The following is a 144,179-nucleotide window of genomic DNA, read 5'->3' as shown; positions in this document are numbered from 1 at the left end:
CTTTAAAAGTTATGTGTGAAAACAGTTCAGATATGTTTACCTTTACTTCAAAGAGCCACCAATGAAAAAGAAGTGACAAGCTCTAAAAAACACTATGGTATTGCTGCACTACTCCAAGTGTGCCAGACCTTTGATATGTGTCTACATCTTTGAGGAAGAACAACTGAAACAGAATAATGACTTTTAGGAAAGATGGAAGAAAATAAAAAATATTTCACACCACATCTATTCCCTGTATAATGTGTCCTCCCAGGGTCATTTTCATCATTTTTGGTGTCACTCCATCAAGTTTTATTGGCCTTCTGGGTTATAATAAGCTTGATAAAGCCCCTCTGGAAACAGCCTTCTGACAGAAGGCACCAAGAGGTTTTGACAACGCTGTTTGCGAAAGCAAGCTGGGCAAAGCAGCAAGTCAGTCCTCCTCTTGCCACTCTTTCAGGACCCAGCTGCAGTGACACATGGCAAACAGGTTCCAGAAACAAGTCTGGTAAACATTTTTTTCAATCACACATACTTCATGGAAGGGAAGCATTGATATTTCATGTTTTCATTCCTCAGTTCCACTGATTCAGCAGACCAGTGTTCTTAGATTATTGTCCTGTTCAGTTTGCAGGTGGGCAGCTCTACATTCAAAAGTAGTGCCATTGTGGACTGAAACAAAGAGTTGATTTGTCTGTATATTGATGGTTTACAAAGCAGGTAGAAGTGTTTTGAATGATGACTAAGTTTCTTTACACATGTATATAAAGTGTAGATCTAGGCCATTAGCTGACATTGTAAACTATAACATTAACGAATGTCAATATAGTTGTTTGTTTGGGGTTTTTTTTCCCCAAAGCTTAAAATAACTTGAACCAAACACTTTCCCCTATGCCCTTTATGGCAAAACACTGTGGAAGTCATTGGCCTCTCTAGCAGCAATTGCTGCCATCGTTCTCCTGTTTACTCTGTGGTAACAACTTTGGTTCAATAGTGGCAAGTGACTTCCATGCCTCCTCTTTGTCCTGCTCCACAACAGCAGCCTACTTGAACATAGCAGAAGTGGGAAACAACAGTGCTCTCAGTCTGAGAAAGCAGAAGACATGAGTGGTAGGACTAGAGTGTTTCTGTTAAAGTCAGGGAGAGCTGTGGAGCAGATTTGGGCTGGGGATGACCCAGAGTAAGACTGAGGAATTTGGTTTGGGCTATGGAGCTGATAGACCACTTCGAGGTGAGGTTGGGATCCCCTCTGCCTCTCCTCTGACTGCAAGGACTGAGCAAAAACTGAAGGTGAGTATTTCACAAATGAGTGAGGTGGTTGCTGTGTTCTTTGATGCCAAAACAGTGTACTGTGTGGGGAGTCTGATTCGGTAGACATGACACCAGAAAGCATCACTTTGAAGGTTTTGTAAGCAGAGGGACACTTGGTTTATGACTCCTCCTTGGGTATAAGGGTGACAACTTTTGTGTTTGGATACTCAGAAGCTGATGTGTAAAACCTCTCAGTCTTTTCCCAGTAGTGTGAAGGAGAATGGAGGTTTGTTTCTTGGAAGAATCCATTTAAAATGGATTATTTTATTTTATTTATTATTATATTATTATGTTATTACTTATGAAATTACTTTGTTCATCGATACTGGAAGTGAGCTTGCTCAGTGCTTAGTATTCAATAAAGCAGCAAGACATATATAGCTTATAGAGGAGTACGCTGCACATGTTGAAATGCTTCTAGACACAGCAAATCTTTGCATCCAGACCACCAGGCAAGCACAACTCCCTACATCTTGATACATTTGGTAGTATCAAAGAGGAAACAACAAAAAAATGCAAACTATTTTAAAAGGAACTTCAAGAGTAATTACAAATTGTAAATGAAAAAGAGAGATGCATATAAATAGGGTAAATATGATTTTAGTAATTATAAATACCTTTTTTTCAATAAGATAGTGGTTAAAAGACAACAACACAAGAAAACAGCCTACAATAGTGTTTGCAATAAAACTTAGTTTATATATAGTGTTTTAACTATTAATTTCTTTGATTTTTTTAAAACCAAGGTATTTATGAATTGTTGCCACAGTTTTAAATGTCTTACTTCATTTTGTCAGAAATAAATGCTCCTTATATGGTCTTTTTTGACTTACACAGATTAATTTTTCTTTAAAATTTATTCAGGTGATGGAGCTACGTTTTCGCAAAGCAGGTAACACTCTGAAAAGGTTATTTTGGGGATTGGTATGCTTAGTGGTATAAAACGTGTGTATGTTTATTAAAATTGTTCATCCTTATTCTTAAAATTAGTAGCTCACATATAAGGTGGGAAGTGTACAAGTAGCAGGCAGATTAACATTTCTGGGAACTGTGGTTGTGTAAAGTGAATGGAATGCAGCTGTGAAGGCAGCTGAAGCATATTAACACATTGGGCTTTGATCACAAAAAAAACATACTTAGCTTTTGTTAACAGAATAGTAACTTAACAACTGTTTAAATATACTGATTAATTGGTCTGACACATTTCATAATGATGTATTAACATAGGTGACAGGCTCCGTACAAGTTGTTTTTGAGTTTAGGCTGTTTTGATTTAGGTAAGACACTTTTAACTGTAGCTGTGATGGTGTAATATTGTAAAGTAGTAGTAATGATAGTGTAGAAGTTATAGAACAAAATACTCCAGTTGTACTGTGGAAGAAGTCAGCTTCTGAACTTTCCCCACGAAGTTTAGCTTTTCATATGAGTCTGGTCATCTCATTCTTCAAAGATAATACTGTGAGTGAAGGAGAGCTGATAAAATTCACAGCAAGCTTTAGCTCTGGAGGAATATTTCTGTTACAATATAAAAATAAAATACTCTTTGGCCCTTGGTTTCTGCTTAATAATCCCACACGAATGTGGTGGTGTTTCACGAGCACTTCAGCTGCTTCTTATTTGATCCCACTGTGAACCAGCTCAGGAGTCTAAACAGCAAAAGAAAACCCAAATGAAGAAGTAAATCATTTTCAGCTGCAGGTTTTTTAATAGCAATCAGATGTGTACCAATGCAAGAGAGGATGAGACCATCTATTTTCCATAGCAATTCTAATGTGACTGTTCAGTCAAACACAGCTAAAGTAACAAGCATTAAATAGACCTTAAATATTCTTAGGCCCAACTCATTAAGCTGCTTTTGGGCTTGGGTGATTGATGAATTTTTAAAAAGGAACTGTTGTACATTTAACATCAAGAACAAATATTTCTGTTGCCTAATTTATTTACCTAGAGTTTAAATTACTGAACTATTTTGGGTTCAGTATTAAACAAAGCATAACTCTTAATATGGATAACTAGTAGGGCAAGAGGAAATCTAGTATAAGAATAAAAAAATCTTTAGGAGAGAGATGCCTTGGGGGAAAAGTAAGAAAATCAATATGGAAAAATTCAAATGCAAATGAAAAAAAAAAAAGTAATAATTGTGTTTTCCTTTTATTTTACAGGAGTAAATATATGACATTTTTGTTGTGGGTTTTGTTTGTTTGTTTGTTTGTTTAAAATTATTATTATTATTTTGTTATTATTTTTCCCTTTCAGTGACATCAAGTTAACTACTATTGGAAGAGGGCATGTGCAGGTTCTCTGTTTCCCTTGGCTGATATTTTTTCATTACAAGAGCTTGAAGTAAGTTTTAGCTTAATGGCTTTCCTATGTGTCTGGACTTTAAAACTGCAAATTTTTATATGTAATAGAAACTATTATGTTAACTTGGTACTGAACTTAAACTCGTATTGCTTTAGGTCTTCTGATAAAACAAATTGAACATAGAGAATTCTGTATTAATGTCTACCACTTCTTAGTGATTCATTACCTCAGATGGAAGGACTGTGCCCTGTATTAGATAAAATTACATCGGTCTTGAAATTACATACATCTTGGCCTTGAACCATTCACTGTTGAAGGCTCACTAGCTTTGATATAGTTGGACCAGTGGACTGATGGTAGTCTGTTTCAGAATTCCCTGTACTTTACATAATGAACATAACAGTAAATTAAACCCATCCATATGGTTATTCTTAAGCCAAACAAATATATATAAAAACCCCCCCAACCTGTGTTTTTTAAAAAGTAGGGTAACTACATTTTAAGTTACTGCTACATGTGCCACTTCAGCATTGCAAAATAATTATCAAAATGCTGTCTGACAGCTTGTGTATATTTTTTAGAGGGACAAGGAATGAAGGCAAGTGGTTTTTCCTGTTTAAACATTCAGATATTTTGGGTTTTAAAATAGCTGTATGCACTCTTCCACATAAGAGAATGCTAGCTGATGTTCATTTTTGTGTCAATTTGACAGTGAGGGTAAAAGATCAGTTATTCAGTCCTAGGTTACCCATATTCTCAGAAATCAGGCATATATTTAGGAATTATCTAGGGAAAAAATTAAAAAAAAAAAAAAAAAAAAGAAGGCTTTCTGCAGTAAAATCACTTAAAAGGAATAGATTTGTCATCTGTCAGAGATGACAGTGATTAAGGTCCCCCAATCATTTTAGCTAGAGATAGTTTTTCTCCCCACTTACTGTTCTCTCTGCCCCCACGAATATATATACATGTGGAAAGGCTGAAAATGTTATTGCATGAGCAATTATTTTTTATCACGGCTAATTTTTCCTAGCAGATGTTTTTTTAAGAGGAATTTTGTAGCCAGTATTTGAAACTCTCTTTGGATTAAGAACAATAGTGATGGAGGTGACTTAGTAAAAACTGTGCTTGCTTAAAGCAACACCTCAATCTATCAGGATATCAGATGGAATGACAAAAAGAGATTATGTAAAAGATGACCCAGCTGCACTCCTTCCTTTACACAAAATTCCATCTAACTTCCGCATGCTATACTGTGGAATGAGCAGCACAGTTTTCCCGGTCTTTATCGATTAAAGGATAAAGTACATGTATTACACTAGAGGCAGATCTGTACACTCAAGATTCCTACATTATTTCAACATGTTCAATAGAACAGTGTGAACATTTTTACTTTTGCATGTGAAATTTAGGAAACTCTCCATATCCAGGTATTTGGAACTGCAGCCAGACAGTGGAGGCTATCATCTGAAATTATTTCTATTATGCCTACTTAGTTTACTTCCACTACCTGGAAGTAGCAAAGGATTTCCATCCTTCGGTATGTTACCTGAGCCAGTACAAGTTAATTACATTCCATTGCTATAGGTATCATAAAATGGTACGAAATAAATTATAAATAGCAAAACTGAGATATTTGTGTATTACTCATCTTCAATCCCTTCCTGCAGAGAAGAATATATCTCACTCAGAACAAGAGTTGGCAAATCAGTAGCACATTGTGTGACTGCCATGAGAAGCACCTTCCCTGGACAACAGCCGTATTTAACAGTCCTCTGCAGTGGCTTTCCTTTTGACATAGATTTACAGGGTTTATTTCTGTATCTCCCCACAATATTTTTGAGAAACTCAGCTCTTTTTATCTTTTAAAGCCTTTTACCTGTGCCTTTGTTCAATCATAACTAGTCATGTTGGAGCATTTCATTTTCAGAAGACTTCCTTTCCTCTTCATATAATTTATAAATGCAATAAATCCCCACAAATAAAGATCTTAGAGGCTATAAATGTTACAGTTTCATTAAACTGCATTTTTGAAGTCAGGAAAAGCTACTAAGCAATAAACAGAGAGTGCCATGTTTCCTGTGACATCTCTAAAGCCTATCAAAAGATTTGAAAATCAAATGAAAGGATAAAGTTTTGATTCATAAAGCTCCATTTTCTTTATCTTTCATTCATGTATTCTTAATCCACAACAGCACGTACAATCCAAGATTTTGCGTTGGTTTGGTTTTTACTTCTGGACAGGGCAATATTTAAAGTTACTTTCAAAAGCCAAAGCTTATTTTCTAGACATAAGGTTTGTGGAATATTCTGGCTGTCATTTATTAAATGTGATGTCTTTCTATCTGTCTGTCTACAAAGACATACGTAAACCTGCTATCTCCATATGTGAGCCCTCATTCCATATTCTTTTTTGGCCACTTGTGTATTCCAGCTGGGACAGGTGCAAGCCTTTGACCTGTTTATTGTGGCATACTAAGGCACATTGTTTAATATTCCTTCAGTTGCATATCTTAGTGCTTAATAGGATAAAATGCCACTGAAATAAAATAGAATATTTTTGTCATTGCTTAGATATGGATTTGCATTGTGCTGAAATGTGGAGCTGTTGTGAACTGCACCCTTTACTTGAGGTGTTATTTTCATTTTTCTTCTTTAATTGCAACCAAACTCTGAGTATAAAAGCAGTTAACGTAAAATCAGTAGAATAAATATATTTGATTGAAAGTGGTGTTGAACACATAATGACAGTTCTGCACAGTTTTTCAAATCTATATTTTTTACACATTACTTCACATACACTACCAAAAAAAAAATCTAGCTTGTTTTCTGGATGAAGTCTATTGTTCTTAGCTTTTGACAATTAAAATCTTTTAACTAGAAAAATGTTAGTGTTAAATGCTTAGATGATTTTCTGCTTAAATAATCATTTCTGGTGCGGTGGGGAAACCATATGTACTGCCTAGACAAACACTCATTTTACACACTAGAATTAAAACTGTCAACAGTGTTTGTAATTCAGGGTATATGTATTTCTGCTCCATGAAGCCATAATATTCAAGCTTTTCCTATCTAAGATAAGGACAAAATATCTGGACTTCACAGATTTGCAAACATTTGCAAATGAAGTAATATTTCTACATGAGTTCTGGCAGAAGTTTCTGGGTTTCACTCAAATTGTTACTGGGATTCTGTATTCACATGATGGATGGAACAGTAAAAGAAAAAAGACAGCTACCAATTCACATCTAAAAACATCTGGAAGTTTGAAGGATCCTTAACCTCAAATTTATTTACTTTTACTTTTTATTTTTTTAATTTGTTACTATGCTACTAAGTAAGGTAGACAATGAATTTGATGGGGAGTAAAGAAAAGTGCAACATGCCTTACATCCTAAGGGCAAGGTGTCACGCAGAGCACTGTATCATTCTCGTTTTAAAGTCTTTCACTAGAGGAGTATTAGTCTTGACAGGGTTTTCCCTTCTATCTCATTAGAGACAGAGCAAACCTGCTGAGATACAGGGTTTCACATCTTATAATTCTCTCCTGCAGGGAGGGAACGGAAAAGATCTCATCAAAATGAAGATCCCCTGAAAATCAGCTCCGTGAAACTGGTCTCCCTGCTGTTAAAAGGCAATGCTAGTAGCAATGCCATGTTACTGTATTTGTTTTTCTTTAAATGAAAGGCTCTTGCATTCCCTAAGGAGGCAGGAATGTTGGAAAGCTCCACCTACCCCTATTCTTCTCAGACTGCCCTACTATCAGGGTAGAGCTACAACCTTCTCTGCCTCCATGTCTGCCTTCCTTCATGTCTCTGCTCTCTGTTTTAGTCCATTCATTCCTCCGTCTTAAGTGCCTGCAACAGAAGTCTGTTCTTGCTGGACACATAACATTTATTGTAATTAAAAGTTAAATATGTTGGCATCAGAGTTTTCTTGGCCATTTGCTAGACACTAGAACAATATTTGCTGATACTGAGACATTCTTATTGGTGTGTAAGATCAGGTCTTGGACTGAATGTTTGTTATAAAATTTGGCTTTCACGACTACAAGAAAATAAGAATTTTAAGTGAATCATCTGTATGAGCTGCATAACCTGATCTGTTGCTCCAGAAAGCAGCTGAATGTCTTGTCTAGGAGCACAGATAGGGAACACTTTATTATATGTATATATATGTGTATGTATATATATATACATTTATGTATATATATCAATACATGTAAAAAGTAAATAAGAAAGAAAATAAAGCTGGGGGGAAAAAGTGAATCTTGAAGTTTGGAAGAAAAAAGAGCCCTGTTTAGCTCAGCATGAAAAGACAGTAAGTACAGTTTCTTATCCCTTTGCCTTCAAAAGACTATTTTAAATTTTTTTATTCCATTTTGCATTCAAATGCGCACACTAGTCCATGTCTGGGTGTCATCTGACACTGCAGGGACAGCAGATTATTTTAGGTATCCTTGGTAAAATGAGGACTGGCCACAAGGTTTTAGTTACAATTACAGCTTTGTTATTACATAAAAATTTAATAATCATCATAGGCTATTGTTATCTACAATTTCTAGCAGTTAGTGTAGCTTACTTTGCGCAGAACTTTTAGCAATTATCATAGCTTTTAGTTAAAGATGACTTCTAGTAATTCGTGTTACTTTCTTACTATCTAGAATTTTTAGTTACCTAGACTTGCAGCCACCTGCACCCTCTGCACATTGGGTCAAATTCTTAATAATCAGCATGTGACAGAATAATCATAATCTAGACTCAAATTTTACCTAAAAGAACATGAGTCACTCAGTCCTTAGAGATTTTCAGTTTGGTACCAGCCTACCAGGTGAACTTTGGGTAGTAAGATTTGCTGGTGGGAAACCAGGAATATTTCCTTGGAAAAATGAGCTTTATAACATGATGCCATGGAATTTTGTGAGTTCCTTATATTAACGACTTCCAGCAGAATATCATGTCCTCTTGGACTAAGCATTCTGTGGCCTTCTCATATACAAACATCTGAGTTCTCATAAGAACTGGTATTTTTGTGGTAACTATGAGTGCTTTTCGGTAAGCAGTGAAACGTGAGGTTTTCTGGATCACTTTATTATATACATGCATGTAATTTTTTGTTGTGCTTCTTGGATGTTAAATTTGTATTTGAATTATTTGAATACATCTCTTTTATAGATATGTTTCACAACGTGTCTTTTGTCTTCAGATTATTTTTCTTGTGACAAATCAATGATAAAAATATAAAGATTGTTTCCAGAAAAATAAGTGTTTGTGTCGATGAATCATAGCAGCTTCAAATATATTCTGGGTTGTGTGCATGTTCTGAAATACATTATCTCTATGTATTTTTATCCCTGATATATTAGAGTGGTTTTTTTTTTTTCTATTCTAATCTGTATTCTGTTCTTTAGACTAAAATGTTGAAGATTAGATTTTTAAAAATATTTAAATGAACCACTGTCATTTATTAATCTGAAAAATATTAGTATATATTTTTAATCATATTTTTTTTTTTTTCCCCTAGCATTTTGTTTTATTTCATAATACAGTTAATTTTTCTTTAAAAGAGAAACAGTATAGTAGCAGGAACAAACAAAAAAGCTCAGAAAATTTGGAGCTCATATCACAGAATCACAGAATCATCTAGGTTGGAAAAGACCTTGAAGATCATCCAGTCCAACCATTGACCTAATACTGACAGTTCCCAACTACACCAGATCCCTAAGCACTATGTCAACTCTACTCTAAACACTTCCCTGGGCAGCCCATTCCAACGCCTAACAACCCACTCTGTAAAGAAATACTTCCTAATATCCAGTATAAACCTTCCCTGGCACAATTTGATGCCATTTCCTCTTGTCCTAAACATTCCTATATGGAACTTTTCAATTATCAGAGTGTCCAAAGAGTAGCAGAGTTACCTGGTGTAGTGGAAGGAATGGAGCTAAGAGGTTCAAATGGCAGTACAGTGGAAAAAGTGTGTAGCATCAGATTTTTGAAGCAACTTGGTCTCTGCTTCTGCAATGTGACCAACACACACACACACACAACTTTGTTTCAAGATCCAGGGACTCATACAGAAGTAAGTAATGATCATTAGTGTTGAGTTTATTTTTTAATAAACAAGATTCTTTATGGGAGATTTTAGGCAAATGTATGTGTAGTTATGTATGTATTGTTATTGACCTGTTATTGACAGGACTTTGTATTCCATTAACAACCACTTTAGCCATTCACTTAATGTGCTTTCTGTAAAATAATCCAATGTTTATGATTATGAGAGGATCAATACAAAACTGAGATAAAAATAAACTATTTTTAGGTTTAATAAACAGAATAAATTGCTTTTATTTGCAGGAATTTTCTTATCCATGTTTTTTCAAGTATATGATCATGGGTTTTGGCTGCAATGTATTCTGTTTGTTTTTTCCTAATTTAAGTCCCAGTGTAGTAACAAGGTGTCCCTGTGCAAAGTAGCTGTTAGTTGCAATCCATTTAATATGAATACATGATAGTACTGCCCTATATTTTGCTTTTACATCTAATATGTACTCCTCTAATGTGTAAAGATCCTTGGTCTAAAAAGATACCCTGAACTAAATTCATCCCTCAGATGTGACTGTGATGATTATCTGGGGCATTGATTGCTATAGAAACAAATTGTCTTATTAGTTTCTTCATGTAAATGCAACTATGCTTCTGAAAGTTGTTTGTCCCTGAAATCACGAGCATTGATTCAGTATCAGGGACATCTCCTGGACCATGCTTTTGCTAAAAGGAAAGATTCCCATTACAACTGTAGATTAATGCTAGTATTAAAGTTGGAATTTTTCTTTCTTTTTGTTACAGCAAAATAATTGCCAAAAGTAAAGTCTTAACGTTGTAATTTATTCTAAAATTGGCAAAATGAAAATTCCCCTTCTCTATTCATTCAATTTCACCCATTTCCATTGGGGAATATTTGAAATGGTTCAGGTTCTAAAGCTTATGGTGAGAGAGCAACTGAATCCTATTAGAAAACTGACAAGCTGTTTGTCCAGACAGGACGCCTGTCAACCCATGTTTGTCTAATCACTGACATTTGGGCTGGGGAATGTGATGGGAGGTGACTGATGCATGATCTCCACATTCGCTTCTCATTCTGCCCAGTGAGTCAACAACTTGTCACTGTGAGAAAATAAGCATGTTATCATGTAAGATGCTGGTCCCACAGAGAAGCAGGAAGGATTTGGCTGCCACCTATGGCAAATTTAGTCTTTAGGTAGGTAGGTGAGATATTCACACTTGGCAGAATTTGCTGCATATTTCAAGGTAGAAGGAGACCCTTCTAAGAGAAGAACTTAATTTTATACTAACGGTTACATTCATTTTCAACAATAAATTTCTTGTGGTAATTTGGAACTCCAGGTACTGCCAGATTATATTTTTAAGGAAAATTGACTGAATAGGTATATTGACTGAGTTGACTCTGCCCTGGTTTCAGCTGGGATAGAGTCAACTTTTCTTGAGCTGGGAGGGGGCACTGGAGTGCTGGGCCCGGATTGGCCATTGGAGTATTCCCTGTCATTTGATGTCATGCTCAATATATAAAGGAGGCGGGTTCTCCCTTGCTTCCAGGTTTGCGATGGTAGGATCTTGCTTCTTTCGGGATTACTGACTAAGAGCAAGCTTGATATCAGTCTGTGGGTGGTGAGCAATCATGTTCTGCATTACCCATTTGTACTTTCTGTTATTGTTATTGTTTTGGTTTATTATAATCACTAAACTGGTTTTTTATCTCAACTTATGAGTCTCCTTCTGTTCTCTAGTTTCCTCACCCATTCCCCAGGTCGGGGGAGGATGAGTGACTGGCTGCATAGTGTTTGGCTGCCAGCCAAATTCAAACCATGACAATTTGAAAACCCTTTTATCCAGAGTTTGTTAGCAAAGACAAGTAATTTTGAAGGACAGGTAGTAAACAAGACTAATGAGAAGAACTGGATGCTGAAGCAGCATAGTTTTCAGTTTCTGTGCATTTTGTAAAAAAAAAAAAAAAAAAAAGTGAAGTCTAACACAGTGTTTCAGCATCTAAATATATATTTTACGTAGATCTCTCCCTCTCTAAGATTAGACTAAGCCTACGCAGACTGAGAGATTGCAAGGAGTCTTTCAACTCCTTTGTAAGGCCAGCCATTATTGTTAGAATTGCCCACAACCTCAATTTCTTTTCTTTTACCCATTCAAAAAGCACTAGTTCCTTCAGAAGGTGACATTCTGTCTTGCAAAAGAGACACTAGTAAATGGGGGTTTGTCAACAGATTTAATTATAGATACTTTGATACTAAAATACATTCATCCATACCACAGCACATCAATAAGTTTAACTCTTCCTTGATGGTTATGGATGAGGAAGGGACAGAGTATGTTGAGCTAGGACAGCATCAGACAGCATGCATTGCTACTTCTATGACATATGTCATATTGGCCCATCCAAATATCTTTCAAATAGCATTATACATTAATAACTCTAAAGTAAGTATTACTTTAGGTTGATGTAAATGCCATCACAATAAGACTTGTTTAATTGTCCAGAATCATACATTGAATGTTGGTCAGAAGGACACCCAGAAATATTGTTCTTTAATCTCCTACATAAACTGTTTGAGTGTCCCTGTATTTTACAGAAAAAAGTTACCTATATTTAAATAGTTATTCACCATTTCAACAGTTTTTGAAATAATATTTTTAAAATTCACTCCTCTTTTTCAGAAGAGTATGAAAAATCTAAGTTGTTTGTAGCTAATACATGTGAGTTTTTTCTCTTTTCCTCATCATGTAAATTTTTACACTAAGAGAGAATCAGATTAATTTCCATTGTTGCCCTGCCATGAATGTACAAATTCAGGTTTAGATTACAAGGGTTTCCTGAATTAGTTCACAAGCATAAGAGTGAAGACAAAGCACTAAGATTACTTGATCATTTTAGCATCACAGGTAGACATAGAATCATCTTGCTGGACTGTCATTCCAGTTCTTTGACCACTGCATGATGTAATCTTAAACCTTCCACCTGGAAATTATATTTTAATTTGTTGATCTTCAGATCCTGCTTAGAGGGGGAAGATGAATTCATAGTTTTACAGACTTTTTTCAAATTTAAGATGGGTATAGGAATGGGTGACTCTTTGACCCAATTATCTGCCCTTTAATGGAAAGTGATTCTTCCCATAGTTTATTGCCATTTTTTCTCTATAAGTCTTTGAAATAATATTTAACTTCCTGTAAGCAAAATTTTAAAAATTAAATTAAACCCCCCACAAATGTTTCCAAAGGGAAAATGTGTGTTAGCCACTGAAAACACTAAATAAAAGTATTTTTTAAATGTAGAATAATGCTAAAAGTGGTTAGTACAGAATGAAGTTTGTTTAGGGATAACTATTGAAGAAAGAAACATCAGAAATACAATTTTTGTCATGATATGTAACACTGTTTGAAGTAAGGGTTTGTTTGGAGACAGGAAAAATATACGTTCCTAAGAATGAATCCCTGAAGGAATATGTGTATCATTTTCTGAAACTTGTCAAAGCAATTAATTCTGTTTTCTTTCTTTCCTTCTTTGCACTTACTGCAGTCTGTTTCTGAGAAGTTATTCAGGGTAGTGTCTAACACAGATAATGACAAGTCCTGACTTCTTAATGCCAGTCCATGAACAGGGATTTAGTAATTCAAAGTCTTTCCTATCCTACTTGTTAACTGACAAGAAAAAATTGTTTTTTTCTCACAACTGGGAAAAAAAAAAAAAAAAAAAGTATGCTCTGCTTAGTCATTCACTTTCCTAAGTACTGAATGCTCAGACCTGAGTACGTTGATCACAGCTCACATAGAATCTCCATCTTTTTGAGATAGAAGAAATAACAGTGACTTAGAAAGACAACACTTGGATCTTAAGGCTGTTGTGATATTTTTTGTAGTGCAAGATTCTATTGAAAATTAGATTCTATTGATGTTTTCATTAAGTTTTGAAAAACTTTCATTGATTTGAAGGTTTAAATACCAGTAAAATGCATAACTCGCTTCTTTCATTTCCTAATAGTTTTGGTACAGTTGAATCCTAGTCTTGCGGTTGGCAAGGCTCTCACTGACTTTTTTGAAAGCACAACCTCCATCACTACAGCCAGTAAGGGTTCCTTGATGATTGCACTGACAATTCCTTGATTTCACCTGCAGTCAAAGGCTAAGAGATGAGGCAACAACCTACAGTCTAAGGTGCAGTTGTGTTGTGTTAGTCTTTGAGGGATAGAGGACAGGTGGCATAGCATGAAACAAGCTTGAGAAGTACAAACCTAGAATATTCATTGCTTGGAAGTGATAGTACCACATCTTCAAAGCAGTTGAGAAAAGTAGTCTGAAATATGGTAACATGATTACTAATCGTCTATTTCAGAGTTCCCTGAAAACTTCTTTCCTAAAGTTAATTATATAATCTCAATATAATGTTGAAATTTCTTTCACTTTCACATGCAGCATTGCAACTGAAGAGATTATTTTAGAAAACAGAGAATTGTTGATTCCTGTTTTTAAATAAGGATGTGCCTGAGAGAAGTACAGCAAACAACAAACTTTGTTAGGTAAATAACTCAAATATTGTTTGCTCCGGATAAAATAAAACTAGTTTTGTCTAATCTTTAGTAAAAAATATAAAAAAACCCCAAAGGACTAAAGGTACAAAAGTAAATTAAAGTCTACAATACAATACTTTATTATGAAGCCACAGTATTTTAAGAATGATTCAATCCAGTATACTCAGTAGAGGATAAATGCAAAATGTTTTACTTTATGTGCATCTAAAAATGCATATCACTGCAACATACATTTTTTATATCTTATATAATAGGATATTAAATAAACAATCCTGGAAAGATGAAGCAATTGCATTTAATAATAAGATCTCTTAATTTTTATTTGTTATATATGTACTATTTTTTGTTCTAGCAAGGCCAAGAGCTTTGCAATGACAAAACTCTTGTGTGAGTAACGTTCAAATTTACATGAATGTTGCTAGGTAAAATAATTCTTTAGTTTAATGGAAATGTTCAGCATAATATTCAGCAGAAAGTTTTTAATTTGACGTATTTTTCATAGGAGCTCTAAATGGACAATCTAAGACTAGAATGGTTCCCTCACTCCCACCAACACTTTTTTTTTTTCTGGCATAGGACATGCCATCTAAGGAAGAGTGTCTAAAGGGTATGACTGCAGCTTGGTTTTCACACAGCTAGTGAAGGGAAAACATGTAAGTCACGTGTTGGGATCAATGAAAAATTGATAAAGAACTTGAAGAATATCCCAGGATAGAAGGTCTGCAAAAGGATCATTAAGTCCACCTGCTGACTCCATGCAGAAACCTTATGTCTAAGAGCATTGTCCAAACGTTTCTTGAACACTGACAGGATTGGGGCCATGACCGGTTCCCATGAGTGTGTTCTAGTGCTTGAGCACGCTCTCAGTACCTGAACTTCCCTGACGCAGCTTTAAGCCATTCCCTTGTGTCCTACTACCAGACACCAGAGAGAAGAAATTAGCACCTCCCTCTCCACTCCCCTTCATGTGGAAGTTGTAGACAGCAGTGAGATCACCCCTCAGTTTTCTCTTCTGTAATCTGAACAAATTTACTATCCTCATCCACTGCTCATTAAGTCTTGCCCTCTACTACTTTCACCAACTTTGTTGCCCACCTTTGGACATATTCTAACATTTTTATATCCTGCTTATATTGTGGAGCCCAACACTACGCAAAGTACTTGAGGTGGGGTCACAAATTTGCAAAAGCAAAAGTGATGAAGAACTTAAGGAAAAGGTAAAGAAGATTCCCCCCACAACATTAAATGTGCTCACTCTGCTACCATTTCTGTCATATAAAAGTTTCTTTTCAAACACCTATGGGTTTTGAAGACATTTCTTAAATTTTATTTTGATGAAGTAGCAATTGTTCCACTTCATAAGTTTGTCATTTGTCATTTTTTTATTTATCTTAAAATGTATATCAGCCTTACAAGCTTCCTTCTATTTAAAACAAAAAGTGACTTACTTTCTCCCAGTATTTGCCTTAAAGTAGAACAGTATAAAATATTTCACTTGAAAACTCAAAAAAGTATACCTTTCTCCTTTTCACATAGAAAAAATTTTTTTTTTCTTTTAACTTTATCTGATTTCCATAATGCATTTTGCATCTCGAATTCTGTTTGTTGCCAGCTGGCAGAGACACTGGAAATTCAAAGACTGTTCCTCATACTTGTGGTAGGATGAATTCTCAAACTAATATTTCCCGCTGTGCTACTTCTGAACAAAACTGTGGGTCAGAAGGTAAAAGGTGACAATGTCACCTGGTGTGCTTCCTGGTATCCTGGCAAAGGATGCCTCTGCTTGCCAAAGCCTATTTGGCTCAATCTCAGCACAGGAGAGGACCTGTCTCTTTGATGCCGTGAAAGGTCAGAGGAGACCTCATTTCTGTTCACCAGCAGGGGCCTCTGCCTTCCAGGCACTTCATTCAGCTGTCTAGCTCAAGATGCTTCTCATTCTTGGTTGCTCTAAAAATATTTTTATAGCACTTGAAATTAATTTAATTTGCAAAGTTTGAGGCTCACATTTTTTCAAGTTATATAAAGAAGTCCCCTGAGAAGTTTCCAAGGCCTTGATTTAGCATTTATGTTCCCTGGCAGACACTTCCATTCAGACTGTGAGTACTGCTCCCTTGCCAAAGCTGTCTCCCATTTCCTCCCTTTCCTAATGCTTTGCTGAACATGGATAAACAGGAAACTCATATAAGACAGTTCTTTGAGGGCACTAAACTTTTGCCAGTAGCACAGCACGTCTTTGTCAGAGTGGTTGTTGCATTTTTGAATAAAAAGTGCTGATACATCCCTGTCCAGGGGAATTGGAAACAACAGAGGGAATTGGGAAACAAATTGAGTTTTGCCCACATCTGCGTAGTGATTTACTCATTTTCTTTTCAGTATTTAGTTACCCCTCTAAGACCTTCACATTGTTTCATGCTGAATTTTTTGGGTGGGATAATTTATTTTAAAAAAATATGACTTGAAAACGTGATTATCCCCTCCAACTTCTGATTTCACATCCTTCCTTCCTGAAGTTTGGCTTCAGGACTATGTGAGGATTGCCTTGCATCAAACTAACATGAGGCATCTTGACTGGGAAAGGGTTCCAGCACTGGGTTATGACATCACAGCCCTGATGTAACCTGATCTGTTTTCCCCATGCACTCACCAAGCAGCTGACTGCAGCTTATTTCCTACATGGAACTCTTCTCACCTCTGTGGAGCTGCACTTGTGATCAGAACTGTAGCAAACATGACTTTTAGAGAAAAGGTTAATGTGTTATTAGAATTGTGGCTTTTATATATATATATATATATATATATATATATATATATAATTTGGGGTAAGGATTTTTTTTTAATCTTTGCTTTACATTAAAAGATTTTTTTACACCAAAGTAGAAACTTAAGATGTGTCATTACTTTCCATTTTATTTTGTTGACAAAAGAGAGTTTGTTATATAAGAACTAGAATATTATACTGGATATTCAGTCTGGATGAGGAAAGTTTCCCACCAGAATTCTGGTTAGATTTACTTGTCCACATCATATATGTTATGATGCCAGATTATTCTATTCTTAGAAATAAATTAAAAAAGGAAATTTGAATGTCAACATTTTTACCATGATATTATTGTTGTTGTTGTTTGTTAATATTATTGTTAATTTTTTAATTATTGTTTTTGTCATGGTGGTGGTATTGCGTTACTGTCATTTTTTTAATTGTTATTTATTTCCCTTTCAAGATAAGAACAGGACTTATTTAATATATTGTGCCCAAAAAATCCATAAGAAATGTAGGTAGTACAAAACAATAAAACAATATTTTAATTGTGAAAAAGGAACTACTTTTTGGTGTTGATCCAAGATGAAACAAATTTAAATTAAAAATAGGAAAATAAATTTAATTTTTTAAAATTAGAATTTTTTATCTCCACAGTTTGGCAATTTCATTTTGTAATTTGCAGCTTCAAATTCAGATATTCCGTGACTTTAAAGTGATGATTGTCTGAGGAAATTTTTTTCCGGTGGCAATAGAAAAGTGCATATATGGATTTAGCAGCATTAATAAAGAAAGTTTACTCTTTGTAATATTTAAATGATGGCAGAAGAAGATTTTTTCCTGCATTGAAAATACTGCATATCCATATAATGCTTTCCAGCACAGCAAAATTGTGATCAGGCCGGAGTCAGTTGGATTTCCTATTTGAAGTATTTAAGTGAGTTGATGGCAGAGCATACATTGTTGGAATATTTTGTACTAGGAAAATTTATTTCTTGTCTGCATGGTTAAATAATTTGACCCTCCAATCACTGTCAACAAACTTTAATTTAATTTAGAATCAGGGTAAAGGTCTGCCTGAGTTAACCTGAAACCTGAATGCTTTTCTTTGTCTTTCACCTTCAGTTCATATTTTTGTGCTTCAGTGTTTTTACCTTCATAATTCCTTGACAGTTTCAATAAATGTCTTTTGAAAAATACTTCTGCAATGTGTCACACCACAGTGTCATACTGTTTGTACACACCATGTAGCATATAACATTCCTGAGAGTCAGATTGCTTGTTACCTGTGTTTCATAGGTCAAGAAATTCAGAGATATTAGTTGTGTATCTTTAAAAGTAGCTCTGTAATTGGGATCACTTTTACACAGAAACAAATATTTCTGAATTATATCTTGAACAAGATGCCTCAGTCACCTCTTGATGCCTCTGGGGTCATGCGGACTGGTCTTAAAACTTTCATACTAAACTAATATTTAGGGTAGTGAGCTATGTGAAGTAACCACCAGTTAGGTAGTGAAGATAGTTGAGCTGAAACATAACATGCACCATTTGATTTTTCTGACCATATGATTTGGAAGTATTCATTTGAGCTGGCACAACTTAGAGCAGGTGTATGGCTGCTGTTTCTACCATTTCTTTGCTTCTCTTACTCCTTGCCAGACAGTAGGAGACGGAAAACACATGTTTGTCTCAAAAAGAGTGCTTAGAATTTGTTTACAGCCCATGGTATGCTTCTGAATAGCTATTTTCCTCTAATTGTTTAATGAGAAAATTATTAATGTATAAAGGCCCTCTGCATAAAAAGGTTCAATGTCTATTTTTAACATATTTTCCTACGTTTGTTGAATTTGAATGGAAGTGCCGATATGTATAAAGCTAATACATCTTTGCTGAGTCAGGAGCTAACTGAGCATTATTTTGACTGGTGCAATGTAATAAATGAAGTCTCTAATTATTTTACTAGAATTCATCTGTTCTGTAGAAAATCCTGTGGTTTTGATTATCTGTAAGTTAATTCCTGTAGGTTCTCACTATATAAAGAAATGTTCCATAGCAGTAGGAAAGCTTTTTAATTATAAAATAAAAACCTTCATAACTGAAATAGTAAGTGAATTAATATAGATTACACAAGTAATTTCGTAGGTATAACCTTATTCTATAATTAAAAACCTTTCTAGTCATACTACTGATGCATAACATTTCTATAATTAATGCAATGCTCACAACTAGATCTAATTAGTATACTTCCAAAATAATTTGTTGCATATGCCAAAAATCACAATATTTAGCAGCAAGGTCAGATACTTTTTCTTATGGTGTATTTTCCAACATCAAAAGAAACAGTATTAAAAGTCATAATACGTATTTTTACTCAAAGATGAAAAAGGCCAATTTTTCTTTTCTTTTTCTTTGATAATCAATTAAAGGTAAAATTGCAATCAAAAATATTATTTTTTAGGGTTTTTTAGCAATTTAGATGTGGTTTAGACTATTCTGGAGGGATGAATCTGTGACTACAGCAGAAACTGAACTGTGAAATTGACTCTGTTAAGACTGGAATGACTGAAGACCTTATTTCTCAAGGCTAAAATCAAAGCTGATTTTTCAGTGTGGCAGTCCTTGCTCAGGAAGTAATTCCCATAAATGTATATTGGCATTCTAGTACCTTACCCTCTCTTCCAATGAATTAATCAAGCTTGGTCTCTCCAGCAGGCTGGGGAAAAGTGTATACTTGTAGACACTAGGAATGTGCTTGGAGTGATGTTGTTGTATGCGTAACCAAGCACCAAGTATTTGCCAGAAAGCCCTTGACTATAAATTGTTTGCTGGGATTGTCTGGAAGGCTTTTTGTGATTTATTAGTGTAAAATACATTTGTAGTTTCCTGACCTCATGGAGACTTCAATACCTGGAGCACAGAGAATGATGGTATTTTCAGACTAAACATGGAGAAATACTCGAACAGAGAGGCTATGGTCTAGATGGCAGGCAATGACAGGGAGGAGGGAGAAGAAATTAAATCTCAGATTTGGCAGTAATGGCTAGATTCTACTATTCATTTGTTCTGAAGACTGAGAGAGATTTCTTTCTCTAAGAGTCTTGAAATATTTTGTTTTCTGGTTTAGCATCTAATTTTAATATGTTATTTGTGTTCCATGTATCCACACAACAAGGAAAGACTATTGAAAACAAAAATCTGTCTCTTGTCCCCTCTGAATCCAAGTGTATGTGCACTCTCCAGCCTTTTTTCCTGTATCTGGTAAGGTTTTTATGTGATAATTGCTCCAGCGCGAGGTCCCTCCCACAGAGACAATCTTTCACAAACATCTCCAATGTGAGTCCTTCTCATGGGATGCATTTCTTCAAAAACTGCTCCAGCAAGTGTCCTTTCCATGGTGCGCAGTCCTTCAGGAACTGCCTAAGTACTTTAGCACACAGCTTGAGAGCCATAAACCTGTCCTCATTCTTTACCTACTTGTAAGACTGTAATGTTTTTTGAGATCCACCTAGTGATTTTGATCATGCAGGTGTTAACATGTTTGCACACGCAGCTCCATGTTTAGTATCTGGGTGGTTCAGAAAAAGTTCTACTTCTATTAAAAAAACCCCAAACAATAAAAACCCCACAAGGTTATATTCTCCAGCTTAATTACTATCAGATTAGTTATGAAAATTGAGTGGACCTTGAGGAAAGAAAGAGGAGTAGATAGCAAGCAAACACTTTTTTGCATATGCTATGTAGTGTGAATCAGCAGAAAGGGATAGGCATCAGCAAGGAAATCCTTGCATCATTTGAAGAGACCAAATGAGCATCCCACTTTTCAATATTCTACAAATGGAAGAGTCACTCCAGTGGTAATTAAAGTAACTATTTAAAGGAGAGTTCCTCTTGGTCACTACAAAGTTTGGAGGTTTCAAAGTGCTTCCTGGTAGCTATTATAATTTAAACTTTTCACAATATTAATGTTTCTTATCTCACATAAAAATATCACACTTGAAAAAAACTTATTTCAGGATGTAACAGTATTTTGGGAAGGGAATATGTAGGTAGTGCAAGGATCTTCCTGTTCTACTCTGGTCACAGTATTTCAATTCAGGGAACTCAGGGCCCTACAGCAATGACAGAGAGCTCAGAGCAGGATGTGTCTCAGACAGGAAAGTAGAGCATATCAGTAATTAGGTGGTATGGCTGCTTGGAGTTTTGATATTACACATCAGGAGTATGTATAACTAGCCTCTGCTCTGCGGACTGTACCATGGTGGGACTCTCCTCCTCTTAGGCAAGATAAAGCTTTTCAGTTCTTGACGGGAAGGGAGGGAACAGGAAGGCAAAACTGGTCCACTGACACGTTTTAGTCTACTGGATACTACTTAACAGAAGAAATTTGTTGCTTTTGCTTTGTCCACATTGCTGACATCCTCATACCTTGTAGTTGCGATTGTAAGGTGCTCTGCTGTGGACTATTGTGAGAGGATGCACAAGACAGGAAATTTGATGTTTTTTGCCTTGGGGAGGAGTTTACATTTCTTCCTTTGTCAAACTCATGCTTATCCAAAACATTTCTGCCCCTGCCACTGCTAACATACTGTTTTTACTTGCATAAAAAATGCCACTAAACCCAAGAAAAAATATCTGTACTGCTAATCAACATTATGTACTGGAAAAAAAAGAACTTAGACAAAACGCAGGGCCAACTTCCCACTGAAACTGATAATAATTTCTGAGAAGTGAGATGGAATTGGTTTTCTTTTGTTTGTTTTTATGTTGTGGGGGGGAGCAGTTTGCAAACACTGTACGATCAGCAAAAGAGAACCTATTTCATCTTAAAAAACCCCCCTGAATTATTTCAAAACAACACAGCTACCAACCAAGTTTGCACTGTATAAAAAAATTCCTATATTTCATGATTCTTTTTCCTATTTTTCTCATGAGGGTAAGCTATAAAAGTGAAATACTGTCTGTTTACAATCCTTTAATATTAAAGTATCTGCAGAAAAAATGTGATGGTAGTGGGTATTTTGCTGTAAGAAGCACAAGATTTCCTGCTATGCTGTGTAGGAAGTTTTTTTGTTTTGTTGGTTTCATATGGCTTTTTTAACTTTGGGAAGAATTTCCTTTCAATATTATAAGTATGTCAAACCTAATGGAAATAAATTCACAGTCAATTAACAAAGATATTTTTGGAAAAGATATGCATATATTTTTAATTGAAAAGATTACTGAATTTTCTTATCTTTGTCAAATGTACTGTCTTTTGGCAAATTCTGTTGAAAATTTGCCAGATTTTTTGCAAAAAAACAATTACTTCTAGAAAAAGTATGCATAAGTGTACTTTAAAAATGTTGAGGCTTTTCAGTAGCAGAGTTGCAGTAATTTAATCTTGTTTCCATGCATTGCAAATACAAGGTATGTATAGTGTTAGCTGACCGGCATAGCTATTTTAGCTAGCAGTTTTCAGCTGAGGAGTACTATTTTGTTAATCTGTGGAAATTAGGTCACATGTAATCATGTAAATGTATCTTGCTGTTTATTCATAAACCAAGATTTTTCTTTTTTTGATGTGTCAAATATAGTTCAGCTTGCTTCCAGATGTCTATGAAAAGAGGGCAGAAATTACTTCACATAAACATTTGTGGTTCTGCAATACCAATAGCTTCCCAGTTCCCAGATCAAGATTCCTGCATGATCTCATCCTTGCATGATTGGCTTCTAATGACTTCAGTATAAAAAAAAAAAAAAAAAAAGGATGAATCTCAAATCTCAAACCATGAAGCAACATACTTTTATTAAGGAGTAGTTGCATTTAGGCCATGCTTGAAACGGAACATTCCTCATCTCAGAAACACTTTTTATTCCACTGAGAAAGATGTATAGAGCCCAATCCATACATAACAAAAAAACCCCACTTTTGTTCTGTCGTGGCAAAAGCAGTTTATTGGTCAACTATCTTTAACGAATCTTGCAGAATCTTGCACTGGGTTGTAATTCCCTTAAAAATTGTGATACAAGACAGTGAAAAAAAAGACAGCTAGTAAAAGCAAGCATTTATCAATTAAAAAAACCCCAAAACACCAAAAGCAGAATTCATAGTTATGTGTGTCTATACACACACTTTTTAAACCAGAGCATGAATGTCATGCTAAAAGACTGTGAAATGAGTACACCCTCAAGGCAGGAAGCAAATTTCAGAGAAAATTATGAAGGTAAAATCCTGTCAGAATTTGCCTTGACTTAAACAGAATGGCATTTTGCATTCATCATGTACTCAGATTGTACTTTGAAATATGTTTCATGAGTTATTCCTCATGCTATGTTTAGGATGCCATGTTTCAATTAGGGAGGATTTCAATCACAGTGCCTGACCTTTTTCCTGGTCAAACCAAAATGACCTGTGTAATTGGTTTAGTCTTTTATATTACATTGACTACTTTTTTCCTGGTCGTTTTTGACGGTGTGAAAAATACCATCTCACATCTTATCTTTCTCCTAGTGCTTCAAAAGAATAAAATACAAACCATGATAACAATATCTACTCTTGGACAAAATGCACATCAGGAAGGGAAGAAGCTACAAAACCCCCAAATTGGTGGAAACCAATAGTCTCTTAGTCTGTGTTATGTGGTGGTTCGATTACTGCATGCTCCAGTATGCAGTTTTTCTTTACTCTTAAGTAGTAAATTTGGCCTCTAATTTTACAGAGAAAATGTCCATTTAGCTTCATGAAATTGTAGCTATGTTCTTTGCTGGTTCTGAGTTGTTTCCTTCATACATGAACTAAATTTAACTAATATATATGAACTAATTAAATTAGTTAATTTACTTATTAAAATCTGACATCTGCAGTGAGATTTTAGACAGAAATTATGACATGATTTACTGAAGACAGTTAACCTTTTGTATGTCTTGCAAATTAGCTTACTGATTTATACATTCCATATCTGGTTTGCTCAAGACTGCTCTTGCTTCTAATGTAGGAGGACAGGAGGGAGGGAGAGAAGGAACAAATGGGCTGTCAGTTTAGTGACGCAATTTCAAGATGTAGTCTTGTGTGTTTGTAGCTGTATCTAGAATGAACCTTTATAGCAAAGATGCTATGAATACACTAAGACCTTGGGTTTTTTATAAAAGGAAAATAGATTTTCACTAAACCATACACTTGCGACTGATTTAAGAAACTGTTGTCAGGTCTTGCAGAAGATCAAGTAACCAGACCTTCTAGCACGACATTGACCTGTAAGTGTAGCTAGAGTCCCGCTCTCCAGCTCCTGTACTTTCACCAGTGTTGTAATCTTAATTTTTTAGTTATCTATCAGATATCTATCTTTTGACAAGCATACAGTTCATTTGCAGAATTAAAATCAATCAGAGCAATAACATTTCAAAATAAACAATGTGTGTTCCCTTTCATATCAGTATAAATCAGGCTTAACGCAACTAAGGTCAATACAGTTATAGTTGCCATAGGATTCATCTCCATGAAATCATGGTCCAGTCCTTATTTTGATTGTCTGCTGGATGATGAAGTATAGATGTTTCATCTCTGGATTTGATTTAGTTGATGAGTAATATCAAATCGACCTTAATTTACATACTTTATCTTCAGATTTAACTGAAGAATGGTAAAGTGATTCATAAAATATTTGGTTTAGTCATAATTATTAAAATACCTAAGGTAAATTTTGATAGTATTTTATAATAGGAAGAGGTGTGGTGTATTTCTTTCTCCTCCTAGAGAAGAACACCTAAAAATCACTCATTTAAGCTATCAGTATCATATTACTTTTTGTGTCAGAAATTCTAACTTCTTTCTTCACTGAAAAAAGCAACCCAGCTCTCTGATGTGATAGGCTGGACATCCATAAGCAATTATTTTAAAGCAGAAAACACCTCTAAATTCCTGCTGTGTGCATTTGGTGTTTCATGTAATTAAGTCCTAACATTTATTCAGAATCTCTTTCAAAACAGAGATTTTAAGAATGAAGTATAAGGTACTCAGCCATTTTTTTTTCTTGTTTGGATTTATTCAGTGGTCTGTCAGTCTTTTCGTTTATTGGAGACTGATTCTTCCTTTTATTCCTGAATTACATTCAGGCTGGTCTTGCTAAAATCAAATAGTAAAGAATCAAACTCTGTGACTCTGAGGTTTTTTTCTTACTATAATTAAGGAAGTCTGTGAATCTACTTCAGCTTTACAAAATACAGTTTTTATTTGATTGGAAAGGGAGAAAGAAATTATTTTTCTTAGTAGGATTTTTCCATTTAACATGCATTAATGACCTCTAAACTGGATATTATACTGGAAAATCTGTGTCCAGAGAGTACTCTTCCTCACAGGAAAGAGATCCCAGACTTTTTCTAGATAACTTATCTGGCCAATTTGATGGTACATGCTACTTTAATAATTGCAAGGTGTTAAGTAATGCTTTGGGGAGTCAAAAACCATTGTAAATTATTGAACGTGCGATATTTTTGTGACATCAATTAAAGTTAATCCAGCAAGTTGAAGGGCAATTTAAAAATGATCTAATTGACACTCACCCTGCAGTGTCATAGTTTTTCAGTTTTGACTAACTATCCATTTATTACTCAACAAAGTGCAGAAGAGGCTTATAATTCAAAATGTAATTGGTTTTCATAGAGAACAAAGGAGAGGGAAGAATTGGGGAAGACTTAGCATACACATGCTAATGTGTTGTCCTCTGTGTATGCAGATGCATAGCTTAGTATGGCTTGATGCCAGAAAGCTCATAGCCCTTGCATTAATGTGTTAATAAATATTTATGTTTGCATATATTAAACTATATCCCAAGGTAAATATGATTTATTCTCTTTGGCTTGAAGATCCACTCTTTCTGCTGAAAAGACCAGAAAATATAAAGTTTAAAAAACTATGCCTAAAAACTTAAGAACAATGTGTTTCCAAGCAGATGGTCATGGAAGTGTTTGGACTCTGCTTTTTTCCCCCTTTTTTTTCTAATTTGCTTTTACAGTGAATAATCTTGCACCAGCTACTAAAGTTCTTCAAACTATGGACTATTCTGGGATATCCTCATTAAAATTTGACTATAACGAGGCTTTTTTGAAGAAAAAATTATATAAAAATAAAACAGCTTTATTTTTATCCCAGTAATATCTTTTAATGCCTGAAATGTTACATGTACTCAGCATGCACATTTCCAGGCCTTTAAACCCAAGAAGTCAGTGGAATAATTCCTGAGTATAAAGTTAAACATGTATTGAAAATTTAAAGTCTTTCAGGCCGTCAGTATGAAATTCCTCAAGAAGCATCTAGTCGACATATATTGGGGCCTTTTTTGTGGCCGAATTAGGCACATCAGAGGACAGATAATGGTTTTGGTTTACCACTGTAATAGTCCAAAGGACTGTCAGTTGGGAACTTCTTTATCTATATTTTAACAAGTTAGAGCTTTATCTCTGATCAGGCTTTGACAAAAATTGGTTTTGTGGTTGCAGTGGAAATCTGTTTCTGGAAAATTATTTCAACTTCTTACTCTAATGAAATTAGGAAGAATTTGTTATTTCTTTATTGAATGAGGGACAGTATAATCAGATGAATCAGACAAAAATAAATATAGAATCATAGAATCATAGAATCATTTAGGTTGGAAAAGACCACTAAGATCATCAAGTCCAACTGTAAAATTAACACAGCTAAGTCTGCCACTAATCCGTGTCCCTAAGTGCAGCTTCTACACATCTTTTAAATACCTCCAGAGATGATGGACTCAACCACTTCCCTGGGCAGCATGTTCCAGTGAATAATAACCCTTTTGGTGATTAATTTATTTCTAGTACCAAGTCTAAACCTCCCCTGGTGCAACTTGAAGACATTTCCTCTTTTCCTATCTCTTGTTACTTGGCAGCAGAGACCAACACCCACCTTGTTACAACCTCCTTTCAGGTAGTTGTAGAGAGTGATAAGGTCTCCCCTGAGCCTTCTTCAGGCTAAACAACCCCAGTTCCTTCAGCTGATCCTCATAAGATTTGTGCTCTAGAACCTTCACCAGTTTCATTGTTCTTCCTTGGACACACTCCAGCACCTCAATATCTTTTCTTGTAGCGAGAGGTCCAAAACTGAACACATTATCTGAGGTGTGGCCTCACCAGTTCTGAGTACAGGGGAACAATCACTTCCCTGTCCCTGCTGGCCACACTATTTCTGATACAAGCCAGCATGCTATTGGTCTTCTTGGCCACCTGGGCACACTGAAGGCTAATATTCAGTCAGCTGCCAACCAACAGCCCCATCTCCTTTTCCACTGGGCAGCTTTCCAACCCCTTTTCCCCAAGCCTGTAGCATTGCATGGGGTTGTTGTGACCCAAGTGCAGGACGTGGCATTTAGCCTTGCTGAAGCTCATACAGTTGGCCTCATGCCATCAATCCATCATGTCCAGATCCCTCTGTAGAGCCTTCCTAACCTCAAACAGTTCAACACTCCCACCCAACTTGTCATCTGCAAATTTATGGAGGGTAAACTCAATCCCCTCTTCCAGATTATTGATAAAGATATTAACCAAATACGTTTGGTTTTCTTATATAATATCAAATAAAAAAATTCTCTTAAAATATTTACTTGTAAAAATGAATGTTGATATTTTAAAGAGTTAAGTTCTAGGAACATTATTCTTCACACCCCACCCCATTTTTTTTTTTTTTCTTTGAATTACTGGTTTTAATGTTTATTCCTCCCTACAAGCATACCCACAGGTTGAAACTGACGCCTACAAATTACATAGCTCTTCTGAATTCAAAATTCTGTTCTCAGGTTATAAAGAATAAACAATTTAGTGTGAATATCAGGTGGAACCTTTGTTTTCATGTGCATTTCCTCCATTGACAGGATCATTCCTCTTAAAATTCTTTGAGCAGAATCTGTCCAAATGTTTCTTTGTGAAACTAAACCACACTATTTCGATCCACAGACAGATTGTTATTTGCTGAGGAGCAGAGCTTTGTTTCTGTACTTTGGACCTGAAAGGTCAAATGGCATAGAGAGAAGAAAATGAGAAATATCATTGTCAGGAGAGGTAGGTTTCAGGAGTATTGTTTTTCTCTTTAAATGTGAGAACTAGAAAGAGGTATTTCTAGAACCTGAGACAGCAGTGAAAGGGGCCTGAAAAATGGAAGAGACAAAACTGGTTACGGTGTGCCAAAACTATAGGATATACATTGTTCTTGAGTGGCTACCTGACATGAGTTATTTATTAATGAAATATTGGCAAGTAGAGTTCATGGAGAAATAGATCTGAGAACTAAAAATACACCAAGTGAGATGATGGAAGTCAGAAAAGATTTCTAACGTGATAAGAAGATGAGTTATTTGTCCAATCTCTGTTCTTAAAATTTACGGAGAGAGACTAGAGAGCAAACTCTTAAGAAAAGGTGATGCACTGTAAAATGTGGTCACATGAATAAGTGAGGAGGAAAATAGAGATAAATTGAGGAGAAAAAAAGTTATAAAAAAAGATGAAAGAGAGACTACTTTGAAGATTCTGTAGGCAAATTTGTCAATCAAAAACTGGAGTGCTAAGGAACATGAATAAATTAGCTAGTCCCATGAGAAGATGATGATAGTGCCATCAGAGTGTGAAAGAAAAGGGGAAGATAACTATGAGGTTTCTAAAAAGTCAGTTAAGATTCTTCTCAGACCTGAGATTATTTGAGGGACTTATCTCAACCCTGTGAGATGCAGCTGTAATCAAGGACTTCTTTTTCAAGAATAATGACTAAGATTTTACCCAGAAGTCTGAGAAACACAAAGTGTTGGCCACCGAGATGAGTCACACAAAATATAAGATTCAGTTTGGAAATATATATGTTAAATGAGATTACTCATGTAGGTTATAAAACTTGTTCTAAAGTAATAGAAGAGCAATCATGAACAGAGCACAAGGTATTACACAGAAGGGACTGAAATATTAGTACAATGAATAGGATAACAGCATATATTGATGAAAGAAATTACTCAAAACAAAATAAAGAAGTCATAGTAGAATAAAACAAGCTTGATATACTTCAAATTACTTTAAGGAAAAAGTTTAAAAAGTTACAGAAAGGTTATATAAAGATTCCATTAAAAAGCTTCAGACTCAGATCAGGATATGAACAGAGACCCTTTGGTATTATCTGGCTTTTCCAGGAAGTGAAAATGAGCCAAAACTGACTAATGGAAAAATCATAGTAGCACAATTCAGTGCTTTTGATGTAAAATTTACAGATGTTTTTCTGTCAGACAGTAAAAAGGGGTTACTTTGGGGGATTTTGTTTTGGTAGGCATATTTCAGAAAAACTAAAAAAAAAAGAAGAGGTTTGGAAAATTATGGAAAGGTCATGAGCTCTTCCAGTCAAAATTAAATATAGGGACAGACAAAAATGGACTTACAGTTGTGCCTGCATAGTACAAAAGCCCTCTCCAATTTACAAATGCTGTATTTTCTATTTGATTATGATCTTATGACATCAAAGATGATATATGAAAAGGACAAAAATGAATAAAATTATTTCTCATGAGCTATACTTTTCTAAAAAATAGAACCTTACAGTCATGCATGCTTCAGATCTGAAATCTCTTCATTAACCAAAAGGATGATGTTTTGCCCTAACAATTAAATATAAGGAACCATTCAAAGATTAAGTAATGAACTCTACTCTAGGAAAAAAAAACATATATAGTAATTCAAAAGAAATATTTATATCAAGTGTTTCTTAACACACAGCATGACACCTCTAAGTAATCCAGATATGTTAAATTATGATGTTCTATTAACAACATTAAGTGAAATGAGGAACATGGCTGAAACTGTTATGAGCTGATATTTCACTTTGCAGCCATATTAAGTTTATGGGATCAACATTTAGGAAAACAGAAAAAAAATGAAAGCAAAGGCTTCACAAGGCATTTCTCCTTCCTCCCAGTACAAATAAAAATCTAATGCAGAGAGAAAAAGAGAAAGAATGAGAGAAATACTAAAAAGATTTAGAGGAAGGAAGGAAGGAAGGAAGGAAGGAAGGAAGGAAGGAAGGAAGGAAGGAAGGAAGGAAGGAAGGAAGGAAGGAAGGAAGGAAGGAAGGAAGGAAGGAAGGAAGGAAGGAGAAAGAGAGAGAAAGAGAGAGAAAGAGAGAGAAAGAGAGAAAGAGAAGAAAGAAAGAGAAAGAGAGAAAGAGAAAGAGAGAAAGAGAGAAAGAAAGAGAGAAAGAAAGAGAGAAAGAAAGAAAGAAAGAAAGAAAGAAAGAAAGAAAGAAAGAAAGAAAGAAAGAAAGAAAGAAAGAAAGAAAGAAAGAAAAAGAAATAAGAAAATGAGAGGAGAGGAAGAGGAAAAGAAAGGTCCTCGGAAGAGGAATACAGCTTTAAGAAGGTACAATTGTATTTCATTCTACTAACCACTGACATTATGCTCCATTTTTCACCTTCTGACACACTCCTGTCAACCTGTCCAGATGGAAAGTGTCTTTTCCATAAATCCCTTAACCACTAACCACCGTCTGTGATGTTTAACATGTTACTCTGGAAACAAAAAAACAAAAAAACCCAAACAAACAAAAAAATTAAAACAAAATCAGAAATTCAAGACCTGTTCTAAAATAAAATGGTGATTTCTGATCTTTCAAAGAAAAAGTGACTATTTACTTTCAGGAGACAATTCAGATTAGTAAATGATAGTTTACCTTATGCTAGTTTTCAATCATGAGTGTGCAAGACAGGAGTGCTAATCAACAAAATACTTGCCATGCTCACTCTGCATCGCACTCTGAGGTATCAATGTTCCATTATAAAGCCTCTGTTGGGGTCTAGATTCCACACGAGACGTCAGTGTCTAGCACTCCATACAGATCCTCCTCAGAAGGATTGAATATAAGATCTTCTTTTTCTTTTCCTCTTGTTGACCAGTGTGTTGGGTTTGCATAGCAAGGTATTGATAGTGGCGGGGGGGGGAGCTCCAGGGGTGGCTTCTGTGAGAATCTTCTAGAAGCTTCCCTTATGTCCGATAGAGCCAATGCCAACTGGCTTCATGACAGACCTGCTGCTGGCCAAGGGCAAGCTCATCAGTGACAGTGGTAGTGACTCTGGGATAACATTTAAGAAGGGGAAAAAAAGCCCTGCTGCAGAACAGGAGCCGGGAGAGAGCAGTGAGAATATGACACAGAAACTACTCTGCAGACATCAAAACTGAAAAAGGAGGGGGAGGATGTGCTCCAGGCACCAGAGCTCAGATTCAGCCCCTCCTCTGCAGCCCCTGGTAAGAGGTGGAGCAGATACCCTCCTGCAGCCCGTGGAGGACCCCACGCCAGAGCAGGTGGATGTGCCTGAAGGAGGCTGTGACCCCTGGGAAGCCCACGCTGGAGCAGGCTCCTGGCAGGACCTGTGGACCCATGGGGAGAGGAGCCCACGCTGGAGCAGGTTTGCTGGCAGGACTTGTGACCCCGTGGGGGACCCACGCTGGAGCAGTTTGTGAAGAACTGTGGTTTGTGGGAAGGACTCATGTTGGAGAAGTTCATGGAAGATTGTCTCCCATGAGAGGCATCCCACACTATAGCAGGGGAAAAGCGTGAAGAGAAAGGAGCAGCAGAGACAACATGTGATGAACTGACTGCAACCCCCATTCCCTGTCCCCCTGAACTGCTGCTGAGGAGGAGGTAGAGAAAAATCAGAGTAAAGTTGAGCCTAGGAATAAGGTAGAGATGGGCAGAAGGTGTTTTAAGATTTGGTTTTATTTCTCATTACCCTACTGTGATTTGATTGTCAATAAATTATATTCATTTTCCCAAACTGAGTCTCTTTTGCCCATGGTGGTAACTGGATAGTGATCTCTCCCTGTTCTTAACCCACTAGCCTTTCATCATTTTTTGTCTCTCCCGTGTCCAGTTGAGAAAGTGAGTGATAGAGTGGCTTGATGGGCACCGGGTGTCAAGCCAAGGTGGACACACCAAAACCAGAAAGGATAGGTATATGGCTTGGGACTATTGCTGTATTGTCTGAGATCTGAATATGGTTTGAATAATTGGACACAATGACTCTCTCCACTGCTTTACAATTGAGTAAAAAAAAAACCCCAACTTTCCTTTGTTTCATGTGTTGGCTTTTAACTTAGATTATATTTTTAATACAAATTATCTGTTTGACCTATATAGATGTTTATCAACTCTGCTAAAGCACTGGCCCCTTTATCTTAGAAGAATAATGAAGTTTCCCTCTGTCAGTTACATTCTGGAAGAAATTCTATGCATCAGACTTGAATGACACGCAGTATTCTACATGCAGATATTTCTATTTTCAGATTTTGAAATGAAAAGCATACACATTTGTGTGTGCATGTGGTGTGTGCATGTGTACAACAACTAATAAATCTATATAGTTCTTTAAATACTCAAAGAGCAATAAGTATCCTTAAGCCACATACTTAATCTGTTCAGATTTTTTAAAAAATCCTGAGATATTAATTCTTTATGTATGATGTAACATATAAAAATGGTCTGTGCTTAGTTTTTTTTCACTATAATACATTTATTTATTTTCTTATTCATGCTAGAGTTCTTGATGCACAAATACTATTGCTTTTAATCATTCTGAATGGGCTATGGGGGATGTTTGCTCACCCACATGTTCTTTTTTTCCTCCTATGTGCAACAGCTTTGTTAAGAAATCTCTCATTTTGGTTCCATATTTTCTTACAAACTATATAAACTATAAGATCCAACTTTTCAGTAGTATCATCCTAATTTCTGATTTTAAGGTTTGCTATTTGTGTTGTGGCGATTTAGGAGTGGGGAAAGAAGGGCAAAGACTTTGCCTTTTATGTTTCCTTTTTTCTCACTGTTACACATTTTAATGACATCAGATTTTATATTAGTGAGAACTAAGGATTATCTTCATTGTGAACGGCTTTTGTGCCCTTTCATTTGATTGGTTCATACAGAAATCACCAAGAGGTTGCAGTGAATCACTCTGACTCATTACCTTCAAGTAATAGGTTAGACTTTTTGCAATTTCATTTAGCTGCAAATGTGATTTGAAACTTTTTTATATTGTCTTCTAAACATGAATTGACAAGAGTTTAAAAGCAGAATAAATATCCCTTTTCTTGATGTGGCTAATATTATCTTCAACAAAATTAAGGTTGTGGGTTTCAGATTTTTTTTATTTTTTTTTTTAATGTGATGGGAATATTACACTAGAAGGAAGTACTATCATCAAAATAAAGAACCAAAGCATGAAACTGAGACTCCTCTGTTCTATAGTTACTGCTCTGAGAGTATTTGTTATGCGTTTGGCATAATAGATCCAACATGCTTTAATTTTCCATCTATGAAATGGAAAACATGTATTATAACATTATTTGCTATGAAAGTGTTATTCTGCCATCAGTGAGTTTTACAGAAATGGTAAATTGGAAGTAACCTAGCAGTTACAGAAGTTAAAACTCCAGTCTGGAGTATCTCTGGAAGTCATCCTCTGTGTGTGTGAGTATCCATGTCTGTGTGTAACTTTTAGTATTTATTTGTAAATAAGATATGAATTTTAAGCCTTCAACATTGCACATCAAGCTAAAACATCTGGCCCTAAAGTGATTAGGCATGCGAATGTGTTAAAGCAGTAGCAGAGCTGGAATTAAAACCCAAACTGTTTTTCTTCATTGACCTACTGATATAAGACTGTGTAAAGAGGCTTTAATATGAGTGCCTCCCACTGATTAAATGAGTGATAGTTAGCTGCATGCTTTGAATAAAATAGACATAATTTAACAAACACAACAGAATATTATTTTATATAATTTTCAATCATTTATAATTTAATGACATGTACAACTACTCACCTTTCAAGGAAGCTTCTATATTATCTCGGGTTTTTTCTTATGCATTATGGAAACTACAGTGTACTTGAAGTATACTTAACTTATGGTATACTCTAATTATGCTTAAACTGCAGCATAATTAATGTAGAATACTTATTCCTAAATCTGATTCAGGAAAAATTTATTCCTTGAGGTTTGAGAACCAATATTAGCCTTTCTAAATTTAGAATTAGTGCTGCTTAACGTGCAACTTCTATACATATAATGTCTAAATTATTTTGAAACATGTTTGAGTAGAATCCATTCCACAGGTTAATTATAACATTTTAAAAGTATTTCATTTATTGTTATTTAATGTCAAGCTTGTTTCTTTCACGTTGAAACTACCAAACAGAAAGAACATTACTCTTAGTAGTTTCTCAGGTTGCTTTCAGGAATCAGCACTAGAACACTGAGAGGCTATATTAGAAGATTTTTAAACACCCTAATTTTTAAGCACTGAAGTTTGCTTGTTTGGTTGACTATCGATAGTATTGAAGAGGTGGTTAGATAGTAAATCGGTTTTCCTGCCGAAAATATTCCAAACACTATGTATGATCTCATGGTACTTTCAGATCAAAGTAGTGTGAATGGTATAGGAGGAAAAACTAAATTTACATTAATGCCTGTAGTAACCAAAGTGACAGAAGCAACAACTAACTGAAATAAATTCATAGGGGAAAAAAGTAGAACAAAATTATGTAGAAATCCTGCCTATCCCAATGGAACTAGGGACCTGACTCTATTTATATAAATGGATAGGTGGAAAAAATGAGAGAGGTTTTACTGCAAATGATTCTCACTGGAAGAGAGAACATATACTTGTATTTCATACATAATGAGATTTTCTTATAAGTATCTGCTACAGACTAGCATATCATAAAGTCTTCATATGCACAAATGGAGAAAGCAGAAAGCATAAGAGATGTCTAAGTGCAAAGACAGGCTAACATCTGCAGTGAGGGAATACTATTACAGAGTAGTTACAAGACCGTACATTTAGTATAAAAAAGAGATGTGGCACTTGAAAAATCAGAGGACTTCAAACCAGTCTCTCTTTTACTTTTAATCTCTGTCACATAGATTTCTTATGTGATCCTTAAAAATTTCTTAAGATGCTCAGTATCTTAATTTCTTACTTGTGACATAGTAATGCTACTTACCTGAAGGCACAGAGTGTTCAGATATTGCTGTAAAACAAGTCTGAATAAAAACTGTATCTCCAAGAGTTAAGTCAGTATCCTAGGCGCCAATACTGTCAGCAGTGTATGTTGTATGCTTGCGAGTATACTCCCTTACTCTCATACTTAAAATTTCTCTGTACCTGTAAGCCTTCCTAACAAATGTTTAGCTGAAACTAATCGATCCCTGCAAACATTCTGTTCTGATAAATCGTCATTTCCCTTCAAAAAACTTTCCTCCAGACTTCCATAGACACATATAATGAGGTATATTGAAAACCATGTATTGAACGAAATATGATATGTAGCCCAACATAAGTGCTAAAATTTCCCCTCAGTATTTTCTACACAGAAACAACCTGGCCTCCAACTCTCTTGCTACTGTATTATGAGTTCTATTCAGAATCAGGATAGATAGTTGTAATAAAACAAGCCACAGTTTTGTGACATGTGCAAACATGCCAAACAGACAAGTTTCAGACAACCAAATACATTCTCACTTCTGAAGTGTCAGGTATCATCCTGCATTGTCACACAGGTGAAAAATCAGAGCAGTAAGCCTCTGAACATGACATTTTAAATAAAGGTGTGAATGTTCCTCCAGCTCATATGATGGTTCCTCAAGCTCATATGAACAAGACCTTTAAATAGAAGTATTCTTACTCGCAAACACTTAAGTGACATGCTGCAGCTGAATATTTTGTAATGCAGAAATTCCAAGAAGATTATTTGATGTAATGCAAATTGATGTGCAGTTTCCAAGGCTTTTATGAGAGAATAATATCTCTAAAGCAGATGGGACAAAAAAGCATCGCTACCAGGTCAGGTTGATGGGGTGCCTTGCATTCAATTTAGGCAATGTGCCTCAGTACTGATACTAAATCTCACTGTGGAGGATGAGATAAATTTAATGTGTACATTGGTTATGTCTGATGTTTACCTAATATATTGACATAAAGAAATTTTTCAGACAAAAACACACCAAGGAGTGTTTCGGGCTTTTTATTTTCCATGGGTTGAACAGTTATTTTAGTGTAAATGGAAAAAAAATCAAAACAATCTTTTTTCTATTAGAAAGCTTGTATGTTTGCAGATGATACTTAAACCTAAGATTGCTTCATAAGATTTTCATCGTTTGCTTCATGAAGCCCATTCTGATCACATGAAAATGAACATTTTTCATGCCAGCTTTGTGACTGAGCCCATTCACAATATGTCTTCATTCATTAAAAAAGAAGATATAATGTTTACTCATCTACAATGTATGCCTTTAGAAAAAGTATAACCTTTATATCCAAAACCATCACTCCTAATGTCTCCCCTAACTCTTAGTTTGGACCTCTGATTATAACACACTTTTACAGAAAGAATTTATTGAAGATTATACTTACCTTTTTACCTGCAAAAGAAACCGTTTTTAAAGTAAAATCTGTATGATAATGAAGAGGCTTCCTTACAGTCCAGTATTCAGAAACCAGGTAATTTACATTGGTTATTAAGATAGACACTCACCTTTGTTATTTCAAAGTGTTAAATTGCTGATAATTCTTTAATCAATCATAACTGTGTTCTGCTGATTAAGGATACCTATTAAACTGAGACACCAGAGTGAAAAGAGTAGGCGTATTTTACTAATGATAACCAAATAATGTAACAGAGTAATACAGAAGACATGCAGTAAGAAAAGGCAGAATAGTGCACTTAAAGCAGCAAACAGGAAAATGCAGGGTAATGCATTAAATCATTACTACCTGTGAGAGAGAATGGAGATTAAGAAAGATCCATCACCACCTGCACACGTTACCATCACCCAGACCCGCAGTGGCTGGGCAGCCCCGGTTACAGCGAGGGTTTGGAGAGCCTGTCCCGGCAAGGGGGAAATCCTACGCGGTGCGTCCACCCATAGGTGAGGCGTCCAAAGTCACTGTAAGCAGGTCCAGCCTTATATACCAGAGATTGACAAGCCGGAATAGCTGGTACCTTTGTTTTGAGTGGAAAATTTCTGATTTCGTTCTCCTGTTGGATTCCACCCAAAGCCTGGCCAGGGCTCAGGGTGGGAAACCAAGGGAGTTTCTAACAAGGCCAAATACCTGGGTTCTCAGCCTTGAACAAGGATGAACAAGGGAAGTTTGATACATTCTCTCCTCACTACTGATTATATTTTGTCTAAGCTGCATCTGTCACTATCAAGCTTACACACTTTGTTAATGATTACACACTAAGAAGCTTCGTCCTGGGGCCTGTTGTTCAGGCTTCAGTATTTCAACACTTTAGCACTTTTTACATCAGAATAAGTGGTTTGTTATAACTTATTACAATACCTACTAGCACAATGGTTTTCAGTTATAAAATATACAGAATTCATCTATAGGTCATCTCTGTCTCTAACTTCAAACTGTTAAGCATGAGATTCTCTAGTCTAACAACTACAATTACTGAAGAAAAGAAGTTCTCTGGGGGAACAGATATGTGTTGGGAATTTAGGGATAACCTGTGAAAAAGTGACAAAAGATCTATTCATGTTCCTCCAGGTATCTATACTCTTGCCCAACAATTTTTTCTAAATAATCTGTCACCTGATCAAATCTCATGAGCTATTTCTGTGTCTGATGTTAAAGGATTTCACCAGACTGTGGGTATCTCTAGGCTTGCTTTATTAAAAACTCAGAGTTGGGTCATCACCTCAGGGAGTGGCCACAGCTATCAAAAAGTGCCCTCTATATATGGTATAACATACAATACAAAGAGTCTTTGGTGATTTTCCAGGAACTTTCAGCTCTCAATTCATCATCAATTTCCAAAGTCCATTGTATTCCACAGTTTCAGCTAGTTCTTATTATTGTGTTCTAATTCATCTTTGGACACCACTGCCCACTGATGCAGTCTTCGGTCATCATGGTTACTTATCCTCTGAAGAATCTTCATAATTCACTTTTAGACTTCTGAAAAAAGACTCAAAATATTCTATTTAACATATCTATGTCTAGCTTTTCATTACCTAGCCTTTCTAAGTTGCTTAAACTGTCAGTATTGTTTCTAGAGCACCTGTGCATACTGCATTGAACTGTCAATATTGTTCCTAGAACACCTGTGCTCTATTGATTAAACCTATAAAACAACATCTATTTATTAGTCATTCCTCCTAATAATAATATCCTAAAAGAGTTTTCTAAAGCTTGTTCCTTTCACATCTGTGCTCCATTTTTGAAATATTTCTGCAACTGAGGAAATTAAAAATTAGTCTAAAAAGAATAAATTTTGTTTGTCACTGATGAGGCAGAAATAATCTGAAATAAACAACTTCTGAGGTCCTTGGCATCCATAATCCACTTACATGACCACAGCTTTAATTTAAAATTATTTTTCTATACTGCCAGGTGGCTATGCTGGCTTCATGTTGTTCTTCAAGAAGTTATCTGGAAAATAAATGAACCCAATATCCAGGTAGGATGAAGAAAGTATGGTTACCTCTGTGCTGCAGAATAAGTTAAGAAAGAAAGAAGATATTTGTCTTTCTATTAAATGCTATGTAATGGGAGTAAAGTCACACATAATGGATTTGTATCGGTTTACTGTGACCTGAGGTTCATTTACTTATTTGTGTTTTCCATGATCTTTGAATGTATCTCGATGAAATAAACAGAAGGATTTCAGAATATTTTTTAAAAGAAAATTGCTTTTTTCTTTATTTCAGTTGTTATGATTTTTCTAATAAAAGCAATCCCAACAAAACTGAAATAAATTTTTTACCAGCAGAAGGTTCCGTTACTCTTTTAAAGAAGAAAATAAATTGGATTCACAAACATGACACAGTGTCCTCAGCACAGCTCAGTCATTTCTGCTCTGCCTTGGATTACAGGGAAGTCCTAGAAACTATAATAGAAGTTATGAAAATATTGTCCTACCTCTTAGAAAGTTTGTTTCAAAAAGGAAGTCAAAGACTCCAAGAAGTGACCTGTTCTATAGAGTGAGATCACAAGACTGAGAGAATTTTGTTGAACTAAATGAAAGAAAAATTTAAAACGGAGTATTCTTTTCAAGAATTAAAAAAATTCCTTCATTTTTTCCCATTTTTTTAATAACAGCTTTTACTAAATGTAGAATATAAATTACTGAGGTTTACATGTTCATATTCTAATGAATTATGCTTGTGTTTCTTTTGTCTTGATAATCTAGTCCTAGACAAGTCTACTTTCCGCAGGCTAATATTACAGCAATTTTCAAATAATGCTGACACATTTTGAAACATCCTCAAGAAACTGAAACTGAAAATACCCTTCCTCCACTTTAAAACAATGAGCTTGATATAGGACTAAATCTAGATCCCCTCCTGTTTATTTATTGGAAAAAGTGGAGAGAAGAGGAGAATTTTTGCCTCTTCTGTCTTCAGAAAAAGAGGAAGTCCTAAACAGCTTGGAAAACAGATTGTCTTCCTTTTTGTTTATCATTTCTTATAATCAAAAATAGCTGTAATGCATCTTCAACCTGGATAATGTAAGCTCAGGGACTTTAATCTTCTTAGGTTAATTTTCATGATGATCCTTATGGACCATAACAACAATTCAGTTTTACATCTGTTGTTTTTATGAATAACAAACATTTTTAAATAGAGGAAAAATAAGGCAGTTTTTCTTAAATATTATTCAGCTATTTCCCCGGAGATACAAAGTTCATGAGACAAAATAGAAAGGAAAAGGAAATACTGTATCTCTTATTTTTTAAATTTGTTGTTTAGTATGTTAGGTCATATCTCAGAAATGTCTAATTAAGGGCTTTCTCTCCACCCCTCTCCCCACCCCACCCCCACCCCCACACCCCCCCCAAGTCTACAAAAATAATAGGTCTATGTCTCCTATGACTAAAATAGTGCTATAAATCTTGAGATGAGGTTTTCATAATTTTTTTCATTTAAACATCACCACACTTTTTAGGGAGCCTTTCTAGTCTGGAACAGGAAGGAAATAAAGAATGAATTTGTCTTAGTAAGTCCAGTTTGTTACGCAGCTTGAATGAGAAAGTAGTACTTGAACAGCAGAGAGAGCACTTATTTCTGTTTTCCCTGCTTAATTTGGAAGGATTTGAACTCATCTTTGTCAATGAAGAAAGGTCTTGTGTTTATGTTATCTCCTGTAGGACTGTCTTGGTTGTCAGATCAGGTCTACTATTCTGTCTAACTAGAAAGCCACCATGTTCCACAGAAAAAAAAAAAGGAAAAAAAAAAAAGAAAAAAAAGGCATCTCTCAAAGTACTGTCCATACAGAATAAAAGATGAGAATGCTTTGGTCTCTTTAGCGACCAAGACCAACTTTGAAATATGAGCTTTGTTGCCATGATGAGATGTATAGTTACCAGACAGGATAAGCCAAACTCAGAATCTGGACTAACTACCAAAAGTGACACAACTGGAGAGTTTCAGAAGTTCAACGCAGTAGCAGTGACAAGTGAGGAGTGTCATAAGTCTTTCTTGTCCCAGAAAAAGTGAAAATAGAATATTCTATTGTGACTGAAGGCCATGAGGCTAATAGATCTAATTTTCATCTAATTGTCTTCACTGTTCCAGTTATTACTGTTGGCTGTGTTGCATCTAAATTTATTCTGACTTCAGGCTGCTGAATTAACCACCTTGTCATATAGGAAGATTGGAGCAAAAAGCACATGCACACAAGCTCCTTTTTAAAATTTTAATTTACTTCAGTTGCCAATGTCATAAGAAATAATATTTTACATATGATTCCTTAGTTTTGGTACCAAAATGTGGTCAATGACAAATCAAAAAGCAGTGGTCTGAGGAAGGACTTACTGCAGATATACAGTGGTGTTTGTGAAGCTGCCATTAAAAGTAGGAGAAATTCCACTCTGTGGTCTTCATTTGTTCACATTTTATAGAGGCTGCAACTTTTTTAATACCTTGAATTTTCCCTCACATTTTTTACCATGTGAGTTGTTTTGCATATATTGTCATGCCTTGAAACTGACTTTATGTGGCTCTGAAAGTTGAAAAGATATTCCCTGTGATATGTGTTTACACCAGTTGGGCATCTAGTGTCAACCTGTGTCTGTACTCTCAAGGCCTCTGCTACCATCCTATGCTTGCATTCCCTGCTAAAGTTATGATGATGGGTGCTGACTTTTGAAGATTTGTGACCTGCCGTTCCACTCCATCCAGAGTTTCAGTCTTTGTGTTGTCTCCAGGCTATGATCTAGTGCCTTGGAAATGTCTCAGTCTGCATGCTTGATGCTTGATCCTCTCTAATGATTCCTTCTTCAAACTGTTTAACTCCATCTGCATTGCACATAGTTTTCCACAGATGAGCATATTCTGTTCTTAAAGAAGACAAATTACTTCTTTGTCCAGAAGGCCTTACCTCTAGCTATATATTTAGCTAAAATATGTTGTGCATTATGACCAAGCAAATCAAACTCTTTTATCATTAATCACACTAGTACAAGCATGTATGAGTGACAAGTTGGGGGCTGAAATGCCTTCATGTGATTTTTTTCAACAGGTAATTTGTTTGTACTAAATAAGTGCATCCTGCTGTCTGTTTTCTTCCACAGTTTAACTTTCAATTAAAATTTTCCCCAGGATATATCATTACTGTCTTGATAAGGAATGCCTTTGCTGAGTGTATGATATTTAAATTAACTTTCTTATACTCTGATCAAATTTGTTTGAAGATTGCAACAGCCACACGACTAACATATTTTCAGGGAAAAGTGATTCCTGAAACTGTTTTTGGGTCCTGTTCTTCTCTTTTACGGAAAGATTGAAATTATTTAGATACTAAATGTATTATAGCCGTGGCTCTGATTTGGCTTGTTTGGATGTTATTTCCATAGTTTGTCTGGATCAAGCTGTGTTGCACATTCATTTGCATGTTTAACTAGTCAAGGCTAGTAGTCATATGGAAGATAAATTATGTTTCTGAATTTCATGAAATGAGAAAAAGCAGTGCAAGTACTTCTATTTCAATTATTTTCCTATTTTGTAAATAATTGTAAATTACTTTAAAATTACAATAGTTCTTTCTACATTGACACTGGTAAAATTCAGAGACAACTGAGCACTTCATGCATATTGCTAGGTGCACATAGACACATAACAGTAACTGTACTTAGTCTTAGATTTTTAAAGTGCTAACGGGAGGAAAATATCATTCTTTCCTACAGATAAGTGAAGAAGTAATTAAAGTAGAAGTGGTTAACTGCCTTTGCATGAGGTCATTCCTAAAGTTGAACCAGATCCCCTAGATTTAATATGCTCTTTCATCAACCTTCCTCCAAAACCTCAATTACCTTTGTATTAGAAGAGTCATTGAGTGGGTCAGTATTAGCAATTCAGTAGGTAGCACCTGAGTGCTATAGAGTGCACTATGTGCATCACTACTGAGCATAAAAAAGTTTTCTAACATCTGCAGTTGACATCAAATGATAGTTTTGAACTACTTTGCACAGTGTTAGACTTCCCATGGCTAAAAGCATTTGGCAGCCATACATATAAAATCTTGAGAGATTTAATTCCATGCTAATTGCCTAAAGTCTCTCAGTTGCTCATATTAAGAATTTATTAATTTTGATCATTTCAGGGAACTGTCAGTTTTCTTTGGTCTCCCCATTTCCTAGGGCTAGTTTTATTTTGTTTTTTTCATCCAACCTCCTATTTTTCAAAATATCTTTTCTTCTTCCCTCCCTTTTCACTTTTTCACAAAGTGCTCTGGATGTTATTATCGTTGTTGTTATTGTTATTGTTATTTTTTTTTTTCATTCTCTATTAGACTTTTCATTTTCTATCCCATTTCATTCTTCTAGCTTCCTGTTCTTTTTAACCCATCTTTATTTTGTGCCTACCACAGGGCTGGATATATGAGGGAAAGAGAAACACTTTACATTTCTTTCCAGAAATTTAAAAAAAATCTTTATTAATCTTTTAATAGACGGATGCTTTTTTTACCATGATCTTAAAACCTGAAATTAAATGGTACACTCTGGAAATTAAATGGGACACTTTGGAAGAAAGGTTTGAATTCTAAGGGGCTAGTATAGTAACTGAGTAATGTGTAATGACCATCATCCCATACCTAAAACTGTCTGGTTCACCAAACTTCATCTGTTATTAAAATCATTCTTCTGTTATAGCTGAAAACTATTTGAAGAGAAACTTGTCTTAGGAAATAAGTTTTGAACCTTCACAGGTCTTTTCTGAGCCTTTTGCAGGTTGGGGGTGGTAAGAGTTCAGATTTTGCTTCATTTTTCAGCTTCCAAAAATTCTTTTTTTTTCCCCTAAGCTTTAGCAGAAAAATCCTTCCTTACTTCTGTCTTCACAGCAAGTCAAAAAATGAGGCCAGCTTTTTCCTTCTGCTTTTGAGTTTTTCCACAGCATGCTTCCAGATTATTGCAATATATCATCACTTTCAATAGATATGAGTTCAAGTCTGGGTCAAATTTTCTTTCAATAAGACATCAAAAAATTGCTAATAGAACATGCTGGGAGAAAGTTTGTGTTAGTGCTTATGCATTTTTCATTGCTAACCTTTTTACTTCTGCTGTTTTTACAAAAAAAAGTGAAGTAAATTTTTTTCCTTTCAAGTGTTGTATTTAAAAGAAATCATATTTGCAGAGCCATGCATTTCAAAATTGCTAGGATAAATCAGCTTGGACAATATGATTAATTCCAGTGTTGTATAAAACTTTGTAGCAGAATTACTAAAATTCATGTAAATGTCCTTCATTCCTTTTGTATTTTTCATAGGGAGGATGAATAAGCATTTGAACATTTCCCACTGATCTTGTTCTTTCAAGCCTAAGACACATGATCCAACAAGTCTTGGTTTTTTATTGTCTTTCCAATTACAAGGAAATGCAAGGACTTGGAGTCATTATCATTTCTATATTTATTTATATTTAAGATTTACCTAGTCATATAGCGTAAGGGTTTTCACCTTTTAAAAATCATTTTACACTTGTTTAAGCTACTAGTAATGCACAGAAACCTCAATATCATTATATAAAACATTAAATGCCAAATCTCCTCAAACACTGGTGAGATCCTTTGCTTCTTTCTCAATGAATCAATGCTTATTAACATCTTGTATGTGAAGATTTTTTGGTAAGAGCCAGGGGCTGCTGATGTATTAGGAACCAACAATGAAACACCTGTGAAATGCTTCAAAGGAATTAGGGTATGTTCCTCTAAAAAGGTGACACAGTCAATGCCCAGCCAAAGTGCCTCTATACCAGTGGTTGCTGCATGGATAACAAGCAGGAGGAGCTATTATGCAGATAGAAAGCTACAATCTAGTCTCTGTCGCTGAATCATGGTGGGATGAAATGCACAACTGAAGCATTGCAGTTGATGGCTAGAAACTGTTCAGAAGGAACAGGCAAGGAAGGAGGGGTGGAGGAGTTGCCCTCTACGTAAAAGAATGGATTGACTATACAGATGTCTGAAAAAAAGAGATGACAGGTTGAAAGATTAGGGCCAAGCCAGCAAAGGGAATCTCATGTTTGGTGTTTACTACTGGCCTCCTGACTTGATCTAGGGGAGGATGTTAACAAAGTGTTCTTAAAGGGAGCTTATAAGAAAAGATGGAAAAAGACTTTTTACCAGGGCCTGTAGTAACAGTGCAAGGGGCAACAGTTTTAAACTAAAAGAGGGTAGATTTAGATTGCATATAAGGAAAAAAGGTTTTACTGTGAGGGTGGTGAGACATGGGAACAGGTTGCCCAGAAGTTGTTGATGCCCCCTCCCTGGAAATGTTCAAGGCCAGGTTGGACGGGGCTTTGAGCAACCTAATCTAATGAAAGATGTTCCTGCCCATGGCAGGAGGGTTGGACTATATGATCTTTATAGGTACCTTCCAACCCAGACCACTATATGAATCCATGATTCAGTTCTCCTCATTCTTTTTTGTCAGTTGACTCAGCCATTTTGAGGGGAGAAAAAAAGAGAGGAAGTAGAGCTCTACCTGAGAAAGTGTTGTGCTATATGTTTCTTGAGACAAGCTCAAATGGCTTGGTGGTTTCATAAGAAAAGCTTTTGTGTCTTTATGTTTCTAAGACTAACATTCCAGGTTAAATGTGCAAACAAAAAGCAATTCCTTTATAGCTTTTTTAATTTGTGATAAAAGCTCAAGAGTTGATTTTTGTGTGATTTAGAGTTTTGTCATGGAACTTACATAACAGAGTTGATGTCACCTTGACCTGTTCTCCAAATCTCCTGTGGAAATCTGTAAAATTATACATATGCACATACAAAAGTTAATAGCATATGGAAGGCAGAGAAAGCTATTGTGTTTGATATTGAACAGGCTTTTTGAGAACATTTTAAAAAATCAAATGTTTAAAACTTTTGAGTCGTTGCCTTTTTCTTTTTTTTTTTTTTCTGTGATTCATCCTATGAACTTGATTTAGCATCCACTAAAGAACAATCTATATTCAGAATTGTACTGGTTCTGGCTGAGCAGCCATCACGGTGCTGTGTTTTATGCTGGGAGCTGGCAGGGTGTTGATGGCACCCTGGTGTTGTGGCTGCTGCTGAGCAGTGCTTACACAGCACCAAGGTTCTTTCCGACATTTCCCCCCCAGTGGGACGGGGTGGGCAAGGTCTTGGGAGGGCACACAGCCAGGACACTGACCAGAACTGACCAAAGGGGTATTCCAGACCATGTGACGTCTGCTCAGTATAAAGCTGGGAGAAAGGAGGAAGGGGGTGGGGTCACCCTTGGTCCTCTGAGGCAACCACTACGCGTATGGGAGCCCTGCTCCTCAGAAGGGCAGACAGCACCTCTTCATGGGAAGGAGAGAATAAATCCGGTTGTTTGTTTTGGTTTTGTTTTTTTTTTTTTTCTTCAGTGCATGGACCTTTGCTTCACTTTGCTTATATTAAAACTGTTTTTGTTTTACCCACAAGGGTAAATCTTGGTTTATCTTATTTTCTTTCCCCTCTTTGCCCTGTTGAGAAAACAAGGGAAAAGGGGGGGAAGTGATAGAGCGACTTGGTGGGTCCCTGGTACTTAGCCAAGGTCAAACCACCACAAGAATATACAAAAATCATGTTATGTTAAATTTCTTTCAGTGTCTCTTTTTTGCAGGTGACAACATCTGGGTTAATTGACAAAATTTATACGAGATAGAGAGAAAAGTGACACTAATATAGTAAAGGAAGAAATGAAGTGTTATTAAAAGTATCTATTTCATTATTAAAATAGAAAGTTAAGTAGAAAGCATACAACCATAAAATATATATTCTAATATTTATAATAAATTATTGCTATTGTAAAATATGGGCCACTAATTGAAGCAAAAATGCATAAACTAGCATTTTTTAAAAAAATCTCAATTTTTCAAGCACATTTTAAAAAAATAATATTTGTATGAACTATTTGTATCACACTTTCTGAAGTTTTGACAGATATATGCATCATGGGTCAGCAGCTGCTGGGGATTTATGCTGACTTTTTAGTGGCAGCCACAAAATGTACTGTATTCAAAGCCCCTGTGAGGATGGAGAGTGGGAGCATTCTTTTTGTAGAGCAATGGCTGAGCTGCTAAATTACTTGTTCAATTGAGAAGGAGGAAAAAAATCAGTTCTTGGCATTTAAAAAAGTATTTATGCATCAGTGTGTAAATGTTCTGGTCAAAATATAGAATTGTTTTTTTCCCTTGGCAGTTTAAAAAAGAAGTCTTATTTCACAATGTACAAACCATACCACAGGGTGCTACTCAGTATGCAATACTTTTTCAGTATTCACAGCTTCAAACCCCAATCCATGTGGACTTATGTTTGTGGCGAGTTGGCAGTGTGTTATCTTGTCCATATAATCCTTGATGTCTGAAATTAGCCTGTTGCCTGCACTCTTTCATATGAGCTCTTTCAGCATGTTTTCCATACATGTTATGCATTGCTCTGTTAGATGTTCTGGGGTACTGAAGGATTTTAAAATTCATGTCCATCTCTAATTCCCAGATCAGGTATGCAGTCTCACAAAACTCAGATCTGCAGATAAAACCAATTTTGATTCAGCAGTGAAGTACAAGAAAGGAAATTTCTCAGCACCTTTAACATACATAGCTTGGAGGTAGGAGATAGAGTTATGAGACAGCAGAAGAGAGCGTGCTGCCTGCAATATCTGACTGTTCTTATATTGTCATTGACCATCCTTACCATTCTCAATCATTATATAATTTTTAAATCATTTCATAATGTGTATCACTATAAATGAAGACTCTTCCCAGTAGAATGAATCATGGAAAGTATTATATTAAATAATTTTTTAAATATTTTTTTTTAAATTAAAGTTTCTAATGAATAAAGGGGGAGATGGAAAGATTTCTGGAGACTTTGTACTATCTCAAGCCACTGTTAAGCAACTTAAAAGATGTGTCAAATATATGGTAAAGCAACAGTCCTTGAAGTATTCCCTGTTGCTCATTTCCATTTTCTCCCTGCCTTAATGACTGTGATCAGTGTTGAACTTCATATAATACAAAAATCAGATGCAGGAGAGGTTAAATTTAATAGAAGTGGGACAGCCTTATAAGAAGAAATATAATGTTTATTTTGTTTTCATGGGATATCCCTCTCAGTGTACCTCATGTTACATGATTACAACTAGCCCAGTAGCACCAGAATTTCCACAATGATAAGAAACTTCTTCCTCATCCCTTTAGCAAACTTTAGGCACCTGTTGATTTTTTTGTCCATGTATTAGGATAACAAGACCAAAGCAGACAACTGGATCGAATGTTTATAAATTTTTGTCTACTTAGACTAAATATGTTTACATTTCAGTCCCTCATCTCCTTCTACTAATTAAAAGATATCTCTCATTAATTGGAAAGCATAAATCTTTTACTTACAAACAAACTTTATTTCATAAACTTTTAGCCTGAGATAAAAATATAAATAAAATTAAAAGTCTGAGGGCTACTTTCCTTGCCACAAAGATATTTGGAGCTGTATTTGTGTAGCAGATACTTCAAGAAAAATCCCTAAAGACACTGACAAATTTTTTTTCTTCTTTTTTTTTTTTTTTTTTTGATTTATTTTTACTTCCAGACATGGGAATTCCTTCTCTGTGCAATCAGCCATTTGCACTAGACAATGAATGCTAGTGAGTATATTTGTTTTACTCTACTGGGTTTTTTTAGCTGTAGTACATTATAATTTGAGTTTTTTCTAAAAAACCAAAACAAACCAAACAAATCAAAACAAACCACCCATTTATGTCACCTTGTTATGATTTTGAGAGTCAACCACTTTATGGTTTTGAGACAATGACTTGTAGAATCCCTTTAACAACTGTGTTACCTTTCACATGATCATTTCCTAATATTAATAAACAAATATATTTTAATGCAGGTTGTTCTAAATTATTCTAATGCTTCTTATTACATTTAGATTAACCAATTGTTTTGTAGGTATTTTTTTAAATAACAATGAATGTCAGAGGTGGTAAAAATGCATATATAGGAAAATGTTTCAATTTTGGAATTTAGGTAAAATAACGCCTTAAGATTGTAATCTGAAGATTTCATACCCCTGTTCTTTATGGCCTGGCTTGCTTAGCTTGGTCACATATTTCTGACACACACCAATTATACATCTCTCTTACAGTATATGGTTTCCTCTGAGGCTTAGGTAATGCTGCATTTTAGGAGAAATGATGCAACTGGGTAGCCATGCCCATAAATGCGAAAAGCATCTGGAGTTTAAATATTCAGCATTAGGAATCACAAAAGTTGCATTTAAAATATTTGTTTGTGGATAAGTAGAAGGAGATGATGATGAGTAGTTGGACGTTTTGGTTTTTATTGACATGCAACAATTTTGTAAAGAAGAACACATTCCAAACATATATTTGGTTGACCAAATAGTTTTCCTTGTTTTAATGAAATTGTTTTCTGATTTTGGAAAGATACATTTAAATATTTAAGAAGCATTTTCAAATAGGATTTAGCATGACAATGTACATTTTTCTTTTTTCAGGTGACATCCTTAATCAGTATTATGAATCATAATATGAAAACCTGTGAAGACCACTAAACTGTCAAGGACATATCTTTAAGAAAACTACATTTTTATGACCAGGTACCCAAACAGGAAGTTCACATTGGTAAAACAAATTTTCTTGAAAGAGCATGTAATTTTAAAAGCTATTTAATTTCTGTCTAAAATCTTCTTTCCTGTTGCTCCACTTTAACAGAGGCCACTAGCCACAGTGCTTTCAGAGCATTCAGGCCTTCACACTAGGCCTTATATAGGGCCCAGATTGATGGGTCCTCATTTTTGCTGTTGTGTGCAATAGTCATTCGTGCATACGATAGTCATCTGCGTGGATGCAAGAATTGTCAGGGTGAAGCATCGTTGTCAAAGGCACAACAGTTGGACAAACGTACACTGGACTAGTCTGAATGCAGTTTGGTGCCTGTGTTAATGTGCCTTTGGAATTGGGGATCATGGGCTCTGTCTGGCACTCGTCTATTCAACCCAGCTGTTCAGGAGGCTGCCAACCTGTGCTGTAACTTGATCTCCATGCTTCGTTCCACAGAACAGACAACCTGTACATAAACACATCTTTGCCTAGGACAATAAAGACCTAGAGGTACTGATTACCCTCTATAATTATAAAAGGTTGTGGCAAACCTGGACATGTGAGAAGCTGTATTTAATGGTAGCATTGGTGTAAGAAAAAATGAAGACAACCTTGCTGGAAATAAATATATATATCTGGAATTCCAAAGTGATTTCCAAATGCTAGAAAAGTCTAGAATGAACATCCTTAAAGAGCTACATTCAGAAGCTGGACTTAACTGAGCAGTCTCTTTAAAACTTTATTTAGTATGTTGTTAAAATTGAGGATGACCACATTTAGAAGATTGAGAAGCCGTTAGAGGAATTGGACAGATAAAAGAAGTTGTCATTATTCTATGGTGTATTTTAATGCCCTCTGAAAATTGAGTTCACACTAAATAAATTTTAAATCAACTTTTATGTCCCCAAAATGTAATGGAATGGCAGATTTCAAGTGTATGAATAGTTTAAAACCTAGCCTAATACATCTCTGGATTTCTATTATGATATCTATAGTGTTAAAGCTTCAAATCTAAACTGAAAACTTGGAAATTGTGAATATTCTGTAGGATATGAATTAGGAGGATCTAAGACTTCAGTAACTGTTACTTCAAAGGTGTTGGTTGTCCACACATAACTGATCTGATCAGCATCAAAGAAGAATAAGGTGACTTTTTCAATTTGGATCTATGAGAAGAAAATTCACTCTCAGAATTGCAAAACTTAGGCAGCGCCAGTGCAAAATTCTACTTTTTTTTTTTTTTAAACAAAAGAGCATACAAAAAAATCTTTTAAGGGTGCAGGTTGAAGAATTTTCCATTGAAAACAGTTCTGAAAAAATGTAGTACTTATACTTCAATGTTTTCCCTAGAAAAATGATCTATTGAAACGTCCTGAAATGCTTAACTCCAGTGTATGTGAATATTGAGCAACATTAAAATACGTTGTAAATATGTTTCTTGTAAGAGTTGAAATGACCATTCCACTTCTTCCATACATCTTACATACCCCCTGACATTAGCATTTCTTAGAATGCACAGAATGTCATGTGTAGTATTTTCAGAATTAGAAGATGTTGCTTTCATGTTAGAAGAACATCCAATCTTGATTTACAAAACATCAAAATGCTTAGACTCAATAGACGTGCATCTGTTGTGTTTGTGTGTGGTGGGGTTTTGGTAGTGGGGGTGGGGCTACAGAGGTGGCCCCTGGGAGGAGGAGGAGGAGGTGTTCTGGAGCAGAGACTCTCCTGCATTCTGTGGTGAGAGGTCAGGCTGTGCCCCTGCAGCCCGTGGAGGTCCACAATGCAGCAGATACTGACCTGCAGCCCGTGGAGTGCCTCACGACAGAGCAGGTGGCTCCACCAGAAGAAAGCTGGGACTCTGAGGGCAGCCCACACTGGAGCAGTCTGTTGCTGGAAGGACTGCAGTCCACAGAAGGGACACACGCTGGAGCAGTGAAAAGCTGCAACCTGTGGGAAGGACTTATGTTGGAGAAGCTCATGGAGGACTGTCTCACTTGAGAGGGACCCCACACTGGAGCAAGTGAAGAGTGTGAGGAGTCCTCCCCCTGAGGAGGAAAGAGTGGCAGAGAAATGGGTGGTGAACTGACCACAGTCCACATTCCCTGCCCCCTGTGCTAGGAAGAAGGGATGAGTAGGGGGAAGGTGTTTTTAAGATTTGGTTTTATTTCTCACTGTCCTACTCTGATTGGTCAATTAAGTGGTTGCAGTGGTGGTGTTCAAATTAAATTGATGTTGTTTCTTCCCCTAAGGATTCTGTCTTTTGCCAGTGACCATAATTTGTGAATAATCCCTCCCTATCCTTGTCTTGATTCCCAATACTTTTTGTGGCATTTTCTCCTCCCCATCCGTGACGGGGAAGGACTGAGCGACCGAGTGGCTTCATGGTGCTCAGTTGCCTTCTGGGCTTAAAGCCTGACAGTGCATTTGTAATATTTCAGAATTGAAACTTTTTACAATTTCTCTTCCATAAAAACTTCTGTGTCAAAAAGTCTTCAAAAATGGCATTTGTATTTAACCCTGCTAAAATGGAATTCCAACAGGAAAGAAAAGGTTTTCTGATAAACTCTAGTTTTAAGTAGTTCTTTTAGCTAGAGTAGACATGACCTTATATCACCTAGCTAAAGATTACAGGAAAAGAAGAGTAAGAGGTAATATGAGCTATTAATCTATTATAATAGACTAGCAGACAACATTAATAAAAAGACAGTAGATAACTGGCTTACCTTCAGTAATTATAGTACAATAAGAAACTCTATTCCACCTCAAAAGTCAAATGCAGCTATGAATAGGGGTGTGAGGCTGTGGATAGGTATGACAGCAGATGTTTAAAATTAAGTGTTCTCACGTTGTTTCTGCTTATTTGTAGTTTTTTAATTATATGAAGGCAGACAAGCTGAAAGGCTATGTTTTAAATACAAGAATCTTAATTTAACTATAAGAGTCTACTTACATTTGCGAGTTGCTTTCAGTTTGATTATCTTCAGCTAGTAAAATAGATCAATATGCAACATAATCACTGAAAAATGTGGGATATGTTTCTATATAAATTTTTAATACTGATCTACAGATGTGCTGTGTTCATAGAGTAGCTAAATTGTTTCTTGTGGCTATGTTACCTTCATATTCCTACTGATGCCTCCCCTGTAAGTACTTAACAGGGAGTGGGGGTTGATGCTTAAAACCAAAACAAAAGTTACAGGTAAAAAAAATTAGAATGAATCTACTGAAGCTTCACAAATGCTTAGATTTGCCAGTGCGCAGAATAGCCATATTCCTTGTTTTGATCATCAGTTTTGTTTAAAACTTTGTCAAAGGATATGGGATACCAAGTTTTGTATTCCTTTACTTGTATGTAAATATCTCACATTTCACAGAAATGCAGAATCAACTAGATTGGAAAGGACCTTGAAGATCATCTAGTCCAACCGCTAGTAGAATTCTTTAACTACTTGTGGATAATGTTTAATTGATGGGATTCTTTCAGTCTGTGATGATGACATGGCTTGATTCTGGAAGGTTTGCTTAAATGCTGTTTCTAGAAAATAATTTTATCCTAGTGTTTAGGACACTCTCATCACCATTCAAGAGCTATCTTTGATTTAAGCAGTGAGCAGGCATGTAATATTTGATCTCCTCACACAGAGTTTGTAATCTGAGCGTTGCACAGTCTAAATGACAGGAGCAACACAGCTCACAATTAAACTTCCCATTTCTCTTCTCTGTTTCTACATGACTGGCTGCCTTATATTTTTCCTCACATTTTTTCCTCAGAATTCCTCTTTCAAACAGTCTCTCTAGAAGTTACTCTATTGTTTCCTAAGGTTTTGGCAGCCGTACCTTTTGCCCTACCCCATCTGTCTCCTCCCAGATGCTCGCTTCTACACAGTTCTGGGTTTAAGTATTTAAAACAAATAAACACAAAATTAAACATCTTTGCCAAATTTTCTAATTATGATCCTGGCCCCATCTGCCCCTCTGTTCTTACCAGATGCCCAATCCTGTCCTGTTCCTTGTTTTCTGAGCTGTTTCTGATGATAAACTAAGAACTCCATTTTGCAACAAATACCATTGTTACAGTTTCAGTAATCTGGTTTCTTTTGGGTATCAAGATAGGTAGGCAAAGGCTAAGGCTCCTTCCCCAGTGGTTCAGCTCTATGGGGGAAATGATGGCTAAGATACATGAAAAAAATGGAAGAAGAATAGCTTCATATAGCAGATAGGAACCAGACAGCAGAACCAGCTCCCCAACTCCAAAATGAAAGCACACTTTGTAGGAGATTTCTTTGTTTTTATAGCGAAAAATTTATAAATGAGGTACGCTAATAAATAAAAACCTTTCTCAACAAACACATTAACTAAATCTACCACAGTGCTTACTAGCCATCAGGATTGATATTGTATAATACTCACAAGCCAATATAGAATTTCTGTACAAAACAGGTGCCAAGACATGTAAAAGATGCAGTGATCGATAAGATTCAGAAATTTAACACTTGCTAAATCAAGTTTAAGTTACTGCTTTCTTAAAAATGTACCTTTTACTAAGAATAACATGATGTTTGTCAAGTGAAACTCTGTTAAAGAAGGTGAAATAGATCTCACTTGATTTTATAAAAATCTTTATAAGCAATACATTTGTGATAAATTATATCTTGAAACACTTAATTACAAAAGTGTAGTAAGTACACCTAGGAATGCAGGACAAGTAGTTCTAAATCATTAACTCTTTGTAAATATTTAGCAAAGACACAGGCAAAACAAGTTTTTCCTCTTAATGTTCTGATCTGAGCACAGATATTTTTTCAAAATCCCTGGATACTGTTTCCCTGATACTAATTTCTTAGAGGGGTAAAAGAAGAGAGGAGGCATGAAGACAGAGATGTCCTAGATGCACAGTCATGTTCCTTCTTTTTCTAGTGCAATAAGGTTTCAAAAGTTGAGAGCAGAGATTATCTGTAAGCATTTACTTCAGAACAGGGACAGGATCAGCTAACTAGATGTGCTTTTGGACACTTATTAGTATCCTATGTCTTTTTCCTAAGATAAATAAAAATTAAATTTAGCAATAATTTTGGGAAATATTTGTAAGGGTGACTATGTACAATATTTAAAATATCTTTGTGCCTCAAAAAAGGTAAAATCTAAACTTTATGGTTTCCTCCTGGTCCTTCTCCAACAGGACATACTCCTAGTGATGCTTTTGTTGTTGTTCTGCTTGTCACACTTTACTAGATCCAAGGAATTGCACTATCAATCATAGATTTAAAAAGTTAATAGCAATACACACGACTGTTATGGTTTAAAAATAAAATACAAATGCATTTTATTTTTATATATAGGAAAGGTTTTGTGAGAACAATGGCATTTCATGCATTATTTTTCTGGCTGTAACAGATTATCCCAGCAGAGAACAGTTGGCACATCTTCGTTATTTGTGTTGTTGGATCTCATGAGAACAGCAATAAAGAAAGTTGCTGTAATGGCTATTTACATTAATATACAGGCACTGGATTTCTGCCAAGCAAGCTTTTTCAGTTGGATGTCTAATTACGAAAGGTTTTTTGTTGTTGTTTTCTCAGCCATTCCAGCAACTATTCTAGAATGATAATCCTTAGTATTAGCTGCCAAATGCTGAAGGTCTTCCACATATTTGATAAACAAATCAGATTTGATATCATCAGTGAAAGGATGCAAGCAATTTTCTCCTTTATGAAGGGTAGTTAGAGGCATTGTGTCTTGATGGTATCACAAGCTAGAAATATTATTTAATGTCAGAAATCTCAAAGACCTTTTATAGAATATATTACTCACCACCATTAATGTTTAGTCATCACCTTGTATTGTCTTAAAGACTAAACTCTGACACAGTTATAAAAAATTAGATGTCACTATATAAGTTTCTCTTAACTTCAAGGTCCCTAGTAAAAATTCATAATGGTGTTTCTTATTATATTAATAAACAGATCAGAAAAAGTCTTTCTTTTAGTTGGTAGTAACTCTTTCTCTCATTATTATTTCTCCCCAGCCCAGCAATTCAACTTTCTAACAATTTTCAGCTACCAGGCCAGGGCCAGCTGTGTCAGGCTTAGTCCTGATCAGGGTGTTGGTGCCAGGTTGCCCACATGTGATAACCTGCCAATCAATTCCCACAGCAGTAGGAGAGGTCATTCTGCAAGTACAGGGCTGCGATCCAGGCTGTCATAAGAGGTTAGGACAAATAGATTTGGAGAAATAAACATGTCATAAAAGGGATACTAAACAAGGCTGAAGATATTGTTTGGAATCTTAATATTCATAGGGCAAAACCAGTTCTGTCTGCTTTGCTGGTGATGAGCTTACATGATAAAAGAGTCCAAATGATTTGGCAGTGATATTTAGATGCCAACATTCATTATAATACAGCCTTTATGGAAAATATTCCTATTTTGTATATAAAATGAATGTGCTACATATTGCATGTAGCATAGTAATGTAGCGAAGTAGAATGTCTTTTCTGTTAATCTGGTAAAATGCAGTTGCACAGATAAGCTTATACAAAGAATGTTACCATGTTCATGAAATCAATACCTACAAAGCAGTATAATATCCTACTTTTAGAAGCACTTTGTCTTCCCCACAGTTTTGGTGTGACTGTTTCATTCACTAATTTAGGTGGCAAAATTACTGCCTGCTTTCTCAAACAAATTATTCAACTACTTTTTATAAAATCCACATGTAGGAGTGCTAATTTATGATTTTATTCTGAGAGTTATATACACCTGTGTCTGTAGCAGCAAAAGAAAGTTAGAATAAGGTCCACCTATGAGGGAATGAAAAAGAATATCAGACACGGGCTGAAACAGAAAGGGTACCAACTCATCAGCTACAGTTTGGGGAAAGCCCACAGGATAATTCAAAGCTCCAGAACATTAGAGAATTCTGAGATCTGATAATGAGGAGGTAAAAATGGAAAACAGAGGTTATTTAGATGTGGACCTTAGTTGCCTAAAGAGAGCTGGACTGGAATACATAGCAGGACAGGGACATAAATTTCCTTCCGTGCCATTTTTTCCTTTTTAACTGCCAAGAACTAATGAGCTGTGGCAGTGAAAGTTCTCATGTTTGGAGTCAAGGACCAAAAGGCTTTGGATTTAATTTGAATTTTGAGTTACACTGGAGAGGAGTAAAACCCTAATGGTCCAAAAAGGAAAAAAGAGGCAACAACAGAAAGCCATGGATTGGGTTACAAAGGGATAAATTTGATGGTTGGCTAAGCTTTGAACAGAGCTGTGAACAGAAGTCTCATGTAAAATGATCTGAAATGGTAGATGATGCAATATAAGAATTTAGTATAGAATTGTCTTTCATAGAACCATAGAATGGTTTGTGTTGGAAGGCACCTTAAATATCATCTAGTTCCAAATCCCCTGCCATGGGCAGGGACACCTTCCACTAGACCAGGTTGCTCAAAGCCCCGTCCAACCTGGCCTTGAACACTGCCAGGGAGGCGGCAGCCACAGCTTCTCTGGGCAACCTGTGCCAGTGTCTCACCACCCTCACAGTGAAGAACTTCTTCTTTACATCTAATCTAAATCTACTCTCTTCCAGTTTAAAGCCAATTCATATCACCACACAGTCCCATAGAGTAACAGTGCCAGTTAACAACTGGGTCCTACTGCTACGCTACAATGTAAAATCACATCCCCTCAATACTCTTGTCTATTGATCATATGAGATGTTCTGCCTACCACAAAAAGCAGAAAAAATAGAACAGTGTGAATTTATGATTGTATTTTTCACAAGTATTTTATCTCGCTTGATATAGAATAAAAGAAACTTTCCTAGCAGCAGCTAGTGTTTATAAGTCTTTCAGAACATTACAGAATATTCTAGTGTGCTTGCTCACTGCATTTTATGCTCTTTGCCTGAAAGGAATAATAGGTTATAATTAAAAATTGAAATAATATTTTAGAAACTATGTGTTCAGCTTCTTTTAGGTGCATAGTAAGTAATACAGATATTTCAATAAGTTCACATAATCACTGCTGTTCAGTGGAACAACAGATAGGGAGGAATACCATATCTTCGTTCAAGTCTTAGTCCTTGACCACACGTAGGTTCAACTGAGACATAATTAATCAGTTACATAAACATTTTTCAACTCTAACATTTCTTACATTGACACCAAAGGCAATTTGCTTTAATGTCTCTCATTTTTCAAAGTTTAGTAGTATCCAGGAATTAGCATATTGAGCTTTGATGTTTTTGAACATGGTGGGTTGCTGATATAATCCTACAGCTCTGAGTAAAAAGTGAAATAATGAATATTTGAGTTACTGAGGAGTAGAGCAAACCAGAAGCATGATACTTTAGAGTGCTAAATTTTATATTCTTCAGCCACAACTGAGCACAAAATCCATTTAAATAGCTTCTCAAAAAAAAACATATAATAACTTAGGGCCAATAGAAACTTGTGCTTTGCTATTTTTTAATCAAAAGAAAAATAACAATAGAGTTGATAATAGCTACTGTTATGGTCCTGATCCCAAATGCTCTTCACTCATATTAAGACACTGCTTTAGGATGCTTTAAAAAGTGCTTCATGTTTTTGTATTCATCCCTTTATTACATTTTATTAGAAGTAGCAGTGATTATTTTTTGCATTCCAGTGACCATATGAAAGTCTGTACTTTGTCTTAGTTGATCAACACTTGCAACCTGCATATATCATGTTATAAATGGCTTAGTTGTATTTTTTAATTTTTACTATTACATGTTAGTAGTTCTTGAAATATCGGTTCTATTAAGGAATACAATTTTTTGAGTTCAGATCTGGAAAATTTGGTTGGCACAGAAATTAAAGATGCAGTACTACTTAAGGTATGTTTTTGTCTAGATGAACCACTTATAATTTTTGGCAAAGGAACCAAACAAGATCTATCTTGTCTGTTTGTCCACATATCAAAAAAAAACTATCACTTGAATAAATACATTAGCTTTGTTTCCGCTATGGAAGCAAAGCTTTATTTTGCCTGTCTCTTTTTCTTCACTGTGAGAACATACTAAGTAAAGCTGAAAATAGCTCAATTTTGCCTTAAAGTATTCTGTGAAGATCATTTATCATTTATGGAATGATTATGACAATAACAAAACAATAAAAAGTGTGATTTTATTCTTAAAGGTTTACTACTCAGGCAATGATTTATGAACACTATTATGTCCTTTGTGGTGTTGGCATTACATTCCACGCCAGTGCTTCAAACACGATCTTTGGTTTTTACCTGTAAGAACTGTGGAAGTAGAAAAGCTAATGGACAACAGGGCTTCAACTTTCAAAAATGTTGGCTATTCACCAGAAATACAGACTTTTAAAGCAAGTTAAGTAATTAAGGCTCTAGAATAGCACTTATATGCAAATAAAGTTTAAGATCATCTCCTTCATATATAATAGTGGTACTGCTGAGATCACAGATAAAGGATGTACTGGCAAGGTCTTCCCAAGAGTCCAGAGAGAGAAGTTTTGAAAAATTATATACTCTTCTTATTTGCTCCATCAGCATTGGTAGTCTCTTTTTTTTTTTCTCTTTTTTTTTTTTTTTTGGGGGGGGGGGGGAAATTAGTTTCATTTTCAAAAAGAAAATGGAAAACGTCTCTGGAGAACATTTAACTAAGAAAATATGATAAAGTTTTTTCTTTTAAGAGAAGACAGTAAAAAATAATTATAATATCTGCATCATATACTGATTTTCATTTGGTAGCTGGGTTTTATCCCCATTTTTGTAATCATTGGTTTTCCTTTTAATTTTAGATAATTTTTCAGGATCTCACAAGCTCAGATAGGATAGGAAGACTGTTTCTTGCCTGCAATTTCTGAAGAAAATCTCTGGATGTTGGTACACTTCTGTAGTATACAAATTGAACTATCTTTTTAAAACAGTTAACTATTTTACTCTGTGTCTGTGCATGCATTCTTCATCTTTCCTGTCACCTGTGAAGGATACAATAAAAAAAGACCCACTGGAAAACTATTCAACACACCATTAGAAAACAGAAACAAATTATGGGAGACATTAAAATGTCTCATTAGCAGGAATAGTCCTGATAACATTATAATGATATTAGTTCTCAAGGGATTCTCCAAAATTCTTATGAATCACTTTCTATACCCCAAAATGCTCCAAATTGTCAGTAAAATAGAGTAAGACTCATTGAAAATGAATTAAACTTGGCAGGTCTATGAATATCATTCTTTCTAGTTTCTTGACAGCATTTTGAATATGCCCAATAATAATCCATCATGTAAAACAAATGTTTTATACTTCTGGAGAAGATTCTCCTAGGTATTTTAGACAGGACAGAGGTGAAAATAAATTATTCTTCATACTGAAGACAGATGTGCACTTTATACAGAAAGAATGAGAGTGGATGTATATCTCCTTAACGGACAAGCAGAAATTGAAGTAAACTCTACATATATATATGCTCTCCTTTCACTGTCATCTCTACTTTTCCAGCCTTGTATTCTAGACAAAGGACTCATGAACTGTTCCAGGTTTCTATGTGTATAGTGAATTATTTTGAAGGGCTCACCTGGGAGGTACAAACAAGTTATAAATCTTGGCTTCCATAGCCATGTACATCACAACTTGTATTTGCTTCTCCATAGAAAGAAAGTGAGAGAGATTTTTGTTTTATTGTTACTACACCTCTAAAAAGAGTGGAGGAAAACTGTCCACAAATATTGCAGAAAATCCCTTTGTTCTTAACTTTCAATAGTAAAAACCATCCTTTTGTATGTATAAGTTGCCATTCAATAAAAAGTCACAGAGGAATCTGGAATAGGTTGTGACTCTACTTGACAGATTAATCCTTGAGTGAGGTCTTTGAACCATGGGTTTATCTTCATAAAACAGTCCTGTACTTTTGAAAAAGATGGTAAGAATCAGTAAGCCATTTGGCTAGTTTTTTATGTTGAAACATTTATTTTGGTAGGGCAGCAAGGAAAGAAAGGTTGCATTTGAATGCCCACAGAAACTCACCAGGAGCTGCTGTCTTTACAGAGACAGAAGTCATCTTGAAAGACGTCCTTTTCTCCAAATGTTTTAATTCCTTCAGACTAATACTTGAGGTTTATTTAAATAGTATAGGTCCATGTCAAAACCTTAAAAATGAAACTAATTCTCCTGAAAGAATGTTTATGTTATACTAGGAATTAAAAGAACTGGTGAAGGCATTTCTCTGGAGTTTGTCAAAATTCCATGTGTTTACTTCAGTTCTGTGGCACTGTGATTTTTGCTTGAAGCAATTTCTTATATCCTAGATATATCATAGTATATCTTATATACTTCACTCAATAAGTCAAATTCTAGTTTTATTTAGAGGTGAAGAGAAAGTCCTTAATTTCTACATACAAGCTAAGAAACAAAACACTCCTAAAAGGACATATCAAGTCTTGAATGATGACTGTAGGATTTGTTGCTATGGTTTGTGCTTTGACATATGTGGTGCAGCACATATACCTCCTCAATAAATTAGTGTTGAGCATTTTAAGAAACCACGTCTGTGCACATGTGTGTGTGCATTTGTTCCAGTTTAGTTGTATCCACAGTGCATGGTTTCTCCCTGTGCTATGAGGAAGCAGACTAACCAGCAGTACCTGGCATACGTTACCATATAGAGGAAGGAAATGGCAAACTGCATGTGTGCAACTTTTGTAATACTGTGCTGCAACATGGGGGTGTTTTATATTGGAAGCTTTGTAAGTAAGTCCTGTGGCAAATTAATATCAAATGTCTTCTCATTAAATGAGAGTGACAGAGGGAATATCAGCCATAAGCCTGTCCTTCCTCCACTTGACTAATGCATGCATTGTCAAACACTGGAATTCAAATCAAGACCTCTTTAAAAAAAAAAGTCAAAATAAACAACATCTTATTAATTTTGAAAAAAATACCACAAGACAATTTTATTACAGAGATGGGGAGAAGCTTCATATCTTGGCCTAGTTTGGAGAAACTTAGTAACACCCCTGATTTAACAGTACAAATTGTTTTTTCAGAAATTGTTGTGATTGTGTGTATTCTAGGTTGGTTGAGAAAAATTTCTGGAACAATCATTAATGGAAATAAACAATTATCTAAATAATATAGCTCTTTCAGAGGAAGGGGCAATAAAGTATTACAACCTAAAGGTTAAAACCTATTCTGAATTTTAACATGGTTTTACTGCTTACTTCAGGAATAAACTTTCCGTAAAACTTAGAGTAGGAAATGGCAATGAAAATTTGCTTTTCCAGTATTACATATGAAAGATCATCAGCAAATTACTCATGTTAATGTCCTGATGAATAATCACCGTTACTGTAACACTTGTCTTTTATTACTGTTTTATCTATATATAGATGTAGTTATAAAATATTGTTGCAGCCACACTAATTTTATGTGTTAAAAAAACAGCTTACCAAACCCAAAACATTTAAATTCCTGAATAGTAAAATAAATTACACAGCAAATGGTCAGGTTGATTAACCCTCTGCAAGATAATATTTCCTTTAATTTATTACCTAATATTTTGTCTAATAAAGCACAAGCACATGTTTATCACTATAAATTAGATGAACATCTGTTTTGCACTGAATGACCTTGTAGGATATTTCCTACAGCTTTGACTGATAACCAATATGTATTTTAAGACAGCAAGGACAAACAAAATGCATGAAAGAGGCTCATGATGACAATGTAATTTATAAACATGCTGCATGAGTACACGACGATGACACAGTAATGCCTGCTTATGGGACATATTTAACAAATCGTTGTGCATTCCATTGCATTTAGTTTCATTCAAGTTGATGGGAAAAGTGCTGACATTGCAGATGGGCTGCTTAGGGAGGGATAAATGGAATATGGCATTCAAAGACAGTCCAACTCAGTAGTGAGTGAAAGTCATAATATTCTTCTGGTTATTTGCTTGCCTACACAGAGAAACTTTGTACATTGTACTGAGGTTTTACTAAACTAATCCAGTCAAGACTGACGTTAAAGAGATATTTTATCTGTACCCTACATTTATGTCAATAGATAAACGCATGATCTAATTCATTCTTTGTCACTATTTGCACTTGTTTTATTTTAAGAAGCCTATTGGCTAATTTTGAATGTCAACTATTCCATATTCTGATTCCCTTCTACCATCAGTCCAGAACTGTCTAAGGGAAAGTGAAATGTTTACAATATTACTTTTAAGATTATTTTAATAAATATGGGTAACATTTCTGTCAATATTTACAGGCATAATAAAATCGTGCTTTTCAGAAAAAAAAAAAATGTGGATCTGTGATGTCCTATGTGTGTCTTTTGCCAGCAGCAGTATTTTCTTTGGAAGGAGGATAAGTGCGGAATGGAAATAGGTCAAAGATTTAATTAACAAGAAAAGTTTCATCCATTTTGTTCTGTTTCCTTGAGGAAAAAAAAAAAAAAAGAAAAGGAAAAAACTGTTGGGATTCAAGAGGACTTTCTGTGAGAGAATGGACATGTGAGCAATCCTGCATGAGAACAAGACTGATAAGAGCCTCAGCCTGAGCAAGAATGTGATAAGGATGTGACCCTGAATGAGGGGGGAGAAACTCGATGAGACAAACAACCTCCGGAAGGGGTTGGGACGGAAGAGGAAGTTACCCAAGGCAGGAAGCCTGGCAAGGCTGATGTGGCACTTTTTATCCAATCATAAGAAGGTTTAAAGCGCGGGCTAAGTTAACTGTCCAATCTTGAGGACTTGTACTGCATGTTACTCACGTGTGTGGGAGAACATTATAAAAGGGCTTTCTTAGTTGTAATAAACGGGCATTGCTTGATCACACTGGTCGTGTGTGTGCTCAGCTCTCCCGCAAAAAACGTGTTGGGATTCAGACTGTTTCAGTGCTAAAACTCTACTTTGTGCTTAATAAGCTGAAATGAAATGGTGTTGCTTAGTGAACATATGGGCTTGGTGAGTTCATACTACAGTCTGTAAGTATATATTTTTCTACACACATATATGAAGGGTTTTGGACACCAATATAAACGTGGAGCTCAGTCTTGCCTGAAGTTTTCATTATGACATTAGAAGCATATGTTCCTGGAGGAAGGGACTGAGTAGAGATTAGTTTACCTCAGAGTTCACCTCAGTAGCTTACCTGTTGAAATTGTACTTGTCTGGATAAAAATACTGGAAGGATTCAGCACTAACAAATGTGATTTTTTTGCATTTGTGTATTGTGCCATTCAACTATTTAGCAAATGTTCACAGTCACTGCTAGAGAATATTTAGAGGGTTTGCTCTTATCTGTGAGAAGTCAAAAGTGGCTGTGTTGAGTGAACTTCCTATGTCCAGCAAATCCTTTCTGAAAAGCACCCCATGGACCCATGTTGTCTTTCTCCTAGTGTTTTGGGCAAGGACATATTCTCAAACACTGCATGCAAACCTTTATGTTGCCAGTGAAATCTAGTTTTATACATTCCTTATCTATGACTTGGTGGCAACAATGATGCATGTAGCCAGTGGTTATACATGTTCAAAGCCTTGGCAATCCAGATAGCCGGAAATAAATCTGGAGTCGACATATAGGTTGAAGAAATGACAGCATGTATTGGTGAAAGAAAAAAACAAAGTAACTTTTATTTCTTCATCTCTCGTTGAAATAATAACTCCTCTTTCAACACCTAGAACCTGTAATGTTTTGCTCCTTTGCTCTTGGACTACTTCTGGAAAGAAAAGAATGCATTTTTATTCTTAATACTAATATAACTAATCAGTATAATGGGCTAATATTATCTTGAACTGTTTCATGAAAAACATTTACATATGTAATTTCTTTTACTTCATTATGTCTAATTACACAGTTCACAGAATCACAGAATTGTCTAGGTTGGAAAAGACCTTGAAGATCATCCAGTCCAACCATCCACCTAACACTGACAGTTCTCAACTACACCAGATCCCGAAGTGCTATGTCAACCCGACTCTTAAACACCTCCAGGGATGGGGACTCCACTACCTCCCTGGGCAGCCCATTCCAACACCTAACAACCCCTTCTGTGAAGAAATGCTTCATAATATCCAGTCTAAACCTTCCCTGGCACAACTTGAGGCCATTACCTCTTGTCCTATCACTTATTACTTCATTAAAGAGACTCATCCCCAGCTCTCTGCAACCTCCTCTCAGGTAGCTGTAGAGGGCAATGAGGTCTCTCCTCAGCCTCCTCTTCTCCAGACTAAACACCCCCAGTTCCCTCAGCCGCTCCTTGTACGACCTGTGCTCCAGACCCTGCACCAGCTCCGTTGCCCTTCTCTGGACACGCTCGAGTCATTCAATGTCCTTTTTGTAGTGAGGGGCCCAAAACTGAACACAGGAATCGAGGGGCGGCCTCACCAGTGCTGAGTACAGGGCTCAGATCCCTTCCCTGTCCCTGCTGGCCACGCTATTGCTGACACAAGCCAGGATGCCATTGGCCTTCTTGGCCCCCTGGGCACACTGCTGGCTCCTGTTCAGCCAGCTGTCAGTCAACACCCCCAGGTCCCTCTCTGACTGGCAGCTCTCCAGCCACTCCTCCCCAAGCCTGTAGCGCTGCTGGGGGTTGTTGTGGCCCAAGGGCAGCCCCCGGCATTTGGCCTTATGGAAACTCCTCCAGTTGGCCTCAGCCCATGGCTCCAGCCTGTCCAGGTCTCTCTGCAGAGCCTCCCTACCCTCGAGCAGATCAACACTCCCACCCAACTTGGTGTCATCTGCAAACTGACTGAGGGTGCCCTCGATCCCCTCGTCTACATCATCAATAAAGATGTTAAACAGGAGTGGCCCCAACACCGAGCCCTGGCGGACACCACTCGTGACCGGCCGCCAACCAGGTTTAACTCTATTCACCACATAGTTGTTTATAGAGAACTTCTTAACAAAAATATGTGATCGAGTATGGTGAATAGAAGAGGGAAAAAGACTGTTTCTGCTTCATTTTTGGTAATCAAAAAATCACTAACTATAAATTAAAGTGTGTTTGTGACTAATACGTTTATAATTGTTTGTGCTACAATCAGAAGGGAGACCAATATGTTAGAACCCCCAAACAAGGAATGATAGTATGCAGAATTCTGAGAGACAGGATCATCTAACCTAGCAAAAACAAGGTAAATATTGCTTCCTCCACTGCATTATACACATTAATTTACAATGTCAATAACTGACTCATAAAAATCAGCAGAGATGAATCTACTTCCACAAAGTAATGAACACGACTTAGAAACTGTGTTTTGTAACTGGTACATGGCTTTGGTGATATTCTGTTGTAAATATTTACTAATTACCTATTGTTAGTACTTTAAAATAAAGTAAAATGTTGATGAACGATTTTGATAAATTCGGAGACAGGCTTCAAAGCAGCCTTCCTTCTTCAGGAAATACTATTTCACCTTCAGAAAGTCTTTGCATTAACTTTTCATGAGGTCTCTGAAAAGGGAGAGTACATATTCACATAAATATATACAAAAATTTTCTGATCATCTTGTCATCACATCTGGTCCAGAAAATCTCCTTCTCTAAAGGGAACTGCAAAGCCATTATACATGTTTTTGGAAATGTAGATTAGACTTATATATGTGGTGAAAGCACCACAATCTGTGATGTAGTTGACTTCCACTGTAATAAAACTAGACACTAGAGACATCAGAAAACATGTGACATTTAACTAAAATATGCTATCAACTGAAAGCATTCATAGACTCAATTCTAAACTCTATCATAATGTTTAATTTTAGACAAAAATGCAGTACATCTTTTTCATATATACTTTAAATTGTAGCAGACAAAAGGAATATCTAGTAATTTGCTTTGAAGATTTTGAAACTTGTGGTCCTTTTCTTTCCTCCCATCTTTCCTTTCTCCCCAGGAATAAAATTAGGAAGCTGCTTGCCAATGAATGGTGCTGTCATCATCATGAATATGACTAGAGAACAGCAAAAATGAAGGAATAGTATCATTAATGCTCATATAAGATAAGCTTATGAGTAATTACTACTGGAAGCAGACAAAATTACTTGTGTATTTTCAAGCAACGTCATGTCCTTGATCTCCTATTTTATTCCCTGGCTGACACACACAATTATGTTTTTCTTGTGTTTTATTCCTTCTTGTGTTTCATTTAAGTGTTATATTCTCTTTCTAGCTTCATCCTGAAGGACAATGAGAAAGTATTCGTTCTCGGCCATGTGCATATATTTATTTATACAGACATAAGTATGTATGTCTACTATATTTATAATTATGACTAATGTCTATTATATATAATTGGTTGTGTGTATGCACATATGAATCTACATAATTGTTTTAAAGAAATATATAGGCTCTAGAAATTTACATTTTCTAGAAGGCAACAGAGCAAGTGCTTAGCAGTGCAATGAACATGGATTGTCACAGTGAGCAATTAACCTCTCGCCCTTGTCGGTCTGGAGGCTATATTTCCCATGCTGCCAAGTTTCTTTCCTTGAAATTTCTTGCAGTTGCTGTTTTACCATATGTTAAGGCAATGAGGTATGTGATAGCACCTACCTTTTCAGATGTTATCACATGGCTAATAAAATTTTGTTCTAAAAATGCACTTGTAATATAAATGAAGGTGTTTATATTAAATCTGCATGTTTTTTCTGTTAAAATAATAATAATAAAAAAAAATCCTGAGGAACCTGAGCAGTTTGATTAAACCATTACCCGAGAAAATTAAAAGAATATAATGGTAATTTTGACCTAAATAATTGCCACAGTTTGCCTGCCTTCAGTTATGAAAATGAAAGTATCTTCACATATTGATGTTGGTAGTGTTGAGATGCTTGAGATGCTTGCAATGAGTTGTCCAAACTAAAGTTTACTTTAATTATTTTGATATTTTAAAAATTTTGCGTGAGACTTTCAAATCTGATAGGGAATGTCTTGTAATCTTATCTGTTTTCATCTAAATTTGTTATTTATTAAATATATTTATTTGGTTTCCTTTTGATTTTACTTCTTGATTCTTGAAAGTAACTATCGTTAATTGACTAGGATCATACCTACATATAAAGAAACTCAAATTTCACTCCCTTTCACTCTCAAAAAAGTTGGCTTATGTGTAAGCTAGCCTTGTCATGTATCTATTTGGTAGAGATTTTAATTACAATAACTGATAATTCTGATGTACTATGAGCCACATGAAATTTGTCTTTGTAATATTGAAATTATTTTATCAGTGAGGATAACATCATGAAGACATTTGTTGAAATGATGTACAAATGTACAACTACACACAACCAACCATACCAATTTGGAATCCCATTTACAGACATTATTTTAAGTGTTAAGTTTGCTCTTTTCTTTAAATGTATTTAAATATAATGTCCTACATTCTAGAGTAGGATTTTAAATCAAACCCATTCTTAACAGATTAACTCCTTTTCCAAAAAGTTACATTCCTTGCTCTGCATCTTGATGCAGATTATGCCAAATCTTTCCATTTCATGTTATTTGTACTCTTTTTTTACTTGTTTGCTGCAGTTCATAGAATGGTTTTGTTCTTTTTCAGACTCTGTTGCATTCTCCTTAGTACAGTTCAATCAATAATACATATATTTGACATATTTAGAATAATTAAGGATATTTTTTGATTTTTTGTTCCGGAGTTTTATATGGACAAAAATATATATATATGTGTGTGTATGTTAAATCCAGAGACCGTATATCCAAATTCCTGTAATAAATTTTCTGAAATAATTATATGTGTGTTGCAGATTGAAATATACAGAAAAGCTATAAACTATAACCACAAAGGAGAGTCCTTATAAATAGCATACTTTTCCATAATAGCCTAGTTTAGGCAAAGGAGCCTGAGCAATATCATGTTGACTAGATGAAGATAGTTAAATTATCAATATTTTAGTGTAGCTGATAATTTTTGATGTTTGTAATCCTGGGTGTTTCATTATGCCCCAAATAGCTTCAGGAATACTCCAAGATAATTATACTTCTGTGAAATCAAGATTTCAACTTTATTTGAAAAATGGTTCAATAGAAGGTAATATAACACTGTTTTATAAGTAGTAGTTAAGACCTATTAAGTAGTTAAGAAGCGTGTGAAGTGTAGAAAACAGAAAATAACGTATCTCATGTCCAAACTGCAACGTATTTCACTCTGAATTGACTACTCCAAAATGCAGGCATTCATTTCGTTTTTCAAGGATGATGGATGAAGTGTAGATATGTAGTGTTATAAGCCTTAAAAATGTTGAATCTTTAAAAGAAAGAAAACCACTAGCAGAGCTTTCAAAAAGAGTTGACACAATAAACAGTCAGCAAAGCGAAGCATAATCTATTGTGATCCACCCTTTCAAACACATTTTCTGAACCAATATAATTTACTATAAAAGTATAAAGTTGCTAACTTTAACTTTCTCTAGACAAAAATGTTTAGAACTGACAACATATATCCGGTTTTGAGAGAAAATTTATCTCTAGCAATATTTACAAATCTGTACATTTCTGTATGCTTTACAGCAAAGGTTTGCATTCTAAAATATATATTTAAGTTTCCTTTTTTTGGGGGAATAATTTTCTGTTATAAATGCCTCTGAAATAAATCAGTAAAAATGATGTGTCATTTCTCCTCCCTCCCTTCTTAACCAGCAGTATCAAAGTAGTTTAGCATATTTTAAGGAGCTGTTAAAAAGATTAATATAGAATAAAATAATAATTTGTTGAAATGTTGAAAAAGTTTACATAGTATAACACAAAATTAATTCCCCTTTTTTTGATTGACATATTCTTTTTGTTAATTATCCTTTGTTAATTATTTCACTATCTCTTGAAACAATGATTAGTTTTAACAGAAAAAATATTAAAAATGAATGAAGGAAAGCCTTTTCTTGACAGTATAAAATCACTACAAGCTTCAGTAAAACTGTTTTTTTTGCTGTGGTGGGTTCTTTTACATTTCCAATATTGTTCCTAGCACAGTTTATATAAAATAACATAATAGGAAACATTAAGTTTAGGAAATTCTCTCAGCTGAAGCTGAAGTAATGATGGTTTGATATTGCTAGCTCAAACAAAACTGATAGGAATTTTTTCCTAACCCATCTGTCTCCATATGCACTTGTTTACAAACTTTTCAACATTATGGTTTCTATTATTATCTCATAAGTGCACAGTTTGTAAAATAAAAATACTGACCTTTTCTGGTGTTTCTTGTGTTCTTTTATTGTGGTTTTATGAATTTCTGATAAATTCTGAAGCTTCCTTCCTGAGTGAATCACTTTCAGATGGGATTAACCGATTGCTTTGCAATTAACCACATGAAACAATTCATAGGCAGAAACATTTTGAAGATTCTTTTTTTACAACAGGGATTAAAACCGCATAAAGAAAACTCTATCTGCTAAAAAATGGGGGGGGTAGGGGAGGAAGTATTTAGCTTACTATGAATGAAAGTTTCAGAAATTGGGATGAATTTAAACTCTGTAGAAATGCCTTAGAAAAGATAACAAGTAAGTGGAGCTTGTTTTGAGTCTAAGAACAAAGCTTGGAAAAATATTTGCATTTTAGTTTTAAGGAACTCTCACCTGTTTTGGGATTTAGCATTAATAAAGATTTGCTAGCTGAAGGGAATGAAAAAAATACATTAAAATCAAACCTGGAAAAGATAAAACTATTTTAAAGAACATTTATTTTTCTCTCCTTTAAAAATCGTGCCTTTAAATAAACTACTTAAGTTTTCTGTTCTAATCGAAGAACCTCAGATTTATTTTTGAATTCAAATAATTCAGTGGTTTTAAGGGGTTGCTGAAAGGATAAATATTTTCTACATTTTAAGGGCATTTTACAGCATAGGATTGGGAGTCCCACAAGAACCTGCAAGTTCATCTCCTCTGAGCTGACAAAATCAGTTTTTAATGCTAAAAACCTGATGCTTTTGAGAAAGATTCTCATTGGTAAATATTAACCACAACTGGTTATGTATGCAGGGCATCAGGACAGTCAGATAAAAGGAATCTAAGAAAGGAAGGAGAAGAAGCTTTGAAACTGAGGAAAGTATATCGTATTTAGAAGGGAATTTTCTGGCGGATGTGAGATCATTAACTTACCTACTTTATAAGCCAGTAATGTAGAGTGAAAAAGGTAAGTTACAATAACAAAAATAAAGCAAAATTACAGTAAAATCCCATGACATAACAGACTTTACCTGTAATAGGTTTTTCTTACCGTTCTAAAATACCTTGGCCTAGAATGTTACACAAGTAGTAAAAAATTATGAATATTATTTAGGCATATAAATAATGGTCACACATTGCTGGTTCTGTTGGTTAATAGTTTAAATTAATTTGCATATTTTCTTTCTGTTCTACAGGAAGAGCATTGATATCTGACCTCCTTTTCTCTCCAGAAAATTTAGTTAAAATAAATACTGGAGTAAACTATGAAACATTCCCAGTGGATGGAGTGGAGTAAGAGCTTCTTTTATTTATACTGCTAAAACAAACAGATTAAAAACCATATGCCTAAAGAGCTAGATATTTTATAGTAAACTAATAGAGTTCTAACAAAGCTTTTAATTAAAGAATATATAAATTCAGAAGAAAATTTGGAGGAAGAATCTGTATGGGTTATAGTGTCAAGGTTCTATACAAACTTTTTGCACCCATTCTATATTTTCTATAAATTTTAGCTGGAATTGTTAATGAATACCATAGTTTATAAATTTGATTTAATTCTAAACATGGGGAAATGTTTTTAGGGTATGTTTTTATTTCTTACTTACAAACTAATGTGCTAAATATAAGAAATAATTTTTAAATTCCCAAATAAACAAACTTTGCGGAATAAAATTATTCTTTAAGGTTTTTCTCACCTTTTTGACTAAGAGGAATTAATGAAATAGCCACATTATCCCTGCCATTTTAAAGGCAACACTGGGGCTCCCTTTCTATGTGCTCACCCCCTCACATCAAGAGGATTCATCGATGTGGAAAAATACAATATAAAACATTGTATACAAGAAACTTTTAGTTGCCTTCCTAACTCTGAAGACTCTATGCTGTGAAATAATAACAGCTCTTTTCTGGTATATTAACCTACCCATTTCCTCTGTCTAACTGTGAACTTAATCATAGCTAGGATATGATTACATATGAAATTTTAAAAAATACTATAAAAATTAAACAGTTGTTATAGCAGCTCCCCTCTTACTTCTGAAAAACTCCTCAGTAATTACTTTTTCCTTTGTGCTTCTATTCTCTAGCATACCCAACAATGAACCACCATGAGCCCCTTTCTCTGTAACTGTTTGGGAAAAAAACAACCATTAACTAACAAATCATTGGGTATAAGTGATGACAGGATTAGGATTCCATTGAAATTAAGACATAGAACACTGTTAATATAATCAGTAGAGATTTAAATAATTGAGCCTCAAAAGCTATTCATCTGAACTGGTTACAGGTGCTTACTTTATAAAGTAAACACCCTATACTGGTGTTCACTGCTTTGACAAGCTTTCTTGCAGTACAATGACAGCACAAATAGCATGAATACTTACTTGCAGAAACTTTTATTTAGGTGCCAGTTCTTCTATCTTGGTCATATACTCCTGAAATATATATCAAAACCTCTGGTAATCCTCAATCTAAATTTTCATCTCTAATCCTCTCCTCACTCTTAATGTGGCAAATGTGCAGAGAAATTATTTGCAGTCAAAATCACGTAGCTTTTTACTGAGATGGTCTGCTGAGTTCAGCTGTATCAGCTTTCTTTACATCTATCCTTAAATATTTCAGGATGTAATTTTAATCCTGTCATTAAACACGATGAACACCATATCCTTACAGCTGTGGGTAGTAAACTAGTATAGTTTTATAGACCACTTTTCTTCAAGCTCCCAAATCTTTACTTGAACCCTAAATTAAACAACACGGAGAGAACAATTCTGAGGTAAAAAGCCTGAGGAGACTATTTCCTGCTTCATACTACGTTAGATCAGGTGATACTCACAGTGTGCTTGGTGTGTTTGTGCAGGTGGATGGTGCTGTTGGACTCCAGAATGAGTCAAGCTGGTGCAAAGCAGCTCCCTGCTGGCTTTCCGAAAGGGACCATGCAGTGGTGGGCTGTACAGACCGTATGGACTGTGCCTGGGTGTTGGAGGCAGCTAGCTCAGCTGCTCCAAAATTAAGAGCAATTGTGTGTATTTTCACTGTGGGTACTCTGGGACCATGGCCGTGGAGCAAAGCAAGAGCAAACCTGGATGACTATTTAGGGACGGTTACAACACAGCTCAGCTGAAACAAGGATTTCTGCCCTCACCAGTGCTTGAGACTGAAATGCATTTTATATCCTTCTGAAATGAAAGGATTTTAAGTAAGGCACAAATAAAATTATGATGTTATAGGAGACTAATTAACATAACTCAAAATAAAGTGTTGGGGTTTTTTTTCCCCTTTAAACGTGCAAACATATAAACGTATTTCTATTTGAGCATATGGCATTGATCAAATGCATGTTTGACCATGCTCTTTAATGAATATACTTCTCTATAAACTTTTCCCCTTCTCTTTCTTTCCTGATACTGAATATCTCATAATTTCAGACTTCTAGGAATTTTGCTTTAATCACTGAACTCTATAGTGTGATTGCTATTGGCTCACAATATCTCATGTTTTCAACTCTGAAAGAATTTTTTTTTATCCTGAAGGTTTATCAGTTTTTGGCTTCATAGTTTAATTTATTAGATCTGACTCACTAGCCCTGCAGCTAGCAAGGATAGTGACTTAGTATCAGATATCATGCTGTTATCATCCTTCTCTTAGTCTTATTTATAAGGAATTTAGAGTATTAAACCACATATAAATACTGAGATTTTAAACTATTAGACAAAAAAAGCTTCATTACCCCAAACTTACAATAATAAACTAGAATTGCATCTAAAAAGCGTTTTATTGTATCTACTTAATGTAAAATATATATATATATATATGAAAACTTTTTTGCAGATTTAATATATCACCTCATAGCTGCAACTTGTTCAGAAACTGTAGTTCGCATGTGGAAGAAAACTACCATATGAGCTGGAAAGATCCATGCTTAACATTAGTAGCAAAATACCATAGGTTCTGTATATTTACATTGAACATATCCATGATCCTAAGCCAGATTTGGCTGGTCCTTGCTTTACAAATCACTAAAGTGTATGTCTAGTCAAAAACTCTTAATTAGAATGGAGGCAAATACTTGTATCTTCTTTGATGAATTATGAATTCACAATCCAATTTCTTCATTTTCATGATTATGAAGACTGGAACTGGAACTCTTGAAGCCAGAGGGAAGGAGGGAACATTATATTAAACTCAAACTCTGGTAAAATATATTGGAAATGTAAACCACTCTTTGTTGTTGCAAATAAGTTTTTAGCATTATTTTCACTAGTTTTATTTTTAAGAAAGGGAAGAAGTGCTTCCTTTCCCCTCTCCCTACCTATCTTTTTAAGCTGTATCCCGAATTTTCTCCTAAAAAGTGGGGATAAAACAGTTTCTTTCATAGGCAGATACTCATTAACAAAATGTATGAGGTAAATAGAATATTTTAAAAAATATGATTTCAACTGATTTTCTTTTTTTCTACTAAGAAATTTTAAATTTTTTCCCTTCTTACAATATCTTTTATGTATTTTGCATAAAAAAAAAAAAAAACACAAAAAAAAAAACCACAAACCCAAACACTATTTAAGATATGTGGATAGAATTTAAAAGTTCATGATTATCTCTAACCAAATAGAAATAATTGTACTGTGTTCTAAATGCATATGGCCTTTTCCTTATGTAACCCCCAATGTGAGTTTATAATTTGCTTATACTTCTCTTCTTGTGGTTAACTTTATTCCAGTTTTGTAACATCAACAGCAGGCTCAGTATGAGTTAGCAGTGCGCCCTGGCAGCCAGGATGGGCAAACCACATCCTGGGGTACATCAGACACAGTACAACCAACTGGTCAAAAGATGTGATTATCTCTCTGTATTCTGCATAGGTGTGGCCTCACCTTGAGCACTGTGTGCAGTTATGGGACCCCCAGTTTACAAAGAATCTGAAGATCCTTGAATGCATCCAGAGGAGGGCAATAAAGCTGGTGAAAGGGCTGGAAGGTGTCCTATAAGGAGCAGCTAAGGACTTTGGGCATGTCTCGTTTGGAGGAAAGGAGACTGAAGGATGACCTCATTGCTCTCTGCAGCTTCCTGAGGAGGGGATGTGGAGAGGGAGGTGCTGAGATATTCTCCCTGGTATCCAGTGACAGGATATGTGGGAATGGTTCAAATCTACATCAGTGGGAGGTTCAGACTTGATATTAGGAAACATTTCTTTACCAAGAGGGTGATCAGACACTGGAACAGGCTTCCTAGAGAGGTGGTCGATACCCCAAGCCTGTCAGTGTTTAAGAGACATTTAGACAATGCCCTTAACAACATGCTTTAACTTTTGGTGAACCCTGAATTGGGTGGGCAGTTGGACTAAATGATCATTGTATGTCACTTCCAAATAAAATTGTTATTCTATTCTATTCTATTCTATTCTATTCTATTCTATTCTATTCTATTCTATTCTATTCTATTCTATCATTAGGAAATGTTAAGGGTGTCTTAAGTAAAATTGGCTTCATATGATTTATTATAAATATATCATATTGATCATATTGATTGTTGTACTAGGCATGCTTCTTGGCATTTGTGGGTGGGTTTTGAGTTTTTGGTTGTGTTGGGTTTTTTTTGTTACTTTTAAAGAGCTTAAGACAGAAGGGACAAAACATCACCCCACATGCCACAAAAAAAAAGATAGTTGGTCAAAGAAAACTATCATGTCTGTTGGTTCCTGAAAGTTGTCATTCTCTTTCAGATGTTAAATTATCTAAAAAATTCTATCACAAGGAATCAGTTTTAGCTTACAATATCCTGATACAGTTTGTCAGTTTGACAACTTGATTTTTTTTTTAAATCGTTGGTCTGCTTCTGGTTATCTTAAGCTCCTTTAAATTAAAACTGTATAGGTCTAGTGATAACTCCCTCTACTACCACAAAGCCGGCAACATGTCAGAATGACAGTCTATTAAAATACACCAATCATTAAAATTCAGGGGAAATTCTCATCTATTTTACATGCATTGTAAGCCTTATTATTATCAAAGTGGCATGATTCATTCAGTATTACAATAACTATTACAGGAAGTGTACAGTTTGTGATTAAAAATGACAGATAGGGCAGCATATATCATTGAATATTGACTTTGTGTGATTCCAAGATAGATGTGCAGAGTATTTCAAAATAGTCTATTAATAATATAGGATTTCTTTCTCCCATGGTAGAGCCATAGGAAAGTAGAGACAGAGAAGGTCAATGTGACATTGACGATCATTATAAGTGGAAGCCTGCTGAAATAAAATACAACATGATGCTGGGATTAAATAAAAACTCTTGATTTAGAAACCTTGTACATGAGTTGAGGGAAGTGATGATTACAGACTTTATCTTTTATTGAAGGAATCTGTGTGTGACATGTTTGTTATTCACAGCTGAAGTCCATAAAAAGAGATCTAGACCCTCCTACAGGTAAGGACATCTAAAATGCACATTGTGACTCATAACCAGGAAATAAATTAATTTGTAAGCCTCTTTATAAAAAAAAAAAAAAACAAAACAAAAAAAACCCCACAAGCAAACAAACAAATCCAAGCAAACAAAACCAACCAAACTTGTAGAAGAATACACTTTCTATTAGGAAGCGAAAATTTTCCTCTAATCTTAACTGAAGTATTGTAAGAGGCTCCAGTGCATAGTATGTTTCTGTCAACCATAATGAGAATGTTTAGCTGTCTCAAAAGAGATTATCTAAACCAAGAAAACATTATTACTTCTGATTCTTCTGAAAACAGTAGGTTTGTGTTTACTTCTGTTTAGTAGCTATTTGATCAAGTGCTTGTACTATTCATCCATTTAGAGTATTTATATGAAAGTTTTAGCAAAATTGTTTCCTTTGTCCCTAGTATTTTGAGTTTTTTTCACATCATTATAAAAAAACAAATAGATGTACTGGGACTAGTGGTTTCAGAACAAAATTGCCCACAGACGTTTTGATGGCTTGTGCTTCTGAAGTCAGAACACCAATAAGTGTTCAGGATCAAGTCCTGCTGAATGCCTGCATGAGCTACAGAATAGGGAACAAATGGAAAATAAAAGCTTAGCCTGCTGTGAGTAATATTGGTTAGATGTTGCCTACATAGCACAAAACACACTTACCAAAGACACTTTGAAAGCCAGATGTAGAATTGCTGACTTTCACAGTACTTCTAATACATCCAAACATCTAATGGGGGAAATTACTTCAGGCATTTGTTATTCACGGGTCTACTTACTTCTCCAGTGCTCTGGTCCTTTTTCCATGTGACTATAATTTATTTAGTTAAATGGTCTGGATTAAAGAAAACAAACAAAAAACATCATTCCTCTGACCACAGTCAGCCAAAAATCAGGCATGCCTTTTGCTTGTAGAACCCAACTTTATTAGCTCTTTAGATGACTGTTGAGAATGTCTTATTTTTTCAAAAATTATTGTGTTGATCCAATGCTTTTTTTTTGTTTGTTTGTTTTCAGGTTCTTTTGAAATAATTTCTACTTATATTTTTTATAGAAGCAGAAGGCATTGTTTTGCATCCAGATACAGTTAAAGTGAGAAATTAATTTCTGATGGGGGAATTTATTTTTTTTTTTAGTAAAGGTTTTGGGTTTTTTAGGTATAAAAAGCATTCAGTTTATCAGTTTTACATGCAATGAAGAGATAGATACCAATAATATAATTTCCTAAAGATAAAGCTGTTTTATAGCCTAAGGAATTATATGTACTTAATTAAGGATTTTTACTGTCCTATTATTTTATCATCCACTTAAAGCTTAAAGCATTCTTTAGTGAAGAATTAAGCAAGGGGTTAATTAGATTTAAGACAAGCTATGTCTGTCAATTAATCTCTAGTCTTTGTCCTCTCTTGACTATCATATATTCAGAATCTGTGACATTTTCCCTTATTGATCTGAAATTGTATATTAAATTGAAATTAATTTCCAAACATCTAATTTTCACTGCTAGATTACCGAAGAAGAATACATTATCAACATTTTAAAAACTATAAATCATAGTATCTCTCATCTGTTAATGGTAGTAAAGAAACAGTTAAGACAAGAAACATGGACTAAGCCAAATACAACAAATTTTATCTATTTAACTTTTTTCTTTACTTCACAATTTTCATCAGTAGTATTAAATTTGCATTATGTTTCATGTCTTCTTGTGCAGTAATACATAGGATTTTAGATAATGAACTTCCTCCTTGCTGTTAACAGGAGAGATAACTGATGATAATACATAGGGACACAGTCAACTCCTATATACAGGCATTACAAATATTGTATAAATAATGTATTTTCCTCATCTAGAATCAAATTATTTGTATTTGTTGCTTTGAGAGATTATATTTCTTTTTCTTGTAAACTCTGTGACATATTTATGTAAATAATACAGATGCTTTTATATAGAGAGACTATCATATAGATGCTTCATAAATACTATGTTGTAGTTTTTCTTTTGTCTTCTCTAGGGATTTATCTTCTGGTCTTCAAGACCTAGAATTATGGCAACGAAAGAGAGGGTCCTTTGAAAATGTCCATGCTTTCACTTGATTGCTGAGTGGCTTCTGTTGGTTGTCTATGTGGTACAGACTGTGACTTGTGTGCTAAAATTCCCACTTGCATACTCAAATGTTTGCAAAAAAATAAGGATGTTGAGTTTGGGCTCCTACTGTGACTATTAAATATAATAGAATTTAAAGTACGGTCCCATATTCTGGAAGTAGGCTAGAAACATCAAGGAGCACGATTGGAAAAAAAACTGCTAGTTGACTTGAAGTTCTAAAGTAATACATTTTAGAGGGTCTTTAAGCATATAATTACTTAATGATTTTGCTCTTCCTCAGGAGTTCCAGTGAGAATGGCTGCAAAACTTACCTTAGCTCTCTTTTTAAAAACACCTACAATTTAATGGCCTTCAAACCTCTTATATGGCAGAACTGAAAATGACAAGTTTCTCTAAGGAGAATGCTAATTCAATGTGATAGCACTGTCTAAAAGCAAACTAAACTGACATAGTGATTATCAGCTAAAAGATCAGAGGGTCAGCTTGTTGACAGTCTTGTTCCTGCAGACGAGGAAGAGAGTAAGCAACAAAAATCTCTGAACCTGCTATAATCATCAGTTTGAGGTGCAAAAAAAGGAAGAAAAAGTGGCTGGAAAGAAGAGCATCAGTAATTTGCATTGTCAGTGTGGAGCAGAGTTGTCAAGAAAAACTTGGCACTAACCACAACCAGAAATAGCCTGGGCCATTGTCTCTACAGCGCTGTAATTCTGGTAGAAGGCAGCAATAGCCTTAGGCAAGTCTGTCTCTTCTGCTCCTCAAGAGGAAAGTTTTGAAAGATAGCCAGCCAGACAAATGTGAAGAAGTTTGCAAACTATTGAAAGAACTTGGTGTGCAGCTTGGGTTGTTACTTCCAGATCTCAACAAAGCTGTTGGCAGGAATGCCAGGATTACACAAGGATGATAAGACTATATCTGGGAGTGGTGAGAAAAACTTCCCTAAAAATAAATACTTGTTGATAGGTATCCAACAGAAAAGTTTGTTTAGCTTTGATTCATTGATTAATTGCATTATTATTAACTATATGAACTTGCATGTCATAGAATAGGTTCAGTAAAAATGCAGTGGTATTGAATGTGATTTAGGTATTCCATAGTTTCAAATCAAGGGCAAGTTTATTAAAAATTATGGGCCTCCATTATCTTTCCAGTATTTTTGCTTAAAATATTTGTTCTTGAAGATAAAACAAATGTTGCTACTGAAAGAAAACATTGTAGGAATTTTTATCTTGAAAGTGATGTCACCACCATCTGGACATTTTCCAAATATTATCAATGATTCCTCTAATTGCAGCTCCATATACCACAATGAGCAATAACCAGTAGTATATAGTCTGAGAAGACGTTGATCATTTTGTCAGTATGCAGATTTATGCTATCTGGTAGACTATATATGAGATTTCTAACCTATCATCAACTGTGCTGATGTATCCGTATGGCACAGAGACTTCCATTCAATCTTAATTTCAGGTATTAATTAAAAGTCCAGGTAGTCTATAATTTGCATATTCTTTAATGAACAGGTAAACATTGCTGTAAATATAACTTTTAAGAACATCTAGCTGGTCTTCAAAGAATGTTTATTTACCAAGGAAAGGATGTTTATTGCATTGTTATTATATTGTGCATTAAAATTAAGCTACACCAGCTATTAGAAGGTAATGATAGAACATCAACTGATGGATTATATTGTATGTTGATACTCATGTGGGAAATAAAGATTAAAAAACTGAAAGATGTATTGGAAAAAACCTTTTTTATCTCTGTTGTTAAGATACATGAAGTCAATGGTAGTATGTAAATATGTAAATTTTTATGTGAGTGAATTTTATATCTGCTTTTTAATGAAAGATTTACTACCAATCAAAACAACTGGTGAATTTGTTTTACACAGTAATTTTGCATTCACATGACAAGGAACATATGATTTTTTCTATTGGGTGAAGTAGTGAAACTGACTATCTCTCTATTTGTTGGCAAAGCATGAGTTCTAGAAGCATTTTAATTCTACCAGAAAGCAGCATAAACTAGAAGTTGGTAAAATAAGAATAAAGTCAAACAAAAAAATTCTGGTTGGAAATTGCTATGCAATTTAAAAGTGCACTGCTAATAAGGGAGAAAAAGATCAGAACAGCCCAATAGAAAAAAAAAAAAAAAAAAAAAATGTTCTATCTCATTGTCTAATAGCAAGAAAAGGGTAAAAAAAATTCAGATCTATCCAGGACTAAATCTGACAGGGACAGTGAAATGACCCTCAAAATATGATGGTGGTATGGACATATATTTTTACTCATTCTGTTACTTCTTGTGCCTGTTTGCTTCTTTCCCTATCCCTACGAGCATTCATGCACATGTTTTCCTTCTGTCTTTCATCATAACACCTCAACAATTTCAAAGAGAATATATTCAAGTACTTGATAACCTGTTATGAATGCAAATACAATAATTTTGTGATTGTATTGCTAATAACAGTAGCACTTTTCTGAGCTGTCTATGGAGCAACTGTTACAAAAGTTCAACTTGTAGCCATCTAGCAAGCTTACTGTGTATATACCACCTCAAGATTTTTTTAGCTGTACCTTATGGTTACTGCACATATTACACAATTATACAGAATTCTGAATTATTACTGATTCAGGCTACCATCTGAAAAGGTTTTTAAGCAGAAGTTTAGGCGCATCCTGAGGGTAAAAGATAGTTCAATACAGTGAGTATTGAAGAGAATGAACAGATGTATGGCAACTTCCTTTGCACCTGAAAAGAATTTCCATTACTATGCTGTTTGATTGCATTAAATGGATTAAAGGGAATGTAAAACTAAGCTGCATTCCATGACACATTGAAACATTGCATCTACCTAGAAGGTAGAACAGTTGATTTATACTGGTGCTTGCCATCAGAAACAAATGTATTAGCATTGAAAACTGAGCTTTCAAATGCCAGGCACATCCTGAGTAAATAACTGAGAATTTGCAGCCAGTGAGAAGAGAACTGTAGTGATTTTGTTGTGAAGAGAAAAAAAAAATGCAGTTAACCAAAAAAAGCTCAGAAAATATAATTTCTCACTGTTTTCAGGCGTTAGTAATAATAGTCATGGAAGGCTGAGTATGACCTCAGAACTAAGATGATTCCAGCAATATCAGAGAAACAGATCCTCACAACATATTCAGAGAGAGCATGAGAGCTGGATATTTTGACTTTGCAAATGCCAGTGACTCTCTGTACATTCACCAAACTGCTTACATTGGAAGGGTCTAAGACTGTCACAACCTACAGAAAAGACAATTTTGTAGGGCCATGTATGTCAGTTTGTTTCCCTTCTAAAGCCAGGGAAATCTATGCATTCTTTGTATCAACTTTCTTATTCAGATAATTTTGACTGGAATCTCATGGATTTTAGTTGCTGCCTTATTCAGCTTGGGCCTTCCCATTGATGCTTGTGATTTTCTGAATTGTCCTCAGCCTTTGTATCTCAGGACTTGCATACAACATTCTTGTACATCTCAAGTCATCAAGTAACACATTTTCCCTGGCATTTGTCATGACACTGTGCAATGAAAGCTTGTTCCAGAAAGATATAACTCTTGCTTGGAAGAAACTTTATTTTAAGAAATGGAAATCATAGTACTTCCTAGGTAGTGTGGTTTTTTTGTGGTTTTTTTTGTTTTTTTTTTTTTTCTGTAGATTAATTACTCAGTTTAAAAGAAATGTACATTTATTTCCTGTTTGAGTTTGCCTAGTTTTATGTACCAGCTATTAGTTCTTGCTATGACTTATTCTGTTAGACTAAAGAGCTCTCTATTATTTGGCATTTTCTCTTCATGAAGGCACTTACAAGCTGCAATGAAGTCACTTCTCACTCTTCTTTTTCATAACCTAAATCTACTGAGTACTCATGAAAAGAAATAAACCTAAAGCAGATATTCAAGGTGGTATATTTCAAGTTGTATGTTACTGGCAATCTAAAACAGCTTCTTCTAATGGCAAGTGTCGAACTATCTTACTAGTTCTGCTTATAATTTGACAAATAAAAAAGTACAATTGATGTAGTCTAGAAATCACTTTTCCATACATGATTACAAGTGAGTTGGGTTAATACTAAACTTGAACACTAGAATTTTAATTTTCTGACTTTCATGCATCTAATTGCTGAAACAACTATATTTGGTTATGCACTTCTTGTATATGCTTTTTCATTCTAGTACCAAAGAATAAAATATATAACAAAATATAAACAGAACTATGAACATTGGAGTAGTAATATATATCTACTGTGTCCATTCATATAGTTATTAATAAAATGAGGGGAGGATGACAATTCTTATCACAGCCCCAGAAGTGCTTCAATACCGTGTTTCTGTAATGGAAGTAACTGAATGCCTGACATATTCAAATAACTTACAGTGATAAAAATAAGGCATTTTGCAGAGTTGGTTTCAATCACAGCATAAGTAATGGTAGGGAAAGAATGGATTACTACTACATCATGTGGTCAGTTGAATGCTTTGCAGTATTTTTTGGAGATAAGTCAGAAATGTTTAAGGCCCCTGTTCTGATAACTCCAAACTTCCATTTCCTGCCCGAAAATAGGATATGAATGTTGGCATTAGCACTAATTTGATCCCTTGTTCCGTGATTATTTATGGATATATTCCACTTCTTCACTCTGTAAAACTACATGTGTTCAAAGGTAATTCTCATGTTTCACCATTACAAAAAACCTTGTGTATTCTTTTTCCATGTCATTAAGTCATCATTAAGCAATGATTGCTACTATTCTCAAACTGAATGTTGTTTCCACATTCTTTTGTTTTCTTTTCAGTTGTGGTACCTATGCAAGAAGCCAGGCCTTAATATTCTACTTTATAATTACAAATCATGGTTCTTGTACAGTTGCTACATCCAGTACACGCTTTTGAAACAAATGAGGCAAAACTTACCTAGAAAGAAAATGTTATTTGTTACAGTTATTAGCCACAAAGTGGGTGAGTTGATTGAGTCGATCTTAGAAATGCTTGAAATTATACCTACAGGCAGAGAGCAGGCCACCTACATACAGTGGCTAATTCACTTGGCTCATTTTATATTTCTGCAATGCTCTGGGGAGAGTATGTCTTTCAGAATGGTCTTACAGTTATTTAATTGGGCCAGACAGATTCCAAGTTATTCGCAAGGGGAACTGATTATGATATTTCTCACTGGGTATGGATGTAATTTTACAGTAACACTGCAAGCAGCACTGATTGCAAAGTCTCAAGTTCCTATTCTTTGATGTAAAATCAAGTAGTTATAAATAAGGCTAGTTTTGAAGGTGGTATTTCAAACAATCATGTCTGAGGGACAGGTATTTTTATGATTCTCATTCGTATATGGTTTATGTTTAATCCTATTAAGTCTTCAGTAGGTATTTTTAATGTGACTGACAATTAGCAAGCACAGGTTAGAGTTTACAGTTGTATGTCTTTTTAAAAGAAAAATTAATGCAGACTTAATTTTGCATTATCTGTAAAGTCAAAGTTTCCATTTAGTGCTGCGTGACTTGACAAGTGTTTTTGCAAGGACAAGTCAGAATTCATGACAATGGGTCACTCTCTTTCTGTGGCTTTGGGTTTTGGTCACATTGTGTTTCAAAGTGCTATGAAGAAGGAATGTGCAACCTTTCTTGTGACACTTCACAGCAGAGTTTCAGATGAGGAATCACTAAACTCACGTTATCATATAGGCCCTCCAAATCTATTGTCCTTGACAATTTTGTCCCTCAGTTGCCTGCTGTACTCCATCCCTTTCTGACTTAGAAAGACATTCCCGGGGAATTCTATGGGATGTTCCTCTTCTTTGGTCTTATCCTACCAAGTGCTCCATGTGAAAGGAGTTAATTATCCTTAGAGGACTGCCCTGCCCATTGTCTTTCATTTATATTTAGTTAATAAGTCAGCCTGTTTTTCCTGGGTTTTGTTGTTTGCTTTTAGTTTTGTCTCGCTGCTTATATTAGCTATCATGGAACAGAGCTTTTTGCAGTATACCCATTTAGCTGGTATAAAATATACTAGTTTTTCTTCATTGCATCTTGTTCTGGTCTGTGGTTTTAGTGAAACCTGTATTTCTTAAAAAGGCTGGGAAAGAGCCTTCCTAAAACTGCCTTACTTATGGATTTATTTTTGCTGCCATCAGTGCAGGAGACACAGGTTATTAAGTTTTGCTCTGGCTTGTGCCCTCCAATTGATATGATTGTGTCGGGTTTAAAATTCCATCCTGTCAAGTCTTGTAATGCTTGTTGCTGCCAGCCAGTGGCTTGTGCAGAGTTTAGATAAGATATATTGCTCTTTCTTTTTGTTATATCTCTGAAAGCATTATCTTTTTCAAAAAAAAAAGTGAGTTGGAGTAACACTCTAAAGGTGAAATCCTATTGAAGTCAGTATCAATCTCCATTTCAGTGAGGCCTAAAATATTTACCTTGGGTATTGATATGGTCAGTGATATTTTAAGATACTTTCCTAGTCACATTCAGATTATTTTTTCTTTTTAATTTGTTTTCCTTTTGGTTTTAAACTTGTTTGTTCTGCTACGTAGCTGTGAAATAATTTATTGTGAAGTCTGTGTGTCATTTACAGATCACATGAACATATTTACATAACTAATCCTCTATAGAAGGTGTGTATAAGTGGCTGCATTTCTTGTTGAAGTGTAGTAGGTTTACTGTTTTCAGGTAACCTGTTTTCAGGTTAATTTATGTGAATCATGATTTGTACTTTGATTGCATGATCTTTTCTTTTATACAGGACTCTCAAAGAATGCATTTTACATTTGAGAGGAAAAAAAAACCCAGCCACTAGCATAAGCACTTTTCTGAATCAGAGAATGAAAATGTAGCCAATTCTCTTGACTGTTTATTAGCAAGTAGGTAGAAGAATCTGTTTCTCTAGCTAGGTAACTCTTAGGTACAGAGGTTTTTATTTGTGGAAAAGATATAAAAAGTGTATCAGCTATCAGATCTATTTTCTCTTTATCGAAGTAATATTAGTCTCCAAAAGGTAGAATAGGTAGAGAATACTTGTATCAATAATTGAGTTGATAAAAATTATTCATTAAAGGACGGACTATATCTTATGTTCTGTTTCTAAAGGTCAGAGCAAGTGTTAAGAGATTTATAACCTCTAATTTTAGGAGGAAAAGCTTCTTCCAGTTTCCACACTAAAAAGTCCTAGAATGTAATGGCCATGACAAAAGTCTAAATACAGCATGTATTAATGGTATAGCTTTTGCAATTACTCATAGGCATATCCAAAAGGCAGATATAACTAAAATCTTCTTAAACAGTCACAAGGCCTTGGGAAGCAAGAGGAAGACAACATGGCATCTCCAATCAGATGTTGCCACTAGTTATTCATGTTCTTATGAATTGTGATTGCCTAACAAAATTCTTTGTACTATGTTTGTATAGAAATAATTTCCAATAGTTTTGAAAACAACTGTGATAAAGCATTTGCTTTACTGTGTACTGCTAATAACCCCATAGTATTAAATTGGAGCATCCACATAAAAAAACCCCCAAACAAACCTAAACACCCTTCTGCCCTATAATATCCATTGGATATTACAGAAGAATGAAGATAACAATTAAATTCTCTCACTACAGCATTGTAAAAGTGTGGTCATTTATATTAAGATATGCAACCATAACTGATAAAATTATGAAACAGTTTAAGTTGGAAGGGATATCTGGACATCATCTAGTTCAACCCTCCTGCTCAGAGAATGATCAATAAGAGCAAGTTTCTCAGGGACATGTATAGTCAGGTTTTGAATATCTCCAAGGATGGAGGTGCCACAGCTTCTCGGGACAACCTGTTCTACTGTTCAATCACCCTCGAAGTGAGAAAGTTGCTTCTTTTGTTGAAATGACATTTCCTGTGTTTCAATTTGTGCCCATTGCCTCTTGTCCTGTCTCTGGATACCATTAAGAGGCTGTCTCAGCCTATCCTTCTATGGAAGATGCTCCATACCCTTCAAGGCCCTTCACTGGACCTGTTCCAATATGTCCATGTTTCGTGTACCTGGGAGCCTGGAACTGGACCCAGCACTCCAGACGTGTCTCACCCATACTGACTAAGAAGAAGGGAAGGATAACTCCCTCGATCTTCTGGCAATGATTTTCCAAATGCATACCAGGATGCCCCTGGCCTTCAATGTTGCAAGGGAGTGTTCAAATCATGTTAAACTTGGTGACTACCAGGACCCCTAAGCCCATTTCTGCCAAGATGCTGTCCAGTCGTTTGGCCCTCAGTCTGTCCTGGTGCATGGGGTTGTTCCTGTCCAGGGTCAAGACTTGATATTTTAATTTATTGAACTTCATGACATACCTCTGTGCACATTTTTCCAGCCAGTCAAGGTCCCTTTGAATGGTAGCACAAATATCTGTCTACCAATCCTACCTTCTGGTTTTGTATCATGTGTGAATTGTACCTCTCATTGTCTAGGTCATTAATGAAAATGTTAAACAGTATTGGCATCAGTATTGACCTGTGGGGTACACCACAGTGACTGGACTCCAGCTAGGCTTTGTGGTACTAATCACAACCCTCTGAGCCTGGCTTTTCAAATTTTTCTCTATCCATTTGTCTAGTCTGTACTTCAGTAGATTTTCTTTCAGGATGTTATGGGAAACAGAGTTTAAAACCTTGCCAAGTCAAGGTAAACAGTATCTGTCACTCATCCTTCACCCATCAAGCTAGTAATTTCATTGTAGAAAGCTACCAGGTTTGTCAGACAAGATTTCCCCTTCATAAATCCATGCTTACTACTCCTAGTCATGTTCTTGTCTGGGTGTAATTGGAAATGGCTTGCAGGTGGATTCATGCCATCACCTTCTCCGGGACTGATGTAATGCTGACTGGCCTGTAGTTCCTCAGATCTTTCTTCTTCACTGTCTTGAAAACAGGTGGGACATTTGCTTTCCTCCGGCTCTGAGGAACATCTCCCAGTCACTATAACCTTTCAAAGATAATCAACAGTGGCCTTACAGTGGCATCAACCAGCTCCCTCAGCTTTCATGGGTGCAGCCCATCAGGTCCCATGGATTTGTGTATGTTTAATTAATTTAAATATTCCCTAATCTGATCCTCCTCCATGAAGGACACACCTTCCCTGCCCCTGACTTTCTGTCTGGTCTCATATGCCTAGGATTCTTGACAGTAAATCTCACTAGTAAAGATGGAAACAAATAAGGTATTGAGCACCTCATCCTTTTCCACGTTCTTTGCTATCAGGTCCCCTGCCTCACTCATCTTTTCTTGTCTTCTTTTTAGAGCTGAAATACCTGTGGAAGTTCTTCTTGTTGCCCTTTATGTCCATGACCAGATTTAACACTACATGGACTTTGTCTTTCATAACTGGATATCTGCATGCTCAGATGATGTCTCTATATTCCTGCTGGGTCACCTGCCCCTGAGTCCAATTCCTTTACACTTCCTTTTTATGTTTGTATTTAGCCAGGAACTCCTTTTTCTTCCATGCATGCTTTCTCCCACTTTTGCTTGATTTCCTGCTTGTTAAAATGGATCATTCTTGAGCTTGGAGAAGGTGATCTTGAATATCAACCAGATGTGCTGGACCTTCTTTCTCCAGAAGTGCAACTCATAGGAATCTTTCAAGCAGGTCCCTGAACAGTCCAAAGTTTGCATTTCTGAAGCCATGGGATACTGCCATTTGGCTTGCTCCCACCTCTTGGGATCTTGAACTCTACCATCTCATAGTCACCACATCAAAGGCTGCCCCTCACCTTCATATTCTTGGCCAGTTCTTCCATGTTTGTAAATATGATATCCCCTTGTAAACTCCCCCACTCATTTCATTCGGGAAATTATCACCAACACATTGCGAGAACCTTCCGGATTGCTTGTGTCTAGCTCTGTTGCCTCTCCACAGGTATCAGGTGATTGAGGTCACCCATGAGAACCAATATCTGCAAATGCGAGCTCTGAAGAAGGTCCTAAACTTCTTCCTGATGAGACAATTGGTAGGAGACACCCACCGCAATGTTGAACACTTTAGTCTGTCCACTAATCCTTACCCATAAACTCTCAGCTGGCTCTCCATCCATGTCAAGGCAGATCTTCCTGCATTCCCACTGTTCTCCCATATAAAAGGCAACTCCCCATCCCTACTGTCCCCAGCTGCCCTTCCTAAAGAGTCAAGTTTCTTTGATGCCAATGAGATCATAGCCCTGCAACTGCACACCAGGCTCTAATCCCTCTTGTTGTTCCCCATGCTGTGTGCATTGGAGTACAGGCACCTGCTGATTTCCCAGAAGAAGCATGTCCTCTGCATGAGAGCTTCCTCTGTAATGCTGTCCTCTTGGCACTTCTTTATTTGTGTGCACACAGTTGTGCTGGGCCCTTCTACCTTATTTTGTTATTGAATAAAACCATCTAATAATACATAAATGAACACAGAAATCCAATGAATTATGGTCCTCTGAAGCATCACTAAATACTTTTTGCTTAAATATTAGCAGCTAGCTCCAGTAAAAAGGTTTGTTCCAACTGACATGAATTGTAGAATGTAAACCATATGCAGCTGAATATTCCAATTCAGAGTTTGAAGTAATCTCCACTAATGAAAAGCAAATTATTCCAGCTAGGCTATGAAATAATGCAGGAGCAGATCAAGGTTTAAGCATATTATAAGCATATAAAATTATATAGAGTTATATAAATATATATGTACATACAAGTGCAAAACATGAAAATTTTAGACTGTCAAGCTGCATTAAGCAGTCTCTCTCTGCTGAATAATTTATAAATCCCAGACAGAGCAGACACACTCAGTCACAGAAATCAGACAAAACCAACAAGAGTGAGGTGATGATCTTCTGCCTAACATTGTATGCAGCCAAAAGACAGTTCTTTTCCGTGAGATCTTGACTAGAAGGTTTCAGAGCTTTTGTTGTCCAGGTAGATTAACAATGCCACCAAAACACAGATTATTATGTCACTTCAATATCCACAGACTCTGCAGAGTTCTTTCTTTTTCTACAGCATAAGGTTTTGTGTAGTTGTTCAATTAGATTGTGCAAATGTAATACCTTTTAGACTTTTACCTAATAGCAGGTTTTAGTGTTAGTAGGTCTATAACTGCTTTTCTCTCCCTTTAAAAATGAATGGTTAAACATAAAAAATGACAAAGGAGAAGATTTTTAAACTACATAATCTGCTGATACCAGGCTCATTATGAAAGAAGGATTTCTCACAGAAATAAAGAACATACACTTGAAAAATCCATTTTGCAACTGTCCAGACACTGACAGGGAATTAGTGTAAAGAAAGAAATCTAAAATAAGTTACACAGCAATATTTTTGTTGTTGTTTTGTCATATAAATCTGTTAAAGGGCATTCTGGAAGGAAGTTACTTATGATTTCGATATCTCAATTTACACTTTAATTGTTTTGATCGTTTAGAATAGATAGCTATAAATAAAACATTCATTCCCTCTTCTCCACTCCTGCAAGATTATTTTTTATGCAAAGAAGAGATAATTTATTGTCCTAATACAATTGCTTTGGGGTTATTATCATGAAGCTCATGGTAACGAGCTCATGGTCTGTTAATAGATTTGGACAGTCTCAGCCAAATAGTTGTTTTAGAGTGTGCCCAAAGCAGAGGACAATGTACTGTCTACTACACCAGGAAGAGCCTGTGAAGTCTTCGTGTGCTCTTTCTCCATTCTTATTCAACTATTTATGCTGCAGCATACTTACAAAATATTTACTGTGTTCATTGGCAGAATTAATGGCAGTGAAAGGGGAAGGGAGTTTTGGACTTTTGGACTTGCCTTAATTTTCATCTGCTTTTCTATTTCATACTGTCAACACAATCTTAACTCTTCACAGAGGAAATGCAAGCTATGCTAGAACGATGCTTAGAGCTAAGAGATAAGCCTACCTCTGTGTCAAGTACCCCAGCTATTTTGTGCACAAAGGACTGTCTGCTGTAGGGATAGCCCTGTAGTGGCTTCACTTGAAATGAGGAGTTTGGCACCTATGAGGTACTGTGCTGGCTGGAATGAACTAGGCTAAGTTCTTGCTGCTTAAGAAAATCTGACCTTTCCCATCACTTGCTTTCTCATGTGGAGGGAAAGCTCAGTCTTCACATTTACATAGTGCAGTCCTTAACTAGCCTGCCATGCTAGGACGAATGGAGGGAGGAAGATCTTTACATACTCCCTCCCTGTTTTACTGTTGTCTGTTATGAAGGTGTAATGGCTCTGAAATACCTGGATTCCTTCTTTTTGAAACAGTCTGTGAAACAGATGTCTGAATTACAAGTGAGGAGGGACTCATAGATGTTTATTTTTGTGCAGAGAATGTGGAGAATCATGACCTAATTTACTTTTTTTTTCAGTGTGGTTTTGTTTACTTTCCACCACTACTACCATGACCACAGAGTACTGCTCTGTGGAATTTTTTGTCTTATGAAAAAATGCATATTTGTCCACAGTGAAGGTATCAGATTAAAGAAATTTACTCTACTCTGCATTCTTTTTTTTGGAACAGTGGTAATAGTTTAGCAAGAGAAAACTGAACTTATAAATCTGCATCTGTATGAAACCATCTGTTCTACATTATTTTCTTCAGTAAAAAAGAAATACAGCTGTGTTTAAAACCCATGGAGGTCAAATACGCTTCTTTCAGAAAAAAAAAAAAAAAAAAAAAGCAGATAATGACGAAAAAAATTTTTTAAAAAGAGCGTACTAGACTTTTAAGAGCTGAGATGAAATTTGAAAAAGCAACAACTGAAGATGAGAAAACAAATTTATTGTAATTGCATGAGATGCAGGACACCTATATCTGATACAGAGAAGAAAGGTGAATAGAACATTGCAGTGTAAATAAGTTGTTTTGCAGCTGCCATCCCTGTTGTTTCATCATTATTAATGAGAGACTTCAATGGCCTTTGTCACTGGCAAATCTTCAGTAATAAACAAGGCTGGTTTAGAAGTACAGAGAAAACAATGTTTCTAACCAGGGCAGAATACTACTTTATAGTCAGGGTAGTAAGAGTAATCTGTTCAGACTACAAACCATCTGTACAACAATTTTTCTGTTGCTCTTACAATGCCATACAAACCTCTTCAATAGTCACCGTTGTTAACAAGATACGCATTCACTTTTTTTAATGAATATGAAAAATTGCCAAATTACATCAAGGACACTGGGAGAAATTAATTGCAGCAACAAGTAACCCAAATGAGATCATAAATATTAATTTTTAAGGATAAAGCATCTTTTTCCAGTCTCAGTGAAATATATAATAGACCTCTGCAACAGGGTCTGGAAACTGGATATCCACAGGTGGCTGCCATAGCAATCAGGTTGGAGTTTCCTACCCACTATGATCTATCTGCATTGAAGTCTCACTTACAAGCTCTGTCTAGTCTAAAAGTTATTTTATTCTTTCCTGCAAAATGGCACACCTGTATCAGCAAGGGTGGTGTGCTCTACCCACCCAGAACACAACAGCTCAGAGAACTAGATGTAGTTGAATGCTCTTAAGGGTGAAACATGTTCAACACCTCAAAAGCTAAGAAGAGAAAACATTGAGGAGAGGTCTGAATGGAGTTGATGAATGAACAGAAGAACAACAAACTGTTCTTTTGGAAGTAAGTAGTGACTGCTGCAATATTTTACATAGGTGTTAAACTAAGTGGCATGATTTGAGAGTGACTACCAGAGCATGGATGTGCAAGAAAACAAAGAAATAGAAAAGGCTGCTCCACAGCCTTGAGAAAAATGTGGCACTGTCAGCCTTGTCAAATCTTCTAGACACAGAATGGAGAATGTCAGGGGATATTTTACATGGAAAATATGCGATGCCTATAACCTTATTGAATTAAGATTCAACAGAAAACAGAATTTCAAAGATGACCATTTTGAGTTTAAATGATGGTTTAATCACTTTTCTGGGTCGGGTTTTAAGAATCAGGAAGTTCACTGGAAATGACAAACCAAAATTTTTAGCCATATTAGTGAAAGAGAAACTGCAGTATATTTCCTGAAGTTTTTTAGTGGGTTTTTTTTTCAGCCAGTCCTGTAGTCTTCTACAGCTTTTAAGAAATAAGAGTTCATTACCTGATAGAAAAGGCTTTCTAGCTTTTCAGAATTTTCACGTTTTTATTCTTGCTCAGGAACAAAACACTTTAACAGTGAGACAAATATTCTTTTTAACTGCGTTCAAAAATACCACCAAAAATTTTAAACACTTTTTTCTGTCAGATTTAGCATAGGTTAAAATCAGTAATAAAGATTCTATTTTAGATTAGTCAGCAACTGAAATAGCCTGTGAGGTCAATTAGAGGTGTTCAATAGTAAATACTGATTTAAACATTTTCAGGGTCTCAGAGTCTCAAACAGAGGAGAATACAATGGGCCAGTTGATGGCTTATGACTGAAGTTTTAGTTCATCTGAAGATTTTTTTTGTTTCTTTTTTAATGATGTATTGAGCAATTTATGTGGCATAAGTCACAACTATTAATGTGAATTTCTGTATTGAGAATTTCTGTAGAAGAAACCTCTAATAATGCTTTTTAGATCAGTGCAATAGTCTTTGTAACAACAATACAGGTTATGTATTTGTGAATCCAGCTGCTAAAACACCTTTTATTTGAGAGTGCATGGAACTTTAACTTGCCTGAAAAACTTTTTATAGAGATTTATTCTGGAGTACTTTTCAGAAGTGTCTAAACCAATCTTTAAGTGAAAACTAGATAAGAATATTTAGGCATCTTGACATGGTCCAGGAAGGGAACTCATCTTTTCAGAAGTATATGTAAAAAAACCCCCAAAACTAATTGTCTTTTTCTTGCTCTTGGACTGAAGTGAAATAAATGAACCAAGTGTGGCAGAAATGTATCTGAAATTAAGGTCAGTAATAAGCAAAATAATTTGGCAGATTTGACAAGTGGAAGAGAAGAACTTACTTTAATGTTCTTCGCACATTTTTTCTCTACTGCTTCGTAAGAGTTAAATTGTTACTTCAGTGCTCCAGGTATTCATATGTCAAGGTGAGATGTGAACTGGTATATTTCCTATATATATATGCCAATATAAAGTGTAAAGTCTGGAAGTGAACTTGCTGCAACTGCTAATAACAGTAGAAAATTGTCTCCTCAGATGTATGATTCAATGTCATTAAAAAACAGTCAAAGAAGTATATCTGTTCCATAGATGATTGCTCTTTCTGGGAAATTATTAGTTTAAGGTACAGTACAGGCCTGTCAGTCTGACCTTGGTGTCGGGGAGGTTATGAAGCAGATCGTCTGGAGTGCCATCATGCAGCATGTACAGGACAAACAAGTGATAACGTTCAGCCAGCATAGGTTTATGGAAGGCAGGTCCTGCTTGACAAACCTGATCTCCTTCTGTGACAAAGTGACCTGCTTACTGGATGACGGAAAGGCTGTGGATGATGTCTTCATTAAAGCTTTTGACACTGTTTCCCACTGCATTCTTCTTGAGAAACTGGCAGCTCATGGATGGGTGTACTCTTCACTGGGTAAAAAAATGGCTGGTGGCTGAGCCCAAAGAGTTGTGGTGAATCAGAGATCTGGACAGGCTAGAGCGATGGGCTGAGGCCAACTGGAGGAGTTTCAATCAGGCCAAATGCCGGGGGCTGCACTTGGGCCACAACAACCCCCAGCAGCGCTACAGGCTTGGGGAGGAGTGGCTGGAGAGCTGCCAGTCAGAGAGGGACCTGGGGGTGTTGACTGACAGCCGGCTGAACAGGAGCCAGCAGTGTGCCCAGGGGGCCAAGAAGGCCAATGGCATCCTGGCTTGTGTCAGCAATAGCGTGGCCAGCAGGGACAGGGAAGGGATCTGACCCCTGTACTCGGCACTGGTGAGGCCGCCCCTCGATTCCTGTGTTCAGTTTTGGGCCCCTCACTACAAAAAGGACATTGAATGACTCGAGCGTGTCCAGAGAAGGGCAACGAAGCTGGTGCAGGGTCTGGAGCACAGGTCGTAGGAGGAGCGGCTGAGGGAACTGGGGGTGTTTAGTCTGGAGGAGGCTGAGGGGAGCTGGAAACAGACTACATGTCAGGTCAGATGGATTAGGAAAGGCAGCAGACCAGAGTGTTAAGGCACCTACTTAGCCTACTTGGTTTCTGCCCCCTCCTATGCAACCATTTGAGAACAATGACAAAGGCAGTGGAACAGAGTGTTAGGGCACTCACTTAGCACAACTGGTTTCGGCCCCCCTCTCTTATCACTTAAGAACAATATTAACAAACTATATCTCCTGACAACTTAGTATATCAGTACTTGGGTTGTGGCCCCAAGGGAGTGATACCAGAACTCCAAGATCTTGCAAGTTCTGGACTTGTGCAACTGATAGAAAGGATCAGAATATTCCATCATCTGAGTTAGGCTGAAATGCAAAGAAAACCTGAAGAAAATAAATTATCTCAGACCCTATAAATAGAGATTCTAAGCAAGACCCTTTGAGCTCTCCTGGATTGCAGTGCACTGTGACCAGCATCTCCCCTGAGCTGGGAAACCTCTCAGGCTCATACTTCTCAAAGTTTGAAGATCATTTGCCCACAAAGCCGACAGAATACGAGGATGAAGTCAGACTTCTCAACTCTCAATTTTATCCCATTGAGAAATACTGATGCATTTTTGCTCCAAACTCGAGAATAGGGACATTTTAACTACAGACTATCTTCTTCCACCCACCCCTTTACCTACCTATGTGTGTAACTATGCACATTTGCCTTCACAAGTGTAGGTGTCTACATATTTCACTGGATATCCAAATAATTTTGCACTGTTCGTGTGTGTATGTGTATACCTTGTGTTTTACATATCTACATGTGTATATATATATCTCATTTGATTCAGAATACCTTGTAGTTAGTGTGAATCTTGTCGTTCTTGAACCTGTAATTCAGTCGCTATTTTAATCATAACGTATTTTACCAAATCACTTTGTTAAGCTTTAAATCAATCAACCATTAAGTGCTACTAAAATTTAACCTTTGATCTAGCTCACACCTTTAATAAATCTTAAATTGCTATTAAATCATGACCATGTGAGATACTCTCATCTGTGAAAGAGGTATTTAAAAGACATGTAAATGTGGCACTTAGGGACATGGATTAAGGGTGGACTTGGCAGTGCTAGGTTAACAGTTTGACTCAGTGATCTTAAATGTTTTTTCCAACCTTAATGATTCTATGATTCTACTTGCTGTTATTTAAGAATATATTTTCCTGTAAGAAGTGAAAAAATGTTGGTTTTCCCACTGCATTTTATTGTGAGGGTGTTTGAAGAATTTTTTAAGCATTAAGATGAATAGATATATGCTAGATACATTGATTCTGCCATAAATAAGTTAAGATCTTTATATTCCTCACTGAACAACTCGGAAAAGATGAAGGTGGAAAACATTCCAGAATCCTCCAGTCTTTGGGTACCTCTCCCAGTTGCCATGATCAACCAAAGATTATAAAGAGTAGCCTTGAAATTACTTCAGCCAGTTTCTTCTGCACTTCTGGGTGCATGCCATCTGGGCCCATGGATTTATGTATGTCGAGTTTGCTTACATATTTCCTGAACTGAACCTTTTCTTCCAAACACATGTCTTTGCTACTCCAGCCTTTCGCCCTGGCCTCTAGGGCTTGCAATTCCTGAAGGTTGGTCTTGCTAGTAAAGACAGGGTTTGAGAAGGCATTCAGAACCTCAGCCTTTTCCATGCTTTGTGTAACCAGGTACCCCATCTCATTCAGCAATAGGCCCACATTTTCCCTAGCCTTCCTCTTGTCACCTAGGTCCTTATAGAAGCCTTTTATGTTGTCTTTAACATACCTGACTGGATTCAATTCCATTTGGGCTTTATCTTTTCTTACCTTATCCTTGGATGTGCAGACAATGTTTCTCTATTTCTCTCAAGTTATCTGTCCTTGTTTCTAGTCTCTGTAGGCTTCTTTTTTCTGTTTGAGTTTGGCTGTGATCTCTTTGTTTGTTCACACAGGCCTCCTGACATTTTTGCCTGATTTCCTATTTGTTGGTGTGGACTAGTCCTAAGCTTGGAGGAGGGGATCCTTGGGCCTCTCTTCCCTCCAGGGCCCTATCCCACTGAGTCTTCCAAGCAGAGGGTCTCCTGAAGTTCAGGGTTGTGAATCTTATCTATCCCCTCAGGATCCTGTTAAGTAGGTAGGTTCTGTTCTGGCTATAGTAGTATCCAGGCAGGTTCTCTTCTGCCTATAGTAGTAGTTGTAAGTCTGGATAGTTAAGAGTAAATGCAAACACTGAAGTTAGATTCTTATTTATTTATTTATTTATTTAATGTCAGGTAAGCTCTGTTAAAGGACAGAACTAAATAAAGTGTCTCATCTTCTAACTAGCATCTTACCCCAGCCAGCAGCCAAGTACTTACACAGCTACTTGCTCAGTCCCCTCTCCAGCTCCTCACACTTGGAAGAGAATAGGAAGAATAAGATCAAGCAAACTCTTCATTTTTGATAAAAAACACTTTAATAGGCAAAGAGGAGGGAGATATCAAGGTGCTGGAACAAGTGCAGAGGAGGGCAAAGAAGCTGGCGAAGGGGCTGGAGAACAAATTCTATGAGGAGAGATTGAAGGGGCTGGAACTGTTCAGTTTGAGGAGGAGAAGGCTGAGGGGAGACCTCATCACTCTCTACAGCTACCTGAAAGGACATTGTAGAGGGGTTGGTGCTGGTCTCTTCTCACGGGTGATTAGTGACAGAACTAAAGGGAATGGTTTTAAACTGCAACAAGGGAGGTTTAGACTGGACATTAGGAAAAAAAAAATCACAGGAAGAGTGGTCAGACAGTGGAATAGGCTGCCCAGGGAGGTGGTGGAGTCACCATCCCTGGAAGTGTTTAAGGGTCGTTTGGATGAGATGTTGGGAGATATGGTGTAGGGGAGAACTTTGTAGAGTAGGGCTGATGGTTGGACTTGATGATCCCAAGGGTCTTTTCCACCTGAATGATGCTGTGTGATTCTGTGATCCTGAATTACATCATCTCATGGTCACAGAATCACAGAATCATCTAGGCTGGAAAAGACCTTGAAGATCATCCAGTCCAACCATTAACCTAACATTGACAGTTCCCAACTACACCATATCCCTCAGCGCTATGTCAACTCAACTCTTAAACACCTCCAGGGATGGGGAATTCACCTCCTCCCTGGGCAGCCCATTCCAATGCCTAACAACCCGTTCTGGAAAGAAATGCTTCCTAATATCCAGTCTAAACCTTCTCGGGCACAACTTGAGGCCATTCCCTCTTGTCCTATCGCTTATTATTTGGTAAAAGAGACTCATCCCCAGCTCTCTGCAACCTCCTCTCAGGTAGCTGTAGAGGGCAATGAGGTCTCCCCTCAGCCTCCTCTTCTCCAGACTAAACACCCCCAGTTGTTCCCTCAGCCGCTCCCCGTACGACCTGTGCTCCAGACCCTGCACCAGCTTCGTTGCCCTTCTCTGGACACGCTCGAGTCATTCAATGTCCTTTTTGTAGTGAGGGGCCCAAAACTGAACACAGGAATCGAGGGGCGGCCTCACCAGTGCCGAGTACAGGGGTCAGATCCCTTCCCTGTCCCTGCTGGCCACGCTATTGCTGACACAAGCCAGGATGCCATTGGCATTCTTGGCCACCTGGGCACCCTGCTGGCTCCTGTTCAGCCGGCTGTCAGTCAGCACCCCCAGGTCCCTCTCTGACTGGCAGCTCTCCAGCCACTCCTCCCCAAGCCTGTAGCGCTGCTGGGGGTTGTTGTGGCCCAAGTGCAGCCCCCGGCATTTGGCCTCATTGAAACTCCTCCAGTTGGCCTCAACCCATGGCTCCAGCCTGTCCAGGTCTCTCTGCAGAGCCTCCCTGCCCTCAAGCAGACCAACACTCCCACCCAACTTGGTGTCATCTGCAAACTGACTGAGGGTGCACTCAATCCCCTCGTCTACATCATCAATAAAGATGTTAAACAGGAGTGGCCCCAACACCGAGCCCTGGGGGACACCACTCGTGACCAGCCGCCAGCTGGATTTAACTCCGTTCACCACAACTCTTTGGGCCTGGCCATCCAGACAGTTTTTTACCCAGCGAAGCGTGTGCCCATCCAAGCCTCGAGCAGCCAGTTTCACCAGGAGAATGCTGTGGGAAATGGTGTCAAAGGCCTTACTGAAGTCAAGGTAAACAACATCCACAGCCTTTCCCTCATCCAATAAGCAGGTCGCCCTGTTGTAGAAGGAGATCAGGTTCGTCAAGCAGGACCTGCCTTTCATAAATCCCTGATGACTACAACTGATCCCCCAGTTGTCCATTATATGACTTTTAATGACACTCAAAGCCAAGGTTACTTTTCATGATCACTGCAGCCAAGGCTGCCTTTTCCCTTTACATCCCAAACAAACCCCTTTTGTTGAGTATGATGTGTAGCAGACCACATCTCCTTGTTGGATTCTCTATCATTTGGATGAGTTGTTGTCAATGCTCTCCAGCAGCCCCCTGTATTGCTTATGTACAGCTGTGTTGTTCCTTCAGCAAATATCAGGGTGATTAAAGTCCCACATGAGGACCAGAGCCTCCAAATGTGAGGTTTCTTCTATTTGTCTGTAGAAGGCCTCATCCATTTATTCTTCCTGTTTAGGTGACCTGTAGGAAACGCCCACTATAATGTCACACTTACCTGTATTCTTTTTAATCCTGATGCTGAGTTAGGAAAATATGTAGCTAAATGTCCTCCTAAAAGAAATCAGATGTTATACAGTTTTTTTTGTGGTTGATGTTGTTCGTATGTCTCAAGGAGACTGATATTCTTGGTTTTCCATCTCTAAAGTACAGGTTCTGGTTTTTATCAGTTTCCCTTACTTTTAACTTTCTATTAGCCTGATTCTGGGAAGTAGTTATTACTAGAAGAAAACACATTATTCATTTCACCTGATGATCAACAATACAACATGCAATAATAACAGATGATGGGAGCACCCTCTGTCAGACTTTCTTTTCAATAATATGAGGTAACATTTTGCCAAAGATCTTGTGGACACCTTAAAAGTATTACCACAAGCATAGCATAGATTGAAAGTAGAGTTTATATGTTTTTAAATATTGGTAAAACCATAAATACATATATCTTTATCATACAATGTTTTAATAGGTCCACAGTGGATATTGCAGAAAAAAGTTTCAAAATGAGAAAATATACAATATTTACTTGTGTGTGTTCTTCGTGGTTTAGATGGCCAAGTACTTTGTCCATATGAACCATATTTATTTTATCGTATATTAAGAAGAGTAAACTCCCAGTTCTTTTTTTGAGCTACAGATGGCTGTTAGAAGAGTTTCAGCTGCATACATCCCCTGACTTCATTTCTGTTTGAATTCCTTTTGTTTTGACTTATTGCATACCAGAAATCATAGATGTGTACTGTGAACCTTATATGTGTGCTTATGCTGAAAAACATGAAGGAAAAATATTTAAAGCACACAGACTTTTAGAAAGAGTACAGGGTAAAAATTTGTCATCTCTTGTTTTCCGGTTATGAGAATGTGAGGTCTCTAGCTGTTACTTCTGAGAGCAAAAAGAATGTACTGAAGCTAAAGATTTTAGCATATTAACTTTACATATAAATAAAATACAATATTTGGTAATAAAAACTACTTATTATTGACTAGGTCTAATACATTATTTGATAAGAAACTAGTAGAAAAACTACAGGACTAGAATTTGAGAAGGTTGAATTCCTATACTTTCCCATTGCTATTTAGACTGCATTTTAGCCATGACAAAGATACTTTTTCTTATTCAGATCATCATCTAAGCTTTTCTAAATGTAGGTGGATTCAGCCTACAATATAGGGTGAGTTTCCTCATAAAGATATATGCAATAAGTGCAATACCTCTGTAAAGCACATACTGACTTTACTCGTATCTTTTAAAGAAAGCAAATTATTGTGGATTTATTTAGATATCTGGTAAATTAATATCAAATCTGACCTGAAATCTTATTTCTTTTCAGGTTAATCTCTGGGACTCTGGATTTTCTGATTAAAATGTATGTTCCTGACTGGTATATTAGTCTAAAGTTATGTTTCTCTGCTGGAGCTATTTCAGGACTATTTCTGTTCAATCTCCAATTCTTGTCTCTCTACAGTGGTGAATTGCAGTTGTCTCAGTAAATCTCATTTCTGAAACAGCACATGTCCCTTACAAATGCAATAGTTTAGTCTGGTCATACTTGGTCTTAAGTTTGTTTCTTGAAAAAAACAATTTTCACGTGTTTTGTTTCACTGTAATGGTTCCCATGCAGATGGAACTTGGCACAGGGGTCAAGGAAGGAGTGGAGGAAAATACAAGATAATTATTGTTTGTTTGGCTGCAGGCATAGGGAATGAGGGATGAAGTAAAGCTATTAAGCTCAAAGAGATGTGCTAGAGTCAGGGGCCTGTAAATCAGTAGCTCTCCATGATAAGGGAGTATTCCTGACACACACATGTAGCAATGACTACCATGCCACTCCTGTAGAGTACAGACAATCTACTTTTAGAAACTGCTAAACCTAACTGATTAAGATAATTAAATTAAACGAAAAGCATTTCTGTCCAACCTGTTTTGACATTTATTGCTTGTGTCAGAACTAATGAACATGTTATGTCCAAAACCACTTTGACTTTCAAAAGTCATTGGCTGGCTTAAGAACAAATATCCAGTCTCCCTGAGGATCCCTCCCTATAAGGTAATAATGATGCTAGGTTTTACTTTCTTAGTCAGTAGGGCTCTGGAAATCATTGCAGTAACACTACTGAAAATCAGAAGTATGGAAGAAACCCACTCGGTCCCCTTTTTTTGTCATACACCATGCTTCTCCTTTCTTCCAAGACTATCTCAGCCTTTGCAGAACCAGAACTGAGTCCATTATGTCTGCAGGACACTTCCTCATTCCCATCCACAGCATCACTTTGTATGCTAATTCCCTATACAGTAATCAAGTTTCTGTCAATGGGATTTCTGCAGGTGGACAATGAGAGTAGAATATTCAAGAGGCCTGTAATGCAGATGAGAGTAAAAAATGTAATTACCTACTGAGTTAATTAAAATTTTGCACCTGCACTCTCAGGGGTATTTTTGTAGGAAAAAAAAAAAAAAAATGCCAAGACTTTGGCTGTACAATTTTTTAATGTCAAGAAATTTCAAACCTGGATGACTTGCACAAAGTTAAGATTATACCTCGCATGCTATTGGTCATATAGCTTTGGCCCAGAAACAGTTTACTGACCTGAAGGAAGTTAAATTAATATCCTACATGTGATAGTCTTTACATTTATCATGACCTGAAATGAAGAGAGGAGCAACTCTAGAGGATAATTCGGGTCTCAGAACTTTTTGTCTCCATGAATGTAAAGTAATCCTTAACGTGATAAGTAAAACCCGTGAATATGTTTCAATATAGCACTGAGGAACTACTGTAAATCACAGCTGATTTCTCCATGTGGGAGGAAATTTACTGCCCCATATAAATTGGAGGCACCGTATAGGAGGTTTGTAGTATAGTCTGATTGTTTTGATTGTAACTTTCCTGTTGAAGACAAGGTTAAAATACCTAAAAAACATAATGGTTAATTATTTAAAATGAATATTTAATGTCACTATGTAACAACGACTAATTTTATATCTCTGTGGTGATATATTAATACACTGGATGAAATTAAACATTTCAGAAGTAACAAATGAAAAATAAGAATTAAATTATACTTTATGAAATCAGATATTTTTTCGTTAAAAATATTCTTCTTTTCCAGTTATAAATTTGGAAACATCAAAAACATCAAGCTTATTTTCAACAAATCAATATTTATAGTGGAAAATATGTTAAATATACAATTTATAATTATCCCTGTTTGTTTTCTCCTCATTAGCTTCCAGCAGACTACTTTGCTGTTTGAGGGGAAAGAGAACCTTGACCAAATGAAATGAAGGCTGGAGTAATTCCATAATTGAGTGTTTATGCTCACATACAAATTCATTTGTTCTTGATTTGTTTGCTTTACTTTAAAGTATGTCAGATATACAAAAATATCTTCCTTTTTAATTAATGGTTGTCAAAATTGAGCTTTATTTAAATTCTAAAATAAATCCTTGGCATTAGTTTCAGGCTGCAGAAATACATTTTCATTTATAGAGTTGAATGCAAAATTATTTTGATTCCAGTCCTGTGGAATTTACTGCATGCAATCTGAGCTCCTAGATTCATCCTGAAAACAGAATATTGTTGCATGGTTTACCTGGAATCCATTAATAAGCATTCCAGTTACTATGGAGAGACATTTCAGCCTTCTTTCTAGACTTACTTTAGTCATGTGACCAAGAGCAGTAACAGTTGTTTGGACCTGGGAGATAAATTCTAGTCTTAAACATATTTCTGATTTAGAAAATCCATTTACAATTAACAGACAGATCTGGGATAAAGTGAGACCTATTCAAAGACGTGATGACTTATTTCTACAAAAAAATATTGAAAGAGACAAGAGAAGGTTCTGGAATTTTATAAAGAAAGTTAGGAAACAGCTAAACAGATGCTGTGCTATAAGAATAGATTGGACAGTAAAGCTGCAGTAAATACAGTAATAGATAATAAGTAGGAACAGACACATTAAGAGGACTATTAAGTTTGGCTAACAGGAGGAATGTTCTGAAAAATGTAACTGGTGTAACTGAGATGCATAGCTTTGAATCCATGGAAAATACAGAGACTAAATTATTTATTCCATAATTCTGCATGAACTGACATGTAAAATACTGTCTTCCACTTTTCACAAATTGTCAGATCAGGAGTAATAATATCAAATGGGAATATGACAAATACCTGGAGAGTAAGGCCAATACAGATTTATTAGTCTAACCTCGTTAGTATAAATGCATTTAGAGGAAAAAAAAAAAAAAACAAAAAACCAAAAACAAAACCTGAGCAGGAGAATAATGAAAATGACAACGTTAATGGAAGATGAAATAAAATGCATTATAGTTTATTGAAAGATAATTTTACTGGTCTAATCTGCTCTACTTCTTAGACAAGATAATTGATTGTTTTTAGATAGACAAGATGCTCTCTTCAGATGTGAGTTGAAGTAGTGCCTTTGATGTATGTCATATAAGAAGTTATCTGTAGACTTGGAAAAGATGCATGTGCATAGGATGGCTAGAGAGTTTCTCTAACTACATGAAAATCTTGAGTGGGAAACAAGTGCTGGAAATCTTCAAGCATTTGTCTTGGACTTAATATATGCACTATTTTGAGACCAATGGGACCCTAGAAAGCAAAATTGTAATGATTGATACTGCCAGAGTGTACTGTCAATATGAAATAAAATAATTTTATTTGATGACAGGATTAACTTTAAAATTACTTTTAAAAAGAAAGAGTGAGGGTATAAAAACAACTAAACAGTAAAGGATTGGAAAGATATGGATAAACTGTGGATTACATCATGACTGACCTATTAGTGATGTAATCATAATAAGAGCTAATGTGAACACAGGATGAACCGAGAAAGAAGTATTTCCACTGAGACAGGACAATACTCATGATCTTGTCACAGACAGAATTGAATTTGTAATATTATGTATGCTGTCACCTGTTCCTTTCCAAGAATGCAAACTATAATAACATCAAAAAGTGCTAGTAAAATGCGCAGAGTAAGGAAGAATCCATCATAAAAGGACAACAGACGAGAAAAGTTCAGCTTGATCTGTATGACAGAACAAAGGTAGAAAACAGCTATGATTATTCTTTATAAATGCATATGAAAGCTAAATTGCAGGAAGGGAGAAGAGATTTAAGCTAATGGACAATGTTGGCATAAGAATAAATATATATGAACCATCTGGCAGTTAATTAAGATGGAGTTCAATTAAGAGATTCATGACTATCTGAGCAGAAAGACTGATTCATATGAGAAGGAGCTTCTGAAAGAGAACAATATATTTAAAGGCATGACATATATCAGTTACTTTTTTTTTTTTTTTTTTTTTTTTTTTGTGGAGCTATGCTTACTTGCTGAAGAAGTCATAAATGAAGCAGCTGTAGATGTCCCCTCCCTGGAAGTGTTTAACGCTGGGTTGGAGGGGGCTTTGAGAAACCTTTTCTATGAGGAAGGTGTCCTTGCCCGCAGCTGAACTAGATGATGTTTAAGGTCCCTTCCTACCCCAATCATTCTGTGATTCTATGATTCTATAAGAGAGGTAACAATACCATGAACACCTCACCAAAAAAAAGGAGGAACCTTTGTTCTGAGTAGGAGACAAATTCTTTTCAGTTTCTATCTTCGTTGTGGTTTTATTTCTTTTAAATGAAAACTTCATCTTTAAGTTGATAGTTTGTTTCCAGAGCAATTTCTATGGCTTCTAATTACTTCTTTGAAACGGGATTTTTTTTTTTTTTAATAGTCTAAAAAATAGTGCTATCCAGGCATTCAAAATAACCCTCTTAATATCAGTTCTTGAAATTCTGCTGCTTCTTTTTTCTTCTTTTTATGTTTTAATAATAATTGCCAGAAAACATCCAACTCAAACCCTGAGTATAAAATTTGTAACCTTTTATCTTCACTAAATTGTATACCATTGCATTTTTTTAAACTGTCACTTTATGTATATAAACTACAAAGCTTCTCTTTCTTACTAATGCTTAGGTTTTGTATTACAGGCTTTTGTTCAAGTTCTGTTCTGTTGAACCTTGCTCTGCATACCTTTATGATCCATTATGTTATCTTCCTTTAGTGACTGATGTCTGTCACACACTGTGCAGTTACATAGTTGAATACAAGAACAACCATACATTTTCATCCTGTCAATTTTTTTTTTAATTTATTTACTTAGCTTTATCAAAATGAAGAGTATTAAAAGGATAGATGCTTCTACTGATATGAATGGACTTCAGTAAAGCTATGTCAGTTTGCATGGTTTACAACCTGGATCATGGGAATATCTTATTATTTATCCTAAGATTGTGTTGTTCTTTCAGGTTACTGTGCAATAAGACAAATCGACTGTACTTTAAGCTGTCTCCCAAAAATTTAGAAATTAAAAGCAAAATAAGAAAGAGATGTATCTATCACAGTCATATGCATAATACCTTGTGTATGGGTTTGAAAAATGAGGGAGATGATAAAACTTCAGTCATAGAATCACAGAATCACAGAATCACTGAATGGTTGAGGTCAGAAGGGGCCTCTGGAAGTCACATGGTCAAACCCAGCTGCTCAAGCAGTAACACCTAGAGCTGGTTGCCCAGGACCATGTCCAAGTAGCTTTTGAATGTCTCCAAGGATGGAGACTCCACAACCTCCCTGGGCAACCTGTGCCAGTGGTCAGTCACCCTCACAATAAAAAAGTGTTTCCAGATGTTAAGAGGAAACCTCTAGTATCTGCCCATTGCCTCTGTCTGTGTCACTGAGCACCACTGAAAAGAGCCCTGCTCTGTCTTCTGTACAGCATTCCTTCAGGTATTTACATCCTGATAAGATTCCCCCTGAGCCTTGTCTTTTCCAGGATGAACAGTTCCAGCTCTCTCAGGCTTTCCTCATAGGAGAGAGATGCTCCTGTCCCTTCATCATTCCAGTGGTACTTTGTTGGAGTCTCTCCAGTATGTCCATGTCTCTCTTATACTGGGGAGCCAGAACTGAACACAGCACTCCATGTGTGATCTCACCAGTGCTGAGTAGAGGGGAAAGATGATCTCTCTTGACTTGCTGGCAATGGTTTGTCTAATGCAGCTGAGGATACCATTAGCCTTTTTTGGCACAAGGGCACATTTCTGGCTCATGTTCAGCTTGGTGTCCACCAGGGCCCCTAGGTCCTTTTCTGGAAAGCTGCTTTCTAGGTTGGTGAGACCCAGACTGTACTGATGCCTAGGGCTGTTGCTCCCCAGTGGGTGAGGATCCTGTCAGATCATTTATCCAGTCTGTAGAGGCCCTCTGAATGGCAGCAAGATCCTCTGCCATATCAGCTTCTCCTCCCAGTTTTGTGCCATCTGCAAAGCTGCTGAGGGTACACTGTGCCCCATCATGCCAATCATTAATAAAGATGTTGAACAGGACTGGGCCTAGTATTGACTGCTGGGGTACACTGATAGTTATTGCTCCCCAACTAGACTTCATACCACTGATCACCACCCCGTGAGCCCAGCCATTTCAGACAGTTTTCAATCCACCTCACTGATTTCTCATTCAGCCCATACCTCATCAGCTTCTCTATGAACATCTTATGGAAACAGTGGAAACGTCAGTCAAGTGGAAGTTTGTTGGCTGAGCTTGATTAAACAAGGTTATGATTTGGTGCATTTGCAGATTGTTGTGTGAATGAACATCACTTACAAAATTTCCGTTTCTCTATATTTGAAGTATGTCTTTTAATTAAATAATGTTTTTACAAGATTTCAGCTAGTTTGAACTATCATCACATAAAACATGGAAATGTATTCACCTGGGACCACACAGCACATGTTAAACCTTGCCTTAGTCACATAGATGCAGTTAAAGAAGTTGGGAATTAATCCCCTAGGCATGTTAATGTGCTTTTTTGACAACTGTTATTAACTCTAACAAGGTATTTAAATTGCAGATATTCTGCTGACTGAATATTCAAAAGGTACTTGACAGCCAATCACCAGTGTCCCAGATGTGTTTTCGTGTTGCAAGTATATCCTGTGACTTTAGCTTCAGGATAGTTTATTCATTCTATAGAGCTTTAGTGTCAGAGCTATTTAAACTCTTTACAATAACCTTTTGTTTTCATCATCCTGAATTCAGCATTTGTATCAGGGAAAAAAAGTGTGGCTAGTTATCTTTTTAATAGATTTCTGTTGAAAGCCATTGGTCTCAGCATAGATGCCTCTGGGACTCTGTTGGTAGCATGTTGACCATTTATACAGTATATATAAATAAATACTCATCATTTCTTACTTCTTAATTAGTTTGCAATCCATAGAAGAACCTTCCTGGGACAGCGATGTGCATTTTACAAATCATTGATTGGAAATTTTATTAAAAGTTATTTAAAAATACAAATGCACTTGCAGCTAACTTTATCTACCTAAGTGACTGTTCATGACAAAGACTGCTACTGTTAGTGGGGAATTAGTACTCTTTACAAAACCAATATAGACACTTCCCCATTACATAATATATCTGTGTGTCCATTTCTTGATTCTTGTTTGTTTCCTTTTTAAATGTGTTTTTATCTATTTGGCTTGATACTGAAATCTGACCTCCAAGTTTGTGGCTGCTTGAATTCCTCCTGAATGTCTTTTGGACAACTCTTAACACACATACCATCTTTCATTTTTCCAGTAGCAATTAATCTTAGTTATAGCTGGGCAGTAGTCTGTACCTGAGTTTGAAGTTTGGAAAATGCGAAATTTAAACTGCTATGGAACTTGTTGCTAAATAGTTCTTTGTCTTTGTTCTGTTCATTTTGCCTTTGGAAGAGGCTGAGGGGAGTCTCAGCTGGTTATCTTTGTGTACTGCTATCTACTTAAACAAGTCTCTGATACTCTGAAAACATTCAGCTCTTTTGAATCTTGCTAGACAGATATCCTGTCTTTTCTTCTCATAGGAATTGATTCTGTCAGGTCTGTGCTAGGTTTGCTAGGTCACTCCTTTCAGGAACTTATGCAGATAAATCACATCATAAGTGAGAACAAATGCCTGGTAGTTATGTGTGTGTGTGTCTATAATTAGAGAAGAGATAATGAGTTTGCAACCTGAGATCTCCCTTGGTAATTTGTTCATCCTAGGTGAAGGGAACAAGAGAGAATTGAGGAAGGCAAGAGGCAGGGCTGGCACTCTTTAGGGGCAGCAGCAATGATTTACTGGTTATCTAGTGAGAGCTCTCTGCTACAGCACTAAAACTATAAACATGCTGTGAAATAAATACATGGGTTTAATATTCACTCTACTACTGAAATTATTTTAGTTCAGACCTATCACTGAAGTGCACCTCAATAGATGATTTTTAACTTCATATTGGAGGGAGTTCACTTTGAAGAATAGCCTTTCTATTTATTTAAAATATGATGATGTGTTTATACCTAGGGAATTATAATCTAGGCTTGGCAAGTGAAGAAATAAAACCCAAACACTCAAGGCAGTAAAGGACTACTTGTAAGTGCAATGATATAAAAGTGATGCAGAAGGAGGGTTGGATAGCTGCTGCCTTTATTTTTTTCTTAAAACAGAAACATTCCTTTACGATCTACATTTGCCTTGTCCTTTTTGAAGCTTAAAGAGAGGTCCCTTACTTGTGTTTCCCTAATATTTAGGGCATTTTTTCTTGTGTTCCAGGCACAGACTGTCTTTTTATTTAAAATTTCCTTTCAACTTTTTTTCTGTGGCCTGATATGGAAAATTAAAATGCAAAATATGAAATTTGATTTATAAAATGTTATTAGTAACTACAATTTTGTTTGTCAGTGGCAGAAACTTTTTTCCTCTTTTTTATTGTGGAAATACTGACAGACATTATTATACTATGCAAGCTGTATAACTATTGTGTGTAGTCTAACAGATCTTGCTTAAGGTAATTTAACCAATGATATTAAAACAATGAATGATGCAAATTATATGTCTTCTCTAACACAAAAATCTTGTTCAAGCTTGATGCTCTTGCATTTGCTAAGAGTGCAAAATCACTCATGTTGTTTCTGCTACAGATCTTTTCTAAGAGAATAAAGAAGTCCTGGCATGTCAATGCAACTTGAAGCTCATTTTAGACACATCTTAAACTAGGATCTCACACTGTTGTGTATGAGAGCTTAGGGACCAAGTGATACTGTCTTGCAGCTCACTGCATAGAAAAACAGCTCATTGCCTTTTAAATAAATTTCATATGTACAGAGTAGTTTGATAGAATGATCAATAAAAGCAAATACATAGAAAACAGACATTGAATTTTCAGCTACTTGTCCTTCACATTGTTACTCATGTCAGAATGAACACTGAAGGATCATAGACTCTTCAAATCAAGTTAAAATCTATCATATCAGGATATTAGGCAGTTGACCTATAGAACAAACTTCTTGGTTTCAGATGAGTGTAATGTTCCTATAAGGCTTAGCACTACTGAGGTCACAAATTCTTACATAATTTCCTCTATATAGAGTGAAACAGAATTTGTTGACAGTAATGTTTATTTGTTTTAATGACTAAAAAACCTGGAATCCCAAAATCTAAAATGAATTCTAAGTTGTGCCAAGCAGTGTTAGTAGTGTGATTAAATGCAATGTGTTCATTACATCATGTGAACAGTTCCTAGCTTTGTCTGAAATGAAAACAAGACAAATGTGAAAAGTTAAGCTCAAATGAAAGGTTGATATTTACTGACCCAAACCTCTTTAGTCTTCTAGTCAGGGTATCCATTTCATTGTAACTAAACTTATCAGTCTCTTGAAATCCTATACTGGAAATATTTTCAGACTGGATCCCTAAAACAACCTGGAAAACGGATTGAAAGTAAGTGGTAGTATGAAAGAGGTGAACATTTTCACTACTCTTGTAGAGCATCTACTGCCCAAAGTTACCAGAAGTTCCCATTCTTCTTTATAAGTGTTCATTACTGAGCTGAACTACAGAGATGAAACTCAGTTGCTGGCAACTTTGCTGAACCAGATGAACCCAAATGTTCTTGTGATAGGTGGCCCTGCAGCAATATTCCTAGCAAAATAAAACATGTATTTTATTGGTCTTCCATCTTGTTAATTTGTAGGTGGAAGAAAGCTGTTGAAACCAAATAATTGTTAGTGCAGTCTTGTTGGTTCATCGATAAATATTGTTATTTCCACAGTATTACTTTGGGAGGTATGTTTGATTGTCATTACAATAAACTGGTATTCTATTAAATGATTACTTTCTCAGGGAAAATATATATTAAAAAAAAAAAAAAATGCCAGAGGAGGAATACTGTTTATTTTCTTACGGAAATGACTAGCATACAGAAGCATTCCTAATCCACATTTTACACCTATAATCTGAGGAAAGATAGGAAAGGAAGGGGCATTATAACATTACATCCCATTTTGTCACATCAGATAACCAACCCAGCATTTTGTATTTTTTTCTAGTTGGTTATCATTGTCCCTCTCTTGAATTTTAGAAAGAGGAAGAAAGATCAAGAAAAATCTTGTACAACAGGTAAAATTTTTTCTTCTCACTACCAGCCTAGACAAAGCTTTCCTGCCCTTCAGGTTGCTGCAAGTAACAATTTGATTGTTGCAAGTAACAATTGGTAATAATGTCCATCTAAATAAATAACATCACCACCATTATCTTCCGTTTCTTTCCTGTGTTTTAAGTACATGGTCTAGATGTGTCCATCAGAGAGGCCTGGTGGGTCAGGAACAGTATAGTTACAAATACTTCTCCTTTTGCGTTCATCGTATGGAACTGCCAAGTATTACCATATGGAACTGTCAAGTATTACCATATGTCAATTAGGTCTATCAGTGGTCATTGCCTCCATATCCTAGGAGTCCAGCACTTGAAGAAGTCATCCTGATGACCACACAGCAGTTGGGGAGTGCCTTGATGATTCTGGTGGTGATGCTTATACATATTTTCTTCTGTTACACCCACAAACTGTCGAAGTAATGGAAAATGTTATAAACCAAAGTTTTGGTCATATATATCAGAAATTTTTAATATAATGGTGTTTGAACTGGTTAGAACAATAATATACTGACTAGAATTAATTACAATGTAAAAGCACTGCATTATATATATAAACATCAGTGCATTATACTTACAGAGCAGCCCCTTGGTTTTCCTTTGCTTTGTTTCTACCCCAGAATCAGCTAAATATGCCACCCTAAAGTAATAAACTTTCTGTGAACATGATAAAAAGGAGTTGGGAGTATTGTGGCATAGTGACTCTGCAGTTGCATATACAGGTTTGAAACAATCAGGTCAGAGTTATACAGTTATTTAAACGAGTAGAAAAACTCCTTCATCCTACTGTGAAAGAGTTTTACATAACTAAAAATTACAAGAAAAAAAAATAGTGGCTTCAAAAGTGGCGTGTCTATGAGGGCATAATTAAAGTTGTTTGTGTGATACTCTGTTTATATAGCTGTAACTCAAAACTCTAGGTTATTTCCAAGCTTAATACAAATAGTTACTTTTCTGGTTTTAAAAAACATTTGTTTGCTTTAAAGTGCAGTGGTCTTTTAAGGCTTTCCTTTTTTCTTCCTCAGTTTCTGTGTGAATACTCTAAGTTTTTCCAATTAAATTTTGTCTAGATATACATATGTTGCATAATTTTTAATATAATTTACCAAATTTTACCTCATGTATCATCACAGAAAGCTCAAGTCTCTAAGTAATATCTCTGCTCCCTTCTAATGACCCACGGAGATACAGACTTTTCATAAACTCATTCTTCTGGTTTAATTTATTGACTTGAAGATGACTCTTCTGACTTATCAGGTTTCCTAGTGAAAAGCTATAAATTATTTTTTAAAAATAAATATGGCAACTACTATTTCAGATGGCAATTGGACAGTCTGAGAAAATTTCTATCTGTAAATACAATTTACAAGATGACAACTGCTGTCCACTATAGTCTTACAAAACTGTTTTACAAATGTTAGCTTTCAATGTTCCTTCCCTCTTGAACAGAAAAAAAAAATAGCATATTTCATGGAAATTTGTACTCATAAAACATGATACAGCAGCAATGCAAAAATTGCTTTCTGTCTCATAATGACCCAGAAGCATATTTATTTCATATACTACAGCTATGCTGTACCATTATTTCAAGACTGCATGACGTTTGACTGCTTTGAAAGAAGAACCACTGACCTGTAAAGGTCAAGCTGTGTTTATATATTTGAATAAGCCAAGCAATTTCTGCTGCTGTAATAAATTAAAATTAGGTTTCACACTTGTTTGTTATTTATTTTTTAAACTGTATATACACATTTTCTTTTTACCATGTTGGTCATTTGTTTGTTTTGGCAAATACTGTACAGCTTACACATTTTGCTTGATAGCTGGAGTACCAGGCTACAATGTGAGATACCTAGGAAAGAGTTGAATCAGATGATCAGCCATAGAAAGACTTCCTGTCTTTGGAAATCCTAAGGCAGTCCTATATATAATTCTTCTACACTCACTTTTTTCTTAGCCTTAAAGTTTAAGACAAAATAATCCCCAAGAGTTCTGTCTTCAAAATGTTTTTGAAATCAGTGAAGATTAATCATTTACATAAACCCTAATGACACAGTAATTCTCAATCTGCTTCAGTTACTATGAACCTCCTCAGTCAACATCTAATGCATAAACAGAAAGTACTGCTCTGTTTTCAACCTGTTTCCCAAAAGTCTATCTGATAAAATATCTGGTAAAAATGGTAAGGCTTGTAAACTTTTTTCCTACAATGAAAATTGCCTCTAATATTGAAGTGTTAGAGGTAAGGAGACAAACAGTAACTGCCAAAACTATTTTGAGAACCCAACATAGTGCCTTGTTTCATCTGCATACACAAAGAGAAGTAATTCGATTTAAAATGTTTCTTGTTACTGTTTTCAATTAAATATTGAAAAAAAAAAAATCAAATCGCATTACCTAAACCCCGTATTTTCATACTAAGTAATAATGAGAAAGTAACATCTTTGATAACAATGGATGAAATAACATTAAAACTGTAGAAGATTTTGCTTCATGAACTGGTATGTTGTTCTGTTTGCTTTTTTACTGTAGTAAAACAAGTAAAAGTCATCCTTGGAGACCATATATGTTATTATGTAAGATCCATATTGATTGCTAGAGTATCAACTGATAAGGTGGATAACCAGTGAAGATGTCTTTTTTGAGGAAACACCATAGCCTTACAGGATATTTGGTATATAAGCAGTTGACAAAAAGAATATATGAAGATAAAATTGCTAATAAAATAATAAAAGTAAATGTGGAAGCACTGAAAAATGTATGCTTTAACATATGTTTAAAGTGGTAGGTAGGATCAAATAATACATAGAGAAGCTTCCTCTCATTGTCTGACTTAATTCTGCTCTTTGTTACTATGGGTTATAAATGGATTAAGTAAAAGCTAAGAGGAAATACTCACTCCTAGAAACCCTGAAGACAGTACATTTTAAATGAGAGAAAATCACTCTAGAAATCTTGAAACCTTTTTTTTTCCCCTCCTTTTTTTCAAGAACTGATAACAAAAGCAATTATTTTTCAGTTGTATAGAGGGGAATGGCATGGAAGATTTCTTCTAGGAAACTGCAAGTTGTAAGAAAGGATGGAGCTGGTTAGCCTATGTCTACACCTTCTCAGTTCACAAGTTAAAGGGCTATGTCATTGACTATTCTATAATCGACATGAGAGGGCTGGGAAACAGATATTCCATTTATTCTCACAGAACCAGGGTCCATTGCTGAAGTTAATGCTGATTTATGCTGTGGTATGGATTTCTCCCTGATGAAAACTGGAACCAACTGAAAACCAGGTGTTTCTGTACTCCTGCCTATCCTTTTCTCTCATTAAATGAAAAAAGAAAGCATTCCAAGAGTTAACATTTTTTTGGAAGACAAAAACTGTGTTTAATTTAGGGCTCTGTTCAGCAGAAAATGTGTCTCAGTTGTCAGTCCTTGAAATGTCCTACTACATATGGCAACAAAGTTCTTGTGTACATCTGGGGAATTTCTACCCTTCCTGTTTCCCACTGCTTTTCTTTAAAATAATTGTTCCCATTGGGAGACATGCTGTTGAACCCATTCTGTTTGGGCTGCACTAACTTTATGGCCTATACATTTTGCTGCATAGCTGGAGAAAGGACAGATGTAGATACAACAATGCAGAGAAATTCAGAACTGTAGGGGAAGGGATAGGATGAGGATATTTTCTTCAAGCACTTAGGCACAGCCAAGAGAATACTTAGACTTCTGTGTTACAATACCTTTGTGACAAAAAGGACAGACCTATGGCAGAGCATAGCATAATGAATAATATAAACTGTGTTTTACTTAATAACTGCACAGTTGATTTCTACTTAGTGTTGCATTTTCTACATTGTTTAATTCAGTTGAAGTTTCCCTCTCAGAAGATAACTTTAATGAGAATTTCATTATGACATAACAAAAGGACATAGCAGCCAAAGTCAGATTTGATATAACTCAAACCGGTAATTTAAAGTTGAAATTCTATACTTCTCTAGTTTCTCATTTAGCTGTTTAAACTAGCTGTGCTAGTGAAAAGGTTCTTAAATCTGTGTTGCAATAGTTTGTGGGATCAAGGATATATGTGTATTAAATCCATTCAACATGATATTCTTTGCATCACATTAAATAAAGTATAATTACCTAGAATCAGCAATAATGAAATGTCTTAGCTACAGAAAACTACTAAGCAGCTGTATTCTTCCTAGCAATGCTAAAACTTGTTGTGTTTTGTTATCCTACTCACATTCTGATACTGAGATATCATTAATACATGCACAAGCAGATTTATCTGTGCTTTGCAGATATATTAAATCTAGCTATTGCTCTCTCTCCCTCTCTCTTCTGGTAGAAAGTGGTATATATATAATATGAGGCACCATATTAAGCATAAACATTGCCAGCCTGGAATATGATTTCTCTTCACCTCCAGTTGCATATCTTTGCATTCTTTTCTATCAGCATCTATCAAAGATTCAGAAGACAGCTCATCAGTATTCCCCCCTCGCTGAAGTGTCTTATTTGTACTAATGATAATTAATGTTAAAAAGTGATATTGATTTAGATTTAATTAAGTCATGTGCTCAGTTCTTCACCTCACAAATAACATCTAATTGAATAGAGACTAGGGTCTTGCTAAATTTTTAATTGTTGTTATAAGTATTCATGAAAATTAATTTAATTATTGACTTTTTCAAGATATGGCAAGGGCTTTGTGAACCACCGCAAAGATAGGAGCTGACTAAACTCACTGAAATAAAAACTTGAAACAGGAGATTCAACTCTTATTTGGCACTTGCCTAAATGCAATTATATCCTTACTTCCATGTTTAAAAGCCTTCAGAAGAAGAGTTGTTTTAATTGTCCTTTTGCTGATCTAAAATTGATGCATGTCTTATCTTTTAGATATGGAAAAACATGTTCAGTGAACAAAGGAGGCGAGTAGAAAAGCTTGAAACCCGAAGAACAGCAATGGGTTGTTTTGTTGCTGGTTGAGCTTGTACGAAGCACAGATGAGCAGAAGGCAGGAGCCTGCACAGTCTTGACATGAATTTAAAGAGAGGCAGGCTGAGAGGAAAAGGTCATTGGAAGAGAAAGTGGAGAGACTATTTTATCTGCTGATTTAAGATTTAATCCTCTCTCACATACCAAGGCTAAATAAATGATCCTGCTATCTCAGTGTTTAGGAGTGAGTGCCTCCTCTGTGCTTGTTACTTCGCCATACTGTGGCCTTGTGCTTTGTTAACCTTTCTTCTTAACTGCTCTGTAATAAGCTGTGAAACTTTCTGAGCCTTTTATTGTCCAAGCAGCAAGAAAATATTTTTTTTAATGAACTTCTAATGAAATTCTGCTTTGTCACAATTGGGGCTGTCAAAAAGTGTGATTGATACTGAATTTGATGGGTTCCCACATAACTTCTGTGATGTAAGAAATATTCTTCCTTCATTTCAGTCTTTTTTCTTTTAATTGTGACTTTACTATTTTTTGTTTACAATTACTATGTCATAATCATCTGAATTTCTAAAATGTAATTTCTTTAAATTGAATATGTCTTTATTTTATTTTCCCCTTGTCCTGGTTCAGCTAGGATAGGGTTAAGTTTCCCCAGCAGTGGGGAGGGAGCTCTAGCCGGGTTATTCGATACCATGCTGATGTCAGGTCCCATTGACCAAGAGTGGGAAGAGTTTTGGGATGGCTTTTGTCCGAGTCGATATCCTCACTGCCGTATCCATATGGTATATCTCTTGTTCTGTTCATTTATTTACTGTTATTGTTATCGTTGTTGTTAGGTTTGTTGTTGTTACACTGTTGTATTAAATTTTTCCTTGTCTCAACCCCGGGGTTTGTATCACACTCCCTGCCCTGTCCAGTCCAAGGGTGGGGAAGGGGCAGTGGCAACATGGTCTTGGGTCCCGGCAGGGCCTAAACCACCACAGCCCTTGATACTAATTAATTATTATTAACTATGCTTTGGGAGTACAGTTGCTTCATTCTGTGGATTTGGGGTAATAATTTAGGAGATACATTACTAGCGTTAAGAGATCCTAATTTGTTTTCAAGTAGATAAGTAAAGACAGATCTTGTCAGCATTGGTTTCATATTTGTTGTCAAAATTAAAAGCACTTCATGGTAGGTTTTGTCTTTATACATAAAATTAGTCCATAAATGTGTATTACTTCTACTGTGTAACAGTCAGAAAAAATACTTAAGTCTACTATGGTTTAAGCCTATGGAGATGTGCTCTCCCTTTTCTTTCAGTCTTGAAAGATAAAAGTTAGAAAAAGGGTGAATGCCATTAAAATATTTTGTTTTCTATATTCTCCTATCATCTTTAAATAGAAGAAATGGACAACTTGAGACAAAATTCTCTCAATATTAACAGACACTGAACCACAGGTTATCTTTAGTTCATAGTGGCATTGATGGGCCCTCACTCTGAGGATCTGACTCATTGTTATAAACTGCAGTCTTCAGTGAGGTTGAACAGAGAAGATGTTTTGTTTGTGTCTTTTTCTCCATGAGAGCTGACAAATACATTTCCATCCTTGGCATTAAAATAGTTATGAGGCACTGACACTATCTTATTACAAAATGTTAGCCTGCAAGTATAGATGTCTAAATAATTACATATTTAATACTATAGTACTTGGAATATTTATAATAATTTGCACTAATATTAACAGTGGACTAAGATTTATTTTTTTTTTAATATATCAGAGTATATCGGAGTACCAGTATAATTATGTGAAAGATCTTGTGAGACAGTCTTTGTGATAATAATGTCTCAGTTTCATGTGAGAAGCTAGGGATAAAACAGTATTCATAGTTAGAAGTGAAGGTAAGTGTACTTCTTACACAAAAGTTGGGTTTGAAATGGATAAGATAGCATTTTTACTTTTACTTACAGATCAAGGTGTAATAATTGATTTGTCTCCTCACCTTAAGTCAGACAAGGTTCTGACTAACCTAAAGAAAACAAGGCCTATACAGCTGTACTCTCTAATTGAACATTTAGCAGGATCTCTAACTGCAAAGGAATGGAAGTGCTGAATTCAGAATAACATTGGGATTCCTTTTTTGAGTTGTAGTTTCTAAGTCTTAAAATTTTCTGTGCACTATGTATTTTCTGTTCTGACTGCCAAGAGAAATCTTTTGGCAGAGGCAATGGTAATTCAAATCCTTGACTATAATGCTGTATTGAGTTTACGCTGCAAGGTAGCTGGGGGAGCTGCAGGGATGGCTTCTCTAAGAAGACACCAGAGGCTGCCTCCATGTCAGACAGAGCCAGTTCCAGCCAGCTCCAAGAAACACTCACCACTGGCCAAAACTGAGCCCATCAGCAAGACTGGTAGCGCCTTTGTCATAACATATTTTTAAAGGGTAAAAAACCCACTGCACTACAGCTGTGAGAGAGAGGAGTGAGAAAATGTGAGAGAGGCAGCCCTGGAGACATCAAGGACAGAGAAGAAGGTGCTCCAGGCAGCAAGTCAGAAATTCCCCTGCAGTCCACAGAGAAGACCATGGTCATGCAGGCTGTGCCTGTGTAGCCTATGGAGGACCACAGTAAAATCGATACCCACACTGCAGTCCATGGAAGACCTCACACTGAAGTAGGCTCCTTGCAAGAAGTGTGACCTGTGGAGAGGAGCCCATGCAGGAGCAGGTTTTCTGGCAGAAGCTGTAACCCCATGGGGGACCCATACCCAAGCAGTCCTTTCCTGAAAGACTGTACCTCACTGAAAGGGAGTCACTGCTGGGTCAGTTCATGAAGGACTGCAGCACAAGGAAGGGCCCACACCAGAGCAGCTCATGAAGGACTGTCTCCTATGGCAGGGACCCCATATTATGGAGCAGAGGAAGAGCATGAGCAGGAAGGAGCATCACAGACAAAGTGTTATAAACTGACCACGACCCCCATTCCCCATCCCCCTGCTCAATTTGGGGTAGGGAGGGCTGGGGGCAAAAAGGTAGAAGAATTAGGAGGGAAGTTGAGCCTGAGAGGAAGGGAGGGATGGTAGACAGTGTTTTTAGTTTTGTTCTTATTTCTCACTGTCCCACTCTGTTCCAAGTAATTGACAGTAAATTAAACTAATCTTCCCCAAGTCAAGCCTGTTTTGCTCATGATGGTAAGTAATCTCCCGAAGTTTTTCACTGTATTTTCTCCCCCTGTCCTGTTGATGGAGGAAGTGACAGAACAGCTTGGTGGGCACCTGGCAGCCAGCCAAGCTCAATCCACCACAAATAATTTTATGAAGAAGGTAGTCCAGTTAGGGACCCTAAACCACACACTAAAGTATTTTGTTTGTTTTTACTGACAAAATATTTTCATCAGTGACTTGTTGAAAACTTGAAAGTTTTTACAGAGAGTCTGGGATTTTAAAAAATTAAGATTACAACACTTAACTGAAAAATATACTAGACATGTAATCAGATATGTTGACTAGGTCTCTACACACCATTCTTTCTGTTCATAGTAACACATTGCAAAGGCAAAGAAGTTAATGGGAAAAAAATAGTCAATATTTAATACTTTCTCCTATGATCATAGTACAGTAAATAGGTGACCTCCAATATTAAGGATCATGCTATTTCATTATCACATTGATTACTTGTATTATTTTTAAAGAAATATAAAAATTATCTGGAGCCTAAGTATGAAATGGAAGATTAATAATGTTGGACCTTACAGTTACATCTTACAGAAGGGTTTGTCAGAAGACAATCCACATATTCAGACTAACTAAATAATTTTGAAAATTCTGCATTTGAGTGAAATCCAGAACTAAACCATTATATTATTTACACCAAGAAATTGATGACACATAACCAGTTATTCTATGCAGCAAGTAGGCAAAAGTATATATTGATCCTGCTAAATGTTCAGGTTTTATGTATTTGCCTTAAAAGTAAGAGTGTTTAAGAAATTAATATTCTCCTGTGCCCACCAATTTCTTTCCGTCTGCCCTCACCTCCCGACTGTGATGCTCTGAGCGTGGAGGAATAAGACCATTGAATAAATCCAAGATAATACAATTAAAAAAAAAAAATAGAAATTGAAAGAGAAGTGAAGGAAGATGGAGACAAGAAAGGCAAGGCTTCTCAAACCAGCCTTCCTTTGGGATCAGTACAACAAGAGTCTATACCATAAAAATAATTTACTAAAAAGAACATTTTCCACAGATAAAGCATTCTGGTCATTGAAATGTCAATTAAAAACCATTCTGAAAGGATGTTCAGTTTGATGAAAAGAAAATAGGACTTGGTAATAATTTCTTTCAGTGATAATATCTCACAGATTCTATTTACTACACCTAGGGTGTTCTGTCTCTCTTAACTACTGAAATTCATCTTCTGCCAACCAGATGTTATGACAGTTTAGACATCTCCTAATAAAAATCACAGTAAATGCAAGCTGGAACTAACTTATAGTAGTGCGAAAAATCGTAGGTAGTTGCCTGTCTTCTTTAATACCTCTCTTGTGAAACAAGATTTAGACTTTCTCCAGTCTTCGTGCGTAGCCTATATGCATGCCATAGTTTGTTGCTTGTTTCCTTACGTAGTCTCCAACCTATTCTGTGTTGCCCTATGATTTTTTACTTCAGGCACATCATATTACAGGAAAAATTCAGAGATGGAGGCAGATGAGAGGGTAGGAAGATTTCAGCCTTCCATTAGCTTCCAAATCCCATTTCATCACAATGATGTAGGAAGCTCATGTATGTTCTCAGAACATTTCTACATGTCCTCTTTGAGTTTCTAGTCATGCATCCAGGTACCCAGATAGAGCTTGAAGCCTCATCAGTATTATGGAGCTGATTCTTAATTGCAGGGTACATATTCATGTGTGTTTCTGTTATACCTGACCTCCAGTAGCTTTGCTTCAATACTGGGGGACAGGTAATGAAAAGTGGTACAATAAATCACTGCTTCCCACTTAGACTAGTTCTGTGAAAGTTTCTTTTCCCCTTGTGTATAAACTCAAGCAAGTTAGTTCAGAGCACGTATGATGTGTCTCTCCTCTTCTACTTCAAACCATATGCTGCAGATGTTTGTTTCTGATGACAGACGGTAACACAGAGTCTCTGTCCCAGGTAAAAGCAGTGGCTGCCTGAGTAGGCATAGCTCCTCAACTATATTGTTACACCCTGAACAGACAGAAGTCAGTAGTTTCACTTCAGGGAATAGAGCTATGTTCACTTACACTTTCATGGGTTTTATTTATTTACAGAGCAATATGCACAGTGCCCCCAGAGATATGAGAGGATATAATAATTGAGTTTCTGTATGTGCAGGAAGTTAATGTGTGGGTTTTTTACATTAGTGGTTCAGTGGTTTGGACTCTTTCTTCTAAAACAGCTGTCAAACTAGTTTGAACTTTAAAAAGGAGAAGAATGGAATTCAAGACTTTTACTCTATTTAGAATGATACATCTTAAAGGTAGTAACAGTGGTCTTATAGCTGCAATGGAATAAAGAGGTAAACAAGGTAAGGCTTGTAAAAAGAAGAGGTTTCTTTTATGATACCAACTGATAGAGCTGTGTGCACATGTTTTGTGTTGGCAAGTTCTTGGAAAAGGTCTTGTGTGCCCCAAAAGCATTTCATCAATTTCCTCCCTTCTACACCTTCAAACAACAGAAAAAAATTGAATTCTTGGTTGTCATACAAGCATATACCAGGATAAGACTTATCTCCTCTGATAATTATATGGGTGGAAATTAACATCTATATGTCAGAATGATACTATGCCTGCAAAAAAGAAAAGAATGAGAAAGTGTAGTTAACACTAGAATATTTTCAGCAAATAACTTTTACATCTCTGACCACTTAGGCCTGAGAGAACTACAAAGCACTTCAAAAAATGAGCCTGAGAAAATCCATAAACATCAGGGCTTCATGGCATCAAGCAGAGATACCAGCTTTATTATATTCTCTAGTATTTTGCTACCCACACCTAACAGCTTAATGTTCCACAAATGATAATTATCTGCTGTCTCTGTCCTGTGAGAGTTAACAACCTTATCACCTCTCCCTCTGCTTCCACCTCATCCTCCTCAACCTCTGCTCCATAGGTAACAGTCATCTCATCTTTCAGATCAGTCTGATTTCCCTAATCATCTAATCCACTTAAATTTAGTCATTGTTCTCAACAGCAATGGTTCATTTCTATGAGACCTGGATGCATATCTGTTTTCTTTCAGATATTTCATTTTGCCTAATAAATATTATGACTATCTTTTTGGCTCTGGCACTATTTTTAAAGCTGTATTTTCCAATACATTTTAATTATTTAATGCCTGACTTATTTCAGTTTCTTAATCTGAATTTGTTTTACTGTAAGAGGTGTTAGCAGAAAAATTAATGTAAAGAAAAAGTAGGGCATTTTATTTTCATTGTTACTTCTTTCTCCTGCATAAAATAATTTTGTTCGTGTCCCATTCTCTTCTCTGCTATAAAACATTTAAACATTAAAAGCAGTTGCTTTGTTCACTGTCAGTGAGACCTAGATTATCAAGTTTGCTGATTGGGCAAACCCACAAATATAAAATAAAATTACCAATGAAACAAAAAAAGTTTAGATAAGGCAGAAATATCAAGCAGCTATAGGTAGGGGTGAAGTACGTGGTGAAAAAGTACTGTTTTTCCCTGAGTTTTATTAACTGATCAAATAAATAGTTTCAATGGCCTTTTTTGTTTGGACAAAGTATGAATAATCTCCTAAGAGTATGATACATTAAGCAGTGGCTTGATATTTTGAGATCCACAGTAAATTAATGAAGTAAGACCATCTAGAAACCTAGGTAGAATTATTTCCCATAAACTAAAAAAAAAGTTTATTCCAAACCACTCAGTATGTATATTTTTAAAGTGATTGGTTTTTTAGACTTGTCAAAAGCAAGGCCAGATTCAAATTTAGTTCATAAAGCAATTTATTACAAAATATGTGAGCTTTGTCATAGCAAATATTACAAATAAATGGTGCCACAATTTATGTGAGCTTTATGGGCTATGGTTTTGGGTTTATGACAGTTTTGTGAATTTTTGGTAAGATTAAGAAGGTATGGAAGAAAAACAAAGAAAAAAACAGTTTTAGTTCTACTGAATATCTTTAGTTATTTAAAGGTATCATATATACACCGTTCATCAAACTGTTTCTCATGAATATATAATATTAAAAATATTTCTCTGAGTCATAACACTATATCCCACTTGAATTCACCACTGACTTCTTCGTAAAATGTGTTAAGCCATTAAAATCCTGGCAAAGGAGCACTGTGCTCTTAAATTTTCATATCAATTTAGGTAGTTGATCTGTTTAGAAAGAATAAGAAATGAAAAGTTTTAAATCAACAGGTATAATGATATTAAAATATGCACTGTAATTCTGAATGTGCATGAAGATTATTGTTTTATTATGCAAATTAATTTATAACCTTCTTTATTATCATGAGATGTACTTGGGGGTTGATTTAAAAGCTGATATTAAAATGAAATATGTTCACTGAAGCATATCAAGGACATCTAACTGAAAGTTATACTATTTTAGTACCATTGGTGACAATATCTTCCTGATGTTTCAGTACTAATCCCATTAATTTTCAAACTAACTGTCTAAGGAAAATTTAATATGGGTTATTGTTATGCAGGTATGATGACACACTGAGGAAGTTATTATTTTACTGGTTTCATGTTCCTTGTTGAGATGGAAAAGAGAAGAAATATACATTTTTTCTTTTCTTTTTTTTTTATTTGTTCATTGAAGATATTAGCCTTATTATAAGTGTGCATTAGTCTTCCAAGTTTTAAATGTATAATGCTAGGAAGTGAAGAAAAGGTCGTTTACATTTTTAAAGACCTACTGTTCACACTTGGTGAATCCTTTAATTTATACTGTGCTGCCTATGAGTCAAGGATGTCTTAAAATGTACTAAGGGCACAGAACCTTAATCACACAAGGAAATTCATGGCAGTGACAGATATCTATCAGTCTTTAAGTATATGCACTCTCCTCCTGAGTAAAGAACACTGTCCTCTAAAGGAAAAAATCTTGAATACAACACCATTGATCTTAAAAGTGCAAGTACTCATGTGCTATACCAACTCCATCATGTAAGTGCTGTGTCAGTTAATAAATATTGTAAATGTTTTCAAAAATAAGAGTATAATTATTAATTTTGTAAGGTGACTAGATGCTTTTTTCCCTTGATATTTGTGTGAAAATTATATTTTTTAACAGTTGAAACATCTCTGGATCTGGATATTAGATTCTCCTTTATCACTTTATCTACACATGAATCTGGGGACTATTACAGAGGTAAATGTAAATTAGGTAGCATGAGTTTTCGGTCTAATCTATATACTTGTGGTAATTTCATCCTAAGAATTGTAACTACTGTCATTATCCCAAATAAAAAATAGATTCTGTATTGTTCCTCCCACTATGGTCTTGGGCATCCTAATCTTTTCACATACACAAGGCACTTTGAAATCCTTATATAAAAAATGTAAACAAGTAATAGCTAATTGTTTACTTTCCTATGTTTTATGTAAGCATATGAATGATTCTTCAATTTTCATAGAAAAAAAAAAGTCATTGAGAACCTTATTCCTTATTATTTTTTCATCCACAAAAATTAGCAGATTCAAAGCTACTGGGATTTAATCACAGAAATAATAAGGCTTGGCTCTAAATCATCAATCTATTAATATTTATGTCAGAAAAAACTTTTATATTCATTGGAATATGGTCATATTTAACCTCATAGTTTGCCATTAAAATGACAAATATGAGGAATGCTTTACTGGAACTGGAACTTAAGACAGCTATGTGACGGTGGGGTGTAAATACCAATACACTAGTGGAGAATGAAAATATTAACTCAGACTGTGCTCTTCTTGTTGAAGAGGCACATCATTGTAATATTTACATGTATTTGCTAAGCAGACTTTTTAATAGACCAATTCACTTGGAAATCTCTAAACTTAATTCAAACATGATTTTTTTTCAGTAAAAACACAGTGTTAAGATTTTGCATATATTCAGTGAAAATGTGCTCATACGATGATATCAAAAGGAGAAATTAAAAAACATCATAAAAGTCTAAGACAGACTTCTATAAAGTAATTGCTTGATGGCTGGTATTTCATTAAATACTAAATCTGCCCTCCTCACTAAAGACAATTTGCTCTTGTAATTTTGCCTGCACCGGCCCCTATTACATACTTCATAAAAGACTTTAAAGTACAGTAGATGTTATATATATCTCTCTGGATAGGAACTGAATGTAGACATGTGAAATATTCTGTGCAATAACTAACTGTGCAACACACAGGCTTAAAAGCCCATTCAGGTTTTATCATCCAAATTAGCTGTTAGAATGTTTGTATAACCTTTAACCATGATAAGAATAATAACAACAAAGTCTAAAAACATTTAGCAAAAACATTATTCTTCCTATTGCAGTTTTCTTCCGATACAGAGTTTTCTTAATGAAGAAATGCCTAATTCATAGGATATTTGCCCGCTGAAATCAATGCAGGTAACTAGATGCATTTGTGAGGCCTGGTTAGTGTAGAAATATCCTTTGAGGACATAGCACACACTTGCGCATCTTGAGAGACATATTAGTCCAGCAAAATCACATGCATAGCATCCATCTCTTAAATAGAAGGTCCTTTTCTTTTCATCTTAATTTTACTGTTATGTTACTAATCAGGTTTCCTGAAGCTGAGCATGCCTCGAAGGGCTGATACCATGAGAGAGATGGCATTTAAAAGATATTAAAGATATCTCTACTGATAGTTACAAAAGATGGTGAACTACTATTACGAAATCATCTAAAGAGATCTATTATTATACATAATCTCCCAGTTATAAAAATATTTTCTTGTTTGGATTAAAGTTCTTAAAATTAAGTCTTAAAATTCTGTCTGAGCTTAAACCCATCAACACTGCATCTGATTTTAATTTAACAGAGTCCCTTAAGTGTTCTCATATGCATTAAGGGTATGACAAAAAGAAATCCCTCCCCACACAATGTTTATAATCCTCATAATGATGGGAAGGAGGAATACGATGACTTTAATGTCTTTACCTAGGATGAAATATAGGTTGCTGTACTTTTTTTATTATCTTACTGATTTTACATTTTTTCCTCTAAAGGAGTGATTAAGAGTAGCCTTACTATATTAAGAAATAGTCAAGTAATTAACATGTTTCTATACAATTGGAATATATTTCACCTGAAACTTTCACTTTCAGTTTACGCATGAGTAATAAGCATGGCTCAGGTGTGTGCCACCTGTTCCTGAATTTCATTTTCCCGCAACAATGTAAAAATTAACAGCAAGAATTCCCAGAATTAGTTTTATCCAAGTTCCTGTTAACACATTCATTATAGCTTTTAGGTAATTCTTTTATGTCAGAATGATGCTAAAATGAACCTGTTGTGCAGGATGTCTGCTTCTTCATATAGACATAGTAAATTCTTTTGCTGTTCTATGTGAGAAGAGATACTGAGGCTCTCTTCTGGCTTTCAGGTTTTGGTGTTAAGCCAATTCATCAAGTTCACACTAAGATCAAATCAACAAACAGTACAAGGGCTACTCCAAAAGTCTGAGAGGCATACCTGACTCCTACAGTGCTGCATAACATTAGAAGAACAACAATATGTCTGTTTTTAAAGCCTGAGTCCATAAAGAATATTTAAGCATATGTGTTCAGTCAGAAAACCCCAAAGGTTTTATGTTGGCCTGGAAATTCATCTTTACCTCTCATGACATGGATCAACCCATGTCTTGGTTCTGATGGATTTGTCTTCTCTTTCTTGCTTTTTAAGATTTTTCTGCCATCATAATGAGAAATCCGTAGCAAATCTATTTCCAAAGAAGATCATCTTTAATTCAAGAAAGAGTTTTGGGTGGGGTTTTTTTCTGAGTTACCTGTGTATAGGAGGAGTAAATAGTCATCACCTTTAAATTAATTCTAGCACCATATTACAACAGGTCTAAGAAGAACTTACAACAGTGCATTTTTAGATAGTCTAAAAGATTTTTTTTTGTGAAATTGAGAAATACCCCAGTTCCAGTTTCCTATTGTTCTTTGCTGTTCAGAATGCATATACTTCATCCAGTGTACTAAATGTACTCACGGAAAATAGAGACCTGAAGTTTTCAATGACCACATATCAGAATGAACCCAAACTGAGAACTGGAAAAGGCTAGAAACATATTTTGCATTTGCAAAATATATTTTGCTGAACAGTGAATCAGTTATCCCATCCATAGTCTCTCATATGTGATAATCAAGAAACACTTAAAAAACTATTCCAAAGACAAATTTCATAACTAAAATTCATACCTATACCATCTACCAAAAAACACAAACTCTATGGAGCTATGAATTCATAGCAGAATATATTTTCCTCCCACCACTTATGACTCACAATCTAGAGATCACAACTCTCTTTCCCTGGAGAAAATTTCTATCACCCCTCACTGCCCTCAGTCTAAACTCACATCAACTTTCATGTATGCCTTAGATACCAAATCCCTTTTTCTCAGCAGTCTAACTGTCATGTACCCAATTAAGGTCAGAACAGTTATTCCTGACTTGTGTTTACTTCTGATGTTTTTTTCTGCTTCAGTTTCAGACCAGAAGATCTGGTATGTCCAAAAAGATTTCTACCCTTTTCTGACTATAATAACATCTCTAATAAAAGAGATTACTTTTATCTAAAAACCTTCCTTGCCTAGAACAGTTGTGCCAGTACATTTTCATTATCTGCATGTGAATGTGTGGATGCTTGGTTATATTTGTCTGAAAAAGCTATCAGATATTAGGTGGTAGTGTTTCTGCTCAGATCAATCATAATCACATGAAATTCTAATTTGCATGTCATCAAAGTGCCCCCAAAATATTTTATTGCACAGTTTTGGGGCAATTATCTGACATGGGAACATGGAATGTAGATAAGGTTCTCATGGATATATTTCAGTTGAGGCATTTTCTGCAGTAATTTTAGACACGCAGGGTGCTGGGAAATTTGGCATCCATAACATGAATACTGGCTAAAAATAAAAGAGAAGGATAGATGTTTATGCATAATAAAACAGAAATTATTACTTTCTATTAACCTATGGATCATATCCTTTCTTGCATTTTCTATTAGTAAGAAAAATAGCTGCTACTTGTTTTAAATAATCAAAATATTTTAAAATAGGACATACAGTAGAAAAACAAAGTTTTGCTTCATTAACTTCTAAAAATGTAGTATAAAATAATACAGGAAAACAATTTTTATGTGAGCATATATTATTTGTACATCAATTCACCGTGCACTATTTGATTTCCTATCAACTATTTGGTTTCTTGCCCTCCAGGAACTCTGAAAGATATAAACAGGTCAAGTCTACTATTATTTAGATAATGCCTGACTTTTCTTTCATTCCCAAATGCAAGCATGATATTATTGAATATTTGTTACTGTTGCATCTAATACTGTTTCTGTTCTGCATTGTGCATTAAATTCAATGCAAACATATATGATTTTAATATTTCAATAGACTCCTTATTTTCTGTTCCAACATTCAATAATAGATGGAGCTTGGCATTTTATGTACTTGTGTGACAGGCAACTAAAGATCTAAATCACATGGAAAATACAAAAAAATCTCATAACTTTGCCCTAGATATTTTTTTAGTCAGCCATTTTGTGCTATATAAAAGTATGCAGTTAAGTTTTATTTTGGAGATCAGTGTTTATGCTTTTTATGCATTGATACTGTGCAAGAGAAATTTCAGACTGCCATGAGAAGGGCTCACTTTCTTCAAGACTATCTTCAACCAATGATTTTGAGCCCATGTATTCATTATCATAACCAGTACAATGAATTCACAACAGTTATGCATAATACTTCTATTTCCAATACTAGCTCTGTTAATATTTTTAACATTAATATAAAAGAAAAAACAGTCAGATTTATCCATTGCATGCTGTATTTCCTAGATACTTTAAAATAGTATTCAGCATAGCAGCTGTTACATGTTCTTCCAAATTATTCTGAGAAATCTCAAATTTAAGTATTATTTGAAGAGAATAGACAAGATCTGTTCTTATGAGCTTAAAGCTGTTATAGAAGGAAAGATCCAAGTTTTGACATTCAGTGGTGCAGGAATTTTGCCAAAACAGGAGGGAGAAGAGGAAGAATAGTTTTCTCTGAGGTACTTAATCTGCATATAGATAAGCTTCTTCACTTTGTGAATCATAGATATCAATCATTCATGTTCATCAGTGTCTCATACATATTCATTATAACAAACTGTTATGCAAGATTAAAGCTGTTATAAAATGACAATACTGTGTTTTGTTTTTATCTCAGGTCTCTGTGTACTGAAAACTCCACTGGTTGTTTCCATGTCATAATCTGACAACACTTTCTGTTATCTACAAAGAACCAAAACTCTGTATGAGCTGGCACGGATTTACACTCTGCATCCAAACTACTTAACACTTTTTTAAGCAGTTATAAAGGGATCCTGAAGGTTTTCTATTTTCTGAGCAAAGATTTCAGCAATGTTCAAATGTAAGTTCCAAGCTTTTAAGGATTAACTAGAAATAAGTGTATTTAAAGTGTTCATTTGCATGCAGGTACTGGGAGGAATGTTGCTAGATAGGAAAATGCAAGTATATTTTAATATTTTTTCTAAATGTGTTTTGTGATTTTGTAGTTGTCCTTATGCTTTCTGAGCTTCCATTTGGACTCACGGCCTCTGTGACACTAAATCTGGTACAAGACTGTGGAGAAAAAAACAGCCCCTGTCTTGCCTAAACTCATATTCTAGGACCTTGAACTGTCATTTATTTCCTGCAGTCAGTTGTGTAGAATATGAAGCTTTACTGACTTTTCTAGAAGTATAGTTAGGAAAGACAAGCCTTAAAAATACATGGACAGGTTAGTGAAACATTCAGAATATATTATCCATCTCTGCTTGATCCTGGAAGATTAAAAAGCATTTGTTTAGTACCCAGAGTTTCTCCCCAAGACTTTCTTCAAAAGATCATGGTGCTTTGGTTGTCATCTGAAAAAATGTAGCACTTCAGCTTTTGGCCTGAAGGCAAATGTTTTACACAGCCTGTCTTCTCTAGATATTCTCAAACAAAAAAATTGATAATCCCAATGACATTAGAAGTGAAAAGTAGTTTTCCATTATTTCACTTCAGTGCATGAAGAATGAAGAATGCATCAATGAGTGACTAGTATTTCCTTGAGAAAACACTTCCCAATTTTTGCCATTATAATTCCATTATAATGACAATTTTTCATCTAAAAACGGTGACAATTTGCTCAGTGAGTTAGTGACACTAAAGAGTATGTCTTATATCAAACTGAATCCCAAATCAGACATGTATTTATTTTAATACTCCAGTATTAAACTGGGAAAAAAATATGTCTTTCTCTGAATTTCTGACCTATGAAACTGGAACACAAATGGGAAAAATAAACATATAGAAGACTCAAAATTACTATGGCAAAATAGATATGCAAGTTTTTTGTACAGTGAGTTGGTCAAGGAGGTATCTTGGGACAATAGACCATTAGCTGTTCGACATACACCACATTTGGCTGTTATTTGAATTTTCTACTGTGCCAAAGGAATCATAATGAGGGCTTAACCAGCCTTAAAGTTTGAAAGCCTTTTCTGATATCTAATCTAAATTTCCTTGGCTATAATATAAGGCCATAGCTTCTTGAAACATCAGTTGAGCACATGAAGAACAACTTGTGACCTAGAACTAAGAGTCTTGATTCATTCTCTCTAGACTTCACAACTTTAAGTCCTACAATCTTTCCTTAAATCTGTTCTAATAGATATATAATAATTTTTATCACTCTGTTCTGGACCTTCTTGGAAAATTGATTCCTCAAGCTGGTCACAGTATTCCAATTCCATCTTTACTTGTGAAAACAACATTTTAACATTGTTGCATGTTTTGCAAATATGGGGCCTTTCTGTATATCCTAGTATCTTGTTTGCCTTCCTCATAACAGTGTGGTACTGTTGTTTCATATTCAACCTTGACTCTGCTATGACCTATACGTAATTTTCTGCGAACCTGGTGTCAGTCATCCTCAATCCTTGCATTTACGTAAATTTTTATATTGAGTATAGGAAACTGAGTCTCATCCTAATATACTTTCTGTTATTTTTCCAAGGCATGGATATCTCTCTCTGAAGACTAGTCCTGTCTGCCACTATGCCTACATGGATTTACTGTTATCTGCTATTTAATACACATGTTATTAAATCATCAAAAACTTTCATGACCTTTTGATTGGTGTCAGATTTAGAATATCAGAATTCCACATTCTGTATCCTCTGACTTTGTCAGAAAAAAACCCTCACCTATTTTGAACTTATTTTTCAAATTTATATCTAGTCAGTAGTTGCTTTAAATAGTCCGTGTGTCTTTAATATTCTTATGCAATCATGTAAGATACAGTTTCAAAAGTGTTACTATGGAGACTCTATATATGACTAGATATAACAATATATGTGATATCATTGTACTGTTCTATCCACAAAGCCTTTTATCCCCTTATAAAAAGAAATAAAGTTTCTTTGAAATGATTTGTCCTTCACTTATCTCTTTGTTGCCTTCTAGATATCTCGAAATTATTTCTTTCACTACTGAGAAAATTAAATTTAAGGTTATAGATTTACAGCTTTCCATTTTTTAAGGTTAAACACTATATGTGTGCTTTTCCAAAGATTTGATTCTTCAGCTCTCTTCATCATTTTCTCAAAGATAACAGCACATAGCTTTAAGCTTAACCCAGCCACTTCATCTCCCTAAGTACTCTAAGTTAAATTTCACAGAGCCCACCAAATATCAAAAATTGTATTTGGAGAGTTTCTAACCTTTTGCTTCAGCCTAGTCTAATTTCTTCTATGTTAATTTAGGACATCAATTATGTTTGCCCACATTACCATCGCATTTTTATATAATGGAGACTGAAGCAAAATGGAATTCAACATTTCAGCCCTTTAGGCTCAACAATCTAAGAGTTGGAACAATGCTATAACAGTGTTTATTTTTTCTGTGTTCTATTTGGGGGAAATTATATGTTGCCAGTTGGTGCAGATTTATTCACAATATTTGTAAAACAAAATAGAAACAAAAGGTTTCATTTGACAGCAGAATTTGGAACTTGAAATACATGCTACTAGCTGTCTAATATTATTATTTGGGAGCTTGATTCTCTCGTCCATAAACTAGCCTACTACAGCAGTTGAGCAAACTCTAAAGGGTTTTGAAACAGTTGCATCTCTATATTCTCTTGAGGAGTAATTTTAGATTTCTGCCCATCAAATCTATTTCAGCTTCCCTTCAGTTAAGCTCAGTAAATCTGTACAGAGACACTCAACAAGTCTACTTAGTTGATGTTAAACCTCTGCCTGGTTGCAGCAAAGTGATTCAGAGAGCATGAAATATTGCGTCTATATTGGGTTGGATATATTCCTTGAAAGGGTGATCCACAGAATCCATCCCTATTAACAAAACATTTCCTATTTACAGCAGTCTGCACATGGAATTCTGTCTGCATATAAAAAGGTTCCACCCTTTTGCGATTCAAAGACTAGGCTGACTCCAAAACTGAGATACATAAATGTGAAAAGCTCTGAAAATGAGCAGGCAGCATGCAGTATTGATGTTATGATCCTTTAAGAAGAGAACAAAAATTTTAAAAGGAAAAAAAAATTTAAAAAAAGCATACTCATAAGATATTTAGGAGCCTGGATTCTCTGTCCTCCTTAAGTGAAAAGACACCTAGAAAACATTCAAAGCCATATCTAATTTTCCAATAAAATTTTTGAGGAGCTATGGTATAGATTTGTTTTAGTAAGGCACCTCTCCTGTGAAGTTAGTTCTCTTTGAAATTCATAGGGCTAAATCAATAGCAGTATTTTATAGTCCTGTGGCTAGTTCTGTGTGAAAAAATACTTGGATTCCAACCTATGCTATGTGGATCTCTCCAGTTACTTTGCCAGGATTAATCTAGAATAATATAATCTGGGATTAAACCCAGATTCCTTGCAGAAGCATGCTGTATCTTCTAACTAGAAGAAGCAAAATGTGAATAAAATTTTGATTAAAACTGAATTCATAAAGAGAAATTCTGACAGTGTTAAAGATTAATAAGTACTTAATTTGAGAAAAGTAAAAGGAAAAATGGGGGCATTAAAAAGGTAGAGGAAATGGTGATAGATGAAGAAAAGTAGGGAGGAGAAAGGACACATGGTCTACTGTGGACAAATATAGGCAAAATGTCGCTATGGCTGCCAAATCTTGGCAACTCAGTGACAGGAAGTGATACGATTAAGCAGCAATCAATCAGTTAATTAGGGGCATATAAATCAAGCAATTAATTGTATAAACACACAATTAATTGAGAAAATCATGTAGGTGCAGAGTCAATTAGGCTGTAAAACTCATTATAGGTAAAATACACAGGCAATGGAGTGGAATTAAACAGGCAAAATTGAAGGATTAAAAATTAGATGAGCAAATAAAATCAATAAGTGGACAATCAACAGAAGCAGTGAATCAGTTAAAGCAGGATGAAAACTAATTGCACTATTAAAGAAGTCATCAATGAATCAATAAACTAATTCTCCAGAGAATAATGTAATCAGTAAGATAAGGACAAGCAGTCCAGTCATTATCAGTAGGCAGTCAACAAGGCATGAGAACACATAACATGGAGAAGTTTAGTGGGTGTTCTGGGTACCATCAGCAGCCACAGTAAAGCAGGCTCCAGAAATATAACTTTCTTATTGTATTTGTCACTACAGTGTGCATTGTGCCCTGAGATATCATATTTTATCTATGGGGAAAAAAAAAAAAAAAAAGCCCTTTTAGAGGAAAAGCTATCAGTAAAATACTAGTAACATTGTAGCTCTTTGCAAATCTAAGGGGATATAACCTACACTATCTCTTATTTTGCAATAAATATAGTTACTCAATAGTGAAATTATAATATGACAATTCTATTTAGTTGATCAAAAGCAATAATAAAGCTAAATATTATTTTAGGAATTCTTGCTCTAGATTTTCAATCCTTTGTATTAAAAATTCAGTTTTGCTATTTCCACTATCTTAGTCACCCCAATGTCTTCTGTAGTTGTGATTTTAGACCAAAAAATCATAGCAAAATTTTTTACCTAAGCTACTAAGACCATGGTAATTTTTATTTCTGTAAGACTATTTTAAGTTTGTTTAAATATTAGTCACTTTTTACAAGACTGCCCATGTCAACAAATAAATTACTTATTTTAAATGAACTATTCTGCATTTTAGGTTTGTATAAAAGATATGCAAGATTTTGAAGTAAATTAAGTGAACTGTAATTTTTATGATCGAGATAAGCATTGCAAATGACTGGAAAGGGGAGCATAAATTCCTTCATATAACTCTTCCAGTTAATTTAATTGCCTGAATTTCAAAAGTCCTGTCATTCTCACTCTGCTCAAAAATTGTAAATAGTACTGATTTGTGTGAAGATATTGTAATGAATATTAATTGCATGATCTTATTTATGTCCTTCTTTATTTCCACTTGAAATCTAATTTTGGAATTGAACTGCATTCTAAGGTTAAAAAAATACCATATTACAATATATTGCAGTACACAAAAGTTCAAAGGTTGGAAATACCATTAACCAAGAATTAAATCCTGGAATACACGACAAAAGTTAAAGTTTAGAAATATTGCAAAAGTGTTGTAATAGTCCTCAAAATAATCATTGCAAACCTATGGAATTCAGAGTGAAAGATAATACCGCATCATTAATGTGTGGAAATGTTGAGCTAGAGCATTCAAACAGTCTAATATTTGCCTTACCACGATACCACAAGCAGCTGGTGGTTAAAAAAATATGTAAAATCTTCCAGGTTTTGCATGGGATCAGTGCAGAACCACCACCTTGCTTCATGAATGTCAAAAAGCAAAGAAAATGTTAACATACTGCCTCTAAAAGTGCAAGGATGATGTCAGAATAAATAATCAGGAACACATCTAATAGGAATAATTCTGACAGATTTTCTATTTAGAAGAGAAATATCAGAAAATGTCTTTTTGTTGAGTCTAAAATGTTTCAGTTAAAACACGCGAGGTTTAAAGTTTCTCTGTATCCAGGAACAGATTTTGTGTCTCTTTGGGCCGCTCAATACAGGGAAGATCTGGGTTTCCTGCCCTAAGACAGTCCACCCAGCAGTTCTGTCACTAAACCTCAAAAAAAGGAATGTTTAAGCTTCCTTGCCTATGCGGTAACCCAGCAGATCATGACTCTGGAACAATGTGTAGGAAAGTGCTCTTAGAAATTAGTTGGAACTTGATGAATCATGAACATTGATATATCACATAATTTCACATTTGCACAATTACAAATCAGATAGGCCAATGACAAATTTAACCAATCCTTAACCTGATAGAAAGCCATTAATGCTTTTTCTAATATCAATCCAAGTTTTTAAAACCACTGTCTTGTGATCTCCTAAATGCGAATGTCCTGGTCTGAGACCTCAAACAGTATTCGTGTGCCGCATTTAAAATTTATATTTTTCTAAACTTTTCAGAAATGTTTTTTTTCAGCATAATTTAATACTGTGCTTTAAATAGCAATAAGTATCTCCAGATATATGACTTAGAAAACTGTTCTACGTATACCTATGGAAAAATATGTATGTGTATACCAACAGAAAACCTTTAGTTTATAACAAAGAGCTAACAGACTTGTATAAATACTTGCTGCAAAAGTCCAAATAATAATAGCTAGAAGTTTCACTATAAGCCACGGGTAATGTACCTATTTTTTTAATGTTTTAGGTGTCCACAAGCAATTTTAATGACAGAATCGGCTTTAGGGATTTGTAGAACTTCTCAGAGGATTACAGTCACATCAGTTGGAGTTTGGGATATAGAATTCTAATTTTTTTGTTCCACAATGTTATTAAAGTATGAATCACAAATAACTTGAAAATTACTTGCAATATGTTTCAGTATACAGTTACTCCAAACAAGGATTGAGACATCAATAAAGAACAAAAAATTAAGTAGAAAATACTTGAATACTCCCCTTGGGTTCACACATCACTCTACTCTGCTGGCAGAACATCTTTTGTGTTACGTGCTACAGGAGTAATTCCTAGATTTTAGACTGCCTGTAATATACTATTATCTTTAGCATTTACTAATTCTAGACAAACAGTTATAGTGCAGAAAACAAACAACAAACTCAGCATCATACTTTACTTGGCATATATAATTCAGCATATATATTACTTCTAAAGAAAGAGTGTTTTAAAAGTAATTGGAGTTAATAAATTCAGATCTATTAATTCTGTCAGTTACCAGCTCTTGGATTCTTCCCCCAGTCAATGAGGAGGAAAAATGAGCACTTTGGTCCATCATGGGGCTATACTCTGCTCATGTTATATTCCAAATCATTTATATAGCGTAAAAATTCAGCAAAAATAAAAATTGTACTGAAATGACAATACTATTTATATATGCACTTAATGCCACCTATCTAAGAGAACAAAATAAAAATCATGCATCGAGATATAATATGACTTAGAGATTATGAAAAAGAAGGTTGGTTTCTATGTATTCTCTTGTCTCCAGTACATAGATGTATATACATAAAATTATGTGTAGATATGTATTTAGAAATTAATAATTTCCCCTGTCAAGTAAAAATAAACAGGAAATTTAACACCAAAGGCAAGACTTTCAGCTGTTATAAGATGTCCTAATTCCTTTAGCAGACTTTCTACTGATGTAAACCAGCATTTTCAATAAAACAGTTAGACATTACAGATGGAGTTTTTGCTTTCATATTTTATTTTATGAATTAAGATATTGTGACCTTTCTGTGTTACATTACATAAACTTATATTTATCAATTTTTAATTGCAATACATAGTTGATTGAGCTATTAAAAAATATATATATAAATAATCTGCCACAAATCTGCCTATAATTTTAAAAATTAATAAAGGATTTAGGGCCATATTAATTTATTTCCCTTATATTAATGCAATAGAACAAGTACACTAATTAACTTAATTATTTAGGGTTTGTTTTGTTCCATTTGCTTTCTGATATCAAGGTAATTAATGATGACTCATTGTGTTGGATGGGGTGTTATACTTTGCAGTAAATGGAAAGTCTGCCAGTTGGAGCGGTTAAATTGGTTTGACTAATGCTTTCTGATGTATTATTTATTTTATGTTTTCAGACTGGATTCTATCATAGTGTTTAGACACTACTCCAGTACCATACATTAGCATGTGAATGTTCAAAGTTGCTGCAGACTAGTACTAAGAAAGATAACTTTTCTCATATATTTAAAATATGTTCGGCTTGCTTCAGTCTAAAAATAGGATTGATTTGTTTACTCAACACAACTTACTAGTATGTTGTAAAGAAATCTTTCCTCTTAAGAATATATTCAAGGAAGACTTAAAGGCATCTTCAAAAAGGGCATAAAAGAAGATCCAGGGAACTAGAGGCGATCTGCTAAATGTGTCTTCAGGAAAATAATGGAATAAATCCTCCTAAATGCTATTTATAGGTACATGAAGGAAGAGAAAGCGACTAGGAACAGCCAGCATGGATTTCATAAGGGCAGCTTGTATCTAACCTACCTGATAACCTTCTACAAAAGATGACTGTCCCAGTGGATGAGGGAAGAGTAGTAGATGCTGTTTGTTTGTCTTGATCTCCCAAATTATCTTGACAGTTAGATACAGTTTGGGAAGGCTGGCTACCAAATGCATTAAAAATCGGCTGAACTATTGGGCTCAAAGGCTTGAGGTCAATGTTATGAAGTACAACCTGTGGCCAGTTATTAGTGGTATTCCTCAGGGGTCAATACTGAGGCCAATATTGTTTAATGTCTTTAATAAAGACCCAGGTGGTGGGACAGAGTGCACCCTCAATGAGTCTTGGGGGTGACACCAAACCATGTACGGAGTGGGGGTGTGGGAGGGGGAGTTACTGACATTCTGTAGGGCAGAGCTGCTGCAAAGCAACCTTGACCCTGGAAAACAGGCTGATAGAACCCTCCTGAAGTTTAACAAGGTCAGGTGGAAACTTCTGCAGCCTGTTTGAAATAACCACATGTAACAGTGTAGGCTGTGATCTGCCTGGAGACAGATAAGGCCTACAAGACTCAGACAGACCTTTGAGAGACTTGAGGGTCATGGTAAATGAGAAGCTGAATGTCAGCAGCACCCACAGTGCTGTTCTCCATTTAGAGATCCTAATACAAGAAAGTCACTCTCAAACCAAAGTGAGACCAGGGGAGGACCACTGTGATAACTGGGGCTGGAGCACATGTTCCACAAGGAGAGACAGATAACTGGATTTTGCTCATGAGGTTGGTGAAACCTGAAGGTGGAGCAGGGACTCAGAAAGGTAATGAAATCTCCATCTTTGGAGATATTTTAAAGGACTTGAAAAGGTCCTGAACAACTTGATCTATTTGGCCTTGTTTCTCTGAGGTGGCTGAATATTCAAGGTCCCTTCTAACTTAATTCATTATATTATTCAACATCATCCAGGGTGTTTTTATAAAACTTGGCTCCTACATGCAGCACAGACTTTGAAATATTATTTTAAAGATCTGGACAAATGAAAGAACAAATGGACTGTGACTAAATAAGCAGGTCCTGTTAAAATTGTACCTGTATTATTTGTTATCTGTCAACTTTCTTGGGTTCCTCCTTTTTTTTTGCAAATGTTTACTTGAAAGATAATAATCTGTGCAGCGCTTTCTGCCATTAAGCAAGTGTTATTTTCATGTTTAAAATAGTTGCTACTGAAACACAAAGCATGAAAAAGAGCATATGACTACTCACACAACCATAACTATAAATATCCCAATGGTTTGAGTGTAACACTAAAAATATTCAAACTCTTGAGTGATAAGTTATTTGCAACAATTGCATAGTTATGATTTTCTAGCCCATCAAGTTTCTTTCTTTTTCCTCTTTCCCCTTCTGCAAATATTTATGGAATACCATTATAATAGTTCTGAAAAAAATGTTAGCAGAATATTCTTTGCAAACACTCACCTTTGTAGTTATTCTTCCTCAGCTACAGTTATATCATGATCAAGTGAAAAATTAAATATAAAACATTAGTGTGGAATATACATTTGGTGAGAGAAATCTTTAACTGCACTGAGGTTCAACATCTACACAAATATGTAGAAAGCATAAGATACAAAGTAAATAATGATACTTGCCCTTCACCTATCTTCTAAAAATTATATTCCCATGTTTTTGCACTCAGTGGACATATGTTGATGAAAAAGTTTGCCTTTTCCACACCTTTTTTGCTAAACCTACACACGATCAGTCACTGGTGTCTTCCACTTTGTTTACTTGTATGCCATTTATAAGGACCTCAAAAGTGTGTTTCAGTATCTTCTTCACTGAATGGTTAGGTTGTGACCTACATCCATACCACGAAGAGCCCTGAGGGAGACTGCTAATCAATTTCACTTCCACCTGCCTCCTATTAATGAGGATCCACTGGTGAATTCTCAGAAACCCTTACAAGGTGATCACTTAATTTGGAATTGAGGAATTTACGTTTATTCTGTTTCCTGTGCTGAATGACAATTCCCAATTTTCTTTTCTTTTTTTTTTTTTTTTTTTTAAATCCATATTGCACAGTGTTATTTAACCATGTCAATTTTTTCTCTCTCAAGCACAGTTTTGTAATAAGACTGAAGTGTAGTTATGGACTCATTTCAATTATGAGAAAAAAATAACTTTCATGGTATAATTATTTCACATCTAAATTCCAGCCATTTGGATTATGTCCCAAAGTGCTCAAGTCCTATTTCTTGTTTAAAGTGTGCAACTAGGCTGTAGAATGTATTAACTCTGGATCATCTGTTATTGATTTGTGGGAGGCAATAGCACAGCAAATCATTACATTTCATTACACAAAATACAGGAAATTAGTCATAACATTAGGATATGCAAACAGCAATGCCAAACACCATTCATCTTAGTAGCATCTGTCCAAAGTAATCTTTTCATTGTTTCCAAAGAAAAGAATACAGTATAAGTAATGAACATAATTTAAAATACTGTAGCTGAAATTTTAGGTTAGGCAATGTAACTGAGAATAGCCAAACTGTATCATATGAGAACATGTATGGACATTCTTCCTCTGCTTAACATTGGCTATTATGGGATGATGCGACAAGCTGCAAACTGGGGTTTCACAGCACAGTCAAATGCTGTTTGACATCAATTTTATAAGAAATATCTCTGTTGAAACAGAGGTCAAGGCATCTATATAATGTCTTGTATGCACCTGTTTGCTTAAAAGTTTTTGTCATTAGAAATAGATCAGAAATACACATATAACTCATATATTTACAATGATCCAACTGTACATATACTTTTCAGTAACTGCCCATGACTTGTACAGACTTCAGTGTTATTTGTCAGATAGAGAAAACTGTTTAAATTCTACCTAGATGACTGGAGAAGAAAGTTACTGAAACTTAAATAGACCGGGGGTGTGAAGAAAAAAAGCCACAGAAGAAAAAGAATACATGTCTCCACTAAACAAATCTTAGTTGCTTTGAAGCTGTCAACTTTATTAACTTCTATTTTCTTCAAAACCAAGAAAAATCATGTAAGACAAACCCTAATGCCTTTGAAAACATAGGTATATAGGCCTCAACTGGAGATGATGAAAGAGAATAAGACATTGAGAATACTGAGGTGTAAGAGGCTTCTATTACTCCTGTTGTTACTGAATTGCAAGTTTCCACAAAGAACCATCTCATTAAAGAAAAAATGCTGAAAGAATAGTGTGAAAATGGTGTTGAAGTCAGGCTTAAGAAGATAATTTTCCTATTGAAAATATCACTACTAATTGAGGGCTCTTCCCACTCACCTATAGGTTGCTGAAAACTACAAAAGATTTAAGGAAGAACAAGTATTAACTAATGTGTTGACATTTATTGTCAATTCAAGCAACCCATTTTACATGGATAACAATAAAGCATAATTAAAGTGAACAGCATAAAAGGTGCTATTGTTTTCTCTTCTGGGCATTTATCCACTGTTAGAACAGACAATAATAATTACTTATGTGTAAAAGCAGAAATTCTGCTTTTTCTCCACTTAATAATAGTTGATTTCAAAACTGTGAACAACCTTTAAATCATATTTAAGCATTTTGACAAATAGGAATAGATCATATACACCAGTCCTAAAAATTTCAAAGAACTGTCACCTAGATTTGATGATAATGCTCTTGACATGTCACCTAATGATTTCATTAAGCTGAAAGTTGGAATAATGAAATAAACATTAATTTTAGGCATTTCAAACAAAAAAAGTGTACCTACCTGTTAAAAATTGTCAGTGTTGATCTAGCAGAGTTTTATCTATGAAGGTGTTTGATTTGTTTACTGTCAGAAATCAATGTTCTTGAATCAAATTATTCACCTATACATCTTTGATAATAATGCTGTTTTCTTGTAAAATATTCAACCACATATATGACATTGCTAGAAGGTGTTCAGTCTCAATGGGCTAGTTATCTAGATACAGCTGTCTAATACTTATAAACTCCTAAACCACTGAACATTCTTTTCATTTTGATGTTTTAAAGTTATGTTTATCATTACAAAATATTTCTTCAACCATTATTGTTATGTTCAGTAAAATTTGCTCTGAAAATACTTTACTTATAAGAGTTTGGGTTGATGAAAAGTAGTTTTACTAATAAGAAAGGTTAAATAAATACAGGCTGTGGTGGGTTAACCTTAGCTGGCTGCCAGGTGCCCATCAAGCTGCTCTCTGACTCCCCTCCTCAGCAGCCAGGGAAGAAAATAAGATGGAAAGCTCATCAGTTGAGGTAAGGATAGGTAGGGAGATCGCTCACCAATTATGTCATAGTCAAAATGGACTCGGGGAAGATTAATTTAATTTATTGCCAATTAAAAATAGACTAGGAAAGTGAGAAACAAAATCAAAACCACTGTCACTACACACACACACACACCACACGCCCCCATTTTCTTCCCAGGTTCAACTTCACTCCTTTATTCCCAACTATTCTATCTCTGTCCCACCCTAGCTGAGTGGCACAGTGGCGTGGGGGATGGGGGTTGTGGTCACTTCATAACACTTTGTCTCTGCTATTCCTCTGTCCTCACACTGCTACAGTGTGGAGTTCCTCCGATGCGATAAAGTCCTTTGTGAACTGCTCTGGCATGTGTCTTCTCCATGGGCTGCAGTTCTTTAGGAAGTGTGATAGGTGGTAAACCGTCTGTTCATCAAATTCAGCGAACTGTAATATGAACTATTGCATATTGTGTAATACTAACAGCAAATGCTTAATTGAACTAACATGATAGTGTAAAAAAAAAAAAAAAAAAAGTGACAGGAAGGGTGGGGGAACAACAAGAGAGGAAGCATCTGTACCTCAGAAGATGTGGAGAATTGCAGACACATAATTGAATAAAACAGGAGGATGTTCACGGCCATGAATCTCATTATGCAAAGAGATTACTGGGCCTAGACTGATAAGAACTCTGCAAACTCAGAGGATCATCACATTCCAAGCCAAAGGTGAAACGTACACTGTGAGGAGGACCTACGGCCTTCCTCCCAGAAGACCACCCCCCACAATTTGAAGACCCCTGACCGTAGTTTTAACAACTTCTGCGCAAGCGTAAAAGACTGATAAGCTAATTACCATACGAAGCGGGAGTAGGCGGGTTCAGGTAATGAATATGTAAATGTGCATAATGACTATGTAATACTTTGTAGTATAAGATTGAAACAGAGTGCCCTGGAGGGTGCGGTCCGTTGTTGGAGTACGAGACTCCCCGGCCGCCCAGCGCTGTTTTGCTTGTTGCCGCTTGCTAAATAAAGAAATTGGAAACTCTGACTCAGCCAAATTTAAGAAGTCAGTTTATAACAGAAGTGTTCCAGCATGGGTCCTTTCCACAGGGTACAGTCCTTCAGGAATGGACTGGTCCAGCGTGGGTCCCACACGAGCCACAGTTCTGCCAGGAGCCTGGTCCTGCATGACTCAGCATGAGCTGCAGCTTTATTCAGGGTACATCCATCTGCTCTAGTGTAGGGTCCTCCACAGGCTGCAGGGAAATTTCTGCTCTTGCACTTGGAGGAACTCTATCCCTCCTTCTTCCCTGGCCTTGGTGTCTGCAGGGCTGTTTCTCCTGCATTTTTCTTACTCCTCTCTCACAGCTCCTGCTAAGAATTTTTAAAATCTGTTTTGCACTAGATTTCCCAGAGGTGCCCCACTGAGGATCTCAGCCGTGCCCTGTGGTGGGTTGGTTGGAGCGGCTGTTACTGGCTGTGCCCAGTTGGGGCAGCCCCAGTCTCTCCTCACTCAGGCTGCCCTGCAGCCCACCCTGCCAGCACCTGGGCACCTGCTCCCCATACGCAGGAACTATCAATATTTTCAGTGTTATTGTTAACATATGTCAGTGTTTCATTACACATTTATAAACATTGAGGCTAATATTTACATTTTATTCCCCGAGTGAAGGTTTATAGCAAAAAGAATGATCAATCCTGTGTTACCCTGAACAAGAGGCCTTGTTTAGAGTTGCTTAAACTGTATGTGCTTGCTACCCATGGGAAGGGATGTATTGTTTACCAAAATTCATAGGCCACAAAACTGTTTCTAGTCACACATTGCAGGCCCCACAAATGCTTCTCGTTGCACTAGGGCCACTTAGTTCACATTGTTATCCATACAAGTGTTTCTCATGAAATACAAGGACAAACTGGGCACATCAGACAGGTCAGCCTGTTCTTCAAACCATCATCGATATGTAGTAAGTAACTTCTAATCAGGAGCTACTGTCATTGAAGGAGAGAAACATCCTGGGGCATGGAAGCTTGTTAAAACTCTTTTATGTAAATAAGCTTAAGACCCCTACCCGAATACATACTCTTACCCTTTGAGCTTGCACAGAAAGTTAACAAACCCACTGTATGTTCCTGACCAATAAGGGATAGAAGCAATAAGCAACTAACCATCTTTACAGAAAATATGTAGTCACATAGTTTGGAGTGTAAGAACTCTGAAGTTCTTTGGTGTGCTGTGCTTGATTTTTGCATGTTTTCCACCTAAGCACCCTGCACAGAATAAAGCAGTATCTCCTCTCTAAATTAATTTCTGGGTCTGAGAGTCTTTATTTCAGGTAAAACCTCTATAAAATATGATCCATGATGAAATGTTGACATGAGGAGATGGAGTATATTATGTATGTATGTATGTGTGATGTTGTGGGAAACCACATCACAGCAGTGCTCAGTTACAAGAAAGCTGTTGCAAAGAAAGGAGTATCTTTTCTCATTCACATTGGATAGAGGAAGTAACATTCTCAGATGTAACCAGAGAGATGAGATAAATGGGGAAAAGGTGCCTTTATAAAGCATAGTAAAACAGTGTCCTTTCCATTTGAAATAGCCGTTGGAGAAGATGGGAGATCACTTGAAATCTTCGAGAAGATGTTGGGTGAATGCGTCAGGTAATAGGTATGGCTGATAGGAAGAGGAACTGAGTGGACAATGAGAGTATATAAATGAGGGTTTATAAAACCCTTCTAGATCTATTTATCTGCACTTCTCGATGCTCTCTATGTACCTATACATTTTGCCTTTTTACAACTACAGAAACAAAACCTGTACTTCATAACATATGTCTACATGGGTGATACACAATGTATAATTTCAGTTGAAATACAGTCTGAAAGTTCTATTCTCTGAATAAAATAATCTATGTTAAAGGGTAACATTATCTTGACAGAAATCATCCTCTGAAAGTAATCAGTAATACACGAGCCACAAAAACACTCTCACAGTCTGAGAACATTTGCTCAGACTATCAGCAAGTCCCCTGATAATGCATATCATAATGAACTAAAAGCCATTAGGTTAACTTAATCAAATTCTTGCTATCAGTAGTTCAGTGTTTGGCTTTTATGATCGCTCAAAGACAAAAATGGTACTCATTCCTTCCTAACCATGA

The sequence above is a fragment of the Athene noctua genome, chromosome 2 (genome assembly GCF_965140245.1).
Source record: "Athene noctua chromosome 2, bAthNoc1.hap1.1, whole genome shotgun sequence".
Taxonomy (NCBI): Eukaryota; Metazoa; Chordata; class Aves; order Strigiformes; family Strigidae; genus Athene; species Athene noctua.
The sequence above is the reverse complement of the archived record's forward strand: the minus strand, read 5'-3'. Positions refer to the sequence as shown.